Consider the following 144,179-nt stretch of genomic DNA (forward strand, 5'->3'; position numbering starts at 1 on the left):
GGTGAAGTGGCCTCCATTCTCCCTGCTCCCTGAGTACCACTGGGAGGAGAGGCAGCGGGAAGGGATGGGAGACCCAGGGTCCAGGGAGCTTGGCAAGTGTCTCGTTCCTGCAACTTGCGAGGTGGCCAGCAGCCCGTGAGCTCAAGAGGTCCCCTTTCCCTGGACTGGGGGGGCTGGCAGTGGGCACTGCACTGGACTTGTTCTACAACATTCTGTACACACCCCTGGGGAAACCCGTGCACTCTGAGGAAGTAGGACTTCCAGGGGTGTCGGCCGGTTTGGGCACAAGTACCCACAAGACCTTGAAGCCGCTGTGTTTGTGGACATACACACTGGACATTCCTCGGCTTGCGACCAGCGTCGTCAGTGGCCATGCGTGGTGGACATACTGACCTCTGTGTTCAGCCTGTATTTTATGGTTTGAGCTTATGTTTCTCTTTAGAAAAGTGTCTCCCCTGTTGGTACCTGCTTGCCCAAGTTAGCCTTTGCTAATTGGGTCTCCACCATTTAATGTTAAAGAAATAGGATAAATCGGCTTGTTAGAAAGAAGATTATAAACAGGAGAGAGATAATTATAAGGTATCCATTGTTAGCTGACAAGGTTAATTGTTCCTAATGGTTTTTCATCGAGTTTTAATTACACACAATCTGAAGGTGGTCTGCCTGGTGGTGGGTGAAGTAACCACAGGGAAAGATTCTGCAAGCCCCTTAAAATCAGGACCAGAAAACTTCAAGAAGCCAAATTTACATGGCAAAGCCACGCATCAGGTGTTTGAAAGGAGAGGTGGTGGGCCCAGGAAGAGGGAGCCTGCCTGGGGCCACCTGGAGGCCTGTGGCTGCAGGAGAGGGCTGGATCCTGGGGAGACAGACTCGGAAATCCCTCAGGACACTCCCAAGGTGTATCATCCTGCATCTTCCAGCTTGAAGGCACATTCCCAGGGGCCAAGGTACCACATAGTCTCACAGTTTTTCAGTGAGTTGTAGATTCAGCAAACAAAACCTTTTTTTATTTACTCACTGTTTTCAAAGAGTTTGCAAGTGTTTATTAAATTGAAATCTCACAAACTTGAACAGGTGAGCGGTTCCATGGAACTGGAAATTAAATTGTTGAAATTGACAGGTAACGAAGCTCCTGCCTGAGTATTCTTCTCATTGGAGATACGGAGCGTGTCAAGGGGAGATGACGAGCTAGCTGAGACTCAAAGCTCTGTGCTGGGCTAGTGAGGGTTTCCTGTCTCTGAATAGATGTGGTGTATTTCATGTCCTCCTTCATCCTTCTGCCTCTGAGAGGACGTGAGGTGGCAGCTACGTCTTCATCGTGCTTCCACAGTCCTGCTTGTGGACCTGCTGGTTCGTAAATCAGAGAAATTGAGTGTGAGTCCATCCCCTTCCCTGGGCAGCCTCCATTTCACATGATTATTCAAGTTACCATCAGGTTCCTGGTTCCCACACGGCACTGGACCACCACTTGGGAGCACCCATCTCTCCGTCCCACAGGTGAGGTCTCCAAGGTCCCCAGCACATAGCTCACGTGCTGCCCACATTGGACTCAAGACCTCAGGCCCCAAGGCCTCTGCACTGCGTCCCTGCCTTCACAGAGGACGGAACCTCAACAACGAAAGCACGAACGTGGGAAATGCTCACTTATACCATCTCACTCAAACACTTCGGGGCCGCTTTCCTGTTTCGATGTGAAGAACATCGTCTTTCGAAAGAAGAAAAAGAAGATAAAACTTATTTTATCCTTTGTTTCTCAGTGAGTGGCACCTCCGCTGACGATGATAAAATCATTAAGTGATCAAGTTTTCTCATTTAGTCAAAAAACCATATCTAAACAAGGGGCAATACGTAGGTTATGGTATTTGGTTGAAGTAATCAGAGAAAATACTGCAAAGGCTGTATTTTTCCGTCCATGGAATGGGGAGATTCTAAGCGGCTTTCTTGTGCCTGTAGATATGGTGTTTTGTTGCTGGTGGTGGTTGTATTTTGCTTTCTTTCTGTTAACCCCGGCGATTCAACCCCGGCAAAGGCACCTGCAGCAGCCGCCTTGGGCCCCAGACCCTGCTCATCACCTTCACATGATTTTACTATAAGAAAAGGCGAGATTCATCTGATCTTTTTTCCCTTGATGGACAAAAAAAAAAAGGTAAGGTTTTATCTTCAACTTAGTTACAGCAGGGAACAGCATTACCTCACCTGTTTCTTTTCCCCTGGTAAAAACTACAAGAAAACAAATCTTTTTTTTCTTTAACCCTTGGGGCAAATCTGTGTCCAGGTTAGTAATAGCTGTCTGGGGGAGATCCCCTTCCTACATTCGAAAAGGGAAACGTGATTCACTATTTCTCTTATGCGACAAATCGATGTTAAGAATAACATACCAGGGAACATATTTTATTTACATTAGTTTAAGAACTCTGTCCCAGATCAGCTCAAATGCCTGCAACGATCCATTTCCATGAGGCAGCGGCAGGCAGTTTTACTCCAAGGGCAGGGGTCTGACTTCACAGCCCTCATACACCTGCCGCCCGTGAGTGCCTGTTTATAATCAAGAGCCCAAGGCCAGAGAAGGGGTCACTGACCCTCATCTAGCTAAGAAGTGGGGTCCAGACTAAAGCGGATACCTGCCCTCATTCCCTGAGAACGGCTGTTTTCTGTAGGTTCCACCTCCTTGATTTATTTTATTGTTTTGTGGTCTGTACACGATTCATATCTTTTAAGCCAAGTTAAGAGGGAATTTCCGCTGCAAATAAACACAAGCTGAATTGAGGGTGATGGAGAATCGGGCTAAGGGGACCAGGGACCCCGCCCGCCCCTCCCAGCCCAGCAAGGACCAGCCAGCGGCTGCTTGCGTTTCTGGAAACCTGTCCAGAGAATGCGTGTCGTGTGTCTGTAGCTGAAACGTGAGGCAGAATAGCAAAGAACAGCAAAGAGGTCTGTCTCCTGAGGCTCCAGAGTAAGTGGTAAACTCACAAAAGACGCCTTGCGAGTCTGAGTTGAGGGCAGATGGTACATCGATTGAGCAGCAGAGACACAACGATGCTCAATGCTGATAGCAGAACAACTAATTAATCCCGGAGGACGATGCTCTCCAGCTCCCCCAGGGAGTACAATTTAGCTCCAAGCTGCCGTTTTCCATTACTCCGCAGTAACACTGAGAAACATTAAGGTACATTTTCTATTTGTTACACCAGACGTTATACAAGCCATTTTCTCAATGTTGCGATACGTGTTAAGATTGAGTCTTGTTCATGTAACCACACTGATCTCGTAGAAGCTTTGGACCAGCAGACCTGGCTGATCTGTCAGACTGTTTATCGTTTGATTTTTATTTCTTGTCCTCACAAACTATAACGACTTCATCAAACTTAAAATATATTTATTCCTTCAAAGAAGAGTCCCAATTTAACCATTATTACCAAAAAATTGTGTAAAAAAATAAACAACAAAATTGAGGTAAATGGAAAAGAGGGCAGAGGAAAAATAAATGCTATCAAGAGAAGAGTTCCTATTCAGCGTGTCTGTCTTAACGATCATGTGAACTTGATCTGGGTGGAAAGGTCAACACTGAGGTTCTAGCACCTAATTCTTCTTCTTTTTCCAGGTACAACTGACGAAAAGTATACATACGAAAGATGTACAACGTGATGATTTGATACTGCATATGCAGGATGAAATAATCACTACAGTCAAGTTAATTAACACATCCATCCCCTATGCAGTTACCTCTTTTTTTCTTTCTTTCTTTGTAATTCTTGAGGTTTAAATGGTTGTTTATGTATAAAGAAATCAATGTCTGTGTTACCACACTGATAGACCTCAAGGGAACCCTTAGCTGCAATTTTGGAAAAAAACCCCATTTTCTTGACTAGATTCAATTGAGACCACATCATTGTAAAAATGATGCTGATTGGTTGAACACAGAAATAGAAGTCAATTCTCAAAAAATTATTTGTAACAGTGTATAGAAGGAAGTGGGAGTGAAACCTCAGGAAAATAGATCAGAAAACGTTATAAGCCACAGATCCGGAAAGAACGGTGTCCGCCACACCACCAGCTGCGAGCCAATAGGGAGGCTTCTGTGACCCAGAGTGAAGTAATGGGCACAGATAGAATCAACATGAATTCTAAGATTCTGGAAGGGCGGGGGGTGGCCCTCTAACTGGGGATCTTTTCAGGTGGGAATTCCAGCAACATTATGCAGATGCCCCTGCGAGGAAGTATGACCCAGCCAAAGCCGTTCAGGTGAGGGGCCAAAGGAGTGGGCTTGCGGGAGGGGTCCCTGTGGGGCTTACATCTTCCAGACTGAGAAAAGCGCGGAGGCTCCGACAGGTTCCCAGCAGCTATGGGCCCAGATAGAATTGAATAAGAATAAGAATGTGGGATGAAACAGAATGTTCAGGAAAGGGAACACAAACAGTATTAGAGGGATGAGATCAAGAATCCATTAACATGGGAAATAAGGTACACGACCAGTGCTGTACCATCAGATTCAACACACCTCATAGAGAATATGAGCAAACACTGGTTCCAGGAAGAGGTGATGGTGTATGTAAAGTGGCTTCCACCTCTTAGAAGAATCGAAAAACGGCTCCATGGACAAGGCATGATGTGAGGGCTCCTCTGATAAATGGGAGAAGGGAGAAATAGAGGAGAGGGGCATTTGGGAGACAGAGCGGCTGGAGGGAGCTCCAGCAGAGAAGAGGGTTAGGACCGACGAAGGGCAGACGCTCTTCTCCAGAACAGAGGTGGAGTGTCAGGGCAGCCCTGACAGACGGGCAGGGCTCCTCTAGACCACATGTGTGCAGAACGACACAGTGTGTTATATCAAATGAAAGGCAGGCTGAGGATCTGCAGGCAACAGGGAGTCATGCAAAGAGGTTTGAACAGATGCTTTCTTTTTTTTGTTTGGTATGATTCCATTTTTTTAAATTGAAGTCTAGTTCACGTACACCAGTATATAAATTACAGGTGTAGAGCATAGTGATTCACAATTTTTAAAGATTATACTCCACGTATAGTTATAAAATATTTGCTACACTCCCTGTGCTGTACAGTATAACTGTGTAGCTTATTTTATACATAGTAGTTTGGACCTCTTACTTCCCTTCCGCTGTCGTGCCCCTCCCCCTCCCCCCCCCCCCCCCCCCGCCTCCACTGGTAACCACTAGTTTGTTCTCTACATCTGTGAATCTGTTTCCTTTTTGTTATAGTCACTAGTTTGTTGCATTTTTTTTTAGATTCCACATATAAGTGAGATCAGACAGTATTTGTCTTTCTCTGTCTGGCTTATTTAACGTGGCATAATGCCCTCCAGGCCCATCAACCTTGCTGCAAATGGCAACATTTCCTTCTTGTTTATGGCCGAGTAGAACAGAAACTTTCTTTATCAATGCTTTGCTTCCAGTGATTCATTGTGCAACAGGCGGTTTTGGGAGGAGTCAGGAGGATGAGGGCCCAGGGAGGAAGCCAGGGAGAGTTTAATCAAGTCTAAGATGGACTGGACGGCCACAAACGCTGCGACCCACATGAAGGAATCTGCATGTGTGAGAGCCCATGTCCCCTGCGTTACCCTTTAAGGCTGGGACTTAATTAAAACACATCTTCACCTGCCATCTTTATACTCACACTCCCTAAGAGTGCCCTTCCGAGAAACATGGCAGACAAGGGTAATGCAGAAAAACTCCTCCTACAAATACCCAGAAGTGCTGTTACTACAATTTTTTTTTAATATGTAAAGGATTGTGAAGCCCCTGGTGGCAGGAGCAGAGGGCCTGGAAACGTGGCCTAGGCCGGGGTCCCCAAGCCTCGGACGGCGGCTAAGACGCACTGCCAGCTGAACACGGGAACTTCAGGCCTAAGAAGTGAATTCTTGCTGGAAAAATGCAACGTTCGCCGCCTCCATTGCTTCATGCAAAGCTGTAATGAGCAGCGATCACATGAACTGACCGCTGCGCGGTGGGGGGCGCGGGGCTGGGTGGTCCCAGCGCTCCCGGGGTGAGGGGGCGAATGAGCGGGTGACGAGCGAGCACATGGCTGGAGCCCGACAGATCATTTTCTCAAAAGACCGTAAGGCAGGTAGCAGTGGCGTAGGGGTGGGAAATACTTAAGCATCCCTTTACTTAGGTAGCCTAGTTGATAAACAGGAGCACTTGCTTTTTCTTTTTCTTCTTTTAATCTTTAGAAGGGAAAACAAGGAGACATATTGCCCAGGCGTTTTCTTCCATTGGTCAAAAGAACTGGGGCATCTAAAAAAGTCACTCTAGCCACCAGATGACAGCCTTGAGTGGGGTCTTGAAGGGGTGGGGGCCCCAAGGCCACAGCCACCAGGTATAGCAAGCACCACGCCCACCCACCAGCTGGAGAACGCGCCGCCCACTTGTAGGAAAGGCCCCGCCCACCTTCTGGAGAGGCCCCACCCACCGGCTGGAGCAGGCTCCCCCGCTGCAGCTCACTGTGCCCCTTCCTTTCCCAGCATGGGCCGCCCTGGGCCTCCCGCCTCCGTTCACCCAGAGCGCTGAGCTGTCTGGGGCCTGAATGCTCAGAAGGTTTGTCCCTGGATTCCAGGTCCCTTCTAGCCCCTTTGCTGTCCCCAGGGTCCTGACTCCCTGCCTGGTTAATGAACGCCCTGCTGAACTTAAGGCGTCCTCCATCCCTTCAGAGCCGGCTTCCTGCAGGTGGCAGGTGGTCTCAAAGGCGACCTGCTTCTCTGTTTCTCACCTGGTGGTCTCCGGGGGTCAGCCATCCTTTACCACGTTGTGATCTGGTTCTTTAAACGCTCTCCGTGGTTCAACTAGGACATGGGAACAAAGCCAAAAGCATGGACATCCTGGGCGAAGGAGCCGTCCCTGAAACCAGAGAACCTGCTGGAGCCCAGCTCCCTGCTGGAGCACGTGTGTTTGCCCAGCCCACCTGCGCCTGCACTGCATCCGCCCTCTGCGCGCCCACTGGCTGGCAGCTGAGGTCTTGAACTGACTCCTCGTCAAAACGACAGACAGAGAAGCTGCCGTCCTAAAATTCAGATCAGAGAAGTACTTTAGGCAACTTTTGAACTGCCTGAAAAATCCCAAGAAACTGTTGAAAGGAGTCTTCTGGAAAGTCCCGCATACGAGACGAAAGCTGAGCGTCATGATGGCGGGGCCCGAAGTGTGCTGGGGAGCTGGTGATGCAGTGACACCCCTGTGGTACGTGGATGGAGCTCAGCTGGAGAACTGCTGGTCCCACGTTTACAGATTAGGAAACTGAGGCACAGAAAGATAAAGAAGATTTGCCCAAGGTTGCTGTGCAGCTGGGTTCCGACAGAGCCAGGACTAAATCCTGAGCTCTCCCTGCGACGCTGTGTTCACCGCTTTTCTACGGCAATGTATTAAGAGCAACGAAAGAAACGACGTTTGCATTACCGGAGAAGCGGAGGAACATCTTTAATAAAATAAAAGCAGATACAGTAGTGTGGCTGGGGAGTGAGAGCTGGAGTAGGGAGCGGAGTGATGAACAGGAAGCAGAGGAGCAGACGTGGTGTGGCCTTGGCGTCGTAAAGCTGCATGGAGTGGGGATTGTTTATCTTCATTTTCGTTTTTAATACCCCTTTAATGTACCTCTTTTATATGCCCCCTTTGTTTAAAAAATACCATCATAATTCTGTGCGAAAATGAGGTTTAAATGGATTTTCAACTATCTTAAGCCAGAAAAAAAAAAAGAGAGAGATTGTTATGTGTAATCTTTTGTTCCACTTCTTATTTAACTATACATCCAAGGGGCAATAAAAATTAAAAGGGATCCCCCAAACTAACCATGTTTGTTCACTATGAGACGAAAGGTGATAGGGATTGCTAATGCCCCCTGGCAGCTTCCTCTCCCAAACATGCACTGTGAAAAAGTCCTTTGAAAAATCGAGAAGCAGGGCAACCACTGAGAAAGTACTCAAGGACAAACAAGGGCACCTGGGAGATCACAGCTCCCTGAAGATCCAGAAACTCCTCTGGTTCAGATCCCACCCCCTCACCTGATAGCTCCGCGGCATCATTTGCTTCCCATCATCTTGGGAAAAATTCCAATACTGTAATTTACTGCTTTGAAAAATGAGGGCGCCTGCTGCGTTTGACGTGCCTCTTTGAAACACGGAATATGTAAAATTCATACCCCAAACTTAATGTATAGATAGATCACATCTTTTTATGACTCACTGATGTAATGAGAGCCTTGTAATATCTCGCAAGGTATGTTTTATTCCTTCTAATGTGTATCACGTGAAGATTAAGAGGCTGTATTACTGCCTTCACAATGACCTGCTATTTCCTGGACACAGTAATTGGCCGGACCTCTCCTTGTCGCTGGGATACGCATAATGCCTTTAATAATTTTCCATTCACTAAGCGATGTGTTTGCATCAAAAAGATGGATCTGGTTTGCCCGTGCAGGCAGGCGTTCAGTACCTGTTCTCCGAGTGCCATCTAGAGGTTTCAGGGCCCCGAGCACAGGAACGGGCTGGGAGAGCTTTCTCCACGTTCATTAATTTAGCACTGAGAGCTTGTTCCCGAGGCTGAGAACTAGTATCTCTAAGGGCTGGGTTGTCTCATCACTTCACTCCAAGCGGGAACTGTGGGAACGCAGCCGACAGAGTGCTGGCAGAAAGGGGCTGAACCTGGGTCTGGGGCAGATTCGCACTGAGGACCAAGAAACCTTTTGAAGCCGCCAGTACTCATCTGAGCTTAAAACCCAGCACCGCGGAGAAGCGGGCCTTGGAAAGGCTGTTATATTGAGTTCTTTTTCCAGCAAACAAGATGCACATCAAAGGTGATGCGAGGAAAGCAAAGGCTTTTATGAAAACCCTGCCGGTAGTGCATCCTTTCAGCCCACCTGCCTTCTGAGTGACCGGCCACCATCCTGTCCCCCTGCCCGCGGGCGGCCGTGCTGCATCTCTGAGCTGCGGCCCGAGGGGTCACAGGTCACGGGAGCTCCCGTGCCATCGGCTGCCACTGCCCGGAGGGACCACGGTCGCCAGGCTGGTGTGTGAGGCTGATCCTGCCGTGTGCTTGCGTGTGACGTGGCACCATGTGGAGAGAAGTGTGAGGCCAGGCGTGGCGCACTGCTTCACACCAGAGCCACGGTGTGGCCTGCGAACGTCCGTGATGGAGAGGTAAGCGTGACCCTATGTCGCTATGGAACTATTGCCACTAATTACCCACAATCCCCTCTTCTACTGCTGAGGCAGCAAAACCACAATTTTGAAGGAAAGGAGGACAAGTCCAGCATCCCCAACCATCCCCAAGGCCTCAGTTTGAAATGAATGCTTAGAGAGCGTGGGGACAGAGAGGCAAACACCCTCCTGCGGCTCCGCAGCTCCACGCAAGCAGCCGTGAGGGCGGGGACGGGCCCCGACTCGTGGGAAACTTCCCTGAAGAGAAATGGTGAAGAGTGGCCTCAAATTTGACATAAAATCACAGAAAAGATGGTTGAGAAAAAGCAACAAAGTGTGGATGAGGAAAAAGAGGAAAAAAAGCCAAGAGGAAAGTAATCTGGGTTAAATACTAAATGTTACTATTAAATAGTCATACAGTGATGGTCGTAATGAGAGCAAGCACGTTCGCAGCACTTGCTGTGCACCGGGCACCGGCCCCAGCGCCTTCTCTGTGCTCGTCACGTGACCACCAAGCTTCATCCAGAGCCTGGGGGTCAGGTCCACCACTGTCCCCGCTTTACAGCGGACGGAGGAGGACCTGAGTCGGTGACTGTGCCCGGCGCCCAGAGTGAGGCTGGCAGAGGCAGTGTCCTCAGAGCTCAGGCGTCTGGGCCCTCTGGCCCCTCGGTGCAGAGGCGCTGGGAGCTTAAACAGGGACATGGTGGGGGGATGGGGAAGGGAGGGTCCAAGAGTTGTGGCGGGGGGTGGGGGGGTGGGGAAGAGGGATCCTTATCTCTAAAGAATAAACTAACCGGCGGCAAATCTGACCTGAACTCCCCGGGCTGTGGTTGCCACTGGGAGCCGCCTGGAGTGACGCTCTGGCGCCCACAGAGACTGGGAGACGGGGCCCTGTCCTCCTGATGGTCGCATCGCAGAGGGGCTCCAGGGCCCGGGCTGTGAAACCGGCAGAGGGGAAGGCTTCCCTGCATCTCTGAGGGAGTCACAGGTTCGAGTCGAGTCGGGGGGGAAGCCTGCCTAAGGTCACCAAACGGAGGGCAGCCATAGGGCCGTCTGGGTCAGAGTCTGGAAATTTCCAGACGGTTTAAAGAGAAGACGCTTTGGAACTGGTGGGCCGTCGGCTGGCCACGGTGGACGGGGATCAGTCCAGCGGTGAGACCACAAAGTGGTTTCATGAAATTATGTGACTTCTGCCATCTTCCTACTGGTTTCTCATAACTGTCTAACAATCACATAATAACCAGTAAGTCAATTAAAAAATAACCAAAACACAGAACACAAAGTGGGACCTTCCTCTCTTGACGCTGCCTGACCATCTGCTGAGGACCTCCTTTCCCAACATCCAGCTTGGAAAGGTGAGCTGAGGTCAGGCCCCGCCAGGCCTAGATTCCCCCATTCCTGGAGAAAATAAGGAGAACCGCGCCGGTCTGACCTCCATAGACAGTCCCCCCTACCGCTCCCCCCTGAGAATGCGAAGGCACCCCAACTTCCCAGTGTCCTTGATCACATTCCTAATGCAGCTCTCACCCTTGCTGGAAGCCCACCTTAACAGAACCCCAACTTCTCTCAAGCACTAGCCCAGAACCCCAAACGTGAGAAACAACTTTCTGTGAAGTAGAAACAAAGCCTTCGCTCTCCAGTTACCGACTTCCCCGCCCCCCCGTCGATAGACACACAAACGGACTTTCATTTAGTTAAAAAATTGTTTGAATCCATTTTTTAAAAAACACTTTCATAAATATCCAACCACTAATGAGATACTCTCAGATATGTCACAAATAATGCGTCTGTTCATGTGTTTCATGCCATCGTTAATGCGAGTGTACTTTTTATGAAATTTCTCTATTTATGGTTTTTAATTTTCTAAGTCATTAACGTTCACATGTGGATTCTCACTGCACTTCTGGGTAAAAACGTTTCATGGAAAAAAAACCCCACACGTTTTACTGAAAGCAGCACACTTGACACGGGCTGAATGAGGCAGACGTATGAAATACAAGCCCTAGTAATGGCATCATTCACTCTCCACCATAGAGGTAACTATCCAGCACGGGCCTCCTTTTCTGAAAACGGAAATGCAGGTGGGATCAGCATCAGGAATGGGCTTCCTTTTCATGTTTATTGACTAAAGAAAGTGGCAGATTCTTTTAGGAAGGGCGCTGGTGTCCAGGATTCACCTGACAGAAGGTGAGGGGGACTGAATCCTACACAATCAGGACCCACCCTGGTCCTGGGCGCTCTGACTGCAGGAAGCTCTGCTTTGGCCCAAAAGCCCTTTCGAAGCTTGAAAAGCGAGCCACGCGGCTTCATTCTGGCCAGGACTGAGGGCAGAGAGGTGCACGTGAATGAGGTAACTTCAAAATTATTGCTTAAAAATAGGATATGGGCAGTCTCGATGCCCAGTTTGAGAAGACGCAAAAATCTCTGTATTTCCCACGTGAGTTGAACAAGATAACACAGACGTTTCCCCTGGGTGTATTGAAATATGACTGACGTATAACATTGCATGAGTTTCAGATGTAGGATGATTTGACACGTGTGTCTGCTGTAAAACGGTGACCCCGCCATGGCCTCAAATCACATAGTTACTATTTCTTTTTCGTGGTGAGGACATTTGAGATTTGATCTCTTAGCGACTTTCCAGTATGCAATGGAGTATGATTAACTGTAGTCGCCGTGCCGTGCGTTAGACCCCCAGAACTCCCTCATCTTGTAACTGCAGGCTTGTGCCCTTTGACCAACATCTCCCCATTCACCCCCCAGCCCCTGGTAACCACCATCCTACTCTCTGTTGCTGAGTTCGGCTTCTTTAAATTTCACGTGGGAGATCATTCAGTGTGTGTCTTTATCTGCCTGGCTCTTTCATTGAGCACAACGCCCTGGACATCCATCCATGTCGTTGCAAGTGGCAACATTTCATTCTCTTTTATGGCTGAGCAGTATTCCATTGTGTGTGTGTGTGTGTGTGTGTGTGTGTGTGTGTGTGTGTGTGTGTTCACAAGTACGCATCACATCTTCCTTCTCCACTCACCCTTGATGGGCACCCAGGTTGTTGCCATGTCTTGTCTGTTGTGAATAACGCTGCAGGGAGCATGGAGGTGCAGGTATCTCTTCAAGACAGTGATCTCACTCCCTTTGAACATACACCCAGAAGCAGTGACATATTCTTTGGGTGATAAGCAGCTAGTAGGAATGTTTAAGCTACAGAACAATGTTTCGGTCTGTGGTCCCCTTAGTAGGTCCTGTCTCAGCTCTGGAAGCTGACGTCTGGTGACATCATCAGTTTGGTGAAGCGTCGTTTTTACAAATGCCGAGTCACACTTCAGTCCTTTACGTTCCCACCTGCTCAGCCTGTTCTCCTCCCAGATGAAGGCTTCTTCCATGGTTGATTCATATGCATTTATACCTAACAATTCTCACGAGATGGCCAGAGGACTAGACATTTTTAACTGATGGTTGATTCCTTTAGAAGCCCCCATTCCACCCTCACCCACCACATTTCATAATCATATGGATCTGAAATTCACTCTTTCTATAACTGAGCTATCAGAATGCATATCCCACTCACTCGTAAAAGGCATCATTTCCCTCCATTTTTGTAGATACAAGAAAACAAGACTTAAAATAATCCAAGTGTGTGTGGGGGGTGGTGGTGGTGGGTGGGATGAACTGGGAGATTGGGATTGACATGTATACACCAATATGTATAAAATAGGTAACTAATAAGAACCTGCTGTATAAAAAAATGTATACATTCAAAAAAGAAAAGGTACATGGGAGGGTATTTTCATCTGTCTTTGTGTCTGATTATATTTCTATTAAATCTTTATTCTACCTTAAAAAAAAAAGAGTACCTTATGCTATGATAATTAAATATTATGTTTTCCAAAAAAAAAAGAATCCAAATGACTTGCCCATAATAAAAAGCTGGCCGTTCGCTGAGCTGGAACTCGGTGCTGGACCTGGGCTCCAAGCACTGCGTTTCTGCAAGGGGTCGTCCTTACCAAGGCCTGAGGTCGTGAAACAGAGGCAGATGTGTCTCATCACGAGCTTTCATACTGAGGCAGGAGTGAACATGAAGCCGCATGTGAACTTGACGTCTGCGGTATTAGGGGACAAAGGTCACCACAAACTTCAAATGACCAGGAGGCAAGTCCTCATAAGATTCCAGCCTGCGGATGCTGAGAGGTCGGAGGTACGGGTGACACCCAGACAAAACCCCCAGAAAGGGGACTCCCCACACCAGGTGCCAAACACAGAACATGGTGTTCAAGCTGAAGCTGGACAATTTGGGAATAAGAGAAAATAAGGACAGTAAAATATTACAATCCACTGAGAAAAACAGGAACCCGTAGGTCCAAGCTGAGGATGATAGATAAATACAGACATTCGCATAGACATGAACCCACGCCTGACGGGGAGGGGACCCTTGCTCAGAGCCGGATGCTGAGTAAGAAGCCTGGAGGGTGCAGCTGTCGGAAGCATCACCCTCCTCAACCATCGGAACGAAGATGGATTCAGACGAGACTTATCAGTGGGCGCTAAAATCCGGGTGCGAAAGCGCCGAGGAGCGGGGTGTTTACATGGCCCTAAAGTGCCCCCGCAGATGGTGGCCTGTGAGCCGCACAGGGACACAGAGCGGCTGCCCCGGGTCGCACGATGGAATTCAACTTCCAGTGAAAGACGGTGGGATATTGTGCTTCTGGACGTGCCCCCCGGGGAGGCCACCGCACCCTGTGGTAGTGGGCAGACTGATTGTGTGTGTCACCTGGGCAGGGCTGAGGGATACCCAGAGAGCTGGGAAAACAGTGTTTCTGGGCGTTTCTGTGAGGTCGTGTGTCTGGACGAGATCAGCATCTGAACCTGCAGACTGAGTGAAGGCCATCCTCCCCAGTGTGGGCGGCCTCATCCAATCCACTGAGAGCCCGGACAGAACAAAGAAGCCAGGAAAGGGAATTCGACGGTCTGCGTCCGCCCTCGACTTCGGAGCACCTTTTTCTCAGGTTTTGGACTCAGACCAGGAACCCCATCCGCCCCAGATTCTCAGGGCTTGGGACCCAGAGGGAATTTTACCACGGCTAAACAAAAATGACTAAACTAGAAATTAAGCAAGTTCTCTCTAACTAAATAAAGGCCAAATATAGAGAAATCTGCCTGGGTCTACCCTTGCCAACGATGTTCTCGGAAACACTGGTGGACTTTGCAGTAATAAGAAACTCGGCTAAAGATCACCTGTACGACAGAAGAGGTCAAAATGATTTTAAAAATTCGTATCGAGACTCACAGAAGCCTGCTCAGCTGGCTGGCGTCATGAGGGACGTACTTACAATTCAGGATTTCTTTGATTACCTTAGGAAAATATAATCCAATGTCAGAGAGTTTGGATTGGCCTACATGACACAGAGAGAGAACATTCTGGACTCTCAAAGCTTTCTCTGTTACGGAACAATATGTTTAATACAAAACTAAAATACGGACATAGGATCTTTATGCCAGAGGAATTTCAGCCTCTTTCCAAAAAAGGGAAAAAGTTCAAAGAAAGGATATGTTCACCCCACACATTTTTAAATCTTCACCAAGAGATCTTCTGTAAACACCCAAGTTTCGCTTTTCCCCCCATGACCACTACTGTGATTGTTTCCAATGAGTTTTCTTCCCTTCGAAATGCCTTAATTAGCACACTCAAAAAGCATGCAGCCGTCTACGTATTTTGTTTTCCTGACAATGATTTTACATCCCGTGGACATTTCTAAGCCCGCATGAGACGTCACCTTCCCAGTCCAGTAGCCTCGGGCCCAAGTCCTGACGGGGAAGCTGCTGGGGGCAGCAGGCTGTGCTGGGAGTCTGGTCCCCGCCCCAGGGTCCCGGCTCGGGGTGCATCACCTGCTTGTTCCAGCTGTGAAGCTGCACTGTGACCCCTAATTAAACAAGCCAGAGGGGAGCAGGCAGATGTGCTGGGGACGCGATGGTACAGGAGAGACACCGCAAGTTGCCTTTTAAAGTTTTATTCACCTGAAGCAAGAGAGAGCTGAGAGTACGGAGGCACACACGCTATCCCACCAGCATTTCAGAGCCCCTAGGCCTGAGGGCACTAGAGGGCACGACCCCAGCGCAACGTCAGCTCACCTCCAACCCACCCCGTCCAGCGCCTGCAGACACAGCGGTGCAGCCTCCCGGAAAACATCCGCCTTTCAGCTTAGAAGGACAGAAACCCCTAATCACCAAACCTGAAGACTAAAACTGTAACGCACGATTGACTATCAAGCCACGCTGGGCGCCGCGGGCCCTTGTCACCAGCTGGGAACAAGCACCCGCGCCGTCTGGCTCCTGGGCCGCCCCTCACTGGGTGGGCGAGGACGCGGACGCGGGGAGGAGCTTGGGCTTGGCCTGCTGGGGCAGCACCACGTCGGGGATCTTCTCCCCGTGCTTGTATACGCTGACCGTCACGTCGATCTTCTCGCCCCCGTACTTGTTCTTGACATGGATGCTGTACTTGCCCGAGTCCTCGGAGGTCACGCCCTTGATGGTCATGCTGACATACTTGGCCTGCTCCACCTTGACCAAGAAGTGGTCGCTCAGCTCGATGTCCCTGTCGTTCTTGAACCACATCACTTCCGGGTCCGGGTTCCCGAACACCGTGCAGGTCAGGTTCAAGGTCTTGGGGGGAGGGTGGGCAGAGAGGGGAGAGTTAGAGAAAGAAAAGCCTGGCGGCCTCCAAGCAGCCTAGGCCCTCCACCCACTCGGCTATTGATCTGCCCTTCAGGACATTTATTTAGTCAACATGCTCTTTACATATGTAGGCACCACACTAGACACCAGGGATCCAAAAAGAGCAGGAAGTTCACAGCTTCCTGGGGCAGCTGGAGAGAAAACTCAAAGGTAATCTTTTCTATTTGTTCCCAGATCTAATCCATGCATAAGTTGATTAAAGAATTTCAAGGCAATCAAGCTCTGGGTTTTTCAGTAGATATTTTTAGCCTGGTTCTAAATTTCCTTTATATTCAGACTCATGGGTTCCCTTTACCAGTTCTTCTGGCAAATCCAGAGACTGCGTTGTCTTATGATAAACTGCATTGTGGACACTTAGCAAAGCATGCTTTCGGTCCAGGATAAAGTAAAACTACTGCTAATCCTCAATCCATGACCTGCAGGTACAGCTCGCCAGGTTTCCCTCAGCTGCGAAAGAAAAGGGCTCTACGTTTTCGTGTTTTGGCCTAATAAAAATTCTCTCAAGTAGCTATGTCCCCGTGACACTGAGATGGAATCACTCAAGCGCCCAGAGAAGTACCAATAGATATCAGTAATTCCAGCGACAGGTGACCGATGATAACTCCAATAAATGGTTTCCCTTATGCACCCCAAAATGACCTTGACAGCTGGAGCGGAGGTTGCTCTTTTTATTTCACACAAGGCGGGTGGGTCGCGTGGGCGAGGGTGTGGGTGGGGCCCGCCTGCCCCTTCATTCACGCCCTCGACCGGCCCCCGGGACCTGTGGCATCAGAGCCAGGTGGACACCGGGGCTGGAAACACCGGGTGTCACAAACACACCACGTAACGTGTCTCCCCGTGATGGGAAAGGGGCCCTGTGTGCATTCGGAGGGTTAGACTAGTCCCTCCTTTGAGGACACAAGTTTCCCAGAGGCAGCCCGGGCCCAGGAGGACCCAGGACGCCCCCTTCCACACCGGCTGCTGGCACTGGGCCTGCCGTGGGGACCCCCCACTTCGTTGCCTGCCCTCACCTTTCCCTCCATTATGGTCACCACGTCGGGTAAGCCGCCGAGCACCTTGCCGCGATCTGCAAGAGCAAAGCGCCTCTGCTGAGAAAACCGTCCACGGGGACGATCCCGGGGGTCGGGCCCCGGGCTGAGCACCGAGGGGCGCAGCAGGAGCTGGGAGGGGAGCACTGGCCCGGGAGAGGACACAGGGCAAGGCACACCGTAGGGGGGACCCGTGCTAAGGTGCAGGGTGGGAGCAGGGGGTAAGTGACTCCGAGCACGGGGGTCGTGAAACGGTCGAGAGGAAACGCGGCCGTGAGCCAGGCGTGAGGAGGAAAGTCTCAGCAGGGGCTCAACACAGGGCAGACCCCGTCCTTCTGTAATTTAGTTTGGGAACTGGGGGCCTGGCCTCTGGAGAGGGGATTTTGCAGGGGGATGTATTGCAGGTATATTTTCATTTTCTGTCTACTGTGATGCTCTGACATCTTAAGTCCCGCCTGGCTGGGCAGAGACAACCCCCCACCAGCCAAGGGCCCAGCCAGGAGCCCGCCTGTGACCTATGCCGACAGCCCGGCCAGGCCCGGCCTCCTCCGCCTTCCCCCGCCCCCGGGGAGGTGACCCTCCTCTGCCCGAAACACCCGGGCCGGGTGCCTGGCAGCTCGGGGCAGCCCTGTCACCCAAAGCCCGGCAAAATCACTAAAAGCAGCCAATCGTACGTGTTCCCCCCGCCCCGCCTGCCTTTCCTCTGGAAACCCCAGTAAAGGCCGTGGTCTCAGTCTTCCCTCCATCCTGTCCTCCGCCCTCTGACCCCCTGGCCATCCCCCCACATGCCCGGCGGGGACCTGCCTCTAGGACCCGAGAGCCCAACAAACTGTCCTTCCTGGCCCTGTCCTGAGCCTCCTCCGGTGGCCGCTCCTGACTGACCAGCTCGTGAAAGGACACAGAACAGGTGGTGGAAGGTGAAGGCAGAAAGGAGGCCGGGGGGGGAGGGGGTGGCGGAGCTGGAAGGCGGGCTGTGGGGAAGCTGGGGATGAGCAGGTGAGAGCAGCAGGGGCTGTGGACAGTCCTGAGGGTTTCCAAGCGGGCGACAGGGTTTGCTGTCTATTATTCAATGCACAAAATGAACACCCTTAAGTACAGACCCTCTGCCCCACCCAAAATAATATTTTGTGCTTGCTATAATCTAACATGTACTTACTTTTCTCTGCAAAAGCAGCTGCCCTGAAAATTAAAGGGGGGCAGAGAACAGAATAAAAGAGTCATGAGCAAATGCTATCAACCAAAAGCATCACACATTTCAGAGGTTTCTTAGAGATGAAAGCAAAATGAACGAGGAAACGTGTTTGCTTCTCCTAGAAGAACACATTCGGGTCACAGGGTCTGAGGATCCGTATGTATGTACTTTTCCTGCCGTTTCCCACTGCCCTGTCTTCCAGCTGATAAAACTCACAGAAAAGTTTCTTTTTTCGCCAGATTACATTGGAGATTTTTAGATATTTTTGAAAATGTTGGTATTTGATTTACCTAAATCGTCCATTCATCCATTCAACAAATATTTACTGAATAATCTAGTATGAGACAAAGACTGTTCTCCATGTCGGATGCTCTAAACCTTACACACATGTTTAGAAATCCCCAGTTATTCTTTAAAGTTGCTCTAAACACTGGGATATTGTTCAGCTAAAAAGAAATGAGAATTTTCTGTACCTTCCTCTCAATTTTGCTGTGAACCTAAAACTGCCCTAGAAATAGAAAGTCTTAAAAAAGAACCTAAATATATAACATTAAAAAATTGCTCTGTGTGATGTGTTGCTATAATTATACCTATTTCAGAAATTCAGCATTTAAATTCATTTAAATTAACCCAGGGTTGGGCTTCCCTGGTGGCGCAGTGGTTGAGAGTCCGCCTGCTGATGCAGAGGACACGGGTTCGTGCCCCGGTCCGGGAGGATCCCACCTGCTGCAGAGCGGCTGGGCCCGTGAGCCATGGCCGCTGGGCCTGCACGTCCGGAGCCTGTGCTCCGCAACGGGAGAGGCCACAACACTGAGAGACGCGCGTACCGCAAAAAAAAAAAAAAAATTAACCCAGGGTTATTATAACTCTAAAATTAATTGATAGATGCATTTACAGTTTAGAAGAATGCCTTCTTCTAAACACGGAATGGCTTAAATTGTTATTTTTAATCCCAGTTCCTAGGAAGATCACATTCCTTGGGTCAGCTAGACGTCCACAGATGTTCCCACACCCAGCCAGAACGACACCACGTCATCTGGACCCCAGACGGAAACAGAATAGCCAAGCATGCAAATCTTACTTGAGCTGCTGGAATTCGGCAAACGCTTCATCAAAAGCTGCAAGGAAATATTTTGTACATTAGTAACCGTTTGAACGTGCTCGGCTTTTACTCATTCCCTTAGCTGCCCTGCTCGTGACTTTGCTTCATGAAAACTGATTGGTTTGCTTAATGAAACAGCCAAATGAATGAAGTCATGTTCTCTGAATGAAAGTGGTAAAATCAGATAGCTTCCCTCTCAGCATCCCTGATCACTAAGGTCATCCCTAAGTACAAAATTACTAGGTGCTAAAGAATAATGATCTTACCTTGACCGGACAGGTCAAGTGACCGTTGATGGGTATCTTGGCCGTCAAAAATCTCGAAGGTGTATTTCCCTTTATCCTTCTCGGTGGGCTCGCAGATCTTCAGCCAGGCCATCTCCTCACTCCCACCAACTCTCATGTGCTCACCCGATGCAATCTTAGCATCCCTTTGAAAAAGTCACAGGGACACACTCAATTTAGAATCTCATATTATATGCACGATACCTGTGGGGCAATATTACACATCTTTCAGGGAGAGCCTCCTCTAACCGGCTGGAGCTGGTGTCATCATAGATTTTTCTGGATATTATACATTTACTAACTACATCAGCAGCTCAGCTCTGAAAACCTTCTGAAATTAAACCTGATACTTAGTTTTTAAAGATACCTTGTGGTTTAACATATGCTTATTGGTAATAGGCAATAGACTCAAATACTCTTGACTGTATGGCATTTTTCTGCTCAAAAAGTTAAAAATAGAGTCACCACGTGATCCAGTGGAGGCACACCCAGAAGAATTGACGGCAGGGGCTCGAACAAATATTCGTACACTCGTGTTCATAATAGCGCGACTCACAGTAGCCAAAAGGTGGAACCAACCCAAGTGGCCATCGACAGATGATGGATAAACCAACTGTGGCCCATCCCTATAATAGAATATTATTCAGCCTTAAAAAGGGAGGAAATTCTGACCCCTGCTACAACATGGATGGGCCTGGAGGACATTATGCTGAGTGAAAGAATCCAGTCGCAAAAGGAGAATGACCGCGGCATCGGCTCAGCCAGGACGAGGAGTGAACGCTGCGCTAGAGGGGGAGTCCACCAAACGCCAAACCACACGCAACCCGCTGGGCGCCCTTCTCAGAGCCCTAACCCCACCTGGGCTCTAGCGCAGGAGCCCACGGCCCCCTGAGCCAGCATGTGCACCGCCTGGCGCGTGACCCTGAGCTCAGCTCCAGAAAGGAGCCACCCGCCTTCCATCCTAAGCCCTGACCTGAGTTCTGACCCCGCCTCTGTCACAGCCCCGACGCCTTGCTGGACTGGGCACAAATGCTGTTCCCAGACACCATGTGAAGCTACCCGCCAGCAAAGGGCCAGCAGCAGACACCCCCCCCACACCTGGCTCCCCCTCCCAGCTCAGAGCCCCCAGCCTGGCTCCACCCCTGGGGTGAATTCCAGAACCCTCCCTGATCAGCAGTCCCACCCTCACCCTACACCCGCTAAGGCTGGCTTCTGCTGAATTAGCCAACTTTTAAGAAGGCAAACAAGTCCTGGTAGCAAAGCACAGCTGCTGGCTGCACTGAATCTGTTATCACTGTTACCCCCAGACAGTGACTTTGCCTCGAAGGACTATTTGTTATTGTTTTGGGACTTAAATGGGCCAAGTCGGATAAAACCTCTTCCTTGGTTTTATTATTGGATCACAAAACATGCCCAAATCCCATCACTCCCAGCTAAATTTAAAACATCTTATGTTAAGGTAAGAAAGAGGAGGATGGAAGAAAGCCTAGGTGTGTCTGCTCGTTTGTGCGAAAGAAACCCAGGAGATGGGTCCCTGCAGGGTGTGGGGAGGGGCTGGAGGAGAGGGTGGGAAGGGGTGGTGGGCGCACCTGCGCGGCTGCTCCACATCTCCCCTCCCCCAGGGAGCTCCAGGCTTCACTGAGATTTCAGGGGCCTCTGCATGTGAAATTTCCCGTTTGAATTAAAATCCAAAGCGTTTTCTTCTATAAAGAGGCCATGTGGCATCTTCAGTGGCTGTGATGCTTCTAAGTCTTCAGTGGTCCATACTTAGCAATTGGAGGTCTAGCCCTTTCTCGATGACAGAATAATTTCACCTTCGAGCAAGAGAACAAAATCCTTTTGCAAAGGGACATGTCTGCTGAGTTCCCCTTCGTATGCTTCTAACTCGTTTGAGATAGGTTTCAGCATTTCTTCTAAGTGGCCCTCGATGTCTTACTCAGCATTTCGTCAAAGAACAATCGGCCTTGCTGACGCCCCCATTTCCCCAAATCCTCACCATTCTCTATTGATTTCTCGCCACCCACTGGCACAGAATGTTCAGGACCACAGCTCGAGTCTCCCTTGGGCGTCCCTGACTCTGTTAGGTGGGCCATTTAGCATCCAGCAGCACATTGTACTTCTTTCTTTTTTAAAAAATAAATTTATTTATTTATTTATTTTTGGCTGTGTTGGGTCCTCGTTGCTGCACGCGGGCTTTCTCTAGTTGCAGCGAGCGGGGGCTACTCTTCATTGCGGTGCACAGGCTTCTCCTTGCGGTGGCTTCTCTTGTTGTGGAGCACAGGTTCTAGGCACGTGGGCTTCAGTAGTTGTGGCACGCGGGCTTCAGGAGTTGTGGCACACGGGCTCAGGAGTTGTGGCTCCCAGGCTCTAGAGCGCAGGCTCAGTACCTGTGGCGCACGGGCTCAGCTGCTCCACGGCATGTGGGATCTTCCCGGACCAGGGCTCGAACCCGTGTCCCCTGCATTGGCAGACGGATTCTTAACCGCTGTGCCACCAGGGAGTTCCCGCAGATTGTTATTTCAACAAATGTGTTATATTATTCTCTATTTTTCCAAGTATTGCCTCACAAGAACTTACTTAATAGTCAAATAGTGAAAAATAACCAAGGTTATGTTTCGGTGATAGAATATAACTATAAAATAAAGTTTAACATAGCATTGAATACTATGTAATAGTCAAGTAGTAAAAAATAACTAAAGGTTATATTTTAGTTATTAAAGAACTGAAGAAATACTTGTGTTGATTCTGCTTGGAGAAGAGAAGGCATGGCAACAACCATGCTCAGGAGTCCGTGGAAATCTGCAACACGACTGCGAGCTCTGTTGGTCTCTAGGGATGGTTTCTTCTGATACAACTTTTTTGATGAGGCAGACGTGTGATCTGAGCCCTTATCTCTCAGTCCGTCTGTCCGCCTGCAATCAGTCCCCTCCTTTCGGCTGGATGGCCCTCGGCACCGTAGTGGCCAGAATCAGACCAACTAGTGTTCGATCCTTGCTCTTTCACTTACTAGCTGCGTGACTTTGAACGAATGATTTATCTTCCGCTTGCAAAACCTCAGTTTTCACATCTATAAAATATGAGTATTAATACCAAGCTCATGGGGCTTTTGTGAGGGTTAAATGAAATCATGTGCGTGAAGTGTATAACACACGGTAACACAACATACAGGTACCCGCGTGCCCAGGCACGTGTTCCCGCAGGATGTGGCATGTATTTAAACTCTGCATGCCCGGCACCCAGCACAGAGCGAGCCGTGCCCTGGGAGGCAAAGCTGGAGAAGCAGCAGCCCCCTGCAGGGGACAGACGCCTTTACCAGGGAAGATAAGACCCTTATCACAGCTGCACACAACTTACTGAAAGATGATAGGCTGTAAATGACAAAGAAGCCCAGAGAAGGAAGTGATTCATTCTCCTTTTCCAGGAGAAGGTCTGATTCCGCTAGAAATAGACATTTACTCCTTGGTTTTAAAAAATATATCCTTATCAACAATTACATCACAAAACTACACCAGAGTTTCAATCTTCAAAGCTCCTGTTGTTGGAATCCTCCAGAAAGAGCCACTTCCCCACAAACCCCTTAGTATGGGACCTGCAGTGACTGCACCCGATACAGATTTCCATACTAACTACCAAAAACAGAGATGCAGGATTCCAAACACAGATGCACTAAGACGTCAGTACATCTTCTTAGTTTATGCTTCTGATCATAACTAACATCTAAGACAAAAGCACAGCACGTCCAAATGTAAATAGGAAAAAGATATCCCAAGACATTTATCCATTCAGCACTTTGGTTTACTCACGAATAGATTCACCTCAATAATGCTTTTACAAGTAAATTAGTCATAAGCATGAAGTTTGCCTCTTGAAATGTTAATTAGGGAAAATAACATCTAAAGGCACGACGTGGACACTCTGAGGTCCCAGTCCATGGAGGAGCAGACGACTTTGGTATATGGACATCACTGAAAACTTGGCCTGCAAGTGTTGATCATGTCCTCAGGTTAGAGACAGACACCATGGTCCCCGCTCCATCCGCCCCCTTTGACGGAGTGCATTAGAGATAACCCTGGGGGGATGGTCGGAAGGGCAAACTCCAGGGGGCTGGGGGCAGGCACTCGTCCACATGCTGTGACCATAATGAGATTCTCCAGTGTTTTAGTAGCGAACATGCCCACCTGGACAGGCAACCAGCAGCAGACATGAAATACAGAGAAAACCTGCTGTTTGTACAGGGTTTCATCCCTCTCGCTTTCTTCTTTTACGTACAATTAAGTTTGTTTTGGTCCTTTTCTCTTTAATCAATCTAGTGAGAAACCAACAGACTGGAAATCTGGAGCACATTTTCCAAATATTATTTTTCCATTAGCTCTGCTGGATTCCAGACAAAATGTGTGTCACCAGTAAAACCACCTTTGTCCAAACCAAAACCCTGAAGAACTTTGTCTCCAGTACCTTCAGGCACATCTTTATCTTTCTCCTTCTCCACCCCCCACTCCCTGCCCCCCCAGTTTCTGTGATGGTCCCTCCCCGAGCCCAAGGCTGTCATCATTTCTCAAAACTACGAAGTCTTGAGCAGACTTGGCTATGAACGCATGTCCCAGCCGTGAGCCCTGGGCACCGCCCCATGGATGGCATGGCCACAGTCCACGGCACATGGACACTTACTTGTGGTACCAGTTCACTTTCATTTCTTCGGTGAAATATTTCATGAAACACTGAAGTCTTATTTCTTCCGCGGTGCAAAGTATCTTCAGTGGAGAAGCAGAGGCTCCTGCAGAAAATAAAACATACTCAGATCTGAGGAAAGCCGTCTGTGCTGTGTGAGGATGGACAAGCCCTGTGGCCAGGTTACATCCTGCTGTAAATGCATCCTCACGCATATATTCTAACATCCGTCAGGCACAAATCCTTACCATTTGCCCAGGCCATGTTCATTCATTAAGTAAGCTTTTGCCACACCAAAATTATCTGAAAATCTCTTTGACAATAGCATCAAGGAACTCAAATGGCCCCAAGAAAATATTCCCTAAGGGCACTTCTCACATCCCTGACCACTTCCATCCCGTCATTACCACAGGAATCAACTTATAAATTAGACCACACACAAGCTTCCCATATAGATGAGATTCCAAACTGACGGGGTCTGCCCTGTCTGCAAGATTGCATCCACCTTCTTGCATCTCCCCACTCCTTCTTCCTGGCATTTGCTAAAATAACCTTTCCCCTGAAGGGAATGGAGCCCCTAGGCACTCAATCCCCTATAGAACTTTCTGGAAAATCCATGTAAATGATGTAGGGATGGGAATCCCCTCATGGAGCTCCGTGGCTGGAGCCTGTCTAGCTGAATGCCCCACCTCCATGGCCTCTGGCGTCCTCTTTCTCTCTACTCCTGCCCAGAGAGAAAGGCAGAAAATGATTTTTATTCAAACCCCTTCCTCCGCTTTGCTTCTCCCTACATGGGGGAGGGCAGTGGGCTGACCAGATGCAGAGGGTAACAAGCTGCCCATCCCTGAGCACAAAAATACGGAAATGTTGCAGTCTTAAAGAGGCCAAATAGCTTCAAGTCGAGGGTCATTTTTCAGACTACACTCGCAGTCGGTAAATGATCACGAGCCCACAAGGTTTTCCAATCAAGCGGGGAGGAGGGAAAGGTACCATCCATGAAACGGACAGACAGGAGAGCAGTTCTCAGCTCAAATGCAAGGATGGTGCCTGGCATTTTCCCTAAATACTGAGAATCAAGCCCTGCACACAGAATTAAATGCTACCCCACAGAACCAGATGGGTTTCATTTCAGCTAGAAAATCAACAGATGATTAACTTCGCCCACCACAGGGAGGAAAGGGTGGCAGGATGCATGTTCCAAGTAATCAGATCACAAGAGCCTGACTTCCAAGAATGACGCTGACCAGGGCAACATGACCTAGGAAGCTGTAGCCCTATTTTCTGATTTTATATCCGCTGCATCCTTACTGAGCCTTGATTCTGAAGGCTTAAGGGGCATTTATATCTTATTAGACAAAATTTAACCAGATAGGTATTTAATCTACACAGTCGCCACACCGAAAGTAAGTTCTGCCATTGGTATTTCTGTTTCATAACTGATTCTTAAAGTTATTTGATTAGACATTTCAGAGTTCTATAACTATTAAAAATCAAGGTATACAGTTTAAGCTTGGCCCCCTTTAGGCAAAATACACCTTAGACATTTTTGTAAAATTGAAGGACTGCCAACGTTAAAGAGCTGGGTGGGTAACGTCTTAGAATACACATCTCGTGATGAGGGGGGAGTTCCGAAGTGCTGTAGAAGGAAGGCTGGACTCCTAATCTAGGGACATGAGAATACTCTGCTAGTGGTTAACTGAGTGACCCAGGACAAGTCACACAACTTCTCGGTGACCAGAGTCCTCATCTAGATAATGTGGGTCTCTTCCAAGGTTCTGCAAAAATACAGAGTCCCTCAGCACGTCTTGTCAGATACAGTTCATGGAGATGCCGAAAACCTAACCAAGGACTTGGAGTCTCCAATTGTGCTTTCTCCATCTCAAAAGTCAGCATGGAAATGAAGAGGAATGTCAAAGGCATGCACACACATACACAGAAGCACGTGCACGTTCACACATACACACAGAGCATCATCCACGCAGAGAACTGTAACTTTGGCATCGATTTTTATAACGCGTTTGTTTGCAGCCAGAGAATTACAGAACTTTACATCTGGATGAGAACTTGGATGTCGCCTTGTCCAAATTCCTTATTATAAGGATGAAGAGGTTGAGGAACCCTAACTCTCTCTATAACAGCAGGTTTGCTTCACAGCCAAGCACAGCCTTTAACCTTCGGGACACGAAGAACAAACAGTTCTGTTCTGTGGGCTGCTAGCTGACCCGGCAGGAAAACCTCCTACACTCTGCCACCCACAAGCCGCTGCAGGATCCTCTCTGTGGGATCAGGGTCGGGAAGGAGGAAGCCCGGGAGGCTGACGTGAGGATCCCATATTTATCCAAAGCCTCTAGCTGGCCCTGAAATTCGAACAAAATTTGGGGGGGGTCCCCAAGAAGAGCCACTGATTGCTTCCCAACATGCAAACCCCAGAGGCTGTTTGGACTTAGAAGCTCCGGGAACACTATCTCCCCACACCGCGCCCCCCCCCCCCAAGCTGTGAAGGGAAATTTGGTTTAAAAGCCAAGAAAACGAATAGGGAAACGTTTCTGTGCTCCAGGAAACAGGAAATCACTGTTCTGACAGCTCTCTACTTGAAAATTCAGAAGTACTCCTTACAACAACCCAGTATTACGTCTGACGCTGCTCCGTGGAACTATAGAGTTTGACCCAAAACGCCTCTCCCGGGTGGAGCTGGACCCTCGTTCAACAGGCAGAGGCCACCAGGCACCCAACACGCGTGGCGAGACCGTGACTCGCGTCACAGCGTCCACGTGACTGTCAGCAGAGCACGGAGGACGCGTACCCATCTTCACTCCGGCTGTTTCAGGAGTGGCGCGCTCAGCGCTGTCTGCTATTGGTTAGACCAACTCGGGGCTGCATTAGGTCTAAAAAGCCACTGATTGCAGGTGACAAGAGCCCACTTGGAACCCGAGCAGGAATCATGGCGTTTTCAAGGATTAAGAATATTCCTGGGGGGCGGGGGGGCAGGTGGAGGAGAAGTGAGGGTGTGTGTACGTGTGAGCGTGTCTGAGTATGTGCTTGGGCGTCAGCACCCCCAAGGGCTCTCAGAAGACACAGAAGAGGCAGAGGCACAGCTTCCCTGAGGTCAGAGGACAGAGGATGGAGGTGACCGAGGTCCCTGATGGATGCAGCAAGGGGACGTGGGGAGCACAGATGTCACACCCGGACCGACACCCCAGACGGCCACGACACCTCAAGGCTGTGAGGAGAGCCCACTGCAGCCTGAGCGGGACGGCCGGGAAGACGGGTAAGCTCTGGGATAACGGGGCGCGCACGTGGGCTGCGGAGAAGCCCCCGCTTGCTACTAACACAGCCACCTCGTAGATCGGGTAACGCTTGCTCTGCTCCTTTCCGGCTGCAACAGCACTGAACACGCAGCGTCCAGTAGACCCAGGGCCTGGCTCCTCGGGAGGACAGAGGCTGAAACGTGATGCCGTGTGTCCCGTGCCTTCTCTCTGCCCACCACACTCTCAGTAAGACACACGTGGTCCTTCCAGGCTCGGGCATCTGGGACCCAAGATCACGAGAATACAATAGGAAACTACCTCTGTCCCCTTCACTGGTACCTTCACTTTTCAAGACACCATGACCACTCGCATCACCAATGTTACAGGTCACATGATGCTTTAATGCAAGGTCATCCCATGGAGCATAAGCGTGAAGCCGCCTTTCAAGTGGCTTCATGTACCTGCGCAAAGTGGCGTGTACACCATGGAGTGGCATTCGGCCCATTAATAATCATCAGCAGTAAAACTCATTCAAAATGTGGTCACCTACGTGACAAGCAAAAGCAAAGAGGAACAGTCTATCTTACGGGGACGTTTTGAGAGAGTGATGAAAAAATAAACGTCAGAAGTTTTCCAGAAGAATGACCGAAAAACCTTACGGGGCAGCAGCTGAGCTCAGACCTGGGAGAGATGTGAGCTTCTGGTCCTGACCGGCTTCCAGAGCCCCGTGGTTAAGCCACCTAACTGCTCCGGGCCTTAGCTGCCTGATCTGATGACATCAATTAGGTCACCTCTAGAAAGCCCACAGCCGTAAAATTTTATTATCAGCAGAAAGCCCTTAAGCTATTATTATCAAATTAATAACCAACATCTTTGTTCTCACAGTTTCCATGGAAGGGTAAATAGAGAGGAAGAATTTATCTGCAAAGCTAAAAAGTGGTTTAGTATGTATGAAACCAGACACAAAACCAGAGGCTTCAAAATTCATTATCGCTATTCAGCATTTGTAACGCAGACGCTGAGAGCAATTATGGACAAAGCATCATCGGAGTTGACCTAAGGCAAATTATAAGAAGTGGCTAATTAGGGAGTCCAAACTGAGTTTGTTTTGTCTCTCTTTTTTCTTTTTTTAAGAAAAACATATTCTGCATATAATGCCGAAAACCCCCTTAAAAAGCATCACCGAGGCGGTCAGGTAACTGTTCCGCCGTTGAATCTGGGGCCTGTCCACAGGAGATGCACTGTGGTTCCATTAGCTGTGGAAAATGCCCTTCTCGGGAAATAGCAATTTTAGCACCAAAATGACTTGAAAGTTAGAAGGCATTTACTTACCACAGACTCTACTCATGGCCAAAATCATATCCTCGTACACTGAAAGGAAGAAGGAAACGTACCATTACGGTGTCTAATTTTATCAGCAGCATTTTCATGTTTAATTAAATTGATACAGGGAATCAGGATGTTCATTTGAAAAATGAAACATTAAAATGGCAATAGTTATCCATAAAGGGCTCACGTGTGGCGATAAATCCTTCTAATCTATTCACTTTTTAAACAAGGAACATTTTGCTCGACATAAATCCGACCATACATTTAACTGAACCTCTTCATCACTGTTTCAATCACTTTAATACATTTGTCACAAGATAGAACTTGGCTCCTGAAGGTGAACTAAGACAGCATTTCATTGAAGCCCAGAGTAATATCATACCTTGTTCTAAAACACTCAAACAGCTTTGAATGCAACTCAAGTACAAATCTGTTTTCTCTTCCTGTGTCCCCGCTAAAGAAACAATATGTACTAAGGATACAGACGCTGTGCCTTTATCACACAGTTCATCCTGCTGGCGAAGTGGATTTCCTTTTAGTAGAAGGAAGAAGGTTTTATTCTACCTTTGCCAGCTATCTCAAGGACAGACACATCTTGACCTCTCTCGTCTTTCAAGGTTGCCTTATATTCACCATGGTCCTTCTTTGACAACTGCAAATAAAACACATCCCATATGTACATAAAAGTGACGCCATGATACAAAAGGTAATACAGGCTGATACGTTCTCTTTGCAAACCATGGAAATTTAGGAGGCAAACTGGGAGATAATGCAGAATTCACAGGTTGTTTGAGAGAACTTTCTTATCTTGTTTCTATCTCTTTTCTTTAACACAATGTACCTTTGGTAGGAACAGCTCACAGACCCCCTTCTCCAGATCAGGCAACTTTTCTGGTTCATACAGAGCATCATCCTTTAGCCATTTGAAAACGGTTTCCTTCTTGGTGTTTGCAACCTACAAGACAGGAATCTTACGTTGAGTATGTGAATCGCTGTGGCTCATGAGAAAAAAGTCTACTCTGATTTGAAATCACAGACCTAAAAAAAAATCAATTTTTATTATAGACAGTCTCAGACAAATGCACATGGGAAAGCTGTCGGTTCTAATAATAGCAAATACATTTCTAAATTTCAGCTTCTAAAATAATTAAGCCCTGACAGTTCCATTCGGAAGAACAAATGATTCTTCTTCATGCTAACCCATGAAATTAGACGGTGCAAGGTTTTTTGGTTCATGTGAGATGTCAATAATAAAGACAAGATGTAAGCAGTGTATTTTAAATTTATAAATAATATAAAATATCATTATTGGCCTATAAAACTGCTGAGTGACTGCTTTTTTGGCAACATGACATTGCGGACACACAGACGCAGGGGAAAGAAACTTTAACACAAAACGAGCCCACTGGGCACGAGGACTTTCCTGCTACTAAAATTCCTCGAAATTCAATCTCTGCCATAAGCCTGAACTCGAAACTCAGCTTTGCAGAATTCCAAAGATGAGTAAGCATCTAAAGTCACATGCTCTGACCTACACGTCCCACAAAGAAGAAGAATTCTGGCTCTGTTGGAGCGGAATGTACTGATCACATTGAATTGTGTGACACGGACCATTCTGCATTCACATCCCATACAGACTCAACAACAGAGATGTCAGCGACAAAAAACAAATTACCAACATTGAGAGCACGTGATTAGTTCCGAGAGTGTAGCAGTGCAACGTATTTTAGACTTCCTGTAGCAGCTACGTCAGTTGCTGTCGTTGGTGACAGCCCTGGGGGACAATCCCCAGACGGCAGGGCTCCGGAATGTTCTACTCGCACTCGCACACGGGGCACAGCAGCGTGCCCGATACGGAGAATAATTCCATAAATGTTTCAGAGTAAGTGCAGGGCTGTCTCCCGCTGGTCTGGGAGCTAGGCTCTTCCTTCTGAAGCCAGGACCACGTGGTGACAGTCAGGATGAAGCGAAGCTAAGCAATTCCAGCAGACGATGTCCTTTGTCCTAACACCTCAAAATCTCCCTTGTGTCCGTTTCCACGCCAAGCCAATCCCCGACTCTCTCCCACCTTAATTCAGCACTGCTGCCTCTTACTCTCATTTTCCAAGGTATTTACACTGTCGGTCCTTGGGTGCTAAATAAAAACCTTTCCAATGACCTTCAGCCTCTGTTCTCTAAAACCTATATCCTCAGTTACTTTATTTGTCCTGTAGCTCGGGGTGCGGGTGGGGGTGAGGGGGGGGTGTCTTCTGTCCCCAAATAACTCATTTGTCGCTTCTCTGAACTCTCTTCAATGTCTCTACCACTTTTTCTATTTTCCTCCCTCCTTCCTTCCTTCCTCCCTCCCTCCCTCCCTCCCTCTCTTTCTTTTTGGCTGCGTTGGGTCTTCGTTGCTGTGCGAGGGCTTTCTCTAGTTGCGGCGAGCGGGGGCTACTCTTTGTTGCGGTGCGTGGGCTTCTCATTGTGGTGGCTTCTCTTGTTGCGGAGCACGGGCTCTAGGCACGCAGGCTCAGTAGTTGTGGTTCACGGGCTCAGTAGTTGTGGCGCGCGGGCTTCAGTAGTTGTGGTGCACAGGCTTAGTTGCTCCGCGGCATGTAGGATCTTCTCGGACCAGGGCTCAAACCTGTGTCCCCTGCGTTGGCAGGCAGATTCCTAATCACTGCGCCACCAGGGAAGTCCTCTACCACTTTTTCAATACGCGCACCTCACATGCACGTAAGTATCTAGGAAAAGGTCACAACACGATCACTCCTGAGACACGGGGCCCTGCCCGACTCTCACAGTGTCTGAGGGCGCTCTCCCCAAAGCTTTACTGGAGGTGTGTGAGAAATCTCTCTCCCAGATCTCCTTCCGTTCATGACTGAGGTTTCTCTTGTCTTAAACTTTTCTTTTAAAAGATGGTTTTCTGTAAAGTTATAATATGAATACGTCCACACATTGATTTTTCTCCATGTGTTTTGTTATGTAAGTAAATAGAACCATAACCACCTGCCAAAGTATTATTAGGCAAAAACCTGTGTGGAAGAAGGGTTCACGGAACCCCAGGAGTGATGGGACATGAGTATGCAGGCTAGGTGGGTTAAACTGCAAAAGACTCACCTCTCAAGCAATAGTTATTCAGTTTCTCCAATAGCTGTGTTCAAAGACTTATGACTCACTTTGATCAGGGAACTTAAAATATTATCAAATATTCACAGGAGGGCCTACACCATGTCAGAGCACATGGGGAGCCTATCTGTCCCACCGCCATTGTGAGCATGTACTCAGGACACCCTCGTCAGAAAAAAGGCCAACTGACTACAACATAGCCGCTGCCTTAATTGACATTTACCACCATGTATGTTTAAGGTGTACGATGTACACAACTTGATACACGTATATATTGCAAAAATGGTTCCCACAATGAGGTTAGTTAACACATCCTTCACCTAACATGGTTACCACTGTGTATGTGTGAGTGGTGAGAACACGCAAGGTCACTCTCTCAGCAACTTTCAAGTATATAATACAGTGTTATTAGCTACAGTCACCACGCTGGGCATGAGACCCTAGAACTTACTCATTTCATAACTGGTAGTTTGTACCCTTTGACCAACATCTCCCCCACCCCTTAGCAACCACCACTTGTCTCTTTGCTTCTATGAGTTTGGCTTTTTTTAGATTCCACATAGAAGTGAAATCATGTCGTGTCTGTCTTTCTCTGTCTGACTTACTTCACTGAGCTTATTTCCCTCAAGACCCATCCATATTGTTACAAATGGCAGAATGTCCATCTTTTTTATGACTGAATAATATTCCTGTGTGTGTGCGCGTGTGTGTGTGCGCGTGTGTGTGCGTGTGACATCTTCTTTAGCCATTCATTCGTCAGCAGACCCTTGGTTGTGTCTACGTCTTGGCCATTGTGAGCAATGCTGCTACGAACACATGGTGCAGGTGTCTCTCCACAACAGTGACATCACTTCCTTGAGATGGACTCCCAGAGGTGGGATCGCTGGATCGTAGGGTAGCTCTATTTTTTTTTTTTTTTTTTGTGGTACGCAGGGCTCTCACTGTTGTGGCCTCTCCCATTGCGGAGCACGGGCTCCGGACGCGCAGGCTCAGCGGCCACAGCTCACGGGCCCAGCCGCTCCGCGGCATGTGGGATCTTCCCGGACCGGGGCACGAACCCGCGTCCCCTGCATCGGCAGGCGGACTCTCAACCACTGCGCCACCAGGGAAGCCCTGGTAGCTCTATGTTTAATCTTTTGAGAACCTCTGTACTGTTTTCCCACAGTGGCTGCACCGATTTACATTCCCACCAACAGTGCACGAGGGCTCCCTTTCCTCCACAGTTTTGCCAACATTTGTCATTTCTTGTCTGTTTGATGATGGCCATTCTTCACCCTTGATTTGTCTTCTGCTTTCCCACTCAGCGTCTAAACATGATTGAATGTCCCCATCCAGCCAGCGGGGAGAGAAGGACTTGACCCCCACGTCCACGACCCGCTGGGACTCCCAGGCTGTGATGGGCTCAGCTCAGTCTCCACCCATCTTCCATCCCATCAGCCAGCGCCGTTCGGACTCCCAGCCCCCGGCCACCAGCCCACCCAGACAGGCGGCAGGCCCCGCGTCAGCCCTCGCCTCACTCAGGACGCCGCTGTGCGGTCTTCACTCCTTGAATTCCTCACCTTCCTTATTCCATGAAGCCGCTTCTTGTTTCTCCTCTCACTTCTCTGAGAACTTCCCCTCGGTAATTCCCTTAAAAATCCTTCTCTCCTGTTCTACTCTGACAATATGATATTTTCCAAAGTTCTCCAAGTTTCCGTTATCTTTCTGTCTCCAAAGGCTGCCCTTCAGCAAACCTGCCCCACGGGCGTCGTGCTCACCGCCACGCGTGTCCTGCTACCTCATAAGCCTCCACAGCAGAGCTTCACCTTGCTGTGAGGGCCAGGCTCACGGTGCACTGGTTATACCATATCGCCTGTGCTACAGGCGTAACCAACGAAGTACCTGCAAAGCTGAATTTATCCTCAAAATCCTCAGACTTGGTCCTGCCCCTGCAGTGCCGGTTAGTATCACAGCACCACCTGGTCTCCAAGACAGAGACCTAAGATCGTCCAAGACACTGTCCTCGCTCACATCCAATTACTCACCGACTCCTGCTGGAACCATAGCTCCCCAACAGTCTTCCAGTGTATCTCCTACTCTGTGCCCGTGGCCACTATGCTCGTCTGAGTTCCCATCTCTCATTGAGCCTCTTGGGCAGCCTCCCCTCCGGCCTTAAGAAACAGCCAGAGTCATCACGCTCCTGAAAACCCCAAAGGCAGGCTCCCCGCCGTCTGCAGACCAGAGTCCACCTCTGCCCTGCTGGATGCCCTCTGGTCCAGCCCCCAACTGTCTTACCAACCTTATGTATTTCTTATTGTGGTAAAATACAGATGACATAAAATTTACCATCTTCACCATTTTTAAGTGTACAGTTCTGTGGCACTACGCACATTCACGTTGCTGTGTAACCATCACCACCGACCACCTCCAGAACTTTCTCGTCTTCCCAACCTGATACTCTGTCCCCATTAAACACTGACTCCCTACCCCCATCCTTCAGCCCCTGGCCCCCTCCATCCTACTCTCTGTCTATGAGTTTGACTGCTCTAGGGACCTCACGTATGTGGAATCATACAGGGTCTGTCCTTTCGGGTCTGCCTTATTTCACCCAAGGGTCATCCGTGTTGCAGCAGGTAACAGGATTTCCTTCCTTTTTAAATGGTTGAATGACAGTCCGCAAATTTACCACATTTGTTTATCCATCCATCGATGGGCACTTGGGCCACCTCCACACTGGGTTATTGTGAATCGCGCGGCCACCATCATGGTGCACACGTATCTATCTGAGGCTGGGTCGTACCGTAATTCCACCCATTACTTCTGAGGAGCTGCCATACTGCTCTCCACAGCGGCCGACTCATAATTCACCCTCTAATGCTGCGGCTCCTAGTTTCCCATGCGGCTGTTTCACAGTTCAGCCTGTGGGAGCAGTTTCCACCCTCGTCGACCTGTATCCTTCTCAGTCATCCCCCCGCACTCAGCTCAGGACCACCCTCGCCGACCTGTATCCTTCTCGGTCATCCCCCCGCACTCAGCTCAGGACCACCCTCGCCGACCTGTATCCTTCTCGGTCATCCCCCCGCACTCAGCTCAGGACCACCCTCGCCGACCTGTATCCTTCTCGGTCATCCCCCCGCACTCAGCTCAGGACCACCCTCGCCGACCTGTATCCTTCTCGGTCATCCCCCCGCACTCAGCTCAGGACCACCCTCGCCGACCTGTATCCTTCTCGGTCATCCCCCCGCACTCAGCTCAGGACCACCCTCGCCGACCTGTATCCTTCTCGGTCATCCCCCCGCACTCAGCTCAGGACCACCCTCGCCGACCTGTATCCTTCTCGGTCATCCCCCCGCACTCAGCTCAGGACCACCCTCGCCGACCTGTATCCTTCTCGGTCATCCCCCCGCACTCAGCTCAGGACCACCCTCGCCGACCTGTATCCTTCTCGGTCATCCCCCCGCACTCAGCTCAGGACCACCCTCGCCGACCTGTATCCTTCTCGGTCATCCCCCCGCACTCAGCTCAGGACCACCCTCGCCGACCTGTATCCTTCTCAGTCATCCCCCCGCACTCAGCTCAGGATTCACCGCTTTGCTGACTTGTCTGCTTGTTTTCCTCTCTTGTCTGTGAGTAGCTTGGGAACAGAAATGACGCACGATCGCGCTTTCCCCACAGCCTCTTCTTCTACAGAGACAGCCATACAGCAGGGGCTCGTTAACTTAAAGTCTGTTCCCCAAAATACAGGTTTTTATAGTTAGTAGTGATTCAGGCTTACTTTATGACTGAATTGCTCAAACAAAAACTTAAGAGCATCTTATTCCCCAAACATACCTTTTATTTCCTAAAGAAATCATATGAGCAGCATAGAAATTACCAGATACATTTCACCATAGCATTCTTTCCCATATGTTCACTTACTGAAATCTTAAATAAATATTTTATAAACTACCTACTTGAATCTTCATTCCGTTGCCCCTGTAATCTGTCGACAGAGACCACAGACGAGACTGAAAGTCTGAGTACCACCCGCCCCTAATCCAACCCCCTGCGCTTCACCACCAGTGTGACCTGAACGTAGCTGCTCCCTGACTGTCTCCACTGTCACGAGAATGGGAGTCTCACTCTCTTCTGGCTAGAACCGATTCCTCACCTTACAGACCAGCCGGATTTCACAATCTTCTGTAACATCCCAGTGCAGAAACTCAGCGAAATGAGGGCCTGGCGGGGAAAAGGGAAAGAAGTTTAAATAAAGGAAAAAAACGTATACATATATACATTTACACACACACATACAAATGCATTTTGGGCAGAAGAAAGTAGCTGTTCAGTCTGAAACCAAGATAATTTAATAAAACTAATTTTCAGGGCTCCGCAGTCAGTGTGTGCAATACTGATACTGAAATCTCTATTTCTAGCTGGGTGATGCTGTCTGATCTCTCCTTCTCGGTGATGTCTAATAGCTATTGCTCTTTAGCAGGAAGAATAATGAAATATTATATTTTTTTCTCAAGACGTGTGTCTAACAACATCCAACAGCATGGTATAAAAAAACGTTAAAATAGGAGAACTAATTGAGGTAAGATGAAGAAAAAGCCATTTGATCTAGCAAGTATGTCAACACATGGTATTTATATAGCATTTGAAATCAAAGATTAATTTATATATCTTTCAAAAATATCATTTTTACTTAATATAAATGCAGAAGTCATATGCTAATAATACATTCAACACAAAAATACAAAGCAGTTTTAGAAAGTATTTATTGATTTCTTCCATATAAATACATCCTACAAAGTTGTAGGAATCATATTGTAGGAAAAAAATCATATTGTAGAAATGAGTAAAATAAATATTTTTGACTACTAAAAATAACTTAAAACAATAAAAATAATGTCCTCATTTTATATTTTAAAAGCTGTATTCTAACTTCTTTTCAAAAACTATAGAAATCCCATATAAAAAATATTTTTCAAATAAACCCTTGGGCTGTAGTTCAGTTTCTCAAATTTATCCATTTTCCTTTGTCTCTAGTTAATATGCATTTTAATTTTTTACTTATTTATTTATTTTTAATATGCATTTTTAAAACGATATATTTAAAAAGTATTGTTTGTAATTAAAGTGAAAACATCTAAAAGTTGAAAAGTTCACACACTTTTAAGTAAAATAACAAGCTCCTGGCTATTGGAACTGGGTCTCCTGCCCTCTCTCCGTTTCTCCTAATAATCCCCCGAACTCACCCACCCCCATTCTTTATTCCTTTTTGTCACAATCACTGGACTCCATCTGGACGTGTAATGGAGACACCCGTTCCTTATGACTGCAGGAAAATACCAACACTCAACAATAGATTCCAGGGCTTTTCAAGGTAGAGGCAAGAGAAAATACCGATGAAATAAAGGGAAAGGTCAAAGAACAGAAGAGAATCCAAACTTGTACAGCTAAGAAGTGGTCTGACTTCTCGATCATTTAAAATCGAAGTTAGAGTCGTTTGGCATTAAGTAGGATCTGCTCCAAGCAAATGCTCAAATCCTAAACCTTTGTCTTGTGCTAGTGGTGGGGAAGCCAGCCAACCACCTACCTTGTTTCCTGAGAAATTCCTTTCTTTGAAATTCAGCCTCTTCTAGGACAGCCTTGAATGCTAAATCCAATATTTGAAGGGAAACAAATAGAAATGAAATACATTTGCTTCTCTCTGGTTGAAAGAATTCTCTTTGAATTTTCCTTTACAGACACATGAAGACCTTCCATGCAGCATACCGTCTCCGATGAGAACCAGAGAAGACTGACTTTTGGCTTTTCCGTCGTGAATCTGCACAGTGTAGGTGCCTTCGTTTTTGATGGTAAACTGATCCATCACCATCTCGATAAGGCCAGTTGACTTGTCACACTTGATTCTGTGTGTCTGGGAGCACAGAAGGAAGGGGAGAATTCCACCGTGAAATTCCTCCCTCCAGTTTTCTCGCTAGCACCTAACGGTTGCATCAACTATTGTATCTTAAGGGATCATGGTGCCCAAAAAACACACAAAAAGAAATTTCAGCCACTGAACCTCTCGGTGAACCAAAGAGCAAACGAGGGACCTCTTGGTGAACCAAAGATCAAACGAGGGACATTCGGTGATGAAGCCCTAGGTCTGCGTGGGGAGTGACCTACACATGAAGAACCCAGCAGAAACTCTGCACACTCCTCGGTAATGTGCACCTGATGTGAGATAACTCAGCACACGGGGGAAAGAGAACAGGTGCCCTTGGCCATGTCCGATCACAAAACCACAGGCAACAACCAACCATCTCCACAGCCACGAGGGCTTCAGTCTTGGGGACTCTGGGGACACGGGCATCACGACTGGTCGCCCCCACTCAATACCGCCACCAGCACCAGTGTTGAAGGTGCCCAGCCTCTGCATCCCCCATCCGGGCAGCCTCCAATGGGGACCCTTTCCCGGTGCCGCCCGTCCAGAGCTCACGTCTGCCTCAGACTCTGCTCTCATCGCTTCTGATGAGCTACAGAGACTGACGTGTGGTTGCGAATGGACCATGTCTTGTTATTCCACCCTTGGATACGATAAATGCAATCAAGCAGGGGTCAGGGAGGCAGAAGGAGCACATCCCAAGAATGACTCGTCTTCGATGCAGCCATCATTCAGGGCAAGGACAGCACAGGGACCGGGGCTCCCCTCAGGAACACGACTCACAACACCACAGAAGGGCTGCTTCCTCTGGCCTTGACCCCCCCAACGCTACGCCCAGAATGAACAAAAGCATGACAACCTTTGCTGGTGACCTTTCCTGCAGGCATTCCTGCTTCCTTCCAGAGGAGCCCAGCTGGGATTTATGCAAAGGCTTCCCAGCCTGAGTAATGAGCCGTCCCAGGAAGGTGGGGCTGTGGGGTGAGATGAGCGAGTCATTGCCAGTAACCTGTGGTCAGCAGCCAACAAACAGGACTAGAGGGAGGAAAGGCCACTCCTTGCCCCGAGAGCCTGCACTCCTCCTACAGCCCTTACCTTGATGAGACTATCACAAAGAACTCCTATCTGCAGGTAACTAACAGAAAATGTGTGAGATCGGCCTTTTTCTGACACATCGTGTGTATTTATTTTCACAATGCTCTTCTTTCTCTTTCAGGTGACATTTATATTTTGGATTCCAAATGCCAGTGTCACAAGAGAGCTGAGAAGGTGGATATTAGCAAAATAGCACCTTTGTTCGACATCCCTAAGCCCGTTTCCCTCAGCGTCGGGCATCGTTTCTAAACCCTCCTGCCTGACGTTGGAAGCGGCACCTCTGCTGTCTGACCCCTTCCGTTTAATCCAAGTGTATTTCCAAGATGCCCTGTGGCCACTCCCCTGGTCAGCCCACCCTCCTCGCCCCCCGGTCCCCCACCTTGCTAGCTCTCGCGTGTGCAAGCTGCAGGGCCCACCTGTTCCGGGGCCCATTTTCTGCGTTCCTCCTCCGAAGGAGAACCCAGGAATCCACTGCTCTTGAAATCTCCCCTAACTACTCCAGCCTCTCCACACCCCCGCCTTCTCTGAATCGGTGCTCGCTGTACTGTTTTAACACGCTCTTCATTCTGTATTTTTTCTATATCATTCTCTGATTGAAGCTGTATTTCTTCAACTCTGGGATAAGCTCCAGGAGGGCAAGTTTACAGCTCATTTTTCTAGGCTACGGCGGACAATCAAAAACTATCTGCAGACTATAAGCTGCCGTCCACGGGGAAAGGAAGATGAGTGTCTGAGGTCCCAAGGGTTAACGTGATGCCTGAGGTTCTGTTTGATCAAATATGACTTTCAGGTTTTAAGTGAATAAAGCTCACCCCTGCCCACAGGCCCTGACTTCCAGGAAACATAAAAAAATCACCTGGAAATCGGAAACTCCAATATTGTTTCAAGTAAGTAAAGCATACACTGTGTACTTGTACAACATCGCTTAGATTTTTTTTCTCGATGGGAACTTGGGGTATATAAAGTGAGAGAGAGCAATGAACGAGAAGACATGAGCTCAGATTACATTTTGAGAGAGAGGCCATTTCAGGAGGCGGTACCGATTACAGGAAGCCTCCGGATTACGGCAGCAGGACACTGCTCCCTCCCCGGAGACTCCGGTAGTTCTTGGGGGCTGGGCAAGGAACAGCAGTCTGAGGGCTGCAACAGGTGTACCTCGCCGGGGTCCTTGAGTTTCTTTGCAGTTTTGAGTATTTGCTTTTGAATACGGGGAGCGAATTTCAAGTTGATCAGACAACGGTGCTGCTCTGGGTCTGTAAGACGCTCGCCCCCATCAAACATCTGTGAGTAGAGGCCTCTAGGAACCTGCTCTGATTAGGTCTGAGAAGTGAGAAGGAACCACGCTCAATCCAGAGCCTTCTCCATTTTCTCAGCTTCTGCACCGCAGGCTCTGGGCAGGTTTGAGAAAAGAATCAGGCTTCTAGCGATTGCCGTTATGCGGCGAGATGATGTTCAATGATTTTATGGGGGCCATAAATACAGGCTATTATGTGACTTTCACAAAACAGCATCAGTCTCCACATGGAAAAGTCACCTGTGGATTGCTAATTAAGGAAGGAAATAGTACAGCCGTATTCCAAACGATGAGCCGGGTAGCAAAGACATCCGTATTTAAGGCAAGCTCTCCACAGCAGGTAGGGATGTTAATCAAAAGATGTTCTACAAATAAAGTGCAATTACACTAAATTCCATTGCATTCCGTAGCATGATCTCTGCTCAAAGAAAATGTCTCCAATTACCTTGATCATGCGATGCTCTTCCATACACAGTATCCATACTGTGGGCTTTTTTTGCAGCCAGGAGGAAACCGCATGCTTTCTACTTACTAGCCAACTCCCCAATTTGTACAGTTCTCCAAGGATGCCATCATTCTCATGGGGAAGATGGACTGGATAAGAAAACTCGTGTAACCTTTCTCCATACACGATTTCTGCCCGAGGGACGTTCGTCTAACCAAGCTTTACTAAAAACCCATCAGACACGGAGGCCAGACTAGGGATGAGGTGCCCAGCTCAGAGGGAGAGTGAGTGGGCCGCGCACCTGGCATGAGCAATCCCTACATCTCAACCATCCCGTTAATACCCGTGCAGCAGACACACCGCTGAGGCACTGAGGACTCAGTGGGATAGCTAAATAGACACGATGCATTGGGTATCAAGGGAAAAGAGAGCGGAGGGGGTAAAGATGGTGGGATGTGAGAGACCCCAAGGGCACCGCTGAACAACAAAGAAAGGCTCCATCAAACAGGTCGCCTTTTAACTGGGTTCCCAGTTGCGCTGTAATAATTAGACAAGAGGACATATATGGAGACACAATGTGCCACAGGCAAAATATCTGTAATATATCTTGTAATATAATATATTACTATATATTATATAGTAATATATTATATATATAATATAATGTAATATAATATATAATGTAATATAATGTAATAATGTAAAAATGTAATGTAATATATCTTGTAATATCTGTCAGCTTCATTCTACACAATTAAAAGTAGAAGAAGGGCAAAGTGTCTGTATCACAGCATCCTACACATTCTTCTCTGCTCAGGCCAAGGGGGCAGCCTAAAAGCTCAGGGAAGGTGCAGAAACTAATTTCCCAGCCGACGCCTTCCATGGGCAGCTCTCAGTGGGAGGGGGGCCTAGGGAGGCATTGCTCACATCAGGGCAAAAATATACCCCTTCAAAACTGTCATCAAGAGGGAATAAACTGATCCACTGAGGATAACCGCCGCCCCACGTAACCTGAACCTTTTCATAAGACCAGGTCTCTAAACGTAGTTGCTCATTTTTTAATTCCAACAGGCTTGGATTTCAAGGCCTCCTGATCTCTCACCTAACCGAGACCAAATCTCTGTACCTTGCAAGAATCAACCACCTCTCATTCATGTTGTCAGCCTTCTAGGCCCCAACTTCTACAGCTCGAAAAGGGATGAAGACAGACCCAGAATACTGACTTTCAGGAACTGACCTTCCCAAGTAATACCTGGCCATCTCCAAAGCCAGAGGCCACGCACACATGAACTCACCTCGCTGTCGCTGACTTCTCTGTCATTAATGATAAAGCGGTAGCTGGCGTCTGGTGATAAGTGCTCAGCCTGCAGCCAGAAGCGGACCTGGCCCTTATCAAAAATCTCATAAGCTAATTCTGACTTCAGAGGAATTGCTACAGGGAGAAAAGAGATCACGAGTCAATAATGCGTGAATCCTTGTGAGAAGGAATAGCTGTGCACTATAGGAAAATATCAATCCTCGTTGTTAAATTTTTGGAGAATGTGAAACCCCGGAGTATTGAACTGGATTATGAAAACCAAAACAAAGAAATGAGACTCTAGTTGGCCTGGCGCTGCATTCAAAGCCTCCATGCCCCGTGAAGCCTTGCACATGCACGGTCTGCTTTCCTGATGGGCCCGGTGACCACAGATGGATATATTCTTTCTGAATTCAATGTAATCCAATAACTGAAGATCCCATTTGATACAATTCTCACTTGGATTAAACAGCCACGCTCAACCCGAAATCCAAAACACTGCATGCAATGAAAATTGCTACACGTTACAATATTAGCTAATACTTGTTTTGAGCGAATTGTTGACAAGCGTGTAAAAGCTGGCGCACAAAACGAGGCCATCCTCTCCCCCGAGCGTCCCTTCCAGAGCTGCACGCGGTAACGAACATGCCTTCCCACAGCGCAATCCTGCTCTGAGCTCCAGGCTCACTTACTGGGATGTTTTATCTCATTGCTCAGCGTCACCAAACGTTCCATCTCTAAAATTAAGAGAAATATAATCACTGGTTTTGACCTGTACGTTCAGAAGCTGGCTTAAAAGCAAAGCAGAGATTAGACATCACATCACCAAGTTTAATTTGAGGCTGTGAAAGAAATTAGAACTGGGAGTTAAAAGGAGACGTGGGATGACTGTAACTTTGAATACTCCCTCCAGTGAATGGCTGCCTGCAACTAAGATCCTCACCGTTTAAAGAACCCACTTACTAACGGGACCCGTTAGGACGGGTTAGGGCAGAGGTCCCTGGGAGTGGGGGGCACTGGGGGGGCAGGTGTATTCCTCGAAGAGAGGAAGACCTGCAGAGGGGGTATGTAAAGGGACCCATTTCCAGATCCTCTAATTCCATGTGAACTCTTTCCTGAAATTGGTCGTTAAAAGCGTCCTGCCTCAGCACCTCTCTCACCCACCCAGAATTTCACTGTGGTGTATTACCATGAATTTAAATAATAATGATACATTAAAAAGTAAAAATGCACTGCTCCCGAGACTCCCAAGAGCAAGTTAAGAAAAACTGAAGGTTCTAAACCATTTCTTTCCTTTTCCCTCCTTCCTTCCCCCTTCCTTCCTTCCTTCCTTTCTTCTTAAAATTAGCACTTAGAAATGAGACCATGGTCACCAAGGTCTGTATGCACCTGTTTATTTGAAATGAACAATGAAGCAGACTTTCTGTGACCAGAAGTAACTCCACCTAGACGGCTGATCTGAGGGTGAGGGCTGACACCCCCATTAGGTCTCACAGTGGGAACTTCCATCCATCAAATGAGCTAACGGTGCAGCATCAAGGTTTTGCCTGAAATGTACTTGAGGTCCGTATACAGCATAAAATGTGCTGGAAATGCTCATCCTTCGCAACGATTTAAAATTAAGGTGAAAACGTCATCTGCAAACTTTCAAATGGAGCAGAGGAGTACAGCACTTGTCAGAAGTCTTTAAGGATGTTTTGCTAGTAAAGAGCTGTGTGAAGGCCACTGAGTGAGGGTCAGAAAGGGCAGCTTAAAATGCAGGTGAGCAGCTTCCGGTCCCTTCCCGCCTTGTCTGTGAGCAGTGAGCTTGCCAGGGAACCCAGGAAGCAGAGATGGTGCAGCCCCTCTGCTGTTCTACTGCTGGTCCCGTGAAATGCACATGGGCTCACCCCAATGCCCCCAACGTCTGCATGGGACCTGCGGACGCCTGCGGCCATTAGACCCTGTCCCCTCCCCACCCGTCCTAGGCGTCCCCCCTTGTATCCCCCTCCTGGGACCACACCCTTCACTGCAGCCAAGCAAGATGGCAGCTGATAAGGAAAGGATTAGACTATCAAACTTAAGGCATTTTAACTGAGGGCCCTCAGAGACTCAGAAGTTTTTAAAGGCCCAACGTGGAGTTTTGAGGGTTCTGTCCAATGCTACACAGTTCCGTCCACATCACTGACTAATCATCGTACAAACTTGTGAAACTGGCTCTGACCAGCACGGGGTGGTAGATAAGGGTTGGACACAAACATCAACCCAGGCAGTGGAAGAATCCTCCTGCTGAGGCCAGTTCATTGTCTGGGGGACTCAGACCCCGGCCCCTGCCTCAGAGAAATGGCTGCTTTTCCCCAGGTCGGAGTAAACCGACTTCCTTCACTTCTTTCTGCTGTTTTCTGTGTATAACAGAGCGAGTGATTTTAACTATGGAAATTAAATATTATTTCACACACATAAAAAATATATACATATAAATGTGTGTGTATATATATACATGTATGTGTTTTCTTCCATCATCTGATTATTCGATTATTCCATGTTGGGAGAAAAGGGAGGATTCTTGCATCTGTGCGCCTCTCATTAATTTTACGGACTTATTTGCTAATATGCTCCTTGCCAAACTAATGAAACGTAACTAAAACTCATCTCTAAAAGTACACGTGGAAGGCTATAAAAGCAATATATACAGCAAGAAATAAAATACTCCCGGACCAGTGATTTCTTTAGTGGCTAGAGTACAAACTCAAGAGTTTGTGTAATTTCCAAAGTAATTTTTGGCTTTAAAAAGGATTCCCTGCCCCCAGCCTCCTGCAAACACACACCCCTTTTCTAAGCAAATCAGTCTTTTCTCTGTTAGGGTCAATCTTTGAAAATGTTATAAAACCCCAAAAGGGAAGCCTATGTCCTACAGGTGTTACCTTTCTCATCCAAGACAAAGCTGGAGGACACACCATCCGTGTCACTGACGGACACAGAGTAAGTCCCTAAGTCCACTTTATCCAGATTCTTAAAGTACAGCTTCGAGCTGAAAGGGAAGGAAAGCCGGTATGTTAATTACTGTGTTTGCAGGCGTTCCTAAGAGGTGGTGATGGCCAACTCCAGAGTGGAACTTACTGGTCCCCCACGGTCTCGACCTTGAACCTCTCGTCACCTGCAATGTCCTCGTAGGATTTGCACCACGTGAAGTGAGAGGCGTCTGTCATCTCCTGGCAGTCAAAGCTCAGGTAGATGTCGCCTTTTTCATCCACGCCCGCGCTGATCTCCTTGGTGCCTGCAGGGCGAGAATGCCAGGGAGCATCTTAGGAACACGGTATCCTTCCGAGTCCTGTTTTTGGAGGAGGGATGGTCCAGGCGGAGGGCTTGTTTTACATCGAATCATCAGGTTTTGCCTAGGATCTACCCAGGACATGGGGCAGATGTGAAAGAGCGAGCCCTCTGGGCAGCTGAAGGAAAGCAGGGAAGTTCAAGTTTGGGTTTTAAGTCATCACATGTCTGTCCACTTCCTTTTCTGCATCCAGCACCGCTGGAGAAAACCCTCTGGGCTGCCAATCCCGGCCATAACGATCCTTTTGCCCTTTGGGATCTGACCCTTCGCCACTCCTGGGGGCCCAGGCAGCGTGGTTAGGGCACTTGTTTCCCACACACCGGGCTCTACTTTCTCCACTTTTTCCTTCGGGGGATTGTTTGTTTGTTTGTTCCTTTTTGACCAAGTGGACACCTGGCCCAACACAGGCCAGTCAGCATCTGTCCCTTAGGAATCAGAACTGGAGGAGAGACGCCAACCTGAGCCAGGTGCACACAGACGCGCCCCTTCCAGGAGGACAGAGGAGCACAGAGTCGGGTGTGAGGGTATCCATGGAGCCAATCTCCAGGGAGGGGAGAAATCCAGGGAAAACATGGTTTCCGGAGATCCTTCTCCCCACGTATCCCGAGAGCTCACCCCCCTCCCCTCGGAAGCACTTCCCCGCCAAGGTCCCCTCAGCTGGGCTCTTACTACTTTTAACCAAGAGGATTGCCAGCGGCTTTATAATTTCTGATCAAAACTCAGCAGTAACATAAAAGACCATCGTCATCCCTGCACGTTCTACTGCTGAAATGAAGACCCCGCCACCCTTGCAGAATGACTTCACGTGCCCCTTGCTGCCCAGGATGCTGGGGGGGGGGGCGTGCAGTGGGTCTTTGAAGACATGCTGTACTGCATCTGTCAATCCAACTCCTTCTATAAATGTGACGGGTACCGTCCATGCATCCGCCGTCCATGCACACACACACACGCATCCCTCCTCCCAGATCACCCTGCTGTGAGGTTTGCCCCACTAACAGCCGAGCAAATGAGGCTCACCTGGCCTGGCCTCCACAAGTACTGGCTCCGACGTGTCTGAGGGCTTCCCCACCCCACTCGCATTTACTGCCCGGACACGGAAGATGTAGGTTTTTCCTTGGTGCAGGTCGCAGACCTTGAAAGAAGGAGGAAACGTCACATGTGAACAGACAGATGAAAATGACTTCATTCTTCATCTCATTTTATTACAGACGTGTTTTCTTTTTACAAATAGCCTATTCTTCCAGTCGGAAGAGCCGTACAGAGGAAGTGCAGAAGGGAAAAGGAGACGGGCAGGCTCATGACCTCACTTGGCGAGAATAAACAGGGTTGCTACTGTTCTGATATATCCTCTTCTTTGTTCTTTGCATATTTTAAAGCAGAATTGAAATCATATCATCTAGTTTATAATCTGGTGTTGATATTTAACATAATTCTACGGGAGTAAATATCATTTCACATGTGATTTTTTAGTTTGTGCAAAATATCCTATCATTGGGGCAATATCAAAATTAAACCCATCTTGGGCTTCCCTGGTGGCGCAGTGGTTGAGACTCTGCTTGCCAATGCAGGGGATACGGGTTCGTGACCCAGTCCGGGAGGATCCCACATGCCGTGGGGCAGCTGGGCCCGTGAGCCATGGCCGCTGGGCCTGTGCGTCCGGAGCCTGTGCTCCACAATGAGAGAGGCCACAATAGCGAGAGGCCTGCGTACCACACACAAAAAAATTAAACCCATGTCTTATACATCTACGGATGACGTATATTGTAATCTGCATTGATAACCAAAAATAAAATGTATATTAGCTAATTTCTAACGAATTCATTTAGCTGGATTCTGAGCAGTTTTTATTCATTCAGAAGACGACACTGATCTTGTTTCATGTTGTCCAACTGCTCTCCAGAGGTTGCTGTCCATTTACCTGTCACTCAGGTGCGGCCTTTCTTTAAGGAAGCACATTGCCTTTCTGTCTAAGCCACACCCCAGAGCCCACAACCCAAAGAAGAAAGCCTCTGATGAGGGCAGCTGGGTCCCCGGGTCTAAGCCACTGTCACCACTAACCTGACCCCAGTGACTGGTGAATTGCAGGTGCTAAAAACAGAAGTACTTGGAGAAAGAGGGGACAGAGAAATTACACATCATAATTCTGTCAAATGTGTTCACACTGTGTGTACGTGTGTATGTGTGTTTATCAGATAGACGTGCATCAGCGATCACGGGAACTGAGTGAAGTAAACGTGGGCTTGGTGCGGAAAGACATAATTCTAGTCATCACTGTGGAAGGCACATCAACACAGTCCATGACCGTGAAGTGTCAGCACCACCGGGGGTTGTCAGACGGCAGGAAGCAGAGGAAACCCACCCAGATGGTCCCCACACGCAGTCGTTCCCCACGTCCACGGAGGGGCGGGCGCCTCCTGGAACCCCGCTAGCTGGCAGCAGGGGTACCCGTTCATGTGCACAGTTCCGTGGGGGCTTTGAGCTAGACCCCCGACAGGGATGAAACACGTTCCCCAGAAGACAATGCCTGAGAAGGTGTACCGTCACCTTTAGGTAGCGATGTGCTGTGGTGGCCTCGTTGACGGTGATCCACTCTTCGGAATCCTCTTCCTTAAGGTCCACGAAATACCCAGAGATGGGGCTGCTGCCCGAATACACCGGGGCCTTCCAGAGAAGCACCAGGGACGTGTCCCGGACCTCGCAGAACGTCAGGTCGTAGGCAGGACCTGAAAAGTCAGGTGAGCCTGTGGACTAGTTCACGGGTCCACACGCTAGCCCGGGACCAGCAGGTACGTCTCACAGAGAGAAAGGTGTGCAGGAGAGGATCCTGAGGTACCCGCCCACCTGCTGGGCTGGAAACCCGGGCATCACAGGACTCACCCAGGGAGTCTGACCACCCGGGGAACCAAGCTCTCACCAGCTCCACCAGCCTAGTACCCCAGGCCCGCCTGTGACAGTAACCAAGCCCAGGTCCAGGGGAGCCTTGAGCAGTAAAGGCAGGAGGGGTCCCACCCGAACCAACCACTCTAAGCCCCCAAAAGCCCCTGGGAACTTCTACGGCTTCTCCTTCCACTGACTCTTCCAAGGGGAAAAAATTAATTTCATTAAAACAAGTATCCCCCACCCCCAAAAAATAAAGAAGAAAAGAAAAAGCCACATCATCTGGCCACAGAACTGAACAGTTTCTAGAGCTTTTCAGCTTCAACTTCAGGTTCGTTGTTTCGTCTCACTTTGTTTTGTTCAAACCGTGAGCATATTATCCATGGCATTAGGGGTCCTGATGGACCGGATACAGAGAAATCAATGCCCAGTGCCTGCAAGTTTGTGAAAACAGTTTGAAAATGTGGAGCCGTGAGTAACTGCAGAGATTCTGTCAATGTTCACTTTAGAACCAGAGGCCCCAAGCTCCCATGTGCTCTGGGAGGAGGAGACCTGAGTGAAGACACAGTCAGTAAGGTCCTGCTGTCCCTACTCTGGCCCAGCTGGAGCCTCTCCTGCTGGGAGCTGGCCTCCCTCTGCCCCTTTGGGAGAAGTCCACCTGGCGCAGGCCTGCCCTGGACCCGCCTCCGGCCACAGCATCCTCGACTCGGGGGAGCAGCTGGGGGTGGGTGGCCCCACAGCCTCACACTTCAGTGCTAATGACTCCGTGCCTGTCACTGCCCTACCTGTGTGTCCACGGCCCAGACCACAGGGCGGGGCCACCTAAGGCACACCTCTGCCCCGGGCCTGGCACGTGGTAGTGGTACCAGGATCTGTGCAGAGTGACCGAAGCCTGCTGGCTGCAGAGGCTGGGAAGGCCCCCTCTCCGGCCAGCCCTGCGTGTGCACGCGAGGTACCCAGGGGTGAGTCCTGGAGAGACCGTCTTACCCGGTTCTGGCGCCGTCCAGGCCTCGCACTTGAAGAGCTCGCTGGGGTCCGACGGCTGCCCGATCCCCACGAGGTTGGTGGCAGCAATTCTGAATTCGTAGAGTGAGCCTTCTGCCAAGCCCTCCACCTATTCAGAGGATGTTTAAATTATAGATGAACCCACAGACGTAGAAAACAAGCTCATGGTCACCAAAGGGGAAAGCAGGGGAGGGATAAATTAGGAGGTTGGGATTCACAGGTACACCCTCCTGTATATAAAATCGATAAACAACAAGGACCTACTGTACAGCACAGGGAACCACACTCAGTATTTTGTAATAACCTATAAGGGAAAAGAATCTGAAGAATACATATATACACATATGTGTGTGTCTAACTGAATCACTGTTGTACACCTGAAACTAACACAACATTGTAAATCAGCCGTACTTCAATTTATTTAATTAATTAATTAATAGGTGAAACAAAAGCTGCGTTACGACCCACGATCCATCGGGGGAAAGCGGGTATTCCTGGTTGATTTATAGATGGAACGGGAGGGTGAGGGACCTTGTCAGTAAGTCGAGTACGTGTCTGTGGAAGGTTATTGATCCACCTGCATGTTACAGTTACCACCTTCACCCCGACACGGTTTGCCTCATTCACTCCATAAACCCTCCCCCCGGGGATGATGTGATGACCCAGGCAGGAAGACAGGCTCAGAGACAAAAGCCACAAGGAGCCAGTGGAAGAACGGTGGGCGGGACCTGACCTCGGGCCCAGGCTCTCCACCCTCCACCCTCCACCCCCAGCGGCACCGCACCTGGGGTGTCAAGGGCCCGGGACGGGAAGCATCCTCGCCGGGGGCGGTGGGGAGTGACCTGTCTCCTCCCTGCACACTGGCTGGAGGCCCCTGAGGGTCCATTCTGCCTGGTCGGTGCCACAAAAGATGGAGGGAAGGCCCTGGACCAGACCATCAGCCCTGCCTGGCAGCCCGGCCACTGGATCAAACACAGCATCAGGATGACATTGTCTCTGAACACAGCAGCTCCCAAAGCAAGCACGAGTCACGTGGAGCCGCTTTATCCCCCGGAAGGCAGGTCTGGCCTCGTGGAATGCCGGCATTCAGAAAGTACGCGGGCATTTCCTCCGGAGTTTGGGACCTGACAGCCAATAGTAAGGTGTCCGGGGACAAGCGTGCACAAAACACCAGGATCTTCGCACCGAGCTTGAATTTTGGCAATACACGTCACACACAATAAAACGCATGAGAAATACGTATTGCATAAATATAGGTATTAGCACAGAATCTTGTACAAGACAGGGATTAGACCTCTTCTCCGCCGCCCGCAAAAAACCCCTCGCTTTACCGCGTGACTCGTGTGAATGAACAGGTGGGCGTGCTGCCCGGTAGCCGCATGAGCTACCATCACTGACCCGTGTGTTCCGTTAAGTAAACACCTTCTCCCTCATCTCTCTCACGAGAAGCCCCGTGTGGTGGCTCACGGGGAGGAGTGGGGGCTCAGGGAGGCGAGAGCTGTTGCCCGCGGGCTGTCGAGGGCTCGCCTGGAGACTTGGTTCTGCTCTTTCTTACTCCAAGTCCGTGTGGCTCGCGCTCCCTGCACCCGGATGGAACGTGTAGTTGGGCAAGAGGCTCACTGGGAAGCCTGAGCACACGCCTTCCTTGGGAAACGGGGACAGACAAGCAGAGGAGCCTCGATCGTCACCGTCTCCTGCGCATCCTGCCCCGAGGCTGAGAGCTCCAGCCTCCAGGCTGGAGGCCGGATGCCGCTCACATCAACACCTGCACCTGCAAACGACCCACCTGCCGGCTCGCCTCCTCTGCTTCCCTTCTCAAGAGAAGATACTCCGTGACCCTAAGTTCTCATGGTGAATTGTTTCATTCATTTTTGTTTCTGTGTCAAATTGCCTAATGTCACTGAACTCTGAGACACAGAACGGGGACCCTGCCCCACAGGAGAAATTGCCTGCAAAAGGGAACGAGTCCATGAGCACCCACCGTCAGGATCCTCTCTTGGAGAGGCGAGGCGTTGACCTCATGCCAGTTTTTGTGGTGAGCCTCTCTCTTGTCTATGTAGTAACCGAGGATGGGTGAGCCACCGCTGAACTTAGGCACCTTCCAGCCCAGGGTCATGGAGTGGCCGTCACAGTTCAGAAGGGTGATCCCGTAAGGATGGGACGGGACGGCTGCAGGAAACACATCGGGAAAGTCACCCGGATCTTAGTGCAATAACCATTAACCTACCGCGGCCGGCTCCAGCATCTCAGAGGGACGGGCAGCAACGGGAGATGGCTCTGGGTGCCTGTCCCCTCTGTCCTGTCCAGGTCTCCCTGCTCACCATCTTCGCTTGTCTTTGCCTCTTCTTTTAAAGAGAGTAAGTTTTTAAAAAGCTTCTTTCATATATATTTATTGCAATTTCTAAATACATCTTCCAATACATACATCCATACATACATCCTCCAATATTTCAATAATACAAAGGCCAAGAAGGACACTTGAGACAAAAGACTCTCCTCCTCCTCTAAGGAAAACCTTGAGAGAGCTGCTTTCTCATCATGCCCATGAAGAAAGACAACCTCACCTTCCACAGCCAGCGATGACCGATAGCCTTAGGCCAGTGAGTCTTAACTTCCCCCATAGTTATAGAAACTTCAGATTAATTCAAATGAGTATGAATTCAAGTTTCCCTTTTGAACACCCTGCTCGGAAATGGACCATCTTTTCCTAACAGGTTGAAGAGGATGTGTCTCTGCTTCCCCCCCTCCCCAACTCCGAACAACCTACGTCCAATCATCCTCTGTTACCCGAGATACAGGTACCCGGGAATGAGCTGGTCTTATTGCATAATTAAAACATAAATGATTGGCTTTCATTTAGTAGGAATGACTTGAAGAGGCTAGTGGTAATGTTTGAAAGTCCCTCCTGGTAAAAACTGATAGATTATAATGAGCTTAAAATAAGAGTTAATCTTTTACTATACTACCCACCTAAGTACCATCAGATTTGACATTCCTTAGAAATTCCAGTAACGTTATTCTATCTATTGTTAGACGAGAAATCATAATTTCTGAAAATACTTTTAGATTTAGTTGAAGACAAAAATAAAAAGCAAAACATTTCTCTCAGAAGTGAACAGATAATACTATGATTCAAAATGTGTCTAAGAGGCGATCGTGGTTCTAAATCTTCTTGAATACTTTTAAGTCATGGGGTCCATTTTATATGAAACAACCAGACCAACATTACACAACACAGAGCTGCACAGATCAAGCTTCCTAGGGCCCATCACTGCAAGTTCTGCCCCGAAGTGTTCTGTGTGGTCAGAATGATAATTGTGAAAGATCACTATTTATGAACAAAGCCACAGAGTTACATAAACATTTGAAATCCTCTGGAATGACGTTAAGTTCCTTGAGCTAAGAATAGCTGAAAAGGCCATCGACGTTCTGTTTTGAACGCACCGATTTTGAAAAGAGACGGTCACACCCTACAGCATACATTGTAATGGGGGCACGTGCGCTTGGAAACCAGTGTGACCCCTGATAATATTTTCTATTTTCAATTTTACTAGCATATTATCCTTTCTCCCTCTCACACTGGCATTTCCAAGCCAATTGATGAGAGGTTTCCACAGAACTGCATGTTCTCTGTTCAACAATTTACATCCACTTTTCCCCTCCGGTAATATTCTAAACGGCATCATAAAGGTCTGTTCATGCAGAAATGAAAACGTAGTGGAGAACCGAAAGCTGGCACAGAGTTGCCCATGAATTACTTACTGAGGGCGGCCTGGACTTTTATGACGTCAGACTCCTGAGAATTCTCACTCGTCCCAACAGCATTAACGGCTTTAACTCGGAAGATGTACTGCTCGCCGGTGGTTAGGCCGTGCACCACAAACCTGACAAAAACACGAATCGGGGGCGTGAATACAAGGCTCAACCCTTTTTCTTCCTACAATAGACACAGAGAGCATCTTGAACACGCCACGAACATCCGTCACTGGGACTGAAAAGTTTACTTCTTCGAGTGCCTCATGGATGCATATTAATTCCAATCAGCACGCCACGTCCAAACGTAAGCCAGCAACAGCCAACGACTCTGGGGCTGAAGGGAGCTGGACTCGGGGGGCGGCGGGGGCACCAGCTGCTGCCCGCGGGCCCCGGGGGGCGCGGGAAGCAAAGCCCTGGAAATCCTGAGTGACCTCACTCAGTGCCAAGGCTCCCCCTTCATTTCCAAGCCCTCTGGTTTTCTCTGCATCGAAGCTCTATTCTAAAGTAGGGTTCCTCTCCTTTCCTAAAAGAATTCACGTCTGTAAAACTTAAGGAGAAGGAGTGACACCACACTGGCTAAGATTTGGCTTGGAGACCGGCTTGGACACCTAACAGATTTTATGTCCTCAGTCAAGTTACCTAACCCCAGAAAGACTTTGTTTTCCCATCTGTGAAAGAGGATCATAGTACCTACTTCTCAGCACAGCCACCTCGCACACGGTAAGTACTCAGTAAACGTGAGCAATAGTTATTTATCTCCGAGTCTGCAAACATGTATCAGGCATTCACGAAATTCCTGCACTAGAATATTTGAGGTGTTTTGTTCTGGGAGCTCTTCCTGCACTTGCTGGCGTGGACTGTGCATAACATCTAACTTTAGCATCAGTTGTGTCTCTTCTTTTCCAGCCACAGCTTTTTCCAATTTATTGGTTTTTAAAGAGTGAAGAGGGAAGGGTGTCAGAGACGTAATGGATAACCCGTCCGCAGTGGAGGATCTGACAGCTATTTTCCTAAGCGCGTCCTGCGGGAACCCTAACACACCCAGGCCTTCCCTGCAGGCCGTGAGACGGGAGCAAGTCCGTGTCGGCAGGAAAGATGCTCGGCCCCACTGCAGGCAGAGCCGCCGTCGCCCCTGCACAGGAGCCTCTCTCCACCCCCTCCCCGGCTTTGTGCAATTGGTGGCCAGAGGGAGGGCCTGTCAGCTTTGTGAACAAAGCAATTTTAAAAGTTCAAAACATCAATACAGAGAAATAAAACACCCTTCCCGTCCCTGTCGCTACTTTAACTCTCCTGTTCAGGGTAAGTCTTAAACGCTGAGTACGTCAGAGGAGATGCTCTGGGGCTTTTCTTCATCGACAGACAAAGCACTTCAGCCACGGGGTAGAACTAGCTCCCCAGCTTCCAGCTCTGCAGCCCCCATGTGTGGGTGAGGAACCCGGCCCGTGGTGTGGACGTCACAGGTGTTCCTGCCGTGGCACCTGCACCCGAAGGCCCAGTGGGTCCCGGGGGGTGTGTGTCTCACGTTTTCTCGGGGGCAAGGATGTCAGGTGGAAGGGGACCCGGGCAGGCAGCACCTGTTGTAGCCGACGGGCTTGTGGTTACAGGGCTCCCAGACAGTGGACCCGGCCACGCAGCAGTCCACGTAGTAGCCAAGCAGGTCCTCCTCATGCTTCGGCTGGTCCCATTGCACCACCACTGACGTCCTTGTGTTCCGGGAGGTGACGACGCGGCCGGGGGCTGAGGGGACCACTGTGCAGGGGGGACAGGGACACAGGCTCAACGACACGGGAGTCTGGGGGCACGCCAGAGGCCCACAGGCCCTCCCGTCCGCAGAGCTTCGGGCTTTAGATGAGATTTGGACAAGGAAGACGCTGCAGGGCAAGGGGGTACCCAGGAGGTTCCGGGCAGTCCCTGTGCTCTCTGTCCCCAAGTCCCTCCCTTCCGAAGAAAGAGATTCCCATCACGGAATCTCCTGCCCCTGCCGCCCCTACAGACCCATCCACAAAGCTCGCCCAGTGACGCACGCGCTTTACTACCCGGGAAGGAACTATGTGGGGATATAAAAATAGCCATTTAAAAAAAAATAGGACACAATTCTATCAGATTCAAGGGACTCTGCAAGGGACTCAGAATCAAACCATGGATTTCTCCCCTCGCACAATTCAGAATTTCTCTAATCTGTATCTGACATCTTCTGAGAGGGAACTTCAAGCCATATGGGCAAGAAACGCGATGCATTTAGGGTTGGGTTTTTTGGGTTTTTTTAAGTGGCCATTGCCTAAAAATATTGCTAATCCACTGATTGGTTTCATAAAAAGAAGATGGAACTTTGGAGAAATGTTGACCAAAACAAGGCAGAGAGATCTTCATCTCTTGTAAAACGGAATTTTAAGGCAATTTGAATTTTAAATCACGTGCGACACTAACGTCTTTATCAGCGCAGGTGCTGGTTGTCCGACACGGGTGACGTTGTTCGGGGCCCATCCTACAGTTTGGTCACTCGCGCTAACTCACCGATGGTGTCCTGGGCCTGAATGGGGGCGGTGATTTCCGACGGGTCGCTCAGGCCATGCTTATTTGCTGACAACACTCGGAACACGTATGGCTTCCCCTCGGCAAGATCGAAGACAGCGTATCGGGGGGACCTCACGGCCGTCTGTGCGTTCACCCGCTGCCAGCTTCCGCTCCCGACCACGGACTGCAAAGACAGGGGCCTCGATGGAGCCATGCTCCCCAGACCCGTGTGGGGGGAGGGGATGCTCCGCTCTGGCCCTCAATTACACCGCGGGGGACCCACAGCCCACGGCACCTCCGGGGCCATCAATACCTCTGTTCTGAATTTTAGGAAAAGGAAGCCAATTTGGAGAAGGAGGTGAGAAACTACCCAAAGTTGGAAAGGTTACCAGAGAACATTTTTACGTGAAAGCCAATAACTTATGGAAATCTTCAGGGAATCAATACATAGGTCGTAGTTTTAGTAAAGACAGGATGAACTCTAAACAATTAGAGATAATTGAGGAGCAGACGTGTAAAATTCCATCATAACTGCTCGCATTCCAGTTTAAACCTTTTGCTCTTTCTCAGCTATTATAGTAATAACAAAGGGACAGCCACCTAAATGACCAGCAGTAGGGTGGGTACATTATGATACAAAATGACACATATACACTAAATGTAGCCGTTTAAATTACTGTATAAAGATCTTTACTCAGAGGAGAGGAATTGTATCATTTTGTTAAATGTAATACAGGATGCCAGTTGTACGTATGATATATCAAGATATAAAAACCGATGGAGAAAAAGACTAAATATGTCCCACATGTTAATAATGACTATTTTGCGTGATCAAATTATCGGTGATTTTCATTTTGTTCTATATAACATATACGTGTTTTCCAAATTTTCTACGCTACGTGTTTAAGTTTTATCATTGGCAATTACTTTTAAAACTGGGATTACATGTCTAATTTAGTTTTTTCCTATAGAGATAAGCTCCCTTTGTGAAAGGAATCCTGAGGTAGTAAAAGTTGGGTGTACACTGACCCCACTAAGGCTGCCAGAAAGGACTGGGAAAGCATTTCAAACAACCCAGGCTTCTAGAAATTAGATCCCTGTTTAGAGAAGTCTTCTCTCATTTCAGCAAAAGTGAAGTGGCTTTCTTGGACTGACACAGGCGTCCACAGTCAGAGGCCCCCTTGGGCCCGAGTATGTTCGCCATCTGGAGAGCAGGGGGAGGGGCAGCAGGGGAGCCCTGGGCACACTCAGCTGGGCCGATGGGAGAAAAGGACCCTGGGGCTGAAGGAGGCAAGACAGGGAGGGAGTGGGGAAAACACTGTTTGGGTCTTACAGCCAAGCTTCTAGAAAAGCTAGTGCCCATCTTCCAAGCAGGGCTGGAGGAAGTTCTTGGGGTTCTGCACCCCAAGAACCACAGGACACCACTCCCTTCACCGCAGCCAAACTCTCAGCACATGAGCCCAATGTGGACAGGACAGGCCATGCGCCTTGGGCTGTGGCCACACGTGGGCTTTCCAAGCAGAGCTCACTCGGGGGAAGACGCGTGCTTCAAACTGTGCTCAGATGCCAAGCTATCAACCAGAGCGCCGCCGTTCCTAGCATCTTGTGCCTGGCCCTGACATAAAGTGGAAATACAGGACTAGACAGAGGATGCTGACTCATCCCTGTGGTTCCTTTTAGGCCTGATAGGAACCAAGGCCCCCAAAGACCACCTTGGATGGCTTGGGGCAGGACCGTCCTCCGTGAGCAACAGAGAGAGGTGGGTGCCTCGCCCGGCCAGCTCACTGGGGAGTAGCCCAGTCTAGCTCCCTCCCGGGCTCCCTGCTGCCCCTCCCTCCCGGAGTCCCTGGACACCATGGCTCCCCTCAGGCTGTCCTGGAAGCTTCCTCTCCCTGATCGCACACCCTGTATTGCTGCTCACCACCCGTGGCAGCGGGTAGGGAATGCAAGGGTGCCCTCGGTGAGGCAGGCCTCTTTTTTTTTTTTTTTGCGGTACGTGGGTCTCTCACTGCTGTGGCCTCTCCCGTTGTGGAGCACAGGCTCCGGACGCACAGGCCCAGCGGCCATGGCTCACGGGCCCAGCCGCTCCACGGCATGTGGGATCTTCCCGGACCGGGGCACGAACCCGCGTCCCCTGCATCAGCAGGCGGACTCTCAACCACTGCGCCACCAGGGAAGCCCGAGGTAGGCCTCTTTTTAAAAGTGGGTTTGCTAGAGGGGGGTTAAATAGGGGAAGGGGAGTCAGAGGTACAGACCCCCAGTCCTGTAGTAAATAAGTCGAGGGATATGATGTACAGCAGAAGAAAGATGGTCAATAATACCGTAATTACCTTGTATGGGGACAGATGGTGACTAAACTTGTGGTGACCACCTCATAGTGTACGCAAATGTCAAATCACTACATACTACACCCGAGACCAACATAATACTGTACATCAACCACGTTTCAATAAAAAATAATTTAAAATTTTAAAAGATTTTTAAATGCGTTTGCTGAAACTTGGTCTTTCCGGCACTGGGTAGGTGAGTAGGAAAATGTCTCTGAAGAGGGCCTGAGAAAGCGCCTTTCCTCCTGGGAGGGCTGACCACTAGATTTTCATGATGCAAAACAACAAGCTAGCACCCAGCAGCAAGAAGTTAACACTTGACTCTGCCCACAGGTAAGCCTTGCAGATAAGCAGAGAAAGCTGAGGGTCATTATACCGTCAGGAGCCTGAAAACCGTTCATTTCCATTCTGCCTTCCTTCACCTTGTTGTATTACACATTACTACTGTAGGAGACATATATGCTCACATGAAGAGTTACAGACTTTATGTGTATACTACACGTATTGGATTGCCTAGTACATTGTAATATAAATTTAGTATCACAAAACCACAGTTACAAGATTCGTATGGTTATACAGGTTTTTCAACAATGGTCCACAGCCCAATCACAGTCCAGCGATCTGAATGACTGTGTCACAACCTGCATTTTTAGTGCAATTGGATCTCAAAGCAGGAGAGAGAACACATGGCACGGAGTAAGGATACTGTGTTTGGAATTTAGTTGGTGATGTACATTCAGTGTGTGTGTGTGTGTGTGTGTGTCTGCAACACACAAACTATTTCTTCCTACGCGTCCAGATCTAAGAAGTCTGCAAACCAATGATTGTGTGTAACCCTTCGCCATCTGAAGTGTGAATTCCTCAACACGATCGCCACCAAGTGGCCACTCGGCTTATGAGCAAACTGAGAGCAGGGACTGCTGTCCCCCTGCCCACATCCGGAATCCTCAGAACTTGGGAGCCTAGAATGTTCCAGCAGGAAGAAAGCTGGCGGCCGCCTCAGTGCGAGGCCCTCGTGTACAGCGGGGAGCCGGGAGCCTGACGGGCCCCCGCGGAGGGCGGCACAGCCTGAGCGGGACCTGCTCCTCGGATGCCACGCCCCTCACAGAACCCCTCAGGCATTCACAGCTCAGCCAGTGTCTGCAGCTTCACGTTAAATAACTGATCTGAGAGCTGCCCATCCTTAAAACACACGACACAGCACCACGGGAAAGCCTACAGAGATCCGCTGCTTCAGGAAACCCACCCGGGGTGTACCTTCTCAATGAAATACATCAGCGGCTCCTTGCCACGGGGGACAGGTGGGTCCCAGCTGAGGACGACATATGTCCTGCTGATTTCTGAGGCGTGGACGTTGGTGGGAGGTCCTGGAACCTGGACATCACCTGGAGGAGGAATCAACACCGTGAGCGCTGACAGGAGCCGGGTCCGCCCGCTTGCCGCAGCCCATCTTGGGAGCACGACCCTCGGCTACTTTCCAGGCATCAAAGGCCTCACGCATCAGTGTCGGCTTTTGCTTCATTTCTATTCTGGGAAAGCAAGCAAGCTGCAAGGACTGTTTTTCCAGAGCCAAAGTATAATGAACTGGTAAAGATCGTCCAATTACTTCTGTTTCCAATATAAGCCAATTCGTAAGAAAGGAATCTAACCCAAAATTCATCCAGAATTTCAGCTGGAAGTGGGAGAGGAATTTACCCAGAAGAAGCAGGGCATTTAACCAGAAATGCAGCTCTGACTGTATGGGGATTTGTGCAGAGAAGGTACCAGCAATGGTGTTCTGCAGCAGGGAAGCCTTCCACGATGGGGGCCGTGCTTTCTCTAAGGGCCCTCTCTGGTTGTTTTCCTCTCATTATGCCCTTAAAGCATGGAAACAATATAGCGACTTCCAAAGCACATGGCTTCCCTTCCTGGGTAGATCTGTTCCACATCCACAAGCATCGCATCTGTCTATATACTTAAAATTCCAGCGTGATACCAATTAGCAAGTAACTATAATAGAACAGACAGTCGCATCAAAGAAGCCCACTGCGTCTCTTCTGACACACATCTCTTTTTAATAAAATACTAGGTGGGGCTTCCCTGGTGGCGCAGTGGTTGAGAGTCCGCCTGCCAATGCAGGGGACATGGTTTCGTGCCCCGGTCCGGGAAGATCCCACATGCCGCGGAGCGGCTGGGCCCGTGAGCCATGGTCGCTGATCCTGCGCGTCCGGAGCCTGTGCTCCACAGCGGGAGAGGCCACAACAGTGAGAGGCCCGCATACCGCAAAAAAAAAAAAAAATGCTAGGTGTCAGGCGTGTTATGTTTGGATGTGAGAACTTTTCATGAGGGGTGGAGGTTTTCCAGACGCACAGTCCCAGTCATTGCGATACAAAATATTATGAGCTTCCAATTAGATTAGCACAAGATTAAGATGGTTCAAAACGTCCCCAGGACACCTGGGAGCCCTGCTGAAGATCCAATGGTTCCCTCTGGACTGCACTGCCGGGGAGGAATTTAACAGCCGCGTGGAAACGGCCCAAACAAGCCTGGGTTTCATTTCATTAGAGTCCTGTTACCGCGCTCATCACATTTGACAGGCAACAGGGGCGCAGAGGCACAGCCGTGGGCTTACCCGGGAGCATCTGGCAAATGGGTTGGGTTTCAAACAAGGAGCGAGAGAATGTCCAGAAAGATGCCAAGTGTGCCGGGCAGAGCAGGGCCCCGCCACACCCTACACGCCTTCTCTGGATCCACCTGCCGTGTCCACACCTAAAGAGACCCAGGGAGAGGCCCTAAAGAGAGAAGACACAGATCACCCACCCTTGGATGGTGCAGACAAGCTTCCAAGCTGAGTGGCGGTGCACCTCAGAGGTACTAGATGACACAGGACAAAGGGGGGCAGAGGGGAAATGACGCACATGATAAAGCAGCGTGAGCGTGGGAACACACCAGTGCAGCGTCTCCTTTCCTGCACGTTCAGATCTGAACGCCTCGCTGTGTTTAGACCTGGCACCTAACTTCGAGACCCAGAGGAAAATGGAATAAGGAGCACTTTATCTGAGGCCAAGACAAGAAGGAAGAATCCGGCTTTTGTCAGTAGGGACTCCCCGATCCGGGAGGATGCTTGGGTTATGCGGACTCTCCGCCCACCCGGGGCCGTGCACTAATGAGCCTTGGAGATCTGCAGATGACCCCAGCCCCGGACAGAACAAGAGGACATGCAAACTGGCCCCAGGAGCCAAGGGGAGGACCAAGGAAGTAAACTGATGTCTGTTACCGACACTCCAACTGCTGAGAGGGACCTCAGAGAGAGAAAAAGCAAATGGAGGCAAAACAAAAAGAGCGGCACGGCCACGTGCCTTCCGGGGTGGGCTGACCACAGCGCTGCTGGGGGCGGGTCCTGCGCTTGCCTCTGCCTCCGGGTCACGATGCTCCTCTGGAGCCCTGTTCTAACGAGCCACGTCAACACCGGATGAAGGTGGACATATGAGATGGAAACACAGCTCAGAAACGAGCTCAGGAAAACACAGTGCTTTCCCAAGATCACACAGCTAGTGGGCGGCTCTGCAGGGGTCCAAGCCTAGGTCTTCGAATCCCAAACCCAGCTTTTCGTTCTGTTGACCACAGCCTCCAGAACCTGCCCCAGAGACTCGCCTCTACGTCAGTGAAACGTAAAGTTTGTTCGGAATTGTTAGAACGCCCAAGAGGACAGAATTCAAGAGAATGAACAACTGTAAATGAGTTTGCGGCATTCAGAGCAAAGGATGAATTCAATGCGTTAGCTACAAATGAGCTTATCCAAAACAGTGCAGTGAATGCTTGGATATATAATAGTAGAACAAAAACCATCTCATTATATCTGCGAGAGCCTATTCGGGCCTTTCCAAGAATGAGGTGCCTATTTTTCCATCAAGCAACTCAAGAGAGATAGGAAGATTTGGATGATATTAAAAGGAGAGCATGGATATTAATTTAAATGTTTGTAGGAAGACACCAACCAAGAGTAAAATGATTAGAAAAGATCAAAAGAGGGACCTTCAAGATGGCGGAAGAGTAAGACCCGGAGATCACCTTCCTCCCCACAGATACATCAGAAATACATCTACACGTGGAACAACTCCTACAGAACACCTACTGAACGTTGGCAGAAGACCTCAGACCTCCCAAAAGGCAAGAAACTCCCCACGTACCTGGGTAGGGCAAAAAAAAAGAATAAACAGAGACAAAAGAATAGGGACGGGACCTGCACCAGTGGGAGGGAGCTGTGAAGGAGGAAAGGTTTCCACACACTAGGAGCTCCCTGGCGGGCAGAGACTGCGGGTGGCGGAGCGGGGGAGCTTTGGAGCCGCGGAGGAGTGCACAGCAACAGGGGTGCGGAGGGCAAAGCGGAGAGATTCCCGCATAGAGGATCGGTGCCGACCGGCACTCACCAGCCCGAGAGGCTTGTCTGCTCACCCGCCGGGGCGGGCGGGGCTGGGAGCTGAGGCTTGGGCTTCGGTCGGAGCGCAGGGAGAGGACGGGGGTTGGCGGCGTGAACACATTCTGAAGGGGGCTAGTGCGCCATGGCCAGCTGGGAGGGAGTCCGGGGGAAAGTCTGGACCTGCCTAAGAGGCAAGAGACTTTTTCTTCCCTCTTTGTTTCCTGGTGCGCGAGGAGAGGGGATTCAGAGCACAGCCTAAACGAGCTCCAGAGACGGGCGCGAGCCGCGGCTATCAGCGCGGATCCCAGAGACGGGCATGAGACGCTAAGGCTGCTGCTGCCGCCACCAAGAAGCGTGTGTGCGAGCACAGGTCACTGTCCACACCCCGCTTCCGGGAGCCTGTGCAGCCCGCCACTGCCAGGGTCCCGCGATCCAGGGACAACTTCCCCGGGAGAATGCACGGCACGCCTCAGGCTGGTGCAACGTCACGCCGGCCTCTGCCGCCGCAGGCTCGCCCCGCACTCCGTGTCCCTCCCTCCCCGTGGCCTGAGTGACCCAGAGCCCCCGAATCAGCTGCTCCTTTAACCCCGTCCTGTCTGAGCGAAGCACAGACGCCCTCAGGCGACCTACACGCAGAGGCGGGGCCAAATCCAAAGCTGAGCCCTGGGAGCTGTGAGAACAAAGAAGAGAAAGGGAAATCTCTCCCAGCAGCCTCAGGAGCAGCGGATTAAAGCTCCACCATCAACCTGATGTACCTGCATCTCTGGAATACCTGAATAGACAACGAATCATCCCAAACTGAGGAGGTGGACTTGGGAGCAACTGTAGACCTGGGGTTTGCTTTTTGCACCTAATTTGTTTCTGGTTTTATGCTTATCTTAGTTTACTATTTAGAGCTTATTATCATTGGTAGATTTGTTTATTGATTTGGTTGCTCTCTTCCTTTTTTTTGATTTATATATACATTTTTTTCCTTTTTTTCTCTTTTTGTGAGTGTGTATGTGTATGCTTCTTTGTGTGATTTTGTCTGTATAGCTTTGCTTTTACCATTTGTCCTAGGGTTATATCTGTCCGTTTGTGTGTGTGTGTGTGTGTCTGTGTGTGTCTGTGTGTCTGTGTGTGTCTTTTTTTAGTATAGTTTTTCAAGCTCGTTATCATTGGTGGATTTGTTTTTTGGTTTAGTTGCTGTCTTCTTTCTTTTTTTAATTACTTTTTTAATTTTAATAATTTTTTTAAATTTTAATAACTTTATTTCGTTTTGTTTCTTTTCTTCCCTCCCTCCCTCCCTCCTTTCCTTCCTTCCTTCCTTTCTTCTTTCTTCCTTTCTTTCTCTCTTTCTCTCTTTCCTACAGGGTCTTGGTGCTCTGGCCTGGTGTCAGGCCTGAACCTCTGACGTGGGAGAGCTGAGTTTAGGTCATTGGACCAGCAGAGACCTCCTGGCCCCAAGTAATAGCAATCGGCGACAGCTCTCCCAGACATCTCTGTCTCAACACTAAGACCCAGCTCCACCCAATGGCCAGCAAACTCCAGTGCTGGATGCCCCATGCCAAACAACTAGTAAGACAGGAACGCAACCCCACTCATTAGTGGAGAGGCTGCCTAAAATCATACTAACTTCAAAGACACCCCAAAACACACCACTGGACGGGGCCCTGTCCACCAGAAAGACAAGATCCAGCCTCATCCACCAGAACACAGGCACCAGTCCCCTCCACCAGGAAGCCTACACAAGCCACTGAACCAACCTCACCCACTGGGGACAGACACCAAAAACAACAGGAACTACGAACCTGCAGCCTGCAAAAAGGAGACCCCAAACACAGTAAGTTAAACAAAATGAGAAGACAGAGAAACACACAGCAGATGAAGGAGCAAGGTACAAACCCACCAGACCAAACAAATGAAGAGGAAATAGGCAAACTACCTGAAAAAGAATTCAGAATAATGATAGTAAAGATGATACAAAATCTTGGAAATAGAATGGAGAAAATACAAGAAATGTTTAACAAGGACCTAGAAGAACTAAAGAGCAAACAAACGATGATGAACAACACAATAAATGAAATTAAAAATTCTCTAGAAGGAATCAATAGCAGAATAACTGATGCAGAAGAATGGATAAGTGGCCTGGAAGATAAAATAGTGGAAATAACTACCACAGAGCAGAATAAAGAAAAAGGAATGAAAAGAAATGAGGACAGTCTCAGAGACCTCTGGGACAACATTAAATGCACCAATATTCGAATTATAGAGGTCCCAGAAGAAGAGAAAAAGAAAGGGTCTGAGAAAATATTTGAAGAGATTATAGTTGAAAACTTCCCTAACATGGGAAAGGAAATAGTCAGTCAAGTCCAGGAAGCGCAGAGAGTCCCATACAGGATAAATCCAAGGAGAAACACGCCAAGACACATATTAATCAAGCTATCAAAAATTAAATACAAAGAAAAAATATTAAAAGCAGGAAGGGAAGAGCAACAAATAACATACAAGGGGGGCTTCCCTGGTGGTGCAGTGGTTGAGAATCTGCCTGCCAATGCAGGGGACATGGAATCAAAATCAAAATCAAAAACATTGATTTCTCTTGCATTCCTATACGCTAATGATGAAAAATCTGAAAGAGAAATTAAGGAAACGCTCCCATTTACCATTGCAACAAAAAGGATAAAATACCTAGGAATAAACCTACCTAAGGAGACAAAAGACCTGTATGCAGAAAACTAGATGACACTGATGAAAGAAATTAAAGATGATACAAACAGATGGAGAGATATACCATGTTCTTGGATTGGAAGAATCAACATTGTGAAAATGACTATACTACCCAAAGCAATCTACAGACTCAGTGCAATCCTTATGAAACTACCCCTGGCATTTTTCACAGAACTAGAAAAAAAATTTCACAATTTGTATGGAAACACAAAAGAGACCGAATAGCCAAAGCAATCTTGAGAACGAAAAATGGAGCTGGAGGAATCAGGCTCCCTGACTTCAGACTATACTACAAAGCTACAGTAATCAAGACAGTATGGTACTGGCACAAAAACAGAAATATACATCAGTGGAACAGGATAGAAAGCCCAGAGATAAACCCACGCACATATGGTCTCCTTATCTTTGATAAAGGAGGCAAGAAATACACAATGGAGAAAAGACAGCCTCTTCAATAAGTGGTGCTGGGAAAACTGGACAGCCTCATGTAAAAGAATGAAATTAGAACACTTCCTAACACCATACACAAAAATAAACTCAAAATGGATTAAAGACCTAAATGTAAGTCCAGACACTATAAAACTCTTAGCGGAAAACATAGGCAGAACACTCTATGACATAAATCACAGCAAGATCCTTTTTGACCCACCTCCTAGAGAAGTGGATATAAAAACAAAAATAAACAAATGGGAGCTAATGAAACTTAAAAGCTTTTGCACCACAAAGGAAACCATAAACAAGACAAAAAGACAACCCTCAGAATGGGAGAAAATATTTGCAAACGAAGCAACTGACAAAGGATTAATTTCCAAAATATACAAGCAGCTCATGCAGCTCAATATCAGAAGAACAAACAACCCAATCCAAAAATGGGCCGAAGACCTAAATAGACATTTCTCCAAAGAAGATATACAGATTGCCAACAAACACACGAAAGGATGCTCAACATCACTAATCGTTAGAGAAATGCAAATCAAAACTTCAGTGAGGTATCACCTCACACTGGTCAGAATGGCCATCATCAAAAAATCTACAAACAGGGCTTCCCTGGTGGCGCAGTGGTTGGGAGTCCGCCTGCCAATGCAGGGGACGCGGGTTCGTGCCCTGGTCCGGGAGGATCCCACGTGCCGTGGAGTGGCTGGGCCCGTGAGCCATGGCCGCTGGGCCTGCGCGTCTGGAGCCTGTGCTCCACAACAGGAGAGGCCACAGCAGTGAGAGGCCCACATACAGAAAAAAAAAAAAAAAAAAAAATCTACAAACAATAAATGCTGGAGAGGGTGTGGAGAAAAGGCAATCCTCTTGCACTGTTGGTGGGAATGTAAATTGATACAGACACTATGGAGAACAGTATGGAGGTTCCTTAAAAAACTAAAAACAGAACCACCATATGACCCTGTAATCCCATTACTGGGCATCTACCCTGAGAAAACCATAATTCAAAAAGAGTCATGTACCACAATGTTCACTGCAGGACTGTTTACAATAGCCAGGACATGGATGCAACCTAAGTGTCCATCGACAGATGAATTGATAAAGAAGATGTGGCACATATATACAATGGAATATTACTCAGCCATAAAAAGAAAAAAATTGAGTTATTTGTAGTGAGGTGGATGGACCTAAAGTCTGTCATACGAGTGAAGTAAGTCAGAAAGAGAAAGACAAATACCATATGCTAACACATATATATGGAATCTAAAGGAAAAAAACATGGTTCTGAAGAATCTAGGGCAGGACAGGAATAAAGATGCAGACGTAGAGAATGGACTCGAGGACACAGGAAAGGGGAAGGGTAAGCTGGGAAGAAGTGAGAGAGTGGCATTGACATATATATACACTACCAAATGTAAAATAGATAGCTAGTGGGAAGCAGCCGCATAGCACAGGGAGATCAGCTGGGTGCTTTGTGACCACCTAGAGGGGTGAGATAAGGAGGGTGGGAGGGAGACGCAAGAGGGAGGGGATATGGGGATATATGTACAGGTATAGTTGAGTCACTTTGTTATAAAGCAGATACTAACACAACAATGCAAAGCAATTATACTCCAATAAAGATGTTTAAAAAAAAAAAAAGAAGCCATTGCTAGGAGGGAAAAACAAGTATCGTATATTAATGCATATATGTTGAACCTAGAAAAATGGTACAGATGAACCGGTTTTGCAGGGCAGAAATTGAGACACAGATGTAGAGAACAAACGTATGGACACCAAGGGGGGAAAGTGGTGGGGGGTTGGTATGATGAATTGGGAGATTGGGATTGACATATATACACTAATATGTATAACATGGATAACTAATAAGAACCTGCTGTATAAAAAAATAAATAAAATAAAATTCAAAAATTCCCCCCAAAATACGTATTTTATACAGGCTGGTCTCCTGCAGCAAACATCTCTTCTAATATAACTGGGCCATTTTTTACTCACTCAAACGTGTGTGTTTTCATGAGCTGTTTAGGAGGTCATAACATCCACCTTTCCTAAATTGTTTTCTTTTGTTACTTACTTGTTGGGCATCTTTCCCAGTTTCTGAGTTTTTCTGGAAGCAGAGGTTTTAACTAAGACTTTATTTTATTTTTTAACTTTTTATTGGAGTACAGCTGCTTTACAATGTTGTGTTAGTTTCTACTGTACAGCAAAGTGAATCAGCTATAAGTATACATATATCCCCCCTTTTTTGGATTTCCTTCCCATTTAGGTCACCACAGAGCACTGAGTAGACTTCCCTGTGCTATACAGTAGGTTCTCACTAGTTATCTATTTAATACATAATATCAATAGTGTATATATGTTAGTCCCAATTTCCCAATTCATCCCCCCCCTTCCCCCTTGGTATCCATACGTTTGTTCTCTATGTCTGTGTTTCTATTTCTGCTTTGTAAATAAGATCTTCTATACCAGTTTTTTCAGATTCCACATATATGCGTTAATATACGATATTTGTTTTTCTCTTTCTGACTTACTAATTTTTAAGTTTTCACTCACTGTCCTCTGTGAACTGTAGTTACAATTCCAATGAAAATCTTTGGATTCCTGGTTAATGATGCTAGATTCTCCTTCTCAGTAAATTTATCTTCCCAGATATCTAAGGACTATTAAGAAGAAGTGTGCACAAAATCCAATAGAAAAAAGGAAATGCAAACTTTCAAACCACAGGGACATTATTTGACAGAAAACTAGTCCCTTTTAGTCAAAATGTTAGAAATAAAATTTTTGCTTAAAAAAATAATAAAATAAAATACTGTTCAGTCGTGGAGTCTGGGAGAAAGGACCCCAGCCTCGGCCAGGACTTAAGTCTCAGGTTGGGTCTGGTTACTCCTCTGTAGGTCCCCGAGGATGCCTGAGAGATCCCACATGAAGCCATGAAGCCAGGACTCCACTGACCTCCACTCTCACTTTCATTCCCGCCCTCTGCCCTGCTGACTTTTTAAATTCCATAGACCTTAAGCTTGACCCACAGTTTTTATTTTTACATGTGAAGAGTGTACCCACCACTCTCTAATTACAACCCTAAATCCCTAGGGTATAAGCAGCTGAAAGGAAATGGTAACGAGTTCCTTACCTTCAAGGTCCTCCTGATAGATTACGATTTCTTTATCTCCCTCCCAGTGGACTGCTGCGGAGAGAAAGGTCAGTGCTGAATTTGACGTCCAGAAAGCGCTGGATTCCCAGAATCACCTTTATTTTTTGCAATACACGGGCCTCTCACTGCTGTGGCCTCTCCCGTTGCAGAGCACAGGCTCCGGACGCGCAGGCTCAGCGGCCATGGCTCACGCGCCCAGCCGCTCCGCGGCATGTGGGATCTTCCCGGACCGGGGCACGAACCCGTGTCCCCTGCATCGGCAGGTGGACTCTCAACCACTGCACCACCAGGGAAGCCCCCAGAATCACCTTTGTATTACGATGACATCATTCGCACTACTCTGAGGTCCTCAGAGTTGATGTTTTGGAAGTGGTCTCAGAGATCCAGTGCTTCTTGGCTCTTTGTACTGGATTCAAAAGGCCACGCAGGGGGCTTCCCTGGTGGCGCAGTGGTTGAGAGTCTGCCTGCCGATGTGGGGGACGCGGGTTCGTGCCCCGGTCCGGGAAGATCCCACATGCTGCAGAGCGGCTGGGCCCGTGAGCCATGGCCGCTGAGCCTGCGTGTCCAGAGCCTGTGCTCCGAAGGCCACGCAGGTAAGGAAAATGCAGTGACCCACTTAAAACCATAATTAAGGGCCCAATCCCGTTAAGGAATCTGGGTCATGTGAAATTAAAATTCAGAAAGGGAGGGGCTTGGCTTCACCGCCTTCTGAGCCTCATCATGTGTTGAAATTACAACATCAGTGGACTAAGAAAAGTCTAATTCTGAACCAATTTAACTGGATTTCAGTGAAGAGCCTTAGGAAGATGAAGCACCTTCGTTTCAAGGTATAAATGTCAGCCTGGCATCCCCACCCCTAACGTGACCTTGACGGCCATCGGAGCCCATGAGGCACAGCTGTGCTGTGCTCAGCTCTGAAGATGTTCTCGAGGCTCAGATACAAGATGGGGGGAAAAGAGAAAGAACAAATCACACAGAACTGCTGGAACTTGAAGTCTGCGCGCCCTACCTTGTAACGGTTTGAGGTCAAGGGGGTCGAGGGCAGCCACAGCCTCAGAGACTCTGGAAGGCCGGCTGATCCCTGCATTGTTGACAGCCCGCACGCGGAAGATGTAGGACCTTCCTTCAAAAAGTCCGGTTACGGGGTATTTACAGATCTTCACGGGGCGGTCATTGCACTGAACCCAACTGTCAGTTCCCACTTCACATCTTCAAATAAAAAATAAGAGTAGAGAATAACAACTATATCAGTCTAGTAAGTATATAGAGCTGTATACATACATTACGTGCATATATTATATATATATAATTATATATATACATATATATATATATACAGTTATATATACACAGTTATAACAGGAGAACATCTCCCACTGGTAAAATGAATGCTGTCGAAATATTGATTTACACAAATAGTAGTATAAATAAACTTTAAAAGACAGAGCTGTCTAGGAAATGTGGTATATACACATATCGTCCCTGAGTCTTTCTAACTTACAGCTGAAGCTCAATTCCCCCCTTCAAAAACATTTAGTCAAAATCTCCTCCAAGGGTTATTTCAGATCTATCCCTGACAGTTCTCTTTCAATTTACACCACAAAATCTCTGGGTGCCCCTAAGCTCCCTGGCACGTCTGCTGCCTAGGCCCAGGAAATCAACGGTCCTTCACCCGGTGTCCCAAAGACGCATCTTTCTCCACCGGGACACAAAGTGAGTCCTCGCTGCGAGGCTGGCTCACCGTCTACTCCAATCACGTTAAGATGTTTCTTTCTAGAACGCTTGTCATGAGGAATTTGGAAGTCTTTAGGAAATATTAAGTCCTGACCAGAAATCTGAAAATGTAGAAAAGATTGACCTCCATTTTTCCCAGGCTGAGAAATGTCAATACAGAAACTGCATGTCAAATTCCTGCTGGCATCCTCAGCCCGACGTCACCATGCCAAGGCCCTCGTCCTCGGAGGGGGGAACAGGGCTGAGCACAGACCTGCCGGCCGGAGCCCCACCCTAGCCCCAGGCTGGACCCTCAGCGGAGCCTGCAGGCTGGGCTCAGAGCAAGCCTGGAGAGGCAGGGTGGGATTTGATACTGGTACCAGTTAGGCAAACTGAGCCTCAGCCAGCACACACGGAACCGCGTGTGGGTACACGAGGCCCCGCCTGGCAGGTGATATTTCCAATTACCCAGCCAGGAATGACTAATAACCAAATAGTGAAGTTACCTATATCCCATCAAGAACGGCATCACAAACTTGAGATCAGAGAAATACCTACACACCTCGTCCTGGGTAATACTCTTTTGAGGAACGTTTCCATCCCCAGAGGAATCAGTGGACACTCACCGATCAACAAAATAGCCGATGACCGGGCTCTCCTTGGTCGTGTTGGGTGGCTTCCAAGTTACGATGACATAATCCCGGTTTACATCGTGGCACTGCAGGTCCATGGGCGCGCCAGGGGCCCCCGTGACCAGGGGGTCAGCGTCTGGGGTGGGAGAGGAGAGGGGAGTCACGTGATCAGGGTCCTGGGTGCGGGGGGGACAGCTGAGGCCAGCTGACAACTTCTTCAAACTCAGTGAGCTATCTGCTTGCTCTCCTCCCCCGCCTAGTCCTCACGCCCTTGATGGACTGGTGACAAGAGACATACATGTACTGATGAGTCTTTAAACTCGAAACACTCTGTCCTCTAGGACACACTCAGTCTGTGATTTTCCGTAAACGAATCCAAGTTGAAGTTCACCTTCTGCTGATGGCATGTCATCACGTAATGTCATGTCGTCCAAAACCGACCGATGTAATGATAATAACAATGGGGCCTTTTGAACACCTGAGAGACAGTACCTTAGACACTTGTGTGTTTCAGAGTCCTCCGAAGGTCTGAGGACTTAGATTTTTTTTCCTGCAAGTCGTGAGCACACTTTGGGTCCGTACCCATGCATCCCTTCCACCGCCAATTATGGTCACAGCGCAATTACGTCTGTTTTCAACTGTTAATTACGGCGGCCCTGAAGGCCAACAGAGCCATTTAGGAAGTGAAGACACTGCACATTTAATTTCCCCATGTAAAATGTGCATTTCTTCAGGACCTAGGGCAGCTGGACCTTCTCAGCAGTGTAAGCACTGTACGCTTCCTTGCTCCCCTCTCCTCGGCATATTAAAAGCTAAGGATTTCTTCACACCAAGTCAAATATTGTCTCTCATACTCAAAGTCCTCAGAAAGTTGTCAGAACACTTAAACTCCCCATACGTGCATTATTTTCCTCCTGCTGGCTGCACAAGCAAGGCAATGTCAGCTACTGCTTTTACTGTGCTTTCATGGGGCAAAACACCTTGCTAGAAGGCACGCACGGAGAATGGAAGGCACATTTTAACGCCAACCAAATAAAAATGGTAAAACTTTGTGGACGTGTCTAAAACCCCAGGGATCTAACGGAAATGGTTTGGAAAAAATAATATACTGACGGTGTCATTCCAGGCACATATAACCTGGAGCCCGAGGTGGGCATACAGGTGCAGGAGACACGGAGAACAGGGCAGGTAAGGCAGGGGTAGGGAATGGAGGGCAGAGTGGCCAGGGCCGCGGGGAGAGGAAGAGGGGCGTCCCGGTCAGGAAAGCAGCCGCCGGCCACCCAGAAGAGACTGGTGTCCCGGGGAGGGGCCGGCCAGGCCTCAGCCAGGAGGGGCCTCTATGCCCGAGGCCGCTGCACGAGCCAGGCCGGTGCAGGGTGAGGGCTCGGCTGGGGGGCACTCACTGCCCCGCACACAGGGCCGGGGCTTCGCAGGGGGCGAGCTCCTGCTTCCCAGAGAAGTGCCCAGGCCTCTGCGCGCTACACCTTCCCTGGAGAAAGAGAGAGTATTTTCTTCCAAAACTGCTGTGAGAACTTTAGATTATATATACATATGTGAATATGTATGTGTGTGTGTACACATATATACACCTGTATGTATGTGTACACATATACATATATATAATATTATATATAATTTTATCCATTTTATACATCCCTTACATAAGAGTGTGTATATGTGACGTATACATCGACACACGTATGAATATGTACACCCACAAGCCTATATATGATAGGCATTTATAGATAATACACAAATATCTATGTTATACATATACATAAAGATAAATACACGTATATGTATAACATCAACCACTGTGCCTGGGATATCATGAGCTTTGTTTTCCTTTCCATGAGTGGGATGGACAGGCTCTCATGGGCTGCTGGGAGGATGAAACATGACAACACGCGTGTCTCCTGGTGTAAGCGCCCCGGAGGTGTGGCCCCCGTGGTTACTGTCTTAAACACACATGTGACTGAAGTCAGTGGTCATGACAGTGTCAGTCCTTCCTGCCACGGCCCTGGCCCTGTCACAAGGCCTAAGCAGGGGAAGAGGGGAGGGAGGCCCAGGCGGCCCGGAAACGGGCCCTTCCACTCCGGACCCCACTCCCCGCGTGGATTTCCTCCAGAATCAGCAGTTCGGGGCTGTTCACTCCAAGGAGTCATCCTACAAATTCCAGCAATTTATCAGCGACAGGGACACAAAGCTCCGCCTCTGCTCCATCCCCAGTGACACCTGCTTATGTCGCGGATGTAATCGGGACGCGCCCAGGAAACACCTCCCGGCGGTCAGGCCATCTCTGGGGAGCAGCCTTGGGCTCCGTCTGGGCCCCGTCCCACCCCACCCGTAGCCTGCGCACCTCGGACGAACAGGTAGGCGCTGTGGTCGCTGACCCCTCCCCTGGACACGATCCTCAGGGTGTAGAGACCCTCGTCGTCCTTGTTGAGGTGACTGAAGGACAGCAAGGCCTGGCCGTCCCCAAAGAACATCTTTATCCACTTGGACTCCTTCAGCAGCACGTCTGGAAGACGATCAAGGGAGACGGGCTTCAGGGACACGCAGGGACCCGGGGCACACGCGGAGGACAGAGGTGCCCGCCAGTCTGACCCGGAGCACAAACACACACGTGGGGCTGGGGGGACCGGGACACGCGGGACAGGACAGAGGTCAGCACGCGGAGTGTGAAAGGCGGGACTCGTCTGCAAGGGGCCCTGCTGCAGCTTCGAAACGCACTTCACCCAGACGCTGACACCAGGAAGTCCCCCACCAGCGTTCCTTAGAAATTAATAATACAGTGCCAACAAACCAGTCAGAAGGCGACGAAACCAAAGAGGCAAATTTCGGGAGAAGAAACAAGGGAAGTGACGAAAAATACTCAACACTGGATATCAAGCAGACACAAAATAAAATCATGAGAAATTATTGTTCACCTACTGATTTGCCAACATCCGTAGCTGGAAAGTGCAGAGAGGACAGCCTGTCAGGTGCAGCCTTGAACCTGCCTGTTCCATTCGAATTGGCCAAGACTATGAAACTGCGGGTCCCCAGAATCCCGGGCACTTCCTAGTCACGGGAACACCTTCTAAGATCCATGCCAACATCCTCTGGGAATGTTAGGAGAACGCTCCTCGAACCCATTTCATTTCCAGAAAGGGTAACTTAGAATCTTAGAACTTAACTCTTAAAGTAGAATTGCAAAGGGGAAATTAATCTCCTTTGCCACCACAAAGAGGTTCTCTCCCTTCCTCTCTCCCTCCCGGACCATGAAGATCAGACACAACTATCCTATTCCAACCTAAGAACACAAGCCCAGTGCCCTCGGATCCCAGCAGCGGACTCCCGGGGGTTGCAAGGTCACAGGCATCTCCTCTGCACCTGGGACGCGTACCTGTTCCTCTCCTCTGCGCTTGGGCCCAGGGGTCCCCCTCCCCCTCCGCCAGCTCAGAGCCCTTCTCATCTGTCAACGGCCTATTTTTTCTTTCCATAAAGCTCTCCATCATCACCGCAAACCTGCTTTCTTGGCTAACTTGAACAGTGCGCGGGGCCAGTGCCATGCGTTTGGCAAAATATCACAGCCTGTTCTGGGACACTCCTTACACTTCACAGAGGCTCTGCTTTACCATTTTGTGTATTTTCCCCAACTGGATTATACACACCTCATGGCAGGAATGGCGTGTGACTCTGTGCTACTCTGCATTGGGTTAGGCCCTGAATAAACACAGGCAGGATGTTCTGTGACTGAATCCATAGGGAGTGAGCTCCCTTAGAAGCAGCAGCCCGAGATGAAGCTTCCTTCCACAGTCTACCCACACACGCCACACACACACACGTCACACACACGTCACACACACACACACACGCCACATACACACACCCCACATACACACACCACATCCACAGACACCACACACACACGCCACACATACTACACACACACACACACGCCACACACACACACATCACACACACTACACACACACCACACATACACACACACACGCCACACACACTACACACACCACACACACACACGTCACACACACACCACACACCACACATACACACACCACATACACACACCACACACACACGTCACACACACTACACACACACACACCACACATACACACACACCACACACACCACACATACACACACACACGGCACATACACACACACACACCACACACACCACACACACACACCACACACCACACATACACACACCACACACACACGTCACACACACTACACACACACACCACACATACACACACACCACACACACACGTCACACACACACACACCACACACACACACACCACACACCACACATACACACACCACACACACACGTCACACACACTACACACACACACACCACACATACACACACACCACACACACCACACATACACACACACACGGCACATACACACACACACACCATACACACCACACATACACACACACACGGCACATACACACACACACACCACACACACACACCACACACCACACATACACACACCACACACACACGTCACACACACTACACACACACACCACACATACACACACACCACACACACACCACACATACACACACACACCACACACACCACACACACATGTCAGACACACTACACACACACACACATACACACACCACACACACACACCACATACACACACCACACACACTACACACACACACCACACACACGTCACACACACTACACACACACACACGTCACACACGCCACATACACACACCACATACACCACATACACACACGTCACACACACTACACACACACCACACACACACACCACACACCACCACCACCCACACACACACATCACACACACACACCACACACACACACACCACACACACACACACCACACACACAGAGACACACACACACCACACACACACACACACACATCACACACACACACACACCACACAGCCGCACAGGGCAGCCCATGCTGGCTGGCGGAAGCAGTGGAGCAGGGCCCCGGGAATGGGGGTGGTCCCAGCCCTGCCACTTCCCGGAGGTCGGGGGTAGGGCGAGGAAGTTCCTTGTCTCAGCTGCCCACTTATGAGGGGGTTGACAACACTTCCCTCCCAAAGACCTGATGAAAATCAAGTGAGTTACCACACTCAGAATAGAGTCGGGACGCAACAAGCTCTAATAAATGGTAGCTACTGCTTCAGCAGAGGAAAAACATAAAGACACAGACACCCCGCTCATTCCTCCTAATCTCACGGAGACCCTCTTTATGGAGGTATAACAACCCCCCATGACTCATCTACCTCCAGGCCTCCCTGCTAAACCCATTCCCAGGGAAGTTCAAGGTCAACGCAGGTCCAAGCTGCCCCAGGCTCGCCTGCTCTGCTGCCCGCAGCTGTCACGGAGGTGGAGAAAGCGCCAGGTCACCATCACCCCAGTGAGGCCGGGGTCCGAGCCCAAGCACGGCGGGTGTGGGCGCAGAGCGTGCAAGAGGCCGCGACACTCACCGTCCCGGTACCACTCGGCCCGCGGCTGCACCCGCTTCAGGTCCGGCGTCACCAGCAGCGTGCACTTGAGAGCCAGCGTCTCGCCTTCCCTCCGGAAGGTGACACCGAATTTCTCCAGAAACTGGACGTCGAAGTGCATGTGCGGGATCACGGAGGGCAGGGGCACTGCACGGGGCAGACGGCGCGGTCACACGGCGGGCCGGCTGGGCAAAGCAGGCCCCTCACCACCGCCTGCGCTCGCATCCTCACGGGCTGCGCTGTGGACCGAGCGCCTGTGTCCCTCCCGTTCTCAGCTCGAAGCCCCGCCCCCCGGTGTGAAGATATTGGGGGTCGCCTTCGGGTGATTAGGCTGGATGAGGTCGTGGAGGTGGGAGGTGACCCGGGATGGGTCAGTGCCCTTGTAAGGAGAGGACGAGACCACAGCCCTTTCTCTCAGCTCTTCATGAGGACACGGCGTCCCACACCTGCTAGCTGGGACGCGGTGTCCCCTCCCTGGTGGGCACCTCGACCTCGGACCTCCAGCCTCCAGAACTGAGGGAAGTAACTGTGTGATGTTCAAGACCCAGGTGTGCTGTTTGTTATGGTGCCCGAGCTGACTCAGCCACTCCTGAAGAATCAGAAAACCAGTGTGGAGTGGAATCTGGTCATTTGTGCCAAAGGAGGATGGAAGGCAGAGTGAGCAGGGGGTGCGTGCTCTGAGCCACGTGCAAAGCGTAAAGGGTTTAAATCCTGCATCAGCCCCAAGATGTGTGAGCCCCTGAATCTATGGCAGCGACGGTCAGCACATCGACCCCAGCCAGGAGAAAGGGCCTTTTGCAACACAGTTTGAAAAGAGATCTGATGCTTAGGAAATATTTTTCAATGATATGCTATGTCAGTACACATTTTTCTGCACAAAGAAGGAACAGAATCAACTTACCTCTGATCGGGAGCCCCACAGAATGCAACGGCTCCTCGTCACCTCGGAATCCTGCAAGACAGTCCGGCGATCACGGCAGAGAAAGAGGACAGAAGGTGGGGAGACAGCGCCCCATCCCCGCAAGACGGCAGACTCACTTCTCACCACCACCGCCGCATTGGTGGACGCCTGTCCATGCACGTTTGTCGCCACTGCCGAGTAGGTCGCAGTATCGTCAAAGTCCACCCTTGGAGGGAAAAAAGCAAGACAGCGTCCTGAACGTGCTGTCGGGGGCCGGCCTGGTCTCTGAGAGTCAGCGACCCGAACTCGAGCACAGCCTTCCTCGACAGCAGCTCGTGGGACCTGGACCCCTGGTTCGTGAGTGATTTGTTTGAGAGCAGTGCCAGCTGTGCCCTCGGAGTGAGGTATTAACTACAGACACGGGTGACGTCTGATCCCATACGATGCCTTGGCTTTGGCTTTGCGGGGGAAGACGGTGTACTAGCACTTCCAGAAATGCTGAACTGCACTCTCAGAGAGAAGCTTGTATTCCCTCTGGTTCTGTTTGTCTACCTGCAGCATCCGTGGTTTTATCTTGTCAATGGGCAGCTCCAATGGCCTCAACCTCCAGGAGAATCAACCCCACCTCCCTCCCCACCAGGGGTTCCCTGCACAGACCCCCAAAGCAGTGGGATTGCCCAGACAGGAAGCACCCACTCATGGGCGTAACAAAGGTGCCTGGACTGGACCCACCTGAGGCCTCCGGGCCCGGAGCGTCGTGAGGGACGCATGTCCACCCCCGGGAAGGACAATGGCCCAGGGACCGCGGAGCCCAGTTTCTCAGGGGTGGGGCTCCTCAGCTCCCCACATCCATCCCACAGAAGCTGAAGCTTAGCTTCTGGCTATGAACTGTCTTCCCACCAGCTTCCCCCCAAAACTTGACGTGAGGACTCTTACTCAACTGACCCTCTGCTAGTTACTTTCCGTTGGCTACTCTGTATAAAAGCCGCAAGTGCCCAGCAAGACAGTACTATTACCCTATTCACTTGGAGAGAAAGTAGAGCCTTTAAGAAGTTGGGGAAACAAGGTCCACAAAACTCTGAACTCTGCAGCTTTCTGGGCCTTCTGCCATCTCCCCAGGCATGGGCCTCACAGGCACAGTGACAAAAACACAGAAAAAGTTTACTGAGACTTCACGTTTAGATGCTTTAAGCATCCAGCGACCCAGAGACAAACCCGTTCTTTGGAAGTCCTTCGTCATCTTATTGTATTTTCTATTCCACTTGGAGCTGAAAATAGTTTCTTTGACCAAAACATACAGTGTCTCCAAGAAACGAGAGAGAACATTTCAGGGACCCACGCTGCCTGGGAAGAACCCCGCCCCTGCCTCGACGAGGTTCTAATCCAGTTCCACTGCGCCCGGTGATGCCACCTGGCCTCCTGTCACGGCCGCTGCTCAAGGGAGAGAGAGCCGCGACCGCAGATGTTCGAACCAGTGCATTACGTTCAGGCCCACCTTGGAGGGATACAGGCCAACCTCAAGGCCCCTCAACAAAACTGCAGTTCTAGCCTGAACGCATCACATTCCTTTGCCGTGCCATTTCCACGTACACTGCGGGTACAGCGTATCGCCAGGGGCAGAGTAAGAGTGACGGTACAACATGTAAAAATCCCGTAACCATAACACGGATGCTTTCCCCATCACTGGCCATTAATGTTCTCTGCTGATCTACACACACGCTGAGCACGCGCGCGCGCACACACACACACACACACACACATTCACCCAACAAACAGGCCACAGCAGCTACCTCTGGGAACACGGCTAGGGCTGGGGGTCTAGGGACGAGTGGAGAATTTCTTCTCTTCCATAACCTTAGGCTTCGCTTGGATTTTTTTTAACCTTGCCCTTGGGTTATTTCTTCTAAACAATGAAACCACTGTGTTTTCATAAACGCATTCTTCAAACAGGAAGTATTCTTCTGGGATTAGCCCTATACCTCGCTCTACAAAGATCCCTCCCCACTAGCGGGACTCACCCTCCCTGCAGACCGGAGGGTTGGGCCGCCCACGGGCATGGGCTGGGGAGTCAGGCATGGGCTGGGGAGTTGGGAGCCAGAACAATGCAGGGGAGAGGCAAAGGCTCCTGTACAGACCTCCGCACCAAATCCCCCGACCTGGAGGCTGGGATGGAACCTGACTGTGACACAGACTCAGAAGTAGGAGCCGTAAGGCAAAAACAGACACCCCACCCAGAGCCGACAGACGGGGCAGCCCAGCACAGGAAGTGGCCCTCCCCCCGCTGGACCTGAACCAAGGCTGTCCCTGGGCCCAGCTGGTCAGCTTCGCTACCACTGCTGAGTGAGGAGGTTACTGGTGTCTGAAGCACGTCAAGTGCTCGAGAAGACCGTGTACAGACGTCACTCAGAGTGTGTCCATCCGTCACCATAAACCTGTTTCCGTCTTCTTCAATACCTCCCTCAAAGGCCTTTCTGGACGTTACTTAGTCTAGGTAGTCTCCAAACTGTGTCCCATGGTTTTTAAACCAAATCTCCCAAACGTGCTACCGATTTCTTCTTCAATATGAATTTCAGCAGTTTTTAAAACAACAGTAGCAACACACCCTGGACACACCACGTACTGGCCACTCACTGAAGCCCAGACACAGCTCTGTGCCGCGCGCGCGATGGTCCTCAGGCAGAGCTGCTCACGCCTTCCCTGCTTAACTGAATTACACTCTGAGATTTCAAGGTCAAACTTAATGTTCCCATTTGCGACCACTAATCGCTGTGAATCAGGACTTTTCTTCAATATTGTGCAATCAGAATAAAAGCCGGGGCAAAATTATGTTTACTCAGACTATTACAAGACTGCAGTCGTCAGCCTCAAGTTCTGATTTCAGGTCTGTGCCCTCGTCAGGCCAGCCTGATAAGTCTCATCTACTGACTTTTTAACAAATAAATAGTATGTATTTAAAATGTCTCAAATACGTTTATTGAATACCTACACTTTACTTGGGGGACACTGACGATTAAATAAAACAATGCATTTGAAAATACTCTGCAACTGTATAGTACTGTATGAACTGTGTATATTATTCATTGAAATGTATAGCTGAATTCTTGGACTGAAGTTCAAAAGAGGTTCCCTTTCCCTCCCCGGAGAAGGTCCTCTCCTTTGCCTTTACATTCCAATGAAACAGCACGGATTTCTAAGCGTTTTGAGAACTGCAGTGAATTGCTCTCCATCGTTTCTTAGCTGAGAACAGCTGGAGGAACCCAAGAAGGAGGTTTGTGACGCAAAGAAGGGGCAGGAGAAGCCCCAGGCACCAAGCCCACCTGGACAGCGGCGTCTCCCGCCGGAGTCTGAGCTGCTCTTCAGTTGATTCACAGAATTAGGACCCCAGAGGCAGACGTACCTAACACTCTAGCGCTGATAGCCGGTCAGGTAACCAGTTAGCACTTGGCACTTAGCAGGAGGGACCAGGCTGGGGAAAAGGCGCCTTGGAGGCAGGATCTTGGTGCATCACACACGTGCACACCTGCTCACGTGCACCTATGCAGAAGAGAGGCTCCACGGGGTCGTCTGATTTGTAAAGAAGCCCATGCCCCCTAAAAACCTCCAGACCCACTGATTTACTACCACAGACCCCAGGCAGGGCGCACCCGGCTGAGGGAGGATGCAGGCGAGAGTTAGAACTTCCGGTTATGCTTACTCTTGTCTCGTTCTTTTTGCACATCTCTTTTGTAAATGTTTTACATTCTATAAAATACAGTAGAACATATACAGATTATAAATAAACACACGTGCATGTACTGGGGGAGGGCTCATATATATTTGTTGGCTGCTTTTGCAGGGGGTGGGCTGCAGGAAGCATGGTGCCTGGGGGCACCGGACAGAGGACACAGCAAGGGACCAGGCAGGCAGGACTTTGCAGATTCGGAGGAGACTGTGCCCAACTTAAAATTCTGTTCACAGGTCACTTGGAGACCCACATGCCTGACCACAGCCCAGGGGCCCCCAATCTTCCTCTCCTGCCCGACGCCACGCTAGGAGAAGCACTTTGCCAGCCCACAGAGTCTATTTCGAGCCTCTACTTCATGCTGTCAGAAATTGCAAGCGAGTGATTAAGGGGCAAACGGGTTTATTTTCTCTTTGGACCTCATCCCAGAATAGGCAGAGGTGGTATCCTTTGGTCTCAATTTTTACAAACTTCCGTGGGGCACATTTGCAGCCCAAAGTCTCCATCTGAAGTGCTCCCAAAACCACTCCAGGGGAGAAACTAATAACACTTCATCTATTTTAAAGAGGGGCAGGCAAACGTTTAAGTGGCACGTGAACTTCTCTTGTGTAGTCAGGCCCCATGTACTCAAACTCTAAGCGGTGTTAACACGGGATTTACAACTTAATTCAAAGTAGAATTGGAATATCAAAGTCTAAAAATAAAGTGTAAGAAGAGCTTAGCCCTGGAGTCGCCCTGCGAGGAGTGGGGAGCGCAGAGAGGTGAGGTTAGAATAAAACACAAGATAGGATGTTCTAAGCACCTTTATAAAAACACGAGAGCAGCATGAAAATTCTTTGAAGAAATAGAACTCACCCTATGAGTCCCAAGAGAAAATCTTATGAGCATATAAAATCGTATGAATTACAGCTTAAATTCGAACAGTACCAAAGGGAACTAAGCTCTCTTTTTGGCACTTCAAGAATTCGGCGACAGTGGCCAAAGAATATTCATAGGAATAAATGTCACTCTTGTAACAGAAAGAGCTCATTCCCCAGCCAGTGGAGCAAAGGAGCCAACATATTCCTCACCACTTAGCCGGCCACAGGTCAGATGATGGTAACTCAGCAGTTTGGAATGAACAGCTGAGGTCAGCTGTAATTTGCGGGCTTCCCCCTGGCTCTTTTTTCTGAGGACTCTCTACATTTCATCTGTTAAGAATGTCCCAATGTGGGTAAGAATACTGAGAGAAAAGTTAGTCTCAAAAATTTCCTTGTCCCAAATTCCTTAACTCTTGGCAAGCTGAGGCAAACTCCAAGTAATAGATCTGAGGACACCTGGATATACTGGGGCCTCACTGATTTAGTTCTCATGGTTCAAAGCTTCTCTTATTCCCAGTACAAATTTAAAAGTTGCCAACGTAGTGTGAACAGGACTTTTTCACACTTGAGAAAGGGAATTCGTTTCTCTTTTCAAAACGATGACTAAAATTCAGCTTGCAAACAAACCAGTTGCTAGGGCATCCCAGGTTAGAAAAGAGTCACCCCACACACACACCAAATAAAAATACTCTTCAAAAGAAGGAAAGTTTCTCTTTCTAGATAGTATGGCTTACTGCCTGTGGAAATTTCTGGAAATTTTGGAAATTGAAGGAAAGTGGGATGCCTAGACCCCGCCCACTCTCAGCCTTCCGCACCTCAGCTGACGCAGGAGCCCCCAACCCTGGGGCTGATTCCGACCCCTCTTTTTCACTGACACCCACATCCAATCCATCAGCAAATCCTACTGCTCTAACTTCAAAATCGGTCCCCACCCACCTCACTGGTTCCACCTCATCCACGGCGGTCCAAGCCCCACCATCTTTCTTGAATTTCGGCCAAGCTGTCCAAGTCTGCCCTACTATCCGTTCGCAGTCAGTGACCCTTTGGAAACAGATCTTTCACTTCCCCTTTGCCCCCAGTAACAGCCTTGTGACGGTTACAGGGTCTGGGGTGATCTTCACGGCGCTGGTGACATCTCTACCCTTCTGTCCTATGACTGCCACCAACTGCTGCAGCCCTGGGGTCCTGAAGCTCCTTCTCGGAGCCTCCGCCCCACGCATCTGTCCCCCTCCTCCATCCCCTTTGATGTCTTCTCCTCTAAGGCCTGCCTGGCCCCCCTTTAACACCACACCTGCCCCAGCCCCAGGCCATATGCCCCGACCCCTGCACCCAGCATCGTCACCCTGATCTACTGTATGATTCCCTTTTTATTACACTTAAGGCTTGCCGCCATGTTCTGGACCTCCAAGTCAGGAATCGAGGTTTTGGTCGCTTTAACACAAGTTCCTAGACTGTGTGGGGCACAGAATAGGTTCTCAATAAACAGTGCCAGTGGGGCCCATGGGGCCAGGGCCTCCAGCTTTTCTAAACACTCTCAAATTTACCTAGAGAAACAAGGCTATGACTCGACACAAATTTTAATCTTAACTGTAACCTGTTAGCCTCTGTCCTAATTAATCTGCATAATGTTACGATCTTTTTGTAAAAAATAAAAGCTGTGTATACAGAAAAGCAGAGAGTAAATGAACAGCGGAATCTCACTTTTGTGGAAAAAAAAAATCAAAACGTGCTTGTACGGTTCTACACGTGTGTTGTGTAAGGGAAACAGCAGTGCTGTAAGTACAGCAAAATACCGACCCTGGAGGTTGGAAATACGGATGAAATTTACCTTCTTTTAGTTATCTGTATTTACTGCATGTTTTCAATTTGCTACGAGAAGAAAATAAAGGTCATGTTTCCTTGAAGAGTTGAGCTTAGGAACCGTTGCCCAAACCTGCAGGAGATGCAGCCCGGCCGCTGAGCAGGCTGTGAGGGTGTCTGTGCGTTTCCCCACGGCCCTCACACCTGGCACACCCTCACACCTGGCACTACCGTCCTTCCTTAGGCCATTTTCTCCTTTCGTTCCCAGAACAGGAGCCCCGCAGAACCAACCACTGAATCCACATCCCTCTGGCCTGACCCCAAGGAAACAAAGGGAAGCCTCTACGACCCGTATTTAACTCAGAAACACCAGGAACGTCACGCGGAATTCAGATGTGGTGTGAGCTGCCCGCCGCTTCTGTGTTTGGGAGGCTGCTCACCTGGGCAGGTGCTGGGGCGCGGCCGTGCCCGCCAAGTCCTCACCTGTTGATCTCCAGCGTGTGCACCCCGTACTTGCTCTCAATCTTGTACTTTCCCGGCTCCCCTGCCTGGCAGATCAAGCTGCCGTCTTTATACCTGAAAGAGGGAAACACCTGTCTGAGCGTAAAGGCCGACTGGCTGTTTTGCACGTGTCCCCACCTTCCTGTTTCCCATCCCCCGCCGCCCCTCGTGGGCGGGCGAGCGCGCGCACGCACACACACACGCAGCACACTTTCGCTCTGCTTCTGCCTGATTCACCACTCGGATCGCAGGGCGGGAGCAGCTACGGGAAAGGTTCAGAGCCCACTCTCGGCTGTTTAAGGGGAGGGGGCTCGTGCAGGACTCAGACTACCTGGGCAACCCTCAACCTGCATGGGACAGAGCGTGGGCCAAAGGTCCCCTGGAACTTGTCAGGAACTCTGGATACATCACTCCAAGGACAAACGTAGCCAGTTGGTTAGGCCCTGGCCCAGCCTCTGGAGGGAGGCCGTAGTGTAGCCGGAGTGCACGTGGAGAGACCCAACTGCTCTGCACCCTGCCTGGAGGAGGCTGGCCTCCGTGTCCCCCCAGGACAGCAGGGCCACGGCTCCCCCTAGGGCAAGGGTGGGCGGCTCTCAGCCTCCCCGGCCCACCTCGTGAGCAGCCCGAGGGCGGAGGCACTACTTTTCTGCTCTACTGCTGAGAGCCCTAACCCAGGACGCACGTGAAAGCGCGGTGTTGTGGCCAACGACAGACCCTGGGGACTCGGTACCAGCAAGTGGGAAAATAAATGAACATACAAGTGAGTTTTAGCAACGTACGTTGAAACTAAAAGTGTCGTCGGTGGGGCTTATTTAATTTTCAGCATCACGAGGCTCGAGGAACCCTCTCACTGTGGTTCCAGAGCCTTGGAGTTTAGGGTCTCCACTTACATGAGTAAAAGCGGAGCTGCAGGTAAACACAGGTCATTTCCGGGAACCTGGTTTTCAATAAAAGTCCTCTGGAAAATCATTTGGGTCAATTGCACTAAAATGAAAACGCCTGCCTAGGATTTCCAGGGGCCTCTCCGTGTTTTCATGCACGCACTTCCTGGTGAGTTTCAAGAGCATCGGTCCCTGGAGTAGGTGCCGCGCGCTCCCTGCAGGTGCATCTTCTCCACCCGCTCAGGTGAGTCAAGGGCTGCAGATCCTTCAAAGGAAGAGCAGCGGGGCCTCCGCCCCTGGGAGGCGCCCCCACTCACCACTGCACCACGGGGGTTGGGAAGCCCTGCACGGTGAAGCACAGCTTGACAGACATCCGCTCCCAGATGGTGTGTGACCGGAGCTGCACCAGGATCTCGGGGGCTCTGTTCAGCCGCTCCTCACGTAAGTGCCTCTCCCAGGCCAGACTGTCATCCACCTGCCCCGGGAAGCAGCGCGTCAGGGTGCCAGGGGCGCGAGGCTCCCGCCACCAGGCCCGCGGGCATCGTGCTGACGGCACAGCTGCACCCGGCACCCGCCCACCCCTACCGCGTGCTGCAGGGCGTATCTGTCCACGTGCTGCAAGGCGTATCTGTCCAGCTTGTCCCGCGCATGGGTGCGGGCCAGGTGCACGTCCTCCTCCAGCTGGGCCAGCTCGCTGAGGAAACGCTGCCGCTTGGCTTCCCCATAGGAAGCCACCAGTGACTGGTACCTGCAGAAGCCAAGATGCCACAGTATTCTCGGGACACGTGCAAAGGGCATGTGGTCACTGAGGGCCTGGGACCAGACACACGGTCCCCGGGGATTTCCTAAGTGGGCTCGAGGAGAGGGTGGGAGAGAAGCTACTTCTGCTTCTTTTGCAAGCTCTCCTCTGTGCCGCGACTCACAGGACCCACTCATTTTCCTTAGAGGCTGCCGTTTCTGAGTGAATTTAAGACTGAAGTGAAGCCTTCTGAACTAATAGATTCAGATTAAGAAATAAGTCTGTATTCTAGAAAAAGTAAAAGGATACAGTCAGCAGCTTCTTAATCTGTCGGGGCAGAGAAATGAGGGGCACCTCCTTTCTGGCCCGAGGGCCACCTCTGTGGGCTCCACAGGTTACATCCTGGCACTGCCTGGCCCAGCGGTGTGTCCAGCCAGCCTGTCACCCCTCCCCGGCCCCATCCCCTCCTTCACCACCGCGTTCCAGAGGCCCCAGCAGAGCCAGAGGCTTGCTGTTCCCTGGGCTGCCCGGGAAGGGAAAACGGCAGCATCACGTGTGCAGCCGGGGAGGCGGGGACCAGGTGGACGTGGCTCATAACGGTGGGGTGTCAGACTGGAGGACTTCCTGCTCTGTGTGGCCCAGCGGCGTGGGGAAAGCCGTCCTAGAACCCGGGCAGCTCCCCCCCATCCCCAGCCTCTCCCGCAGCCCTGACTACCAGTTTGCGCTTCTCCAGACACAGCGCAAATCGCAGGCCTGGTGCCAGGTGTCCGGGAAGTTGGAGATTGAACACAGAGTTTCAGGAAACTCTGCAGCTTCTTCAGGCAGAACCGTGGAGACAGGAACTATAATAAAAGCTAAACCCCGAGCCAGTGTTGATTCAGCCTCGTCTTCACTTCCGACCAGCCCAGCCCAGCCCACACCTGCCTGCGTCCCCTCCCCGGACACACACCCACAATCTCCTCGCCCCTCCGGCCTTTCCCCACACCCTCTGCTCATGGTGATTCTCCACGGAGGAGAACAAGCGTCTAGGTTTTTAGGTACGGGTGCACACCCGTCACATCACCCTAATCCCAACTGCCCGGCTCCCCTTCGCTCTTGGAGCCACACGCACAGAAATGATTTTGTAGGTCCCGGTGGGAGAAACAGCGAGCGCTTTGCTAAGAGGGCTCGCAGGAACCGAGCTTTCCTGTCTGCAGTGAATCCCACTAAATGACAGCGTGAGCAAAGGCAAATCTCTATTCGTGCGGCAAACTGTCCTGATAAGCTTAAAGGATCAGAAGTCCCACCTGGACCTCGTTTAGAATGTCTATGTGAATTGCACTTGTCAATAGCACCGGCAGTCCCGAATGTTTTATAATAAATATTAGAACTAGAATTGCTCCCCCTGGCCGGCCCAGCCCCAAATACTGTGATCTGGGACATTGAGAAGGCACCCCTGCTAGTCTGTGATGGGGTGACTGTGACACTGCCCCCTTGTGCAGAATGATGTCACTCATCGTGCATTTGCCCTAAAGGCAAGCCCCTCCGACAGCTGCATAACGCAGGGAGGCCCACTTTTCACAGGACAGAAGTAGAGGCGTCAAAGGACATTTCTAATCCCCTGTATCTTCCAGGAGGACATTTCCAGACCCTTCAGGGCACACCGATGCCTCACTGGTATTTATTTTACATGAAGACACAGCTTAACTCAAACTGATGAGCCCATAACTTCATCTCTCTCCAAGGACCGATTTGTCCTGTAGGTTAAACTCATATCTGCCACAGGAGGTAAGGAATAAATACGTACTTTCAGGAAGGCCAGCAAGAGTAGTGACTTATCATAATAAAGACTGGAATTCATCGAACTCCTCAAATCACCCTATACCGGGCTCCCTCGAATGGCAGGGACAGAGCAGGGCTTGCGATAAAATCTCCATTAACTCCGGCCCCGCTCACCAAAACCTCCAATTACTTAGATTTACTTTTAAAGGAGGAAAGACCTAATTTCAATAAGACCTTTCACATGGGAGATATGCACATGGGTTGTGAGAATAAAATACTGTGAGGGTCCTAAAATGCAGAATCCCAAAGCATGGGTGCTGGGCTCCGTGGAGAGCTGACACAGCCCTGACCTATATCCACTGTGCTTGCCCAGAGGGACTGACATTTACCCTGGGCTCCAGGGACACAGTAACGTTATAATCAGTCATCAAGAATCAAAATACATTCTTGAGTCAGATTTGCTATTGCAAGAGTAGCTTCATGTGTTTTAGGAAGATTTCCAACAGCCAGGATTGTCACAAAAGTCATTTTTGCTGAACCACGTCAATCATGGTAACCCACTCCCTGACTGTTCAGATTAATACACGCTTCCTTTCCCCATTTATTTCACCCCAGGAAACTGAGGAGTAGGAACTTTATGGGATAAGATCACACCAAGGTATAACTGATTAAAATAAAATTATAAAGCTCTGGTCTTCTCACTCCCTGTGCCAAAACCTTAAGCATAGTAGAACCCTTTCTGAAATAATCCAACACATAAAAATCCAGCTCCTTAATGTACACATTCTGAAGTGATTCTTTCACAAAAGAAGTCTTCACTTGACAATAAAATAAATTTTCAGGGCAAAATTCCCATAAGGCATCTAAAAGATGATTCAAAAATTTTTTAAAATAAAGGCTAGGGCTTCCCTGGTGGCACAGTGGTTGAGAGTCTGCCTGCAGATGCAGGGGACGCGGGTTCGTGCCCCGGTCCGGGAAGATCCCACATGCCGCGGAGCGGCTGGGCCCGTGAGCCGTGGCCGCTGAGCCTGCGCGTCCGGAGCCTGTGCCCCGCAACGGGAGAGGCCACAACAGTGAGAGGCCCGCGTACCACAAACAAATAATAATAAATAAATAAAGGCTAATCTTTTCAGCTATACAATATTTTCACTAAATAGATTCCTTAGTCATAGTGCAACTTTCAGACTGAAACATGTTGAACCAAATCTCATTTTCCTTCCAGTTTTGAGTGTTTTAGCAATACAGAGAAAACTTTCTAGAAGTAAGTAGGAGGAGAAGGTGAGGGGTAAAAACAGAGCAGATACGAAATGAAGCATACATGAGATGCTCGAGTCCTCTGCTCTGAAAAGATCCAAGGCAGTTGACCACCTGTTTCTCTGCGATCTGGAAATAATTTTAAGACCGAGGTTCTTAGTCACCCACCCCATTCCTGTGACATATTCCCCATGAGCTGAGTCTGTAGAAATGTGAAACATGAGGGTCTACAGAAGCCCCTCCCTTCAGCTCTGTGTCCACACGGACACGTGGCTGGAGTCCTGGCCTCTCTTTGGAAGATTCCCCACTCAAGTCTCCAGCCTCACAGCTGTTCCTTAGTAGCCGAGGAGGCTGGTGGTGGAAATTCGAAAACTCCAACTCAGCCCTTGAGGTCTTGAGGCCTCCGAATGGGACCAGCGTGCTTTCTGGGGAAAGGGAGTGAGTCTGGGGGCAGAGGACAGAGGCCTGAGGCCAATCCAGCTGCAACGTGTGGACAGTGGCCGTGGGTCCTCTGGACCGCAGGGTTCTCTTCTGCACGAGGATGCAGAAAATCCACCCCCAGTCGTTTCCTTGTCGGGATGAATCAAGACGATGATGGTGGAGAATAAGAATCGACTGAAAACGGTCGTGCGTGGCTTTCACTGCAGCAAGTGTTCCCTTCCCAGTTTGCACACGTCCCCTTTCAGCTATGCGCCCACCCCCACCCCCGCCGCCTCATTCTCTGACTGCAGAGCCCCTGCCCAGGCCCCAGGGCAGCGCGCGCCCCCGGGGCTGGCCCAGCTGCAGGCAGAGAGGGCAGGGCGTTACCTGTGCTTCCTTTCCTGCTCTTCCTCTTCCAGCGCGGAGCTCACCTTCCTGGCACACAACCTGCAGGTGGTCCCCCCCGGTGCCGTCTGGCTGGACTCTCTCTGCGAGGACGACTCCTGAGTGACAGATTTCTGGGAAGACGTCTGGGTGGAAGCGCGCCTTGGCGAACATGGGAAAAATCACACGTGGTGGACAAGTGTAAAAATGCATCGTCACAAACAGCATCACGCCCCCAAACCATCCTCGAAATGCAGGGCACCCACACCTGCACATGCGGACACACACACATGCACATGCCTACAGGCACACCTGCATGTATGCGCTTACTGGCACATGTGAACACACACACACACACCCCTAAGTGTGGCCTCCAGCCCGACTGCACAGGCCCATCCCCCACAGGGACGTGCCCCCAGACTCAGCTGCACGACACCCCTGCCCCTCCCTCAGGCCAGCCAGTGCCTTCCAGGCCCTTTTGGCCTGAGGCCATGATTATATATATATGTAAATCTTAAGGGATCCGAAGCTCCCTGAGGCTGCTGGGAGGGGCACAGAATGTTTGGCTTTGTTTGTTACCAGGATGGCAGCTAAGCACAAAGGACCACAGGCGGTTCTAAATACAGGGGCCTGGACGGGGACCTGAGGCCGGAGCCTGTGCCCGGCGTCCACCTCCTAAATTAACACCGGGGAAACGTGGGCGGCCAGGGCATGTGCCGCTGGCCCCTGCAGACGCAGAACCTCAGAAACTCACAGATGAGCCTGCGGCTTGACACCAGCCTATCAGGCAGTGAACGAAAAGTCTACCTTTTGCAACATTATTATTAACATAGCAAAATTATCATTGAGATGGGCTTCCATCCCATCTTCACTCGGACCCCGTTAACTTCTGTCCCACCGACATTCTTTCCCATGGGTTTCCTTCTCATCGCCCTCGCTGTTTGGTGACCTTTTAGATTCTAGCTCTGGAAGGCATATGAAGAAGAGTGAAGTCAAGGAGCAATTACTGAAGGTCCAGGACTCATGAGCTAAACCAGGGGCTAAGAGCCAGTCTACCAGGACCTGCCGGCATCTACAGGATTTGCCGGGATCTCCCAGGATCTTCCAGGACCTGCCAGGATCTACTAGGATCTGCCAGGACCTGCCACGATGCCATGCAGTGCCCCACATAAAGTTTGCTGTGCAGCCAGGTCAGCCACGTTCCCCGTCTGGCTCTGGACACGGGCATCGGGAAGCATGGCCCTCCCTACCTCCCCGGCTAAACCAGTTCACCTTCAGTCTTCAGGGGACTGGATAAAGCTTCTTGCCTTGAAAGTCAGACAAAGCTCGTCATCAAGGCTCGGCCTGCCCCCATCAGTGAATTACAACTTACTTTTTCGCTGCATATTCATCCACAAGGTACCTTGTTTGAATATTACGGTATGACTGGTCAAAGTGTTTGTGTCTCTTTTGGTAGAAGGGCACGGCAACAAGCGACATCTTTGTGGACACCTAGGAAAAAGAGTAACAAACAGAGCAGAGGTCCTGGAATTTCTAAAGTAATCAGGCTCCTGCAATTCACACTAACCTTTTAGGTTGTTCCAAAGAGGAAAATCAACTCCAATTAGCAAAACCCTTGTGGGGGAAGAGAATGTAAGAAAGAGTCTATAAGAGGAAATAATCCTGGATGCCTATTAAGTTCCCTGGGACCTGACTTCATTTCTCTTTGCTTCCATAAAAATTAGAAGATTGAGCCGCACGTTTCACTTAATTGTAAACTCACTCCATGTCTATAAACTACCTTGTGAGCAATAAGGATAAAAATAATTAAAGCACAGGTCACAGAAGTAAACAAACAGAATACAAGAGAGGAGGAGATAAGAGCAAAGGAGACACAAAACGTGCTGGGAAGTAACGGGGGGTGGGGGGAGCACGTGGCCCAGGGCCACGGCAGTCAGAGGCCCTGAAGCGGGTGACATTTGAGAAGAGCCCAATGGACTGGGGAGGTGATGGGTGGAGGTGGGGCGGGCAGAGGGCATCCCAGGGGCAAAGTGGGAAGCAGGAAAACCCTGGGGCTCAGGACCTCGGGAAAAGCAGACAGGAAGCGTCGCCCCGCAAAGCATGCAGCCGCATGGAGGTTTCCGCATCCACGCAGGAAGTGAAGACTCTCCTGCTCTGAAGGGGGGTTTGAGAACAGAACGGTCTCCAGGAAGCCTTCCAGACCCAGCCCCCTAAAATCCCATCTCACTGGCTACTTGTCGGCCTGCTTGGTTGGGAGGGGCAGGCCTGGGGGCTGAGCCCAGCTCCACAGTCTGGGGGATGCGGGGAAGTGAGCGCTCTTTGGCTAAATTCTCCCCAAACAAGAAGTCTTCGAGACCCACCCTGCAGCAAGGATGTGGGGATTTGAGGCAGTGCAGGTATTAGACGGCCGTTTGCTGCACGTGTTCACCCAAATAAGTAAAATGCCAACTTACCAGGCTGCTTGACTCTCTCTAAAAAGGGACGCAGACAATGTCCCTAAATCCCTGTGATTTTTTTTTTTTTTTTTTTTTTTTTTTACGGTACGCGAGCCTCTCACTGATGTGGCCTCTCCCGTTGCGGCCTCTCCCGTTGCGGAGCACAGGCTCCGGACGCGCAGGCTCGGCGGCCATGGCTCACGGGCCCAGCCGCTCCGCGGCATGTGGGATCTTCCCGGACCGGGGCACAAACCCGTGTCCCCGGCATCGGCAGGCGGACTCTCAACCAGTGCGCCACCAGGGAAGCCCGCCCTGTGATTATTAACCTCCCAAATAAAGGGGCACAAGAACTCCTCCAAACCCGAGCTCCATTTTTGTCCTCTGTGTTGAAATTGGAATAATCTGCCCCGATTTAAAGAAGGACCCTTAGGAGGCCTCACAGCACAGCCCCAGGGGACACGGGGGTGGAAACGGGCAGAAAATGCCAGGTCCTGTCCTGAGACGAGCCCTCACCCTCATTCCTCATTGCAGCGCACACCTCTAAGCAAATGTTAGAAAACCTTACAAGCATAGAATTTGCTCGAAGTCTATGTCTCAGGATCCGTTCCCTTTAGACTGTGATTTTCTAGAATCACAGAATTATAGAGCTTGGAAAGATCCTTGGGGATTATCCAAACCCCTATTCTATGGGGGAGGACGAGTGGGGCAGGGGACCCGACAGCCAGAGAGGAGAAGTGATTTCCCTAAAAACATACAAAAAGTGCCTGCCCATCCAGAGGCCGCCAGACTTCTCCTTCGGGGTCTTCTATACTTCTCCACACTAACTCACCTCAAAATTCCCTCCTAAAAACCAGCTACCACGTCTCCACTGAGGGTCCATTGTGTGGCTGGCATACATTTGACTATAAATATATAATAGAGTGCCTGCACCTCAAAGAACCCAATAAAAACATACCCCCTCCACTCCACCCCCGGTTTGAAAGAGGTACCATAACGTTGAGGTCAAGCGCACAGGTTTTGACACCTGACAGGCTTAGGATTGACTTCCGACTCCAGCACTACTGTGAAGTGACCTTGGGCTGACCTATCATTTCTCTATCTTGGACGTTCTACTGAATCTGCACGGTGCTGGCACCGTGCTTGGTAGGGAGGAACAAACAACTGGGGGCCGCCCCTAGCACACTATCGTTGTTTGTTGCTGTTAAGTTGAATTCTGCAGGTGTCTGAAAACATGCACTTATCACTTTAACACTTGCACAATATCCTCGACTGCATCTCTGGGATTTTCCAATGAGTTACTCAGGGTGAATCTTCAAGGAAAGCTTCCGTCCATAAGGTACACACTCCGTTGCTGGGGACAGGTCACTGGATTGATGTGTTGGGGCACACGGGTCGCCACTTGGAGCCAGTGTCATCTAGACGCCTTCTCCCATCACCCCTGCACTCATGGAGGAAAAGTCAGCTACAGCAGAAAAACCCAGAACAGCCCCTGCACCTGCTGTTGCACCAGTGGTCCTGTCCCGTCACAGTATTTACTTACATCTGTGTGGAGTCACCCTGCAGATCCGGGTGTGTTTCTTGGCAGAGGGAAGAATCCAAAAATGGCCTAGGTGACCGGAGAGGATAAGCTATCTCGACATGTGTAGAGTGTGGCAGCTAGCACCGTCAGAGCCCCCCCTTGGTGGGACCCTGCTCCTGCTCAGAGCCAGCGACCTGCGGGCTCCGAGTGCAGTCAGCACCCGCCGTGTCCTGGGCTGACATGACGCCAGTGTGGCCGCTGAGTCCTCGCGCCTCCTGCCGGGAGCAGGCGCTTTTTGGCGACCAGGGGCAGGGCCGGAGTCGAGTGCACGTGGTTCCCGTGCTCTCGCTCTGACCGTGGACTTGCTGGAGGTACGACCCCCAAGACACCATGGGACCGCGGCGGTACCCAGGGCTCAGCCCACGTGATTCTCTGCTAACTGAGTGGACATGATGCTGACCCACCCGCACTTGGAGCACCTGCCCTGCCCCGCGCCGGCCAAGCCTGGACCGGGGGGCCATTGCATTTCAAGGACAGAGACATCTTAGGGACACCTGCTCCGGGGAAGGCAGCAAACTCCCACCTTCTGTGCATGGGGCCCCCTGCCCACACTCACTGACTGTATGAGCCTCAAGCCCAGCCCAGGTGCACAGGAAGGGCCACCACACAGCCCAAGCCCACGCCAGGCCACCCATTTGGGCTCTGCTCAGTGGACCTCAAATTCCAGAACCTGGGGACTTCCCTGGTGGCACAGTGGTTAAAAGTCCGCCTGCCAATGCAGGGGACACGGGTTCGAGCCCTGGTCCGGGAAGATCCCACATGCCGCAGAGCAACTAAGCCCGTGAGCCACAACTACTGAGCCTGCGTGCCACAACTACTGAAGCCTGTGCGCCTAGAGCCCGTGTTCCGCAACAAGAGAAGCCACCACAATGAGATGCCCACACACCACAACGAAGAGTAGCCCCCGCTCGCCGTAACTAGAGAAAGCCCGTGTGCAGCAAGGAAGACCTAACGCAACCAAAAATAAATAAATAAAATTAAAAAAAAAAATTCCAGAACCTGCCCAGGTGTCCCTGTCCCCACTGGGGACCTGCAGACAGGGGGGAGGACGCCTCGTGGAAGCGAGTTCCCTGCAGGCTCAGCATGGGCTCCGACCCCCCTCAGCCTGGGGCCATGAGGGGCGTGGCCAGCTGTGCTAGGGGGACCCCACCGAGAGGAGGGCGTGGCGGGCGGTGTGCACAGAGCTCCCTCCACTTTCTCCTCTTTAGGGAAACGACCCCCAGCTGACGCCTCAAAACACAGCGAAGACAGCGGCCCCCAGCACAGTTCTGGGGGGTGAGTCCCGCATGGAGGGGGCGTCGGGGGCGGGATTCCAGCGCTGACCCTGTCGCCCACCCAGCTCTCGGGTCTCAGTTTGTTTTGCTGAGAACAGAGGGGCCAGAGGAGGAGGCAGGAACATTCCTTCAAGCGCCAGCGGCGCCCGGATCTGTGGCCAAGTTTAAAACCACCGGAGGCAACACTGCTCCGCCCACTGACCGCCCTCAAATACCACAGAAGCAGAGTCGACCTTGGTGAAACACACAGGTTCTGGTGTTTTCAGCGATCGTGAGTGACTTTACACAACTTGAGATGCGTCACCTTATTCTGTCCTGGTTCGAATCTCGACCTTTCCTATGAGGAAACCGCTTCAGATGATGAAACTAACCCTCAGGTCACTGGTTCCCGGTGACGAAGCCAAATTTCCATCCCGGCGTCTGACTCGGCACCGGCCTGCTTCCCACCCACCATCGCTCCTGACACCTTTGGGAATCATGACACTGAAATGAAACGCGAGCCTGTCAAGCACTGGGGGCCGTGCGTCCGTGACAGGCTCCACCCTGATCCCTTCCTGAGAGGACTATTTGGAACCGATCTCTCACGTCACCAAGAAGGGTTTTAATCTGTGAAAACGTTTCAATGAAAACACAATTTACTTCCATTTAATAAAAGAAATGGTTGTTTGTGCAGCTAAAGTTGTTGAAGTCCATGAACACACCAAGGTAAAGCTCTTTTGGAGAAACAGAACGGGTACAGTCTGTCCACAGCCCCCAGGAACTATGCCCTCGGTTCCCAAGACGGGTTCCATTCACATCGGGGACTACTTTCCCCAAGGTTTTTCCAAACTACTCAGCTCCAAAAGTAAATATAACTGAGCACAGCATAACTCTCAAAATCCTCACCATCCGACGTGGCCTGACATCTAACGTCTGTCAGCCAGCTTCCCAAGTGTCCCCCAAAGAGCCTCTCAGCCCCAGGACTGAATGTCTTAGCAGGTCGCTCAGCTACCTCTCTCCCTGAAGCTCCAGGGTTCTTCCAGGCAGCCTGACCCACCCGGGCCCAACGCTTAAGCAGGATCGAATTAGATGGAGAGACAAGATAATGCGCTGCTTCCCGGACAGAAGCTTTCCAGCAACCCAGCGACTTACCACATTTTTCATAAATGGCGAGAATTAAAAACAAATCAACGGTGACACAAGTATTTCATCCCATAAACTTTACCCTTGTTTTCATGACGCACAGGCACATGGGTGAAGGTCCCTAATTCAGAGTTAGCGTCATGCGAATTTGCTGCACATAGAGCCCAGACTTAGTCCAGTAAATAACTACTCTAAATGATCTTTGCTGCGTGTACTCTTCGACGTCTGTCTTACTTCTACTCAGTGAGGAAGGACCTTGAGACCAGGAGGTGGAGAGAGCTAAGCGTTTCCAAGCACTGAGACCCCACGTTCCTGCCTCACTGCCCCTCCCGGGCCTCCTGGGTGCAGGCATCCAACTCCACTGCATTTTTCTGGGGCAGCGTTTCAAGAGCATGACCAGAGGAAGCTCAGGCTCTCTTAGGGAAACCGAGCCTGAAAATCCTGCAGGATCATAACGCATGAAAAAGCACAAAGGAGAAAAGCATCACTGTGAGGGGAGAACTTAGAAACAGTGACAAGAAGTACTGTTTTTGTCCCCTGCCCTAGATGCTACAGTCAGGTCTGAGCTGAATAGCCCTGCTTTCTTTCTGTTTCTCTTAAGGAAATATCCAATTTTATTTCACACCATTTCAAACCTGCCCTCTCCTGACAGAGACTCTCATTTCTGTGACTCGTGAAAATTGCAGACATCCATCAACCAACTCAGGGACCAAAAGGAGATGCTGCAAAAACCAGGGCTAAAGTGCGAGGGCTGGGAAGGGGCTCAGAACCTCCTAACAACACAGAAAGTACTCGAATCCAGTCAAAGAAACCCAGACCTTGGCTCTAATTACTGGCTGGCTTTCTGCATGGAGCGGAGTTCGTCGGTTCCCATGGCTTCACCCTGACACCCTCTGCTTAGGAAATCTGAGTGCAGCCAGCTTCTGCACGCTATCCTTCCTTCCTCCAAAGCCTCACATCAGAAAAGGAAAGAAGCGGAGGAAACTCACCCAGAGAGAAAGGAAGGGGGCGAAGAGGAGACAGCGTCTGCCCCACGGGCTCACCGGGCTGCAGGCTCTGGCCGAGGGAAGCAAAGCACGTCTCCCTCCAAACGTCCAGCCTCCCTCCCATTTATGGCTGAGGAGATGCTATTTATAGACCCTTGGGAAGCCTGGCCCCTCGCTGATACCTGCATCATAAATCATCAGCCTGCTCTTAGGAGGGAAAAAGTTTCATTCGAGGCGGAAAAATCGAAAAGTGAAAAGCATCCTTCCCGACTCGCAAAGTGCATTTCTCACGCCCAGGAAACTGAGGAAGCAGCTACCGACCGAGAAAAAGAGGGCAGGGCCCTGACATCCCCCGCCCGCCCTCCCCAGACTCCGCTGCACCCCGAACAAAAATTTGCAGACGTATCTTTAATGCTTTGGGGCTAAAGTTTCCCTGGTACCTAAACGGACGCTCGCAGATGAGTCTCTAACACAGACTTGATTGCAATAAGCATTTTCACTGTTTTGACACCAAATCCCGAGGGTGCTGTTAGCCGTGGATGGAGGGAAGGTGGCCTCTGGGGTGCATGTGTGTGTGTTTGGTTGGGTTTTTAAAAATTTATTTCAGAGATGACTCAAGCTCTGACTTGGTTTCATCCTGGGGTTAATTTAGCCAGAACTTCTACCTAAAAGAGGACCCATGCCTAGTCGGCAAGTTACGTCTTATTTATAGTTATTACCACCGGCGTGCGCAGCATCTAACCCGCCCAGATGACCGCAGGGTGCAGCATGTGTCCAAGTATAAATAACACACGACTGGCATGATTGATCAGGGCTGTCACAGGGAGCCTATCGCCGAGAGGCGGGGCGAGTCGGGATGCCCCGCCTCAGAGGCCAGAGCTGACTGCAGCCATGTCCCAGGCTCAGCTGCAGTGGGGCTGTTTCCCCGCTGGCACAATGTGTGTGAGAACAACCGGCTTTTAAGTCTGCTGCAAAAATTAGTGAGAATAATATATAGGAAGTGCCTGGGAGTCCAAAAAACTCCCTGTTCCCACATCTGGCTTATCGGGAACGTAGCCAAGGAGCAGCAGCACAGGTCAATGGATGAGCGAGATAAATACCACAAAGGCACACAAGACACGGAAGCAACCCCAGTGCCCATCGACAGATGGATGGATAGAGAGGACGTGGTACATACATACGATGGAATACTACTCAGCCATTAAAAAGAATGAAATCATGCCATTTGCAGCAACGTGGATGTACCTAGAGATTATCATACTAAGTGAAGTAAGTCAGACAGAGAAAGACAAATATCATATGATGTCGCTTATATGTGGAATCTAAAAAAATAGTACAAATGAATCCATATATAAAACAGAAACAGACTCAAAGACATAGAAAACAAACTTATGGTTACCAAAGGGGAAAGGGGGGGAGGGATAAATTAGGAGTTTGGGATTAACATATACACACTGCTGTATATAAAATAGGTAACACACAAGGACCTACTGTACAGCACAGGGAACTATATTCAATATCTTGTCATGACCTACTGAGATAGTGGAAAATAATCTGGAAAAGAAATATATATTGATATATATGCATAACTGAGTCACTCTGCTGTACACTTGAAACTAACACAATCTTGTAAATCAACTATACTTCATTAAAAAAAACAAGATATCACAAAGGCACAGAGTAAAAGCTGTTTACTTCACCATCTGAGCATCCCTGCATCCTCTCCATCCAGCCATTCACTGTCCTCCCTAAACACTGCCATCTATGTTCCGAACGTGGGCTGAACCTGCAAGCAGACAGGAGCCAAAGAGAGGAAACCCGGAGGATGTGGTCAGAGGTGTGAGTTACAGCCACCCTCCCCGGCTTCCCAACCACAGGGATTCCCTTTTTTTTTTACTGAAGCCACTTGGCATTGGGTTTCCATCACGTGTGACCTAAAGAATCCTGACTAATGCAAAGAAAAGCTTCAGTGATTTTACTTCTACAAATTTAGCTAAAATTTGCAATAAGATGGAGGAAAAACATGATATCAAGGAGAAATGTCAGAGGACATAAAAAAGGAGACTGAAAGCTAAAACGTGGCGTCAGAAACATTCTGAATCATGGAAACCTCGGGGTCACATGGATTACGGGGCAAAGTTAAGTCCTAAGGATTTCATGAAATTATAGCACAGGGCCAAAATAGATGCTCAATGCAGAAAAATCTGTTCGAATACTTGAAAAAAGTAAAATTATTCTAAGATATTTTGTTAACTTCCATACATTCTGTCTCAGAAAGCACCAAAAGAAATGGTCTAACGCAGTTTAGAAAACGTCTATCCAACTGGCCGGATATTCGTGACTATTTCATGTTGCAAAGATCGAAGGCCCGTCAAAAAGAAGCTTCCAGGCTTTGGCGAGAACACGAAGCAGAGCGTCAATGACGGTGGAAACGGCGCTGCTGGCCGTCTGGAACGTGTGCTGGCCTTTATCTCCTCATGTCCACAGTGGGTCCCCCACTAACAGATGGCTGCCAGGAGGGGCGCCCGGAGAACTGGGCCCCCTTAGCCCCAAATACGCCAGCTCTTTCTCCCGACTGCTCATCTCTCTGTTGTTGAGGGCTTCACTTCTCACCAAAGAGAACTGATTCTGACATTCTTGCTGCAGTGGCCCATCCTGAGCCTCTAAGCTGGACACATGCACTGCCCAGCTCACTGCCCTGCTCAGCCATCTTCCCAGCAGATGCCACCTGACAGGCCCCACAGGGGAGGGGGGCAATGCCCATCACAACTCCCCCATGAATTTCACTCCCTTCAGACTGCTGGCCTGCCTGTATGGGGGCTTAAGCCTGTCCCCCCAACCCTGCCCCCTGGACCCTGTCCCCCGGACCCTGCCCCCTGGACCCTGCCCACCCTGGACCCTGCCCCCCTGTACCCTGTCCCCCCTGGACCCTGCCCCCCGGACCCTGCCCCCCCGACCCTGCCCCCCCCGGACCCTGCCCCTGGAGCACAACCATCCTGTGAGGCAGCTGCCCCACTGAGGCAGGCATGTCCTAGAGGAGCTCAGTAAATAACTCACCCAAGAGAAACCACAGAGCAGGATTTTAAACACCAGCTTCCTGTCTGGCTTCCTGTCCATGTTCTCAGCTGCTCCAAAGGGCAACCAGAATTTTCTCAGCCCTCTCAAACAATCTCACATTTTAGGCAATGAAGCAGAACCTCGAATGGTAAGCAAACCCTGCATATGAGAAACGAGAACCGTAGACCCGGACAACTCCATTAGGCCATCAGCCCCATCACTGGCCCTCCCTTTCAAGCCCCGGAAATGTGAGTACCACAAAGGAGGTACACTTGGAGAAACGTGCTTTGTCCTTCTCTCTCTCTTCAGAATGTCTTTCTTCCTAGACATGTGTGTCTGTGTGTTCCATATCTGGATTATACGGGAGAATGGTTTAAACCTCAAGAAAAGCACATGTCTAGATGAGAACTTTCTGAAAATGTTCGTCGTACGAGTGTGACCTTGTTCAGAGAGATGAAACCACCCCTTTTTTAAAATACCTGTGGTCAAGAAAAAAGACTACAGAATGGAGAATTTCATCAGAGAACTGGAGTTTATTTTTTTAATAACATATATTTTTTTGGTAATTTATCCTTTACTCTTTTTTTTTAATTAATTTATTTCTTTTATTTATTTCTTTTTGGCTGTGGTGGGTCTTCGTTGCTGCGCACGGGCTTTCTCTAGCTGTGGCGAGCGGGGGCTACTCTTCGTTGTGGTGCGCGGGCTTCTCATCGCGGTGGCTTCTCTTGCTGCAGAGCACGGGTTCTAGGCACCCGGGTTTCTGTTGCTGTGGCTCGCGAGCTCTAGACGCAGCCTCAGTAGTTGTGGCGCGTGGGCTTCGTTGCCCCGCAGCATGTGGGAACTTCCCGGACCAGGGCTCGAACCCGTGTCCCCTGCATTGGCAGGCGGATTCTTAACCACTGCGCCACCAGGGAAGCCCTACTCTTTTTTTTTTTTTTTAAACAGACTTTTTGAGAGCAGTTTTAGGTTCACAGCAAAATGGAGTGGAAAGTATGGTGGTTTCCATCTACTCTGGTCCCCCCACATACACACCCGCCCCCATGACCAACACTCCACAACAGGGGTGCCTTTGTCACAATTATCACTCCAAGTCCTCTTACATTCGGGGTCCCTCTTGGTGTACTTTCTATGGGTTTTGGCAAATGTATGACATTTATTCACATCACAGTAACATATAGAGGAGATTTATCGACTAAAAATCTTCTGTGCTCTATTCATCCCTCCCCCCAACCCCTGGCAACCACTGATCTTTATACTATCTCTATAGTTTTGCCTTTTCCAGAATGTCACACAGTTTGTGGACTTTTCAGGTTGGCTTCTTTCACTCAGTGATATGCATTTGAGGTTCCTCCATGACTTTTCATGGCTTGAAGGTTTATTTCTTATCAGTGCTGAATAATATTCCATTGTCTGGATACACCACAGTTTATATTATCCACTCACCTACTGAAGGACATCTTGGTTGCTTCCAAGTCTTAGCAATTATGAATAAAGCTGCCATAAACTTCCCTGTGCAAACGTTTACGTGAACATGAATTTTAACTCGTGAAACTTGTTTTCATGAGTCTTCCAACGCATCCAGCACCATCGCTGGATCACAGGGTAAGAGTATGTTTAGTTTTGTGAGAAACTGCCCAACTGACTTCCAAAGTAGCTGTATTCCCACCTCTGCATCCCCGCCAGCAGTGATGAGCGTTCCCGTTGCTCCGCACCCTCACCAGCATTTGATGGTGTCAGTGCTCTGGGTCTTGGCCCTTCTAATAGGTGCGTAGTGGTGCCTCCTTGTTTTAGTTTGCACTTCCCTGATGACATGTGATGTGGAGCATCCTCTCATATGCTACTTGCCATCTTTGCATCTTCCTTGGTGAAGTGTCTGTTCAAGTCTTTTGCCCAGTTTTTAATCAGGGTTTTCATTTTCTTTTGTTGATTTTTAATAGCCCTTTGTGTATTTTGGATGAGATATGTCTTTTATGTATTTGTGTATTTTGGATGAGATATGTCTTTTATCAGATATGTCTTTGGCAAATCCTGCTCCCAGTCTGTGACTTGTCTGTTCATTGTCTTGACAGTGTTCTGCACAGAGCAGACATTTTTAATTTTCACCAAGTCCCACTGATCAATTATTTCTTTCATGAATCGTGTCTTTGGTGTTGTACCTAAAAAGTCATCGCCATGCTCAAAGTCATCTAGACTTTTCTCTTAGAATTTATTGTTTAAAAAGAATAAAACGAAAATTCTAGAACTGAAAAATCCAACTATAGAAATTAAGAACTTAATAAACATTTTTAACCACACTCCCTTTCTCTCCTCCGCCCCTAAGGCTAATACCCACACCCCCCGTGCTGTGGACCCCATCGCTCTCGTGCGGAATAATCCCCAGAGCTCATAGAGGGTCAGGAACACTTTGTGAGCCCATCAGCCAGAAAGGAAAAGCTCACAGTTCACGGGACATGTGAAGAGGTCCTCAACAGGGCACAGACTAAGCAACACATCAAATTACCCTAAGGTAAGGCTGCTCTCACATCTCTATAAGCTCAAGAAGGAGGGAATGCATTGAACATGCTAAATAAAAACACAGACGGTATTGAGAAGATCCAAGTGAAACTTTTAGAAAGTTCCACGTCTGAGGTTTTTCAGGTACTGATGGGATTGACGGCACATCACTTCAGAAACAAATATCGCTGAATACTGAGGATGCAACAATAGAACATATACAAGATAAAAGACACAGAGAAAAAAGATGGGAAAAAATAAAAAGAGACTCAGAGAGCTGCAGGACATCTTGAGGCAGGTAATTGCACACATGGAATTCGGGTCCCCAAGAGATCGGGCTGCACAGAAGAAAATATTTGAAGAAATAACTTGCAAAATGTTCCTAAAACTGCTAAAACTATAAACCCACAGACACAAGAAGCTCAACAAACATCAACTTCAAGAAACATGGATGAAACTATGCAAGTCATATCGGTATCCAAGCGCTTAAAGTCAGTGATTAAGAGGAAAGCTTAAAAGCAAAAAGAGGAACAAGACATTTTCTGCAGAGGAATGAGGCTAGGAAGGAGTTTTCACGGAAACAACGCAAAGGACGGTATTCAGCCAAAAGAAGGAAAAAACCTTTCAGAAACGAAGGTGACCCCCGCCCATGCACACACACAGCCAGGGTGCTGTGAGTGGGAACCCCAGGAGACACCCCTGCCTCACACCCAGGGTGTCGGCCGAGGCCCGGGGGGCGCCTGGTCTCACCCTCCTGTCTGCTCAGGGTGTCCACGCTGTCGCCCCGCAGCCGCATCACTACCCGAACGTCCTTCCAGCGTCCTCCGGCCGTGGGAACAGGGCCCCCAGCCCCACACGCGCTCCAGCTGCAGCCTCGCCCTCCTGGCCTGGCTCCCAACCTGCACATGCTCGCATTCCCCGTTTATCCCCTTTCCATTCGTCCTTTGGCCTCTTCCAATCCACCTTCTGTTCCCATCACATCACTCACCAAAATAGCTCTGTCACCCACGACCCCGTGTCACCACCTCCAAGGGACGTGTCTGCTCTCAGGTTCCTCAACCTCCGGCCACCGTCTGACCCCTACGGCCACCTCCCTCCCAAGACATTTGATCCCACCGTGAGATGTCAAAGCTGCCCCAGGGCACTGCCCACGGCCCCTTCTCTTCCCACCTGGGCCCCCTCCCCTTACCCTTCGGAGGCTCCACCTGGAAGCAGGTGCCTCCCCGGGCGGGGGGCGCCCAGAGTCTGTGTCCAGCTGCCCTCCCTCCCCCATCGGAAGCGTAGATGGAACCTTACACTCAACAAGGCGAAGACTGAACTCGGGCCCCCTCCTGCTGCCCCGTCTCCGTGTCCAGCGGTCCCCACCCCACGAGCAGCACGAGGCAGGGAGCACGGGCGCCTCCCCCAGGCCCTTCTGAGCCTGCACAGTCTTCCTCCTGGACACCCTCAGTCCCGCCACCTCGGACCCCCTCCAGGGCCATCGCCCCAGGCCAAGTTGGGACCGGCTCCTGCTGAACGGCGACAGCCTCTCTCCGCGCCCGTTGGCTCCTCTGACGCGTACTCTCCAGACCACGACCAAATAAATGTCTCAAAAAGTCACCCCACGCCCCTCAGAGCCCTTATGTCTTAATCTGAAGACCAGCACCTTGACGTCTGAGCCCCGCCCACAGGGTCCTGGCTGGAAGGCTCCAGGTTGGTTGCACGGCCTCCCTCTTTCCGCTCAGGTAACCCCTGTTCAGACCTCATCTCGCGCACCCATTTTTCAGGCGCCTTTTCCGAGCCCAGTCCGAGTGGGGTTCCTCCGTTACGTCCTCCCCAGGGCCCCCGGGGCGACTGGTACCCGCGCATGCGCACTGACTCGCGCGCCGGTCTGGCTCGCCCATCTCACCGGCAGGGCTCTGAGCACCGGGTGCTCTGCTGGCCACGAAAATACAGGGGCTCAGCTCCAAACCCACTCAAAAAACACTCTCAACAAAGGAGAGCTTCCTATTGAATACACCAAACTAGTTAACGTGCCTCCTTCACTGTGAGCAAGAAACTGTGTGGTGACCCGACCAGTGTGCTCGTCCCAACATCAAAGCAACCGGGTGGCCTGGAGCATTTCTCAGCGTCTCTGTAATGGAGCCCGAAGTTTTTCCATCTTTTGTAAATCAAAACTAATCCTAGGAAACCTGGCCCCAGCTCTCGGCCTTGTACCTTGCAGATATCATGTGCGCATTCTCTTCCGTGTCACCTCCGTCACACTCCTCACCGAGATGGGGGTGCCGGGAGCCCCCAGGGCCATGGGTGACGTGCAGCCCAGCTCACCCGGGGTCAGATGTCTCCCAGCTCGTGAGGTTCATCTGGACCAGACAGAGGATAAAAATTGTCTTAGCAGAGGAGAGACCCAAAGAGGCTACGAAAACCCATGTGGGAGAGGAAAGGCTGACGTTGAAGCCGCTTATAGTTGTCAAGGCAACCACAGATGTCTACATCTCGGCAACGTTCAGGATTACAATGCGATCCTTAATGCAATATTCACGGCTGTGTTTTAAAACTCCGAGAGCTGCCACCTGACTGTTAGAACTGTACCCTGTAGGCCTTTCTTCTAAACCAACTGTCCCCAACGGCCAAGGACTGGTGCAGAGACAGGAGCTGGTTTAGATCCAGACTCTCACTTTGACCAGATCGTGCCTGGCCCATCGTACAAGCTCAACAATATATTTTTACTAAATGAGAAAGCATGGCCTTTATCCTGTAGATGCTATTTACGGGTTCCTGTGTACAGCTATGGCCCTCAATTAATGGGAAGTTAATCTCTACCCTGTCATTAAATAATCACAGCAAGGGCAGAGGAGGTAAGACGTGGCCAGAGGGCCCTGAGCTGTTGTCAAGGGCACTGGCTCCGGGCCTGGTTTTCCTGGTTGTTAATCTGTTGCTGAAGCTGCGTGCCTTGGGCAGACTCTCTCCACCCTCCCAGACCTTGGCTTCCCCACTGGGAAAGTGAGACTGAAATTAGATGATCCTCGTCTAAGCCCAGATACGCTATGATTTCAGTCCTGAACGATCACGCCAGGAGAAGAGAGCCTCACCCACTCCAACACGGTCGCCAGCGGCCTGGCCCAGAATAGGATCCAGGAAACAGGAACCAGAGCACAGGATGGTCCTGCCAAGAGGATTCTGAAAGTGCTTAACGGCTTAAAGATCACCAACAACACAACAAGCCAGGTGCTTGTAACTAGAGGCTGTCATAAAACAAAGGCGGGTGGAAAGTGCAGGAGTGAGTTCAGCTGGCAGGGACCACCTGTCCTGTGCACAGCAGGAGACAGACTGCGTGCCCCTGGGCTCCGGGGGGCTGCACGCGGTGAGGACAGAGACAGGCCCAAGGCCAGCCCACGGGGGACGCTCAGAACCAGACAGAACATCCCGTCCGGCCCTCACTTCACCCTATAAACTCGGAAACTGAGGCCCAAAAAGGTTAAAAAACGTTGGCAGGGTCACATGCCTTGCATGGGTTTGAACTAAAATTCAAATAGCTTTATTTTCAGGCCCTCATGATTTAGCCTCCAGGGAGGAGTTGGTTCCCACAGTGGGTGCGTGAGGCCAGGTCAAGGTCAAGGTGACGGCCACGACCAGTTCAGCAAGCAACTTGGGCCACGACCCACTCAGGGAAGCCACAGCCAGGGTGAGTTACGGGGTGATCCACACACAGGTCAAGTCTGCTGAGGGGCCAGGCCCACAGGACGCATCCAGACATGGGCTCTGAGGTCCAATCCTTTTTTTTTTATTATTCAAGTATAACTGATGTACAATGTGACACGTTACTGGTGTACAATATAGTGATTCACAATTTTTAAAGGTTACACTCCATTTATAGTTATTATACAATATAGGCTGTATACCCTGTGCTGTACAGTCTATCCTTGCAGTTTATTTTATACCTAATAGCCTGCACCTCTTACTCCCCTCTCCGTATATTGCCCCTTCCCCCTTCCCTCTCCCCGCTGGTAACCACTAGTTTGCTGTCTACATCTGTGAGTCTGCTTTTTTGTTATATTCACTAGTTTGTTTTTAGATTCCACATATAACTGACATCGTACGGTATTTGTCTTTCTCTACCTGACTTATTTCACTTAGCATAATGCCCTCCTGGCCCACCCATGTTGCTGCAAATGACAAAACGTCATTTGTTTATATGGCTCAGAAGTATTCCATTGTATATATGTACCACATCTTCTTTATCCATTCATCTGGCGATGGGCACTTAGGTTGCTTCCATATCATGGCAATTGTAAATAATGCTGCTATAAACATCTTTTCTAATTAGTATTTTCATTTTTTTTTTGGATGTATACCCAGGAGTGAGATTGCTGGATTATATGGTAGTTCTATTTTAAGTTTTTAAAGGAACCTCCACACTGTTCTCCATAGCGTCTGCACCAATTTACATTGCCACCAACAGTGCACGAGGGTTCCCTTTTGTCCACACCCTTGCCAACATGTGTTATTTGTGTTCTTTTTGACGACGGCCGTTCTGATAGATGTGAGGTTATCTCTCACGGTGGTTTTGACTTGCATTTTAAGGTCCAGCTCTTCCTAAGCACGTGGAGGTCAGGAACAGGTTCTAGAATCCAGTGCGGCTCAGTTCTCACCTCCTTGTTCCTGAGAGCAGACACAGTCAGGGCTGAGAACCAGGGTGACATCTGGGCCCAGAGACCTGCTCTGACAATAACTAGGCGTTTGAACAAGACAAGGCCTGGAAAACCACAACGATTTTCCCCAGGACGTTCAATTCTGTGTTTACTTGAACTCAAGAATATGTTTGTGTTGGCTCCCCAGGCTTCCTGGAAAACCCCAGATTCTCCCATTCACAGCCATGTGTCCACAATTCTGTTATAATGAAGGACCTTACAACTTATCACCCAGGCTGAAACCATATATGGAATCTAAGAGAAAAAAAAAATGTCATGAAGAACCTAGGGGTAAGACGGGAATAAAGACACAGACCTAGTAGAGAATGGACTTGAGGATATGGGGAAGGGGAAGGGTAAGCTGGGACGAAGTGAGAGAGTGGCATGGACATATATACACTACCAAATGTAAAATAGATAGCTGGTGGGAAGCAGCCGCATAGCACAGGGAGATCAGCTGGGTGCTTTGTGACCACCTAGAGGGGTGGGATAGGGAGGGAGGGAGGGAGACGCAAGAGGGAGGGGATATGGGGATATATGTATACGTATAGCTGATTCACTTTGTTATACAGCAGAAACTAACACACCATTGTAAAGCAATGATACTCCAATAAAGATGTTAAAAAAAAAAAAGAGAGCAATGACCATAAAAAACACTCTGAGACAACAGGCATGTACCTACTGTCACCTGGGGAGTCTGATTTCATGTGTCACCCGGACAGGGCTGAGGGATGCTGGGAGAGCTGGGGAAACGGTATTTCTGGGGGCGTCTGGGTGGGTGTGTCTGGAAGAGATCAGCATTTGAGGTAGTAACTGAGTAAGACCACCCTCCCCAGTGTGGGCGGCTTCATCCAGTCCTTTGAGGTCCTGAATAGAACACACGAGTGTAGGAAGGGATAACGCTCTCTCTTCTTGAGCTGGGACATCCATCTCCTTCTGCCCTCAGACGTCAGGGCCCCTGGTTCTCAGAAATTGAGCTTGGACCAAGTCCCACCACCGGCTGTCCTGGTCCCCAGCTTGCAGACGGCTGATGGGGGGCGCTTCTTGGCCTCTGTAACCCCACGGGCCAATTCCTATAATAAACCTCCCCTTGTGCCCGTCTGTCCATCCGTCTGTCCTGTTGGCTGTCTCTCTGGAGGACCCTGACTACCACACCCTCACTACAACCAGCATAAGCTCAGCCCCACGAATGGGGAAGTTGTCACCTCACATCTTGGGGAACCAGAACCGTTTGGGGGCCCAGATGTACTTCATAAAAAGTGAAACACTCGAGAGGCGCTCTCTCTGTGAGGATGACTTTTTTCCTCCAAAAGACTAGTATTTTTCCTTCGGGTCTGATTAAAAGCTGAGTTCACAGGGTTTTGCCATCTTCCCCATGAGCGCTGCACTTTCTTTTCTTCATGCTCACGAGGAGCTTTCACAGAATCATCTCGACTTGAGCGTTACGTTGTCCTCCTTCTTTAAAAGATTCCTTTTCTCATCACAGACTATTTTACTTGGAGAAGACTCTGAGAAAAAAATGTACAGATGATGCCCCCAGTGGAAAAGTATCCTAAGTTCATGGAACGGTTATTCACATAAAATTCTAATTTCAGCCAATTAGGTATAAAACTGCAGACCTAGGGCCTGCAGTAGGCCTAGCGCCTAAAATTACTCAATTATTCATAAATTAAAAGATGACCTTCCGGGCTTCCCTGGTGGCGCAGTGGTTGAGAGTCCGCCTGCCGATGCAGGGGACGCGGGTTCGTGCCCCGGTCCGGGAAGATCCCACATGCCGCGGAGTGGCTGGGCCCGTGAGCCATGGCCGCTGAGCCTGCGCGTCCGGAGCCTGTGCTCCGCAACGGGAGAGGCCACAACAGTGAGAGCCCCGCGTACCGCAAAAAAAAATGATGACCTTCCTGAGTTGAATTTGGCACTGATATTAGAAAGTTGAGCAAATTATTTTCAATAATGCACATAAATAAGGCTATTATTATTCTTCCCCAGGAGAGGTCGAAACTGTGTCTCATTTTCTTTTTATTTTAAACAACTATTCCTGGGGCTGGCATAGAATAGACACGGGATAAATACTCCTTATTTGATTGTTTGAAAGAAAATTAAATGAACTGACCTAAGAGATGTGGTCCAATCAGGAGTGGAACCTGCTTTAATGCTGTGAAAAGGAAAGATACAAGTGTCAACTCTTGACTTTTTTGACATACAAATGAAATGATGTTAAAGTATCAAAAATTAACAATATATAAACATTATTATTATTACCCCATTCTAGTTTTGTAATTCAGCGTTACATTTTATTATGAATTGTATGCAGATTATCAAGTAGTCCTTTAGCCCAAAGTTTCTTGAACATTTTTGTCAAACTTTTTGGACCCCTATGTGCCCTTAAAAATATCCCAAACAGCTTTTACTTATGTGGGTTATATATCTACCTACATGTACCACACTAGAAATTTTAATTCACTTTAAAGTAACAAAACCTAACCCATTTTATGTTAACACAAATAACATATTTATGAAAAATAACTGTATTTTTGAAAACAAAAAAATAGGTAGAGTGGCTCTCTTTTATGTTTTTACAAATCTCTCTGACGTTTGGTTTAAGAAAAGACAGCTGAGGGTGTGTTTCTGCATCCAATTTGTTGCAGTCCAATTCTTGGCTGCAATGTGGGGGAAAGATCCAGTCTCACGTTGACAGACAGTTTAAGACTGCGCGGATCTGAGCAGCCTTTTCAGAAGTGAATAGTGTTTTCTTTTACTGCAAACACCATCTGGTAATTTCTTAAAGATTAGTTGCAATGTGGAATCCGAAACCATAGCAATGACCTTTACACGCCTGTTACGTTACATTCTTTGGCCTCTCTTGCAGCTTGGGTGCGCCTTCTACCCTATGCACGATTTGTGACATCCTGTGTTGGCCACTGGAAAATAAGACTTCACTGAATTTACACAGAATCTTCCAAATCCCATCATACAGTAGCAAAAACTCACACTGTTGATATAGCCACCGACCTCATCAGTATTATGAAAATGATTCTTGACACCCGGACTCTGTAAGCGGGCATCAGAAACTTCCAGGCCACTCGGGACCACCTTCAGAAGTGCCGTTTTAGCCTCTGCTGAAGCTGCGAACCTTCCAGGCTTTGGAAATCGTGACAAGGTGACTATTCAACGTATGGCCACTAGAGGGCGCACAAAACTGGCAGAACCGTCAAAAAACGTATTCATACCAATTTCTTTAAGAAGAAATTCAAAAGCGTTTTATAAGAGAGAGGAAAAACACCATAAGCAAATTTAAATAATTATATTACCAATAATCTTTTGCAATTTTGAAAAAAAGTTACATTAATCCTAACTTGGTTCCAGCGAGTCACAGTAGTTGTGTCAGAAACACATCAGTATAAAAGCTCCAAGCTGAGTAACGGCAGGTTAGTTACTTGTAGTAACTCTTATACTGAAAGTAAGCCTTTAAAAATCTGAGGGTGTGTGTGTGTGTGTGCGCGCGTCTGTGTGTACACACTGGGACATTCAATTTTATGTGTTAACTTGGCCAGGCCGTGGCACCCAGATGTTTGGTCAAGCACCCACGTAGCTGTTCCTGTGAAGGTATTTTTTGGATGGGATTAACATTTAAATCAGTGAACTCTGAGTGAAACCGGTTATCCTCCGTGATGTGAGCGGGTGGGCCTCGTCCAATCAGTTGAAGGCCTTGATAGAAAAAGACCAAGGTCCCCATAAACAGGGTGTCCGCCAGCAGACGGCTCGAACTACAGCTCCCCCCGGTCTCCAGCCTGCCGCCTGCCCTCCAGATGCTGGACGTGCCGGCCCCGCAGTCGTGCAAGCCAGTTTCAGTCTCTCTCTAGCTCGGTTTTTACATTGATTTTATGTGTTACATCCTGTTGGTTCTGCTTCTCTGGAGAACCCTGCCAAGCACACACATGCACACACGCGCACACCCACACACAGGCCGACGAGGAATTCCACAAGGAACAGCAGCCTGAAGCGGAGGGAATAAGGAAGCGCCGTCCATGACGGCTGGTCACACGTAACTGTCATTTGACAGCCTCACGTAGAAGGCAGAAATCAAAATCCCACGTCCTGAATGAGGTGAGGAATCCAGTACGTGACCCCCCAGGAGCTCCCCAGGGACTCCCTCAGGATGGGGACACAGTGGGTGCAATAGTACAGGCTCAGGTCAGGTCCCGTGTACCCTCAGGAGGACCATAAGCCCTGACCTTGGCTAAAGGGAGTCCCACCCACCCACTCGACGCCCCGCAGACGTAAATGTAAATAACATCGGAAAAAGGGCATCTCATCTGTGGGGAAAATTATTCCTCCAAATACTTTTCCAAATACAATGACTAGTATCTTGTCCAAGATAAAGTAACGTCCGTGAAAACTACCGATGAAAACAGATCCACAGAGACTTCACTTATGGCCACCGTCGGGCAGACTGTAACAACAACGCTACAGCCTCAGCCGTCAGGGAAACGCAGACCAAAACCACAGCGAGGTGGCCCTTCACCCCCTCCACGGCAGTGAGCAGGACAGACGGGGACAGGCCGGGGGGGGCCGAGGAGGAATTTCAGTGATGCACCCACGTTGACGAACAGTCTGGCCGCGCCTCAAAGCATCTGAAACAGAGACGCTGGGTGAAACGATCACGTGTCCACACGACACTGGGATCCTAGCGTCCCCAGAAGTATTCCTCATAATATCCCAAAGAGTGGAAACAACTAACTGATTCATGGATAAAACAAAATGTGGTCTAATCACAAAGACCACATGTCGTGTGATCCCATTTTATGAAACGTCCAGAACAGGCAAATCCACAGAGGCTGGAAGTAGATTCGTGGTCGTCTGGGGCCGAGAGATTGAGGAAAAATGGTACAGGGTTCCTTCTGGGGTGATGCAGATGTCCTAAAATGGACTGTGACGGTTGCACAACCCTGTAACTATACTAAAACCCGTTGCATTTTATACTGTAAATGGGTGAATTGTATGGTATGTGAATTATGTCTCAACAAAGCTAGAGCAGAGTGAAAAAATATGTGAAAATGTTGAAATAAGTAAGAGACAATCTGAAGATATCTAAGATAACAGGAAAACATATCAGATTTTAAAAACAACTAAATAGAGCTTTCAGAAATAAAAATTAAATGACCCAAATCAAAAACACAATGGATGGATTCTACTGCAGAGTTGGCACAAAAATATAAATATGTGGCATTTAAATCAGAATAAATTATCCAGAGGCAAAAATTAGAGAGTGACACGGAGACGACAGATGCAGACAGTGGAATCTTTCCAGAATGGATGAAAAATACCGACCCTCAGACCCCAGACTACTAACACATCCCAAGAAGGTTCAATGGTAGAAGTCCACACCTAAACTGATCATAAGGAAACTGCAGAAAACCAGATACAAATTAAATCCTATCAGAAGGCAGAGGAAAAGAAGGGATTTCCTCCAAGTCATGACGTGTGGAAACGAGCTGACCTCTGACCAGCCACAAGGCCAAATGGCACCCACGGTGCACAGAGAGCACACAGCCACCAACTTAAAACTCCACAGCCAGAGACGTGATCTTTCAAGAATGAGGCAATGTCAATGGTTTTCTCAGACAAAGAGAAAGGAAGACATTTTGCCACCAGCAGAAAATACTAAAGGACGCAATTCAGGCAGAAGGAGCACAGCCGGAAGAAAAGTCTACAGGACAAAAATACATAAGGGACGGAGAAAGTAAGAAATGGTCCCAACTCTACAGAAACGAACACCCATCAAATTCATGGGAAGTTTTAAAAATTGGGATGAATTTTTAAGACTTTCATGACATCCTCATGGGGTATTTATGAGGAATGACCCACACCACTGGAATTTACCTCATTGGCAGGACGTATTTATTTTAGAAAAATTAGGGAAAACTCTTCGGGGCATGCCTGACCCAGGGCTGTGTATTCCTTCAGGCCAAGTTCAGCGGCCTTTAAGCCAAAATGGCTTTTACATTTTTAAAGGGATGTTAAAACAAAACAAACAAAAACAAAGAAGGCTATGTCACAAAGACCAGTAGGTCCACCAAACTTAAAATACTTATTCTTTGGCCCTTGACAGACAAAGCTGGCTGCCTGCTGGTCCAGATCATCTAAGTTATAGGATGGTGTTTTTTTCTTTCCTGTCGTAGATGCAAAAAGTTAATTAAAAGAGCAGTTTGTTGTCCTCAGGCAGAGAAAATGTGTAAAGTGTGCTGGGGGTAAGTGGTAGGAAATCGACTTATGAATTAACCCCCCAGGCGCCCATGCTGACCTGCCACCTGAAAGGGATGTCCCCAGACCCCTGTCGGGTAGGCAGCCAATCGGCATCACTATTCGCCTCATGCTTCTGGCCCTCCTGCCGGAAAGCACAGCTTTCAAATCTTAAGTGACACACAGAAAGTCTATCGTGCAGGACTTCCCTGGGCGCAGTGGTTAAGAATCCACCTGCCAGTGCAGAGGACACGGGTTCGATCCCTGGTCCAGGAAGATCCCACATGCCGCGGAGCAACTAAGCCCGTGCGCCACAACTACTGAGACTGCGCTCTAGAGTCCACGAGCCACAACTACTGGAGCCCGCGTGCCACAGCTACTGAGCCCACGAGCCACAACTACTGAAGCCTGGGCACCTAGAGCCCGTGCTCCACAACAAGAGAAGCCACCCCAGTGAGAAGCCCGCGCACCACAACGAAGAGTAGCCCCCGCTCGCCGCAACTAGAGAAAGCCTGTGCGCAGCAACGAGGACCCAATGCAGCCAAAAAAAAAAAAAAAAGTCTGTCATGCAGTCAAGCAAAGTCTAGAATCACAATGACCAAGGGGTGTGGATTCAGCGTGAGTGTGATGCTTTCACTCTTCCTAAGTCAGGTGTGGAGGATGAAGCCATGGGAACTGGGTGACTTACCTGTCAAAAGTCGTCTTCTCCAAATAAATGGGAAAACCAATGATGACTTAACGGCAGCACAGAATTGGTATGTGTGGATTTACATTTGAATATACAAATGAAACGTTTTACAGGTAAACCCTTCTAGAAACATTTGAGGGTGTGACGGAAGAATGCAGTATAAACGCTACAGACAGTCTCTGTATGCCAACCTGGGGGCGTCGCCTTTCAAGTGACAAGTCAGCATTGGCTCCTGGGGTTTTAATTAGTGCCTCAACCCCTGCCACATACGCCAGCTCTCACCACACACTCCCTTTGCCTGAGAGAAACACTACATCCCAGGCACTAGCAGGGAGAAAAGGACCTAGAATACTCAGTCTTCTTTCTTCTCTCCAACAATGTCAATTCAATTCGTGTTTGTTGCATTCCTCTATCAAGCAACCTAATTTTCAACCACGTCAAATATTTACGTGAAGAACATTAGCTGGTGTGTTAGCTGGGAGTTTCGGGATCATTAGCTCAGAATAATCTATAACATTCGTAGTATTTACCCCGCTGCTTCAGACAGTCCAGGACCCCACGCCCGCTGGAGGGCTCCGTGTCCCAGCGCTTACTTATTCTTGCAACAAAGAAGAAACTGGGCTTGTGCTCTAGGTTTTCCCGCCAGCAAAATTCTGTGTTGAAATAGTTGACCCATACCAGCTGGTGTACCCAAGACACTACATAATTTTTTTTGCAAAAACATAACTGTGCTCCCGGAAAGGAGGTGACATTTCAAACTCCACCCCTCTCTCTCGTGCGGGCTGCACAGGATCCCAGAGAGAGAAAATGGCCCTAAAGATGTAGCCCGGCCCCTCCTGGCACAGATTAAGAGGCTGACGTCCTCAGGAATGAACCCCGCTCACCCAGAGCCCGTGGTACCCACATCCGCTGCCCCGAAGGTCCCCATCACTTCTCTGGGTCAGCTTCCGGGAAACCCAAAGGGACGGTGTGCCAGCTTCCTCGGGCCAAGTTCCTCCATGAGTCTTTATCCTATGACCGCCTGTCATTTGCCTGTTAAATTAAAGAATGGCCGCCACATGTAAACCTTTTCCCCCGAGAGAGAAGGATGCTCCAGAAATATACCTACGGGAATATTCGCCTACTTAACTTTCAACGTGATTTGAAATTTTGAAGAGAGAGATGTTGGGTTAACACAGATGAACAAATCCAGTGCGTGTGGGGGCCGGCCCTCTGCTGGGGATTAGCCATTTCAGACAAACCGTGCGTGACTTCTGAAAACTCGTCTGCCAGGGCCAGAGAGGGCCGTGAAAGGAAGGGCCCAGGACACGGGGGTGTGTCATGAAGAGGACGTGGGCCTGATCGGCCCCCTGGAAACCACGTGGGCCCTTCCGAAGCCCACACCCGTCCACCAGCCCCTGCTACTGTGCACCCGCTATGTGCGGGCACTGTTCACATTTGTGGTCAAAACACCAGAGGTCACAGTAAGACAGGACCCAGACAGTTCACACAAACACGCTGGCCGGTGGTCTGCACTGCGGGGAAGCAGAGCAGGGAAGGGGCCCGGAGCCTGGCCGGCTTACGGGCTTGGACAAGCAGCTGGAGAAGCATCTCGTCAGAAGGAGATACTGTCGGATAAATGAGACAGAGGCATCACTTCCTCAATATCCCATGAACTTGTGGTTGCCAAATGGGAACACTTCCTCGAGTGTTCTGCTTAGGTTCCTAATTTTTTATATTATAAATCCTGGATATAATTTTTCTAGCCTCCTTAAGAACTGTGGGCTGCTATGTGGGATTTTCCAAAAGGCCCCTATTGATAGCAGGAAGCCACGTTTGTTCACTCCTGAGGGTGACTTTCACACACCGTGGTGGGCACACATGAAGGAGCCTATCGTGTGTCGTGTTATTAACAGATATCTGTGTCCCTGGAGGATTTAACTCGTCGTATGGCGCGTCACCTTTGAAAATAGAGATGCATCTCTATTCTCTAATTAACAAGCATTTATTGTGTGGATGCACTTTAAGTAATGTTAAGTGTACATAAAAGGGTTTTGAAAGTATCTTACATGCCCTGATCTATGTTATAGTAGCTGTAACGTCATTTAAAACATCTGGCTCTTTCCCCAATTCAACGTCCTGAGTATTCAGTTCACACTTGGCTCTAAAGTGTAATGTCTCCCGTTGTCCAGCAGATGGTGGTATTGGACGCAGCGCTGCCCATCACAGCCTGGGACGCGGGGCCCGGGGTTCTAGACAGACCCCCGGAAGCCCCAGAATCGTCCCATCCGGCGGAGGAGGCCCGAGCATTTCCCCCCTGCTTGTTCTGAGGCGAAAATACTGCACATGGAATTCGGAACGGAAAGGTATAAATTATCTCTCTAAATAGAACAGCAGCAGTGGGACCGGCTGCGCCGGGTGGGCACCGTCCGCCGGCTTCTTCGCCCGGGTTCTCTCTCCACCTCCAGGGCTGCCTCTGTCGTGTCAAACGTATTTGCCTCTGTGATGGTTGGTTTCACGTGTCGACTCCACGGGGCCCAGGGCTGCCCTGATTTCTGAGTAAACATCATTTCTGGGTGTGTCTGGTGGCATCCCCCCATCCACTGCGGGCCCGAACAGAACCAAAAGACAAAGTGGGGTACACGCACTCTCTCTACCTTTCTGCTTGAGCCCAACCTCTGTCCCGGGCACTCCTGGCTCCCAGGCCCTCAGACTCGGACTGGGGTCTACACAGCAGCCCTCCAGCTCTCAGGCCTCAAGCTGCCCCCTCGGCCACCTTCAGCTCCAAGACAGCCCATCACAGGGCTTCTCTGTCTCCAGCGTCACGTGAGCGAATACTTCACAAGTCTCCTTCTAGAGACAGATGTAGTTATGTATGTATACAGACACAGGTGTTCATCTATGTATCTATACTGATATCAGTATCTATCTATCTATCTCTGTACCTCCTACTGGTCCTGTTTCTCTGACGCAGTCTCCATGATCTCTAACTGGAAATCACAAACGATGCAAAGATCACTGGGCGCATGGCACCAGACGTCTTATGGACAGGAGAGGAGGGTAGACAGGCAGGCACAGGAGGGCAGCAGGTGCAATGTTAAAGGCCTCTTCCCATTGCCCCAGAGGGCACGTGTGTGTGAGAGAGAAAGAAGCTCTGATATTGGTAATTCTGCCTGTTTCAACTCGTATGTGAGGCTGCATCCCAGCAAACTGATTTCCTGACACGTGAGCCACAACGTGAGGTTTGAAAACACTGATCCGTAAGACAGCTGATTCCTGCTGGCATTTCTGTTGCTTAGAAATTGCCCAGCTGTGTGGAGTGGGACTAAGTACTTGCTATTAGAACTGAAAAAAACAAAAACGAAACAGAAGTAGGAGGTGGGCAGGGGCATCGCGGCAGCTCCGCCTCCCACCCCCTCAGTTTCCCATTCTGTCTGCGCTCACTCGGGATGCACGTGGCGGCTACAGCATCACCCCCTCCTCCCTGTAGCGGTGCAGCCCTAAGACTGAGTCCAGCTTGTGCCTAAAGGAGGGATGCCTGCCCCCGCCCCCACCAGCCTGTGACTCAGATGCAGAGCTGAGTTCCTCCTGTCACAGGAAGGAAAGGGACACACACTTCTAAACCCCTTAAGCTGCTGTTGGCTTGAGTCTCCGCTATTCGTGGCTAAACCTGCCTCAGCGCTGACACACCAGCCATGTGAAATGCACCGGGAACTCAAAAATGAAACCACGGACACGTCTCTGCCTGGCTGGGCAGAGACAACCCCCCGCCAGCCAAGGGCCCAGCCAGGAGCCCGCCTGTGACCTATGCCGACAGCCCGGCCAGGCCCGGCCTCCTCCGCCTGCCCCGCCCTCGGGGAGGTGATCCTCCTCTGCCCGAAACACCCGGGCCGGGTGCCCGGCGGCTCGGCGGAGCAGCCCTGTCACCCAAAACCCGGCAAAATCACTAAAAGCAGCCAATCGTACGTGTTCCCCCTGCCCCGCCTGCCTTTCCCCTGGAAACCCCAGTAAAGGCCGTGCCCTCAATCTTCCCTCCGTCCTGTCCTCCGCCCCCTGACCCCCTGGCCATCCCCCCACGTGCCCGGCGTGGCCAGCTGTGCCCTCTTTCCAGGGGACTGTAACATGAGACCGACTTCTCCCTGCCATCACCCAGTCACCTTTATAAATGAAGACCCAGAACAGGGCAGAGAGGAGGAGAAAGTCAGCCCCCTCTCGATGTCTCAAATAATGAATTCAACATTGGTTCTGGTTGGCAGTGTTTTCTAGGAACAGTCAGCCTGTTGGTGGCAGACAGAGAGGTGACAGGAGAGAGGGGGGAGGTGGGGAGTGCGTGAGAAGGCGGGGGCTGTGCTGACGGAGGAGGTGCCTGCAGAGGCTGGAGGGAAATGGGGAACCGGAGTGGACGCAGGGGCGTGGGTGCAGGTGCGTGCGTGCAGGGGCGTGGGCGCAGGGGCGTGGATGCAGGGGTGTGGACACAGGGAAGTGGACGCAGGGTCGTGGGCGCAAGGGCATGGGCGCAGGAGTGTGCACGTAGGGGAGTGGACGCAGGGGCGTGGGCGGAGGGGCGTGGGCACAGGCGCGTGCGTGCAGGGGCGTGGGTGCAGGCGCGTGCGTGCAGGGGCGTGGGCGGAGGGGCGTGCGTGCAGGGGCGTGGGCGGAGGGGCGTGCGTGCAGGGGCGTCGGCAGAGGGGCGTGCGTGCAGGGGCGTGGGTGCAGGGGTGTGGGTGCAGGGGCGTGGGTGCAGGGGCGTGGGCGGAGGGGCGTGCGTGCAGGGGCGTGGGCGCAGGGGTATGGACGCAGGGGAGTGGACGCAGGGGCATGGACTCAGGGGCGTCGGCACAGGCGCGTGGGCGCAGGCGCGCGGGTGCAGGAGCTCCAGCGAAGGTGGAGGGTGGTGTGGAGGTAGCCGTGGGCGAGGAGCAGGAGGAAACAGGAAGGGGTGACCCCGAGCAGGTCACCGAGTCAGCATTTCCGTGATCTGCAGGTGGCGGCTGAACAGAGAAAGGGTCCTGGGCTCCTGGCCAGGCCGGGGTCACCTGCCTGGGTCTCCGGGACGCCATCTCCCAGCCTCTGCCTCCTCTGAGCCCAGGGTTCACGGGGAAACGGAGGAGGGGGGTGGGAAGCAGTCAGGGCCCAAGGGTCTCTGGTCCCTAACACTGTCTCCCGTGACCTCAAGGCCATGGAAAGCTGGCTTTTTTTCTGGAAGATGGAGCTCACTCCTCCCTCATCTCCCGGGGGCATGGGGGACCCTTCCTCCTCTGTGTCCCCGTCCTGGAGGGACAGAAGCCCAGCAGCCCTGGACTCTCTGTGGTCACAGCCCTGGGCGTGGGCCTCGCTCACTCCCATCCGTGGTGGCCGCGCTCTCGTGTCAGCAACACCCCGAGGACGCACGTGCCTGCCCCCCCCCACAGCGAGCAGGTGAGAGGCGGGTTGGTCCAGGCCCCGTGAGCCCTGACACGCGGTCCTCCCGGCCTCGGCTTCATGCTGGTGTCGACGGCCCTCACCCCATCCTCCTCTGACCCCACCAGCTTCCGAAGCCTCACTGGGCCCCCGGGAGGCACTGACCAGCCACACATGGTCCTCCTGCCTCTTCCCTGGCCTCTGACACGCTCCCCAGAACCACAGCGAGCCCACGGCCGGCCCTGCTCGGCCACGTGCCATCCCTCACCTGTCAGGCTCAGCCCCACAGAGTGCAGTGTCCTGGGGTCCATCCTCCACCTGGCTGGGTACCACGTTCTCCAGGAAGCCTTCCCTGATGCTCAGGACCCCCAGTCGTGCCGGCAGCGTAAACACAGCTGCGCTAGGCCTGCTCACAGCTGGGGTCCTCACAGCTGGCCACTCCGCTCCCCCAGCCCCCGGCTGCGTCTCATTCTGTCTGCGGCTCCGGCGCAATGGGAATTCCACCACCGTTGAGATAACAACTCCTACTTATGGTTGTGTATCATCGCCCCTCCGTAGAACACGAATCTCTGTTTGGGTTTAATGCATTTGAATTGTGCCACATCAACGATCAGTAACCAGACGGGGCAGACCATCCGTTCCTTGGGGCCAAGGGTTAGAGGATGACTTCCCTGACCCAGACATAAATCCTCAGACCTCGACCTGAAAAGAACACAGCAAGCCCATCACAGAAAGCCCTTTAACTGCTAAGGAAAACTGTGAGGAATTCACAGATGCCTCGGCTCTTTTCTCCACTGCGGTCACCTTTCTCAGCAGCAGAGGCCCCTGCGAGGTTCCTCATTTGCTCCCGGACGCCGTCCCACTGGAACCCAAGAAACAGTAGGAGATTCAGACCAGAGGCCGGTGGAGAGAAAGAGCCTTTGTCTGCCGGGAGCGGCTGATTCCCACAGTCGCTTTCACACACACACACAAAGGAAGGCCGTGGACACTCCTCTGCTGTTTTCCTGTCCCTGGGTGTTTACAGAGCAGGACGGAAGGCAGGAAAGCACCTGCCGTGCAAAACTCGGCCTGGGAAATCAGGGTGTCGGTTACAGAGTCTTTCCAAGGAAAAGGTAATGGGAGGCTGAACAGCAGAAAAAGTGGGCAAAGAAAACCCGGAAATCGCCCCGGCAATGTTCACGCAGCGGGAGAGCCGAGCCAGCTGCCCCAAAGGTCTGGTTATTTGCTAGAATCGTTTGTGACCTGCCTTGGAGGACTTTCCAGGACGCTGCACCCTGATGGAAGCCATAGACCAGGCCTGAGGGGTCACGGCCGTCGTACTGCATCCGGGCAACTGGCTGCCCTCCCCGCTCATCCTGGGTCGCCATCCTGGGCCCGTTTCAGACCCAAAGCAAACCTGATTCTAGAGCAGCAGATGCGCCCACATCCTTCTATAAGTTACCGCTTGAATCACAAAATCGCATCTGAAGAGTAAACACTCTCTAAACGCCAACAGCTGCTGGGCAGCTCCTGTGCTGGGTATGGGGGGCTAAGCCTCGACCTCCCGTGTCCCAGGGCGCTGTCAAAGGAAAACAGCCTTTGTGACCTAACAGCCTTCATATCAGGTTACTCGTAGATTATTCTGGGGGCCTGTTGCCTGACGGCGTGTGCAATATACCTAAAGGTTACACAATACTGAAACCACAGCCATGGGCGTGACGGATGTTTCTGATACATTAAACTTTTCCTTAGATTGTATGTGCAAGCCCAACTGTACCATTACTGCTCAAGTTTTAGAGGGTTTCCGACTTATGCCAGGAGAGCAGAAGAAGATGTTTTCAGAGCGCATTAGAAGGATTAACGTCAAATCTGCAGAAAAAGGAGTGGGTTTGGATGTGAATCTCACTAGTGCCTGAGTATCTCCCCCAGCTGGGTTTACTCTGTCTGCCTGAGGACTCTGGGCTCTGCACATCAACCACTCCATCCGAGCTGTGATACCAGGACCCTCGACCAAACTCCAGCAGGGCCGCTGGCCCGAGGCTGTGTCCTGGGGGGCCCAGACCCCATGGAAACACCTGCCCTAAAAGCTCAGGGTCGCCGGGGGAATTCACCATCTGTCCCACCCACACCCGGCCGTAGTCCTGGCCTTTCAGAGCGTTTACTAAAAAGGGGTGACAAGTGTGGGTCCTTCCTCTGTCCCTCTGAGATGCCCATGTACCCTCCCACAGCTCGGAAGCATCCTTCTCAGGGGCCTGAGCACCACGCCCTCGAGACGGAGCCTTCAGGAAGGACGGGCTGGCCTCCCAGGCCCTGGGGAGGGTGCGGCCCTGGGGAGGGTGCATCCCCAACTTGGCAACTGTCAGCTACAGACACGCGGTCCGGCTGCGGAACAGGGACGGATGTCGGCACCGCGCTGGTCCCCTCTCTCCCATCCCCGCTCCTCCAGCCTCCTGCTGAGGCACCATTACCCCTGCGTGAACCCCAGGGGCCCTCGGCTCTCCCCGCCGTGGGTGGGAACTGAACAGAGCCTGTTGTCACTGCCTGAACTGAAGTCCAGCTGTGTTTGTCTTCGACGGGCTTCAAAGGTCAGGAAACTCACAGTCACACCCAAGCCTTGATCTGGAGGGAGGCACAGTGGCTCCCAAGACGTCCTGATGAGACTCGGGTGTGGTAAGCAAGACAGTGGCTCTGGAAGGATCGGGGGCCAGAGACGCGGGAGCTTTGGGCTGGGACGCTGTGGACACAGGCCCGTGACAGTGGAGCTGGAGGACGGCCGGGGAGGAGAGAGAGGGGAGAGTGAAACGTGAGCACGTGTTTGAGTTTGGGTTTGGCGGATTCTCCTACAGAAAAATCGGGGGCCTGCTCACTGAGCTAATGGCCCTACCTGCTCACGCGCCGTCCAAAGGCTGCTTGGACCGTGGATTTTCACAGGGAAACATAAAATGGCCAGGTAGGTGCCAGTCACTTCCGGACCCACAGGGTTTCCACCTCCATCGGGGCAGCAGCCGGGCGCTCTGCTTCCTCCACATAAGCGCCTCTCCAAGATGCCGGGCCTGGCGGTGGGGCTCCTGGATGGGACACGCTGCCCTGCAGATCATCTTGTGCTCATCCGCGGTGCCCACGGCTCACAGGTGCCAGACGAGTGCCCGCCATCCCAGCAGCTGACCGAGATTCTGGGGATGCAGGGGTCAAACGACCAGGCCCACCCATGTCTTCACAGAGCTTGGGGACCACAGACCACAGCAAACAGAAAAAGACCTGCTCTAACTGGATAGTAACAACAGAGACGTGATCTACATGGATAATAATAAAGACATAAGTGGATAACTATAAGAAAAACCTGATATAAATGGATAATAAGAAAGACACGACACAATAGACATTAACAATAAAGACGTGATCTAATTGGATAACAATAATAAAGGCCTGGGCTTTCCTGGTGGCTCAGTGGTTAAGAATCCGCCTGCCAATGCAGGGGACACGGATTCGAGCCCTGGTCCAGGAAAATCCCACATGCCGCGGAGCAACTAAGCCCGTGCACCACAACTATAGCCTGCACTCTAGAGCCCACGAGCCACAACTACTGAGCCCTTGTGCCACAACTACTGAAGCCCACACGCCTAGAGCCCGTGTTGTGCAACAAGAGAGGCCACCACAATAAGAAGCCCACGCACCACTGCGAAGAGTAGCCCCCACTCGCCGCAACTAGAGAAAGCCCGTGTGCAGCAACAAAGACCCAATGCAGCCCAAAATTAATTAATTAATTAAAAAATAATGATAGAAAAGGCCTGATAAAACAGGATAGTAATAATAAAGACATGACACACTGGACGTTATCAATAAGGACACGACATAATGGATAATAAAAATAAAGACACGGGGGCTTCCCTGGTGGCGCAGTGGTGGACAGTCCGCCTGCCGATGCAGGGGACACGGGTTCATGCCCCGGTCCGGGAGGATCCCACATGCCGCGGAGCGGCTGGGCCCGTGAGCCATGGCCGCTGAGCCTGCGCGTCTGGAGCCTGTGCTCCGCAACGGGAGAGGCCACAACAGTGAGAGGCCCGCATACCGCAAAATAAAATAAAATAAAATAAAGACACGACCTAACTAGATATTAACAAGAGCCAGCAAGGAAAGCAAAGCAGGCTGAGTGGACAGACAGTGGCTGGGTTGGAGGGTGGTGTCGAAGGCCGTCTCCTGGGCAGGACTGAGAGAGAGACAGGTGGACATGGGGGGCCGGAGGCATGGGGACAGAGGGCCCTGGCAGAGGGGACAACAGCAAACACTGTGGGACAGGCACAAGCATGGCCCAAGTGAGGACCAGCAAGACAGCCCGAGTGCCTGGAAAAGCGTGAAGGTGGGGGAACAGTGGGGATGGCGTGCAGAGGTTGGCAGAAGCTGATCGTGGGGCCCTGTGGGCCAGGGTTGGAGTCTGGGGTCCACCGAGGTGTGTTAGCAAGCCACCAGGGGGTCTGTGTGGGAAAGCAACAGAGCCACCCCAGAAATGGTCATTCCCCAGGGAGATGACAAAGGCCAGAGGGTGAGATTCGTGCCGCGTCCTCCCCATGGATTTAGAACCCTGTCGGTTCCACACACAACCCTGCACACGTTATCCATAATCGCCAAAACTTGGAAGCAACCAAGGTGTCCTTCTGTAGGTGACGGATAAACTAACAGTGACACATCCAGACGACGGAGTATTTCCTTAGGGCTAAAAAGAATTGAGCCTTCAAGCCGTGAAAAGGCATGAAGGAGCCTTCAATGCATCTACCCGAGCGAAAGAAGCCAATCTGAAAAGGCTACAGACTGTGTGATTCCAACTCTACGACATCCTGCAAAGGGCAAAACTGTGGAGACAGTGAAAGACGAGCGGTTGCCAGGGGTTGAGGAAAGGAGGGATGAAGAGGTGGCGCACAGAGGGTTCTCAGGGCAGTGAAACGACTCTGCATGCCACTGTCATGGTGGACGCCCGTCATTATCCATTTGTCCAAACCCACAGAACGTCCAACACCAAGAGTGAACCCCAGTGTGAACCAGGGACTTAGGGTGAGTATGGCGTGTCATTGCAGGTCCGGCGATTGTAGCAAACGTCCCACCTGATGGGGATGCTGATGACGGGGACACTGTGGCGTGTGGGCAGGGGTGGAGGGGACTCCTCAGTCGGCTGCCGTCTCCACATCCAGAAGCGCACCACACCTGCCACGAGGGGCCACTGCAGTCCTCAGGTGGAGCAGGTGTCTCCGCCCAGGGTGACTGGGCTGACACCGCAGTTCTCGGGGGCTGTCCGGGACCCCCCTGCTGTAAGTGGGGCTCCTCTGTGCCTTCCTTTATCCTGCGTGTGGTTTGTGACAAACACCATCTCTTTGGGGCAATCTGAATTTAACAACGTCAGGCGGCGTCCGCCAGGACAGGTGCCGGGCGAGGGTGAGAAAGCAGTTACGTCAGCAGACAAGGAGCTCCACGACCCACAGTGGTGTTTGTTAAAAACGCAGGTCCCTGGCTCCGCCTCAGACGTATTCAGCGGGACTCCCTCCTGTTGGGACCTAGGAATTCCTATCTTTAAGCAGTTCCCTAAGTGATTCTCCTGGACTCCGAGCTTGAGAAGCACTGATCCCGCTGACACCGTGACAGACAAGTGCACACACCCGACCTGTTAGAATCGTATCTCACAAATAAGGAAATGCGACATTACTGAGCCCAGGGGTCTGTCCTACAACCTAGCAAGAGACAGAACCGCAGTCCAAACGGATTGCGAGCGACCCCACAGCAGTGGTTTCCCTGCTGAGTGACAACCAGCCCCAGGGGAAGCTCTGTGGCGTTCACATCACTCTTTAAAAAAGATTTATTTATTATTTAATTTATTTTTGGCTGCTTTGGGTCTTGGTTGTGGCACGCGGGATCTTCATTGAGGCAGGCGGGATCTTTCGTGGCGATACGTGGGCTTCTCTCTAGTTGTGGCGTGCAGGCTCTAGAGCGCATGGGCTCTGTAGTGGCAGCACGCGGGCTCTCTAGTTGAGGTGTGGGCTCAGTAGTTGTGGCACACGGGTTTAGCTGCCCTGCGGCACATGGGATCTTAGTTCTCCAGCCAGGGATCGAACCTGCGTCCCCTGCATTGGAAGGCAGATTCTTTACCACTGGACCACCAGGGAAATCCCGAGTTCACATCACTGATGACCAGTGGTCAGTGGTTGGTACCCACCCTCTGAGACACCCCGATATCGTGTTTACAGCATGAATTCTTTGGGATGAGGCTGGGTGCTTTCAAATGCTTGATTTCCTTTGCTGAAAGGTCTGGGGGCGTCTTCTAAGACGCAGGAAATCAGTCAGGCAGTTACGGGGCATCCACCTGACTGCAGTGCCCAGGCCCCTCTACAGTTAGTGGCACGGGGTAGGGACACCACCTACCAGCCCGAATGAAAGTCTTCCATGTGGCGCTTTGTTTATGACCTCCAAAGAACTGTGCACAAGGAAATCTTCCTAAAAATAGATTTAACGGAATTTGTCTGAAGAGGTTAGAAAACATCCTTCCTTCTCACTGGGCGGGAATATTAGACTTCTGTGAATTCTCACCACATCCTTCGTCTGCCCCAACGTTCCTTATAGGATTCATCATCTGTCTGCGAAGCCTGTGTGTTTTGTGCCATTTCATCTAATTGAAGAGACGCCAAAGGCCAAGAAAATCATTTTAACTGATGGTCAGAATCCCAGGACTCAGCAGGAGAAAAACATGGAGCCATGGGTACGTTCAGGTTTAACTCTATTTCTGCAGAAGAAAATGCTATTTAAGAACAATGCTCTGTTGTGATTCCAACTCTGCCATGAAAAAATAAATGTTTTCAAGAGGGAAAAGTAAATTTTCAAAGAATCCCCACAAGTTAACAGCAACACTGGAGTCCATACTCACGTCCAGTGCAAACAAGGGGGCGTGCACCACGTTTTTACACACTTTCCATCCCAGGAGGCTGAGTAAGGAGTGTCGGTGTGATGGAAGCGGCAGAGCTGCCGAGCGGCTCAAGAGTGGGGTGCGTAGCAGGACGCGTGCTTTCTCCTCCGGAGCTGAGGGATGCGGACTCCAAGGCACATCGAGGAGACGACCTCTGGCTCTCCTGCCCGTCAGAGCCTCGCCCTGAATCCCCATCACAGAACCATTCTGTCCAGGGCTTCAAGCCATCTCTCCACCGTGTGCGTCAGAACTGCTTGCCCGGTACTGGTGCTGAAGCCATGACCCACCTCTGCTGCCCTGGTCTGTCTCAGACCCTGCATGCCCCTCCCAAAGCGGCTGCGGTTGACGCTTCCGTGCGCGGCAGAGGGTCAGAGCAAAGAGCACCGGAGACCTTGTGTGCAACAGCCCACGTCTGCCACACTCGTCCAAACTCCGGCTCGAAACTCAACAGGGTGCAGTGGACAACCTCTAGACAGGCTCCTCCCCCCGGCTCTGAAATGCACACGGCTCACCGCCCCTCAGTACAGGAAACGGCTACCCCAGAGGCCGGGGGAGGACACCCCCACTCCCCTCTTCCCACGCGGAGGACATTTCCAGGGGGTACTCCTGATGTCTCTCTGCACCTCGCCGCACCCACCTCGCCCCAGGGCAGGCGGGGGAGCTGCGTGCTGGATTGGGGGCAGGCCCTGCCCCTCGCACTGGGCTCTCTCTTTGGGATCTCCCCCTGCAAGGAGCAGGCATCCGTCTGTGCCGGGCGTTAGTTTACCAAGCTGACTGAGTGACAGCACGGAGAAGGCACTGAATGAAAAATGCCGTGCTACTCACAGGGCCCTAGAGATAAGAGGCGTGCGATTGGCCGGTTTTAGTGATTTTGCTGGGCTTTGGGCGACAGGGCTGCCCCAAGCTGCCCGGCCTGGGTGTTTCAGGCAGAGGAGGGTCACCTCCCCGGGGGCGGGGCAGGCGGAGGAGGCCAGGCCTGGCCGGGCTGTTGGCATAGGTCCCAGGCGGGCTCCTGGCTGGGCCCTTGGCTGGCGGGGGCGAAGGGGGGCCATCTCGCTGCAGCCAGGCGGGACCTGAGAAGTCAGAACATCACAGTAGATGGAAAATTTTTAGTGTGTACAATCCAGCGACTCCTGTGGACCTGCAGGCCCGGACCCCGTGGCCTGATTCCAGTGGCGTGTACCAGCCACTTGGTCAGTCAACCCAAATTCCACTTTCTCTCCCCTCCTGTGCTGCTAAGTGTCTGCTCGGCCGCTGAGCCTATTTCTCAGTTTATTCTGAACTTGGTGGGTAGGGCAGGAGAGCAGGAGACAATCCCCTCAGGCCCCCATTCTGTGCCCCTCTGGACGCCAGAGGGAGGAGGTGTTTTTCGGGAAATGGAGGGGGAGCGGCGGAACCCAGGGACGCGCTTCCAGCTTCACCCGATGCACTCATCGGCCCCCAACCCTCTGTGGGGCTTGGGCCGTGGGCTCCACAGTTGGGTTAGGCCTCGTTTCTTATTTTCTCTGTTGTGTGATGATTTGACCCGGGAGAGCCTCTCCTCCCAGGGCCCGGGATTCCTGAGAGGCGGCGAAGCACACGGGGCAGTCTCTCATCCATCCCCCGCCCCAGCCCTGCCAATCCTGCCCCTGCCGCCCCCAGCCCTGCCTCACACGAGCCAACATCTCCCCTGCCTGGCACCCGGGGCGGAGCAGGGGCCCCTGCCAGCCCTGGGGATCGTTCAGAGCAGCTGTGCCCAGCTGTTCACGGGAACCCTAAGAACAGCTCTCCCCTCGCCCCTGCGCTGCGTCCCCGACGAAGCCAGCTGTGCGCTGACCCCTCTCCGGGCTGTGAGCTGACCCCTCTCCGGGCTGTGAGTGTAATAACCTTGCCCCCGCCAGCCGGGCTCCTGCTTCTCCTGTGTCCACACCAACTCACCTAACCCACAACCAACATCGTGTCGTAGAGGACAGCCTCTCCAGGAAGCAGTGACGGGGGGCGGCCCACAGGCTGCTGGCCGAGGGGACAGGTGAGGAAAGGGGGGACCAAGGGGTTCATATGCACCTGATGAGTATGAAGAGACCCCCTGGCTTAGAACCGGAGCTGCACGGACCCTCCGGAGTCCCCAGACTCCACATTCAGACGGGGGACTCCAGCCCTGGGCCTCGCAGGTCGGGCCGGAATCTCCCAGCCCCGGGAGCACATTCCCAGGCAAGGACCCCCACCCAGGGCTCCGCTCCTAAGAAAAGACACAAGAACAGCTGCGCAGGTTTCAGGAGCGCTGGCATCGCCCAGTGATTTATTTCATCTCAGGATAAACAGACAGACGTACAAGGTTTTACGCGATTGGTACCCAGGACCTAGAAACTGAAGCATTGACCCATAAAGCATCAGCCGGCCTGAACTGTGTCTTCAAGACACCTGTTTGCCTTTAATACCCGGCCACACTGCAGCACTGCTTACAGCTTTCAAAAGCCTCAGAGGAGCTTTCATCTCGCATGAGAACACATCTAGGCCTTTAGTTCAATTCATCTCAAACCAATTCACCAAGCAGGTACGAAGTGCCCTGCCAGCTCCTGTGGTCCAGGCACCTTCCTGGAAGGGGGGAAAGTGTAGAGAACGTGGCCGCTGACATACGTTCAGACGCAACCAGAAGATGACACGTTCTCATCTTTAGCTCTTCTTATCTTCCCATGAATAATAATATTGCAGAGGAAAGGGAAAAACAAGGACACTGATATATTTTTTAAAAACACCAAAACAAAACATTTTGTAAGCTAGGAAAGCATCTACAATAAAACAGAACACAAGAGAGCGCTTCTGTTTACACATCGCCCCAGGAAGGCGTTACAACAGATTATGTCCTGAAACCATCTTAACTTCAGGAAAACACAAAGGACCTCAAAAACATTGCATCTCACTTCAAAATCTTTCACAGGAAGTTACCCAAGAGACCCACAGATCAAACAGCAGCTCCAGAATTACTGAAGGGACACCAGAAATTAACAGGAATCGAGCAGGTGATTCATTTTAAGGATTTGTAGCAAAACTGATACAAAGGGAGGAGTTTTAACTAAGTAGCAAAAGAACTTCCATTGTCTTCAAGGAAAGGAGATTGGTGCTGCCAGAGATTCAGAAATCGAGTCACCGAGTTCCAAATCCAGTCCCGTAAAGCTGCCAGAGGCCACGCCGGCCGGCACTGCGGCTGTTCCCCGAACCAAAGGTAAAAACAGAAAGGAAGTGAAGACGTCTTAACCCCGTTCCTTTGGATCCCAAATGAACCTTGATTAACAATACAAAAGTCATTGCTTGTGAGCTAACCAAAAGATCGAGCTTTCCCAAATTATAGCCTTCCCCTGCTCTTTCAAATATCTGGGAATGTCAGTGCGCCTGGGTTCCTTAATTTCATGTGAACTACGGATGGATGTCGTAAATGCACTAGCTTCGTTTGACTCAACGGATCGAAGAGCAGGAATATTTTTGCACCAACTGTTTCTCTAAATAGAGCTGCATACAGCCTTGGCACATCACGTTGAATGTGACATGATCCGTCCTCGGAACATCAGACCTGGAGGGAAGTCTCAGCCAGGCCTGCCCCTCCCCTAGCTGTCCTCCAAACCGAGGCTCTTACATGGGGTGGCTTTTCCGTTGGTGTAATCGGTGCACCACCCTCCTGGCCCTACACCCCAGGTACTGGCCTCCAAAAGCAAATTAAACTGGTCCTGTCAGCATGCCAGGTGCTCTGGTATCTGCTCTCAGTGATATTACTAGTAGAAGTGTGGTCTGCAAGGTTCTAAATCCTCTACCCATCCTTAGGCATCCTCGGGCATCTCATCCTGACAAATGCCTGGGACCCCGGGGCCAGCTCCCACAGAAAGTGATGCTACGTCTAGTCCAGGCATGTCTTCGTTCAATTAAAGGATGAAATAATATACAAACACTCCAGCTGGGCACGTTCTCGTGTGGCTGTGCACACGTGACATCTAACAGGTCTCCCATCTTCTACGGGGAGCGTTTCCTTTGGAAGCCCACTTTCAGCGTTGATGTTTTGAAACGGTAAACATCCGAGGAATGATTTCTCAAGTAAAAATCACAGTGATGATATCTCATGAGTTTGATACGGGAGGAATGAAAATATAACTTGGTTCCATTTCATGTAAAAGTTTTACCGTGAATAATGAAAGTCTAGAGAAAAGTGTACTATCATATGAAATGCTCACGTCTTCAGAAGGACATTATTTATTTCAGATTTCAATTCTTTTCCTCCTGCCACGTCTCCAGTCTATTCCTACCAAAAGGCCAAAGAAGTCAGGCAACCTGAAGCCTGTTTTTCTTTCCTGAGACGATGGACCAAGTGGCCGAGCATCGTCTCAGGTCAGGGGCAGTGACGGGCAGGCACACACGTCACCAGGACGCACCCGCTGAAACGGTAAATCCCGTGCTCTGGCGCAAGCATGATTCGAGCTATCATTCCTAAACAGCTTAACTCATCACTTTCATCACCACAGACTCTTTAAAAAGCGTAACCTATGTCCCACATACCCACTGATTGGCACAGACAGAGGTAACCGCCCCATCACTGGATCCACGAGCAAATCATAGTAAGGTACACGTAACTGCATCTACTTATGTGCCAATACCTTTCAATGTGTACTTTTCCTATTGTAATAAAAAAAAGTGGACTGGACTCAGAATGCAGATCCCTTGGCCTCCATGAGCGTATACACTTTATCCTTAAACTTTTAATCAACAGTAAGCCCTGTGTGTACACACTTGGAAAGTAAAATGTTATAACAAATGAGGAAAGATCAACGGATTTGTTCTTCATCCTTGTGCCCTACCAAAGTACTGAATTTCATGTTACTTCTACTACGGTATTCTGGAATTCACGATTAGAAAAGTGTAGTTTACTTGCTAAACTACGTTATACACATACGTTATTTCCCCTTACGTTACTATGCTGTCACTCCGCCACAATTTCTTAGACTGACGCTTGTAAAAATGAATTTCCCTCATCAGGATGACAGAATTCATATTTAAAACATCAAAAGTAGTGGGTTCAACTGTGCCTGTATGTTATTCTTTAGAACTCTCAAAAAGAAAGGATTTTAACCTTCTTTTGCGGGGTGGGGGGGGATACTACTCTTTTTGAGCCCACTATGAAACATCAAAGCGGCTGGGCATACCTGGTGGGTACAAATGCTCCTTTTAATGCAGACAAGCACCACGGCCACTGTCAGCTTTTCCTACTGATGACATGCGCTTTGGAAAACATTCAGTCACCGAAGATTCAGAACTCAAATAAGAGCAACTCGTTACTACATCACTGAACATAATTATTAACATCTCTTAACTTGAAAATATTAAACCCATCTCAGTTAAGCGGTGAGAAGGACCTGCTCTTGAGGTGTGTGGGCCTTTGACCATATCTGGGCCCCTGTGATGACAGAGCAGATACTTTCAGCTCTCACTGGACAGATCGTATTGGGAATCAAAGATTTCACCCTTAATACTCACTACATTTGGAATGGAGCCAACCGCAAGTTAACCACATGTGGCAGGAACTTTTAAGCTAAGTTAGAAAGGGTTTAAAAATTTTACTTATCAGTTATAATTTTAAACCTCAAGCCGAAAAAAGTATGACCTTCTTTCAGTCGTTCCACTAATATAGTTCACGTTGGCCTATTTTAGGATCTCAGCTCTGGGAGGTGGCCCCGAGGTCCCCTCTCATGGTGCAGGAAGCAACGGTACCGGGTACCCCACACAACTCAGGTCTGGCCTCCCGGCCACTCCGCGAGTGATACCGAGGACAGTACACCCCGGTACACTCCAGGCCTCACCCACTGCACCTGGAGGCTTCATCTCTCATTCTGTTTCTTTCTCTCTCAGGTATTTTGTATCTTATTTGTAAGGTTATCTATCTGCACACATCCTACATCTTGCCATCGACCCCATTAAGCAAAGCAAAGCAAAGCAAAAGGAATGCAGACTAGGCAGCGGGCCTTAATACAGCATCGCAAAAGATCTTCAAGGCCCCGCGACAAGCTTCTACCTTCTAAGCCTTTAAACGATCCCGTGGGCTGGGCGGGGCCCACCGGGGCCCACCCCCGACTCTCTCCCTCCCCGCCTCCACTCCCCTAGCCCCTTCCAGTTTCCCAGTTGGGGCCTCGGCCAACGGGGCGTCCCCTGGCCCAGGGCTGCCGAGGGACACGCCCGGGTGACCCGGCCCACCCTACGCGGCGCCCTCCTCGCCTCGGTCTGGCTTCTCCTCCGGCAGGTTGAGCACGAACGGGAAGAACAGGCCCCGGGCGTCCGCGGGGGCTCGGAGCGACTGGAGCTCGAAGCTGCCTTCGGGGCCCGCGTCGCCGGCGCCGGGCTCGCCGTCCGGGGGCGGCACGAAGCGCCAGGTGCCCGCGCGGCTCACGCAGTAGATGGCGCCATCCAGCGCGGCGCAGCGGAAGGGCTGTAGGCCCGACGGCGCGCCCGGGGGCCGCAGGTGCGAGGCACAGCGGCTCCACTGCTTGGCCAGGCAGTGGTAGCGGAGCACGCTGAGCCCCCCCGCAGGCCCGGCCCCCGGCGCATCGCCGCGGCCCCCGCACAGGTCGAAGCGGTAGATGAAGCCGTCCAGGGCCACCATGTCGGCCGAGCGCTCGCGGCTGCTGCTGCACGGACACTCCTGCCACTCATCGCGCCGCGGGTCGTACTTGAGCAGGCGGTAGAAGAGCGAACCCCCGGACACGTAGATCTCGCCGTTGCAGGTGGTGGCCTCATGCGCCACGGCGAAGGCGCCCCGGGGCAGCGGGGCCACGGCGGCCCAGCGGTCAGCGCGCGGGTCGTAGCGCTCCACGCTGAGCAGGCACTCGCCGCCCACGGCGTACAGGTGGCCATCCAGGGCCAGCAGCTGCAGCTGCGAGCGCGCCTGGCGCAGCGGCCGCACGGTGCTCCAGCGGTCGGTGGCCGGGTTGTAGCAGAAGACCCGGTCCGAGGGCCGCGCGCGGCCGTCGGGGCCCGCGGGCCCCACGCCGCCGGCCACGAAGAGGTAGTTGTAGAGCACGCACAGGCCGCAGCCCCGAGCCGGCGCGCCCTCGGGTAGCCGCGTCAGCTCGCGCCACTCGCCCGCCGCCTCGTGGAAGCAGTAGACGGCGGCGTCGCCTCGGCCCTCCGCGTCCCCCGACGGGCTCTGCGGCCGGCTGCCCGCGCGCTCCCCGGCCGGGCCGAGCGCGGCAGCCAGAAGACGGGCGCGGCCGGCGCGCAGGCGGCGGCGCAGCAGCAGGTCGCGCTCGGCGCCCGACAGGCGCCCGAAGACGGCGGGCTCGCGCAGCACCTCTAGGTAGTGGTCGCTCATGAAGCGGTAGGCGGCCTCGCGCAGCTCGGCCAGCCGCTGCCGCTTGGCCGCGCTCAGCACCTCGAAGCAGTTGGCCAAGCTCAGCTGCGGCGCCACGGCGTCAGTGGCGCGCTGCGCGGCGCAGGGCAGCTGTAGGCGGCGCGCGCCGGCCACCACGTCGGCCACGTTGTCGGGCCGCACGCCCGCCATGCGCCCGCTGTACGCGTAGGCCAGCAGCAGCCGCAGCGCCGCCCAGCCCACGCCCTGCACCCGCAGCACGTCCCGCGACGCGCGCGCACGGAAGTAGTCGCTGCGCGCCGCCAGCACCGCCTTGTGAGCCCGCAGCCGGCGGCCAGACACCTCGATGAGCAGGTCGGGCTCCCCGTGCTCCGGCCCGACGCCGGGGGGCACAGGCGCGGGGTCCCCGGCCTCTTCCGGGGACGTGGGCTCCTCGGCCGGCGGGCACTCCCCGGGGGACGCGGGATCTTCCGGGGACGCGGACTCTTCTGGGGACGTGCGCTCCTCGGGGGACACGGGATCCTCAGGGGACGCGCGCCCTTCCGGGGACGCGGCGCCAGCGCTGCCGACTTCCCACTGCCTCTGCACCACCCGCCGGCCGCGGCGACAAGAGGGCGGGGAATCGTCCCCGGAGCTGAAGCACAGGGACGCGCTGAGACTGCAGGGTGTCTGCGCCGGGGACGCAGCGCCCTCCCCCCCCGCCGCGTCCGGCGGCTGCAGGCCGCCCTCTCCCGGAGCCTCGGGAGCGCCGCCCCGGCCCCCGGCCTGGCCGCACGCTCCGTCCCCCGGGTAGAGGACGCAGGGGGCCACCGGGCTCTCCATGCGAGCGCTCGCTCCGGCTGCAGTCCCCGCTCAGCAGCCCGGCATGACTTGGCCCGGATTCGGGCTGCCCAAGGTCGATGGCTCCTCCGGGGCTCCTGGCTTCACACGCTTTTGCTGGCGCGCGATCAGATTTCACTTGTGTCCACACTGGTTTTCAATCGCACGCAGCTCCCCTCGCGCCCGCCCGCTCTCCTCTCCGGCGAAAGGGGTGTGTCGACTCGAGCGCGCTCCCGGCTGAACTTGTGAACCTGGCAAGGTTCCCGCCCGGCGGCCGTCTGCAGGGGTCTTTGTGGCTCGGTCTCCGCACCGCGTGGTGATGATCAGTCCACGGACAGGACCGCCCTGCAGCCGCAGCCGCGGCTCTGTCTGTAGCTCCTGCTCTGCGGAACTGAGCTGTCAGGTGCTCCTAAGGAACTGGGCCTGCCCTTTCTTCCTGAGTCAGTGTTTATCCCTCCACATTCCATCACATCTCTGTCTCTGAGGACCAACGAATCAGAGACGGGCTGCAGTCCACACTTCAGAACACTGACTTTACTGCTGTTTCACAGGGAGCCGCCCCAGGGAGCTTGTTTTTTGTGCGTGACTCCCACGTGCGATTAAGGCTTATGGATGGTCAGCCGGACAATATCTGTGTGTGTCCTGGCCTCGGCAGCGCTCCTGATGGGCCTGCCTCAACAATGTTCACCTGGAAGCGGGGAGGGCATGATTCAGTCGCCAGGTGGGTGTTAGGAAGACACAGTTACTGCACACACTAGACCGGCTTTCCTCCTTCATCCATCGGGAGCCTTCCTCTGCGACTTCCTTTGTTGGAATATCAGGTGTTTCCATGTCATGTCACCACGCTCTTTGTGTTCCTGTTTATAGGAGAAAGAGACAGAATGTTGGAATTCGCATTTTTCCATAGGGCTACCTTGTGTCAGTGGCAGCTACCCCATTTCCCTCCACAATTTTCAGGTTATAGGATTCAGATAGGGTGGGAATGGGGATTGTGACTTTTCAGTGCTGGAAAGTTTGGTGACTAAAACATATGGGATTATTTAGATATTAAAACCTGTTCCTCCCCTGATTTTTGAGGTCTATAAAGAAGAGCCCAATTCAGCCATGAGCCTTAAGCACATTGGGTTGAACCGTACGAAATTGCTGGGTTTTGTGTGTCAATACAACGTCAGTCAAATATCAACCACTTCCTCATTTCGACCTAATGAGATGTGTATGTATAATTGAGAACTTTCAGTGAGAAAGCATGGCCCGCCTGTGAAACCTCAGTTTTATTGCGGGACAGTTTTCCTGAAATCTTTTCCAGCCAACTATCTCAAATTCATTTACAACAAATATTTGGAGAAAGGTGCTGAGGACCCTTCTCTGGAGTTGGCCTCGGAGGCTCCGACTCTGGAATCTATTTGAACGGCTCACTCCTGGCTTTGTAGCTCTGAAAAACCTCAGAGAAGCAACCCTCCAAAGAGCACACGTGCAGCAAAAGAAAAGCCAAAGCAAAACGAAACAAAACCAAAACAAAAAACAAAAGCCACAGAACTACTTGGAAGGCAGACGTGAGCACCTGCAGATGAACTATTAAAAAATAATAAATTATCTCTGCTAATTGGCAAAACCTTCACTGAGACTCCCCAGCCTAGAAGGGGGGTCTTAGCACAAGGGGAGGGGCAAACTGGGCTCTGGTTTTCCTAAGAGGCCATGGACGAGAGAAACGGACCAAATACATACAGCTCAGATGCGTCATCATTATAGGGTATGTTCACCTCGCAAATGGGATAAAGGGATACTTAACCACCTACCCTCAACCTCTTCTGATTTTCTACTAATTGTACTTAATACCGTTGCCTGATCCCTATAAATGCTCAGGGTTGAGAGAATGGGTGTGTGTAAAAATATATGCTTGCCTGCTCTTTTTGCTACCGTGTTACGAAAAAGACTTTCCCATTATTCTCAGAAATGCAAGTGTCTTAGAGGTGGAGATTCAAGACATTCAATTCTGTCTCTCCCTTCCTCCCCGCCTCTCTCTCTGTCTCTCTTCCCCTCCCTCTCTCTTTCTCTCTTTGTTTTACAGAAATCTTTAACAGTAACCTTTGGGGCATATTCACCGGGTGCAGGGCACTGTCTAGGACATGTGGAAAGGCAGCATGGAGACAGTCGGGATGAGCTGAAACTCTGACCACGGGCATGTGGGTCACGGAGGTGCCACGTGTTTACTCAGCTGTGCCCCAGCCCGTGATGCTGCTGGGGAGGTCCTGCGTCCACTGAGATGGGAATGCACTCTGGCCCACAGCGACCGGAATGTGATGACAAACTGGAAACCTGCACAGATTTTATAAGCAAAGCTTCTGGCCTCTTCCCAAACGCCAGAGGTGCTGTCTTAGTCAGCTGAGTCATTCAAGGGAAAGTCAGATAAAAAGGAAGACATATACATATCTTTCCCCAATATACATATAAACGTCAATGTCTGAAATAAAATCAGAGAACTGGCTCTCTTATTTGCTTCATTCTTTTCACACTTTCTCTGTATGGTGTAGAAGACCTTGGACCTCAGAAAACTAACTACTTTTTTTTTTCTTTTCTTGGCCAGGAGAAGGGTTTCAGCACTTCCTGGTTCTTTCTCTGGCTTGACTCTCATCGGGACGTGCAGAAGCCCAACCTCTGAGAGTTCTCTTCGTGGAAGTCATCACAGACTCAAAAGAAAGGCAGGGAATAGGACACACTGAAAAACCTAAGTTTGCAATTCTTAGGTTTTCAAAGCTGTACAGAATCCGTTTAAAGCCTGAAAGAATCAGGCTAAGTAGACATTTTGTCGTAGCCACAAGAAGCAGGAGCTGCATGTCCACAATGACACAAATATGACCCAGGTGGTCAGTGGTCCAAGCAGGCACGTCCTTGCCAGCTCCCTGTGCGCCCCTGGCATGGATCACAGACCAGGCTGGCAGAGCCGGGGGTGGTCCGAGACCTGAGCACAGCCATGTAATCCCATCCAAAGTGTGACAGCTGCTCACCCACTCAGCTGGCTCTCTGCCCCGTGACCAGGTCAGGAGTCCCTGTTCACCCCCCCAGCCAAGGTGATGCCGAACACCTGAGTGTTGTCAGGTGAGACAGAAGACCGTCTGTCACTGCGACGCAGGCAGCAGTGATGCTGGATCCCAAGAGCTGGGAGGCCACCCAGCAGGTCCACTTTCTGAAGGAAGCTTCTGCAGCATGACAGGTCCCGGCCCCCGCCCGCCTGGCAGGGTAGAGGGTCAGCTTCCACAGAAGAAATGAGGAAATTAAGCAGAGGGGCCACTTCCTTTTTCAAACGATGTTAAAGAAAGTCAGCATTCGGAGCTATATCTTTTTTCCCCAGCGTGGCCCATTACTGTGATTTGGGCTTAAAATGGATGGGAAGAAGCCAGCCCATCTTGTGTATGTCCTCTGAGCACTGCAAGCCTGCCAAGACACTTAGGGTCAGATTGGAGGTCCGGGATTTGCAAGGGGACGTCCCCCCATGTTGCAGTTGGCTCCAGCATCAGAGTCCCCCTAAGGGGCTCCTGGAGGACTCTGTGCCAGCACCCACCCTGGTGACGGCAAAATAACTGCAACTCCCCGCCCGACTGAGGCATCGGGAAGGATTTCTTCCCTGAGCACTGCTTCTGGGGTCTGTTACAGTCAGATGAACGGCAGCACCTTCGCCCCATGTAGCGACGGGAGGGGATCTGTCGGTGGAGGTGTGGGGTGTGGTAACAGGCTCCCTCCTGACTGTAGTGAGAAAATATTTTAACAGGAACAAGTCTGCTTTAAATATAACTTAGGTAGCATTTCTCCCTGAAGGCTATACATTTCTTCTCCACATTGTAAATATCTAAACAGAATTTTTTAGTCTCTCCGTGAATTTCTTCACTCTCAATTTGATTTTTTTAAATAAATTTATTTATTTTTATTTGTTTATTTTTGGCTGCACTGGGTCTCCATTGCTGTGCGCGGGCTTTCTCTAGTTGCGGCGAGCGGGGGACTACTCTTCATTGTGATGTGCAGGCTTCTCATCGTGGTGGCTTCTCTTGTTGTGGAGCACGGGCTCTAGTAGTTGTGGCACGTGGGCTCAGTAGTTGTGGCGCACAGACTTAGTTGCTCCGCGGCATGTGGGATCTTCCCAGACCAGGGCTCGAACCCGTGTCCCCTGCATCGGCAGGCGGATTCTTAACCACTGCGCCACCAGGGAAGCCCAATATGAATTTCTTAAAGAAGATTGTCTATGATTTCCCAAATGTGGACATTATTTTTGTGCTTAAGGTGGATATCAGGTTATTTAAAATTAAATATGCTTCATTAGAATAATATAGGTTGCTAAAGAGACTCTCCGTTTCAAATAATTAGTCAGTTTTTTTAAATATTAATGAACAGACTCAGGAAGTTTATCTAAATGTCTGTAGCACCTATTGTTGTAGCCGATTCCTCCTCGGTGTTCTTCAAGTCACGCCCGACACGTATCTCATCCATGTGTCCAGCCACACGCCTGTGACAGCAGAGTCCTTGAACCACCACTTGTGCCCTGCCCGCCGCCTGCTTCCCACACACCAGCATGACCCTGTTCACATAGTGAACAGCCAATAACTCCTGGGGTTACTTCACAAAGAAAACCACAAACAGAAGAAACATCATCGAATCTTAGAAACTTGCAGGGAATGTCAGGATACCTGTTTGATCATAGAATGTGTTGATTCCCTTCAGCTGTTCCTACAGATATTGCTGGTTCCTTCTTCCTTGGGCCCAATTAAAATGAGGTGGCGGTTCTGGGTGCGCAGGGATGCAGGTGGGTGGGAGCGGATGCCTCGGTGGGGGTGGGGAGGGCAGCCAGTGACCTTCACCCCAGCCCTGATTCCCACGTTCTCTGCACTCGTCACAGTGCGTGGTCTGGCCCTAGCAAGGCCATCATAGCGGCGTGCCTGGAACACGGAGTCCAACGCTGCCACAAGGCAGCATCATTCACAAAATAGGTTTTCATTCCTCAGTCGTCCTGGGAGCTTGGCCGTCTGGCTGCTAAAAGCCGGGTGCCGCGTGGTCTTGGGAGACGCGGAGGGCACAGGGCCCAGGTCCCTGTGTGCAAGGTTCTGTACACGCTTCGGCCGAGGAGACACCCACCACCTGGATGAGAGGACCCCCCAAGCCGGGTGTAGGCCGTTTGTTCCGTGAGGTTTGGGGATGGGCGGGGCTGGTGAGCAGCCTGGTGTGTTGAATAATTAAGAGGGGAAGTGACGTCCTTCCGCAGGTCTGGTGACGTTAATCAGAGTCTATTCTGCCAGGTTACAACCTATCATTTTTAATCTGCTCTTCGTGAAGGACATTTCTAAGACTCAATGGGCTGTAACGTAACCTGAATGCGCGAGTAATCATGAAACAGCTCACACCTATTCTATTTTACAGGGACTGCTGTCACGTGTGTTACATCACTGGGACATACGCGACCCTCGCAAGCCACCCTTCTGTGGGGTCGTAGTTTTTAGCCCCGTTTTACCAAAGAGGAAATGAGATGTGAACCGATGTCACCATACAATGAATCAGCCCCGCACTTAGTAGGTGGCAGAGCCAGACGCGGACCCGCTGTCCAGCCTCAGCGCCCATGCCACCAAGCACTGGGCCCAATGCTCTGCGCCCTTCTGTCTGTCAACGGTTCTGAGCGTGAAGCACTCGACTTTGCAGCACGTGCGCTGGGCTGGTGGACGCCTACGAGACACTCCCATGTCTGGTCCCCTGCCCAGCGCATCCTGGGAGCAGAATTCTGGTGACTCAGGACGCCCCCAGCTCTGACAGTAAAGCAGATAGAGACACAGGGCAGGTCGTGGCGGGGATGGGCTCCTGCCGGCGCTGTCTGCGTGGGCCTGATTTAGGGGGTAACGGCGGCTGAATCTTCCAGCAGGGCTTCACTGGAGGAAGTAAAATTAGAGAATTTCCTAAAGAGAAGCTTTTACGTAATAGCTATTCTCAAAGTCCCAACTCCTTAGGCTGGTAAATGAGGCATTGAGCCATCTGTTCCCAAGCCTCCGCCACCCTCATCTCTCCCTCCTCTGCCCAGGAGTCCTCTCCATCCTTCGCACAAGCACAGAACTGCTGCCGCGCCCCGGTAAAGCCTGCGTGGGTGTGTCTGTGCACGTAAACCCCATGCAGGTGTGTCTGTGTGTAAACCCTACACAGGTGTATCTGTGTGTACAAACCCTAAAGAGGTGTATCTGTGTGTGAAAACCCTACACAGGTGTATCTGTGTGTAAACCCTACACAGGTGTATCTGTGTGTACACCCCATGCAGGTGTACCTGTGCGCATAACCCCTACACAGGTGTATCTGTGCGCGTAACCCCTACACAGGTGTATCTGTGCACGTAACCCCCATGTAGGTACATCTGCATATGCGTTCCCACCTCAGGGTCTCTGCCCGCACAGTCCCTGCCACCCAGAGCCACCTCTCCTCCTTTGAGCCAGAATTCTTGCTCATTCCCAGGCCCCCGGGGACCTGCTGTCACAGACACTACCTTCCTCACTTCCCAGGTCAGCAACTGTGCGGTCCACGTTTGCACAGAATGTTGTATTTCAACACCTCATGTGCACGTGTGTCATCCTTCTCCATGAGAATGTGGATTCATGACAGGGAGGTGCATTAATCGTTCTACCCTTGGCACAGGGCTGGGCTCTGCCAGGGCCCCCAGAAAAGGCTTGATGGATGGTGAGTGAATAAATGTTAACCAGAGAACCTAGAAAAAACAGCTCTGAAAACATTCAGATAAAAATCCCTATTATAGCAAGTTCTTGCACTACGTACAATGTATGTATGTATGTATTTATGCCTTACCAGTGAAACATGATACAGAGCTCACAAAGAAAAGGTTCTTCAAAAGGGACTGGTGTTTGTGGACGTTGGATCAGAGACAGGTTCTTACTGTCTTCTATCTAGCTATGCCCAGTTTCTATATTTCCTGAAACGAATATACACTGGCTCCACAGTCATAAAGGGTAGTGGGATTAAGTCACAGGGTTGCTCCAGCCCAGCCCACGCCCCACCTTCCCAGCACCTGGTCCCGAGAGCACGGCCCCAGGCCAGGTCCTCCCACTGAAGGGTGATGCAGGAGAAAGGCTTCGACCAGGTGGGTGGGTCAGGGAGCTGAAATCAAGGGAAAGCTTGTCCTCGGGAGAAGAAAGTGAAGCCAACACAGAGCAAAACCTAGAAAGAGAGGAGACAGTGCCCTGGGCGAGTCACCCCCAGCCAGGGCTTGTGATGCCTGCGAGCTAATAAGTCTGTTTCTGGCTTCAGCGAACATGAGTGGGATTCGTGTCCCTGGAAACTGGAATAACTCTGACTGTAAACAAGAAGCCACCTTGCTGGGTCTCCGCGGGGTTTAGACGGACGTCTGTAAAGAGCTTCGCCCCGCACAGGCCCCAGCTCCTGGTAACCACGCACCATGAGGTGCCGACCCGGACAACGCCGGTCCCGGCTCACGGAAAAGCCCCACCAGGACGGAGCGCACAGCCCTGCAGCCTGTACCCAGAGCAGCTCCCAGCCCTCGCGGCAATTTTCCATTTTGTCCTCACGTTCCACATGTGAGGACGGGTAGAGGAATTGCCATGATCTTGATTCCAGACACGAGAAAATGCTGGAGGCCCGGAAACACTACGTTACTCGTCTCAAAAGACCAAACGAAGTTAGCAGCAGCCCAAAACCAGAGAGCACTTTTCCCCTCTTTCCCCGTCTCTGGGGCATTTTACGTGAGGCCTCAGAAAAGATGCCTGTGGCTTGCACCCGTTCACTAAGTCGGCGGCCACGTGGGTTCACAGGCCCCACTTCCCACTGCTCGGGAGTTTCAGAAGTTTGGTGGCAACTGTGAGTGTCTCTGTGCCCTTAGCCATTACCCAGGACAAGCCGTCTGGGGGAAGATGAAGCCCAGGGCAGAGAGATGAAATTGACCTTAATCCAGCGGGACCACTGGGTAGTGAAAGTCTGCTGAAGAGCTTCACTCTTCTCCTTCCTTCAACAGATCATGGGTCTTTATTGTTAATTCAAGAGATGCAAGCAGCGTTAGAGCTTCACGACTCACAAGACAGCCCTTCGCTGGTGATGTAGTAACGCACCTGAAGTCACCACGCTTTAAAGCAGGGGGGCGTGGGGGCATCGCTGCCGCGCTCAGGGAAGCGTGTGTCTTCAGCCGCCACCTAACGTGACATCACACAGACGGGCCCCACCTCAGTCCCGGCTATGACACAGCCCTGTGCTCCCTGAAGCCAAGACCCTGAAGAACTGAAAGGAAAATGGATGAGGGTAAACCTGTGCATTCACTCAAAAGGGGGGCTCCAAGTTACTTGAGTGCAAATTGTGCCCTAGGTTCCGGACATGCCATCAGGGAGCAAACCCCGAATATTCTGCAAGAGAAGCATCTGCCTTTGCTTGTGGCTCGAGGTTCCGGAGTTGTTGACAAGCGCAGGGTGTGAACACTGAGATCACACACAGAATCACAGAGACTCTGCAAAGAGGCACCTGGATTGCAATCCTCCCTGGAAACCTCTAGCTCTGAGACCCAATTCTGAGCAATATTTGGGCAACCTTAACTCTTTTAAAATAAGTCTATTGTGCGAGTCCCCTGAAGTGAGAGGTGAACGTCCCAGCAGTGATGCAAAGCTGGAGCCAGAAGTGAGACTGCCTGGGTCAAACCAACCCACACTTTCCCCAAGTCTTCAATCTGTTCAAGTCCCACCAACGCTGAGAAATAATTAACAATATGCAGTCATTTGCTCATTCACTGAGTGGATGTATGCTGAACACCTACAGTGTTCCAGGAGGTGCCCTGGGTCCTAGGAAGTAGCAGGAACCAAGCAGACTTGGCCGAGGCCCCAGGGAGCTCCCAGCGCAGGGAAGAAGACGAACATAAGCCACTACGACACGAATTCTAGAGGAAGTAAAACCACGGCAGGAAACGTAAACAAGGATCCGGGAAGTAGTGATGGACAGACCTGATTTCTACTTGGGATCAGGTAAGACTCCTCTGAGAGCAAGAGGGAGACACACACAGGTCGGGTGGAAGAGAGAACAGACACCTGGCAGTGGAAACAAGCTTGACCAGTTCCAGAAGCTGAACAGGCTGGGTGCAGCCAGGAGCCCCAGGGTCAGGGGACTGGGCCCCTCCGTGGCGCCCTGGCATCTTAATGACAAACGGGAATCCTCTGATGGCTTCAAAGAAGTGAATATGATCACTCTTGTGTTTTAGAAAGAGCGCTCTGTGTCCTTTTGTACAAAAAGACTGATTGGACTACTTTTAGACTGATTTTCTATCACTGCCCAAACCACCACACACATTAAGATGAACTAAATCTACATGTATCAATGTGCATAAATTTCAGAAACATAATTTTGAATTTTTCAAGGTCTGCCATTTGCAGAAGGATACAGTATAATTTACATACATTTAAACGTGAAAAAATACTGTATGTCATTCGTGGAAGTGTGGAAAGGACAGGTGTGAATTCCGGTGCAGTGGTTACTTCTGAGCAGGAAGGGAAGGGAGGGCTGTCCACCTGCTCTGTATCACTTGGCTTCCTGAAGATTCAAAGCATAAACTGCAAGATGAGAATGTGTATTGTCTCACGGGAATACATGAATATTTTTATTGCATTGTTTACAGTGTTTGAGTATTTTATAATTTACCACTTAAAAATGTTTTTCCAGGGCTTCCCTGGTGGCGCAGTGGTTGAGAGTCCGCCTGCTGATGCAGGGGACACAGGTTCATGCCCCGGTCCGGGAA

General features: G+C 50.6%; 2 protein-coding genes across 3 annotated transcripts; both read right to left on the minus strand.

The window, feature by feature from the left end:
- Positions 1-14,653: 14,653 nt before the first annotated feature.
- Positions 14,654-103,210, minus strand: MYOM2 (myomesin 2). 2 transcript variants are annotated; one of them, XM_082680254.1, is made up of 37 exons: positions 103,131-103,210; positions 90,807-90,925; positions 89,438-89,596; positions 85,462-85,624; positions 85,194-85,351; positions 83,978-84,070; positions 77,251-77,339; positions 77,114-77,164; positions 76,195-76,359; positions 73,027-73,188; positions 70,662-70,803; positions 69,332-69,531; positions 68,302-68,355; positions 58,889-59,016; positions 55,305-55,488; positions 54,365-54,539; positions 52,797-52,918; positions 51,016-51,203; positions 49,017-49,143; positions 47,697-47,875; positions 46,170-46,284; positions 44,942-45,098; positions 44,746-44,852; positions 42,535-42,579; positions 41,841-41,977; positions 37,561-37,705; positions 37,382-37,441; positions 35,951-36,018; positions 29,555-29,668; positions 29,278-29,365; positions 28,717-28,755; positions 24,137-24,242; positions 19,451-19,614; positions 19,164-19,200; positions 18,047-18,069; positions 16,873-16,928; positions 14,654-15,790 (listed from the first exon to the last, which is right to left on the minus strand). In XM_082680254.1, the coding sequence occupies exons 2-37, from the start codon at positions 90,911-90,913 to the stop codon at positions 15,473-15,475; spliced, it is 4,425 nt and encodes a 1,474-aa protein (XP_082536380.1). In that variant the 5' UTR covers positions 90,914-90,925; positions 103,131-103,210; the 3' UTR covers positions 14,654-15,472. The 2 variants fall into 2 exon arrangements, with proteins under 2 accessions (XP_082536380.1, XP_082536379.1); XM_082680253.1 differs by lacking the exon at positions 103,131-103,210 and adding an exon at positions 96,834-96,942.
- A 29,280-nt stretch (positions 103,211-132,490) lies between these two features.
- Positions 132,491-134,422, minus strand: KBTBD11 (kelch repeat and BTB domain containing 11; the record flags this gene model as incomplete). The annotated part of the gene is made up of 1 exon (XM_082680256.1): positions 132,491-134,422. The coding sequence occupies one exon, from the start codon at positions 134,420-134,422 to the stop codon at positions 132,491-132,493; it is 1,932 nt and encodes a 643-aa protein (XP_082536382.1).
- Between the last annotated feature and the right edge of the window lie 9,757 nt (positions 134,423-144,179).

The sequence above is a fragment of the Grampus griseus genome (assembly GCF_964374135.1).
Source record: "Grampus griseus genome assembly, chromosome: 21".
NCBI classification, from domain to species: Eukaryota; Metazoa; Chordata; class Mammalia; order Artiodactyla; family Delphinidae; genus Grampus; species Grampus griseus.

Coding starts and splice junctions, on each gene's coding strand:
- MYOM2 (XM_082680254.1), bottom strand. CDS start 90,913: ATGTCGCTTGTTGCCGTGCCCTTCTACCAAAAGAGACACAAACACTTT. Junction 68,356..69,331: donor TGACCTCAAACCGTTACAAG/GTAGGGCGCGCA, acceptor TTCTCTCCGCAG/CAGTCCACTGGGAGGGAGAT. Junction 28,756..29,277: donor CCTTGAGATAGCTGGCAAAG/GTAGAATAAAAC, acceptor TCTTCCTTTCAG/TGTACGAGGATATGATTTTG.